Source organism: Myxine glutinosa, chromosome 1, assembly GCF_964187855.1.
Source record: "Myxine glutinosa chromosome 1, kmMyxGlut1.1, whole genome shotgun sequence".
In the NCBI taxonomy this organism is placed as follows: domain Eukaryota; kingdom Metazoa; phylum Chordata; class Myxini; order Myxiniformes; family Myxinidae; genus Myxine; species Myxine glutinosa.
The window spans coordinates 373,838,894-373,949,218 of record NC_136261.1 but is presented as its reverse complement, the minus strand read 5'-3'; the positions used below and the strand labels follow the sequence as shown (position 1 = coordinate 373,949,218).

Here is a 110,325-nt window from a genome sequence, read left to right as displayed (position 1 = left end):
ATATTATATATATATATATATAGTATATGTATATGTATATATATATATATATATCTATATATATATATAATATGTACTATATATAATATCTATATAAATATCAATATATATACTATATAATATATACATATTTATATCTATATATATATATATACTATATATATATAATTATATATATATATAGATATATATAGTTGCGGATATGGGATTTGCCATCCCATCCATATCCGCTTGTAAATATTCCCCTATTTCCTCAATACTTCCCAACTCTCCCCAATCCCCCATTCCCCTAGTCCCATTTTCTGTAAACAACACTCTGTAGACCCGACCTCCCCCTTATTTCCCCATTCAATGGTCGCATCCAGGTCCACCGCATCTCATGTAGACAAACTATAGGACATCTTGCTAGTTATTCTTAGTCTACTGTCAGTTAAGGATTCGTTTCCATTAATTCTGACCCTTCGTTGCACCAGAATGTGATTGTATGGCACCGTGAGGAAGTTTAGGACCTCCCAATACCTCCCCGCAGCTCTTCCTCACAGTTCTCTTCAGCAGCAGCAACAACAACAACAACAACGAGCGCAGGGAGTGCGCGTCCTCACTCCGGCTTGGTTGGTAGGAGTGGTGGGAGGGCACCAGCCTTCCCAACGAGCCGCCATCGGACATGTGCTCGACGGGGTTACCCAACAGGGGCAGGACATGGCTCCCCTGTCGGCTCCCTCGTCAAGGGCGGAGCCCGGTAACCCCCGCACCCAATGGAAGCGGCGGACTGGCCCCAGTTGGGGCGGAACCAACCAGCCGAGGGCGGTGTCACTCCCCGTTGAGCATGCGCAGTGAGAGAGAGGGTGACGTCAGATGCGTGCTGAGCTTGGAGCAAGCAAGACGTACCCTCCGGAGGCGCTGTGAGACCTCCCTGCATCTTTGGACCGTGCCTTATCCTGTCCCCGAGCCAAGGTGCACCTTGTGCCATCGACCCTACCTGTCCATTCCTGCCATCAATCCCTGTGTGAGTCTACCTTGTCCGTTTGTCCGTTGGTCTGTCTGGGAATAAATAAGACTGTATTTAAGTGCCCATCTCTTCTGTGTCTTTACCTCACTCTGCCTTGTAATCTACCCCTTTTCTCCACCACTGTAATTACACCCCTCCTCCGGAGGTCTTGAGAACTGTACCCCTTTGCGTCGTTTCATCTTTCCCAGTCGTCGTGTCCTTTCCATCATTGATTTAGCATAGCGCGATTTGGCCAACGTTAGAATCGGGTGTAGTTTGTTAATGGTTCGAACTACGGGTTACTAAACCCGCTCGGTAACCTAAAACCGTAGCTCGAACGGCCGTCTCTTCCCTGTCTCACGAACACCGAGCGTTGCACTCAGGTCATCGGAAGGCCATTCCGACTTTCTGGCCCGAATACCCTGGCGGCGCTGTGGGCGGGAGGGGAGCGTTGGGACGACCAGGAACGAGAGAGTGGTTAATAGAAGGAACGGCGGGTTAATCTCCGCAGGGGCAACGAGGGAAGCCCTCTCCTGGTCCGTAACAATATATATATATATACATACATATATATACATATCAACAATAACACTGCGTGTAGTAAATGTGTGAACTTATTTGTGGACAATAGTGTCCTCACTGTCAGACAAAAACGGTCACGGGAATGGTCACTTCATAGCACAGCTGTTGAACAGCCGTTATGACTGTCAGTGATTAGCCAAGGGGTACGGGATGATTTTAATGAGCTGCACGTGATGTCTTGATATTGGCTTTAAAAAGGCCAGTGCAAAATGGGCATTTCAATCAACATGCCACGATTGTCAAGGGATCAACGGCAGCGTGCCCCTGGGCATGCTGCAAGGCGGACTGAGCTACCGTGAGGTGGCACGTCGCCTTGGCTGTTCACACCAGACGATATCGGCCCTGGTGGACAGAGACACCCTCCACAACTCTGCAGATGACAGACCTCGATCAGGGAGGCCAAGAGACCACTGCAAGGCAGGACAGGCAGATGGCCCAAAGTCACCTGTGGGGATCGATCCCGTCCAGCATCCCGCACTGCGGCAGAAACTCCGGGGCGTGCAAACCCACGGATCTGCAATGATACTGCACGAAGACGAACTGCATGACTATGGTCTGACTGCACGCCCCCGGAGTTTCTGCCGGCAGTGCGGGATGCTGGACGGAATCGATCCCGCAGGTGACTTCGGGACCATCTGCCCTGTCCTGCCTTGCAGTGGTGACTCTTGGCCTCCCTGAACGAGGGTCTGTCATCTGCAGAGTTGTGGAGGGTGTCTCTGTCCACCAGGGCCGATATCGTCTGGTAGTGAACAGCCAAGGCGACGTGCCACCTCACGGTAGCTCAGTCCGCCTTGCAGCATGCCCAGGGCACGCTGCCGTTGATCCCTTGACAATCGTGGCATGTTGATTGAAATGCCCATTTTGCACTGGCCTTTTTAAAGCCAATATCAAGACATCACGTGCAGCTCATTAAAATCATCCCGTACCCCTTGGCTAATCACTGACAGTCATAACGGCTGTTCAACAGCTGTGCTATGAAGTGACCATTGAAGGTTCAAGTGACCATCCGTGACCGTTTTGTCTGACAGTGAAGACACTATTGTCCACAAATAAGTTCACACATTTACTACACGGTGTTATTGTTGATATTTAAAGGTTTCAAAGGTGGTAAGTTTCTTTTGCGTTTCAGTATACATATATATATATATATATATATATATATATATATATATGTCGAAATCGATATAAAGCATATTTCAAAAAGTTGTGGACGTATTGGTTAGGGTGACGAGAACAAGCCGATTTGATTTTGGTTCAGGTTCAGATCCGGCCTATCGGTGGATACAAAACAAACTGTTCAACCTGGCGGAGGTATGTTTGCTACCGAGTGCCATTCGAGTTACCTTCACCAGAGAAGAGATCTCGTGAGATCTTGCGGGGGAGGTCACGATTTTTCGAAGCTGTCCCGATCTTCACGCACGCTCGAAGTTAAGTATTTGTTCACAATTGTATTTTTGTCAAAATTGTATTTATCTTATGTGTGTGTACCTAAAGTGCGTCCCTTGTAAGACTATCGGTGTTAATCTTTCATACCTGCATGGAGTGGTTGAGTATTTTGTGCCGTGGAATTTTGCGGTCTTGTAGCTTGTTCTTGAAGATTCCTACCTTGAGGCTTGTTTTCTCCCAGTGGTCGATTGTGGTCCTTCTACTCTCGTTCTCAGTCTTTTCACCCCATACTTCCTTGTAGTCCGTGGGCTGAGTAGGGTTTACATGCACCCCGCCCCCCCCCCCCCCCCAACTTAACATCCCGGGTATGTCCATGTACCCCCCACCCTAGGGGTTAGGAAAAACCATGTTAACAGAAAAAAAACTCATTCCCAAGGTACCTCCCACGCATATTTTGATGTTACCCCCCCCTGTGTCAGTGATTTCCGAAAATTAGGGGTAGGCGAAATTCAAATGGCCATAACTTTTTACCTTGTCATCCTATGGTTGCATATGACCCCTCAAAATGTTTGTCCTGGGACACTCTTTACAATGATATGTGTTATATGCAAATGACTGACTGACTGACTGACTGACTGACTGACTGAATGACTGACTGACTGAATGACTGACTGGTGTGCGGCACCAGAGGTCAAACTATGAGGGAATGAGTTTTTTTTCTGTTAACATGGTTTTTCCTAACCCCTAGGGTGGGGGGTACATGGACATACCCGGGAAGTTGAGTTGTGGGGGGGTGCATGTAAACCCTACTCAGCCCACGGACTATTGTTTAAATTCTTATCTAATAAAAAAATAAAAATACTTTTCCTTCTTTTCGTTTGTTCGTTCTGCGACCACGTGTTTCACCCCCATTTTCACCCAAATCCCCAGATCTGTTTTGCCCCGTTCCTTTTGCTGACACCTTTTCCCCTGTTCACGTGACTCGTGGTTGTCCCTCTCTGCTCCCTCTCCCCATTGGTATTTTTGTGAATATTTGATTGTTCTTCATGGTTCTGTTTAAATATGTTTAAACTTTCCCCTGCAGTGTTTTATTCAGTGGTATGTTACAACACGCTGTTTTTCTTCCTATTTAAAAGGCTTTTTTTCAATTTCCTCAAACATCCGGGGCCTTCGCTCAAACCTGGTTGATCTCTCCATTCAAGTTGCTTCTGACAATCCAGACTTGATCTGCTTAACAGAAACTTTCCTCCTTCAAGATGTCTCTGATTCCTTAATATCTCTTCCTCGTTACTCCCTCCTCCGGTATGATAGACCTGAGCCTCGTCCTGGTGGTGGGGTTGCTATCTTTATCAAAAACTCTCTTCCTCACTCTCCTTGCACTGCCCTCTCTCCACCCCACCCCCAGGAGTACCTCTGGCTATGGCTTCCTCTCCGCTCCCACCTTTTGTTCATATGTGTTCTGTACCGTCCTCCAAACAGTGATGACTCCATTTACATGTGGCTGTCTGTCAACATGGACCAACTTCTATCAACTCATCCCAACTCTCTCTTCCTCATATGTGGTGACTTCTGGTTGGGTGGGTGTGCTGGCTGGGGGTGGGTGTGGGTTCCTCTACTGGCAGCTGGCTGGGTGTGGGTTCATCTCTCACCAGCCATGGCACCTCAGCAAAGGACTTGTGTGACTCATTGGGACAAACACAATCTGTCAATTTCCCGACCCGGATCTCAGTCAATGGAGTATCTTCTCTTCGAGACTTGGTTATGACAAGCTTCCCTGCAAATGTCTGCTGCTCTACTTCTGCTCCAATCGGTTCTTCTGATCATGTGCTTGTTAAATTGGACATCTCTCTGGCCATTCTCAGAGAGCCTCCTCAGTGCCGACGAGTCTGGCATTTCACTCAGGCTGACTGGCTCGGTCTGCAAGCAGCCATCAATCATCTGGACTGGTCTCCCATCTCCACTGCCTCTGACATCAATTCTTCCTGGGAATTCTTCCAAAGCAAACTGCTCTCTCTCATGCACAGATTTATCCCATCTCGTCTTCAGTTGTCTTACCCTTCTTCCCGTCCATGGTACATTGAATCTTGTGATGAGGCAGTTGCCCTGAAACAACTTTCCTTTGCCTCTTGGAAGGCAAATCCAACTGAAGGCAATCTCAGTTCCTTCCACCAAGCTCGGAACAAGTGTGTCTACCCTCAGGAGTGCCAGGAAGCACTATCTCTCCACACTCAAGAATGAACTCTCAAACCTGTCTCCTTCCTCCAAATCCTGGTGGCGTCTGGTCAAATCCGTTTCTGGTGTTTGTTCCCCCTCCACCCCCCCCCCCCCTCACCTCAAATGGCTACACAGTTGACACCGCATGTGACAAAGCCGAATGCCTCAACTCTGTGTTTGCCTCAAAATATTGTGTCCCAAACCCACCTCTCTATGTTCCCACCTTACCCAGTCGAACCCAACTGCTCCTGGACTCTGTGTCCTCCTCTCCTGACAAGATGGAGAAGTTTTTGTCAAACCTTGATTCTGATTCTGCAACTGGACCAGACGGCATCGGCCCATGGGTCCTAAAATCCTGCTCTGCCGCTCTATCTCACCCTCTCTCTGTTCTTTTCACCCTCTCTTTTTCTCAAGGTCATCTGCCATCTGCTTGGAAATCAGCAAACATTACCGCTTTCCACAAAAAGGTGCAAAAACAGATCCTTGCAACTACAGACCAATCAGCCTGCTCCCAATTATCAGCAAAGTCATGGAATCCATCATTGCTTCGGATATCAAATCCTTCCTCTTCTCCAATGGCTTGATCTCTGATCATCAATTTGGATTCAGACCAGGTGATTCCACTCTGGACATGCTGCTTCTGCTGTCAACAATGGATGGAGGTCCTAAATGCCAAACAGGAAATCAGAGCTGTCTCACTTGACATATCACGTGCCTTTGATACGGTCTGGCATCCAGCTCTGCTTACCAAACTCTCCTCCTATGGTATCCGTGGAAACCTCCACGCTTGGCTTGTGGACTTCCTCTCTGGTCATAGTCAACGTGTGGCCCTGAATGGATTTCTCTCGTTGCCCCTTCCTGTTCTGGCTGGAGTTCCCCAAGGTAGTGTTCTGGGCTTTTTCCGGTCTTCATCAATGATCTCTCCGACTCTCTGGAAAATCCTCTCTAACTCTTTGCTGATGACTCCACTCTCTGCCGCTCCATTCCTCATCCCTCAGATCGGCAGTCTGCAGCCTCCTCACTCTGCAGACCTGGACAAAATCACAGATTTCTCAAACAAGTGGAACATGTCTTTCAATCCTGACAAATCTCACACTCTTACTATGTCTCTCTGAAAAAACCGACTGGAAAACCCTCCTATCTACTTTCTCAACAATCCTCTCCAAGAAGTTCTGTCGCTCAAGCTTTTGGGTCTCACTATCTGCCGTGATCTTTCTTGGGAAAACCACATTTCCAAGCTGGCCTCCAAAGCCAGTTGCCGACTGGGCATCCTCCGTCGTGTGAAGTCCTTCCTTGGCACACCTGAGCTCCTCACCACATGCAAGGCTTTCATCCACAGCTCAATGGAATACTGTTCCCCCCTCTGGGCCGGTGCTCCTGCCTCACACCTAGCTCGACTTCACGCTGTTGAAACCAAAGCTTTCAGAATCTTTGGAATCTCCTGCGATGAAGCTAACTCCGAGGGCCTTTCACACTCACCGCAGGCAGGTTGGTGGTCTTTCTGTCTTCTACCGACTCCTCTCCGGCCTTGCTCCCCCAGCTCTGTGTGCTCTGTCCCTCAAATATTCCTACAGGTCGCACAAGATCTGCCAGCAACCCTGTTATGGTTCAACTGCCAAAATCTCTGCTCTCTGCTCACCTTCACTCTTTTATTCCCCTTTTTTCCCACCTCTGGAACAAACTCCCCCACTCCCTTCAATCCCACTCCTCCCTCCAGGTCTTTAAAACAGCTGTTCACCACCATCTCTTATCTTCCCCCATCCAAAACCTTGATCTTTTCTACCCCTGCTAATTCACCCCAGATACACTTTTTCGAAATTCCATCTTCTTTCCTGGAAGTCCTTGGTGTCCATATGTTTTATACCTCTCCCACCTCCCCCCACGCCCTCTCTCTCCCACAGTTCGCTCGATGTCCCTGCTCTCAAATGTTGTGTTTGTGTCCTTCGCCCTCTCTCCCCATCTTGTCTACCGCTCCCCTTATTTCGTGTTTTATGTGTTGGTTTGTGTCGGTTGGACTTTTTGAGTGATTAATGTTAGCTCTTTCACGAGCCTCGATCTTGTATACCAAAAAAAAATAAAATAACAAAGAGGGTATTGCATTTGGGTCTGCTTGTTTATCTGCCTGTCTGTCTTGTTATTACAAGGCATGACGTGCCTCTCCACCAAAATTGTGTCGTGCAGGCTGGTGATGGTATAAGGTGAAGTGAGGCTCGGGGTATCATGATGATGAGGGAGGAGACCAAGCAGAGAGGGATGTTAGCTCCTTAGAGAGAGAGAGAGAGAGAGAGAGAGAGAGAGAGAGAGAGAGAGAGAGAGAGAGAAAAGAAAAAGAAAAAGAAAAAGAAAAAGAAAAAGAAAAAGAAAAAGAAAAAGAAAAAGAAAAAGAAAAAGAAAGAAAAAGAGAGAAGTGAGATGTTTTTCTCCAGAAGCACATCTCCAACTGCCGTGGCCCTTTACAATTCCGGGACCGTCCTCGTGTATGGCAGGTCCCTCACTGGTCACCTGCTGATGAGGTTGGCATCCTCGATTGGGCTATCATGCCATGTTGACGGACCCTCGGAAAAGTGTTACCTCCTCAGCTAGGGCTCTACAGCAGACTTCATCACCATGGCTTGCAATGCACTGGCTAAAAACCTGTGATGGTTTCCTTGCCAAGCACAGACTGCTTCCTGGGCCTTTGTGTTAAATGCTGCAAGTCTCCACCTGGCCTCGCCTGTTTACAGGTTTTACACAATAGCCTTTCCATAATCTGCCTTCATGTTTACATTTACCACCTTCTCGGTATACGTTTGAAAATACAAATTATCCCTAACAGTTTCCCTGATACAAAGGTAAATCTAACCTACTCGATCACGGTCCATACTATTTTTAAGACGACCTATATACAGTATGGGATCTTCCTTACCCTCCCCCATCACAACATAATACAGCTCCATCCCCAGAACCATTTGCTCATGCGAAATTTCTCTCAGGAATCCAAGATTCCATCCTTAACACTTCCGATCACACACCTGATTAACCTATCCACCAAAATAGCGAGTACAGTGGGAGACGAGCTGTAGCTAACCTTACCTATACTCACTTGTCATCGTACCCCCTTTTTGTTTCAATAAAATAATTTCTTAAATGTATAAAAACTCTGTGCACAAAAAGTTATTCATTCATAATTTTCATTTTCCGCCAGTTGTGGGAGATGGTGGCCGAAGAGCGGAGAAAAATGGCGCCAAAACAACACAGAGCAAACGGGCCGACCTCAGACAATTTAACTTATTAAATGAAAAATATAACCCCATTTAACACGAGACTTTCAAAATGACATATGAATGAAGACAGATACGAGGCCTTTTGTGTGTGTGTTTGTGTGTTTACACTGGCTCGCTTCTGCATACCGGGTACTTTTCACCTGCCGTTACTGGTGCAAAATCTGTGATTCAAATAATCTTTTAAGCAGATTTTTCACCATTTAGATGAAAGAGTGGCAATTTAAAGGATGGTTAACCATAAATGTTCTGTTCCTGAATGCAAATCCGACTCACGGAAGTACAGCAAATACGAGAAATATCCATGGGTGAGCAGTGAGTGGAGTTGGGTTTGTACCATTTCCTGTTAATACAATCATTCACTAGGGTGGAAATTGTTAACACATACACACACACACACACACACACACACACACACACACACACACACACACACACACACACACACACACACACACACACACACACACACACACACACACACACACACACACACACACACACACACCTTTCACCAATAGATGCAAATATCCAGTATAATTTATCTTGTGCTCCCGGAATTGAACAAAAAAAAAAACACTTTGGCTGATGTGTTGGTTTCACGGATGTTGGTTTCGCGGATGTGTTGGTTTGGGGGATGTATTGCTTTTTTTTTTTCTTTTTTTTTTTCTTTTTTTGTATACTGAATCGAGGCTCGTGAAAGAGCTAACATTTACTTCACAAACAAATCAACCAGACAAGCAAAATATTGTTACAGACGCGGTCTTAGATGTTAGTTTACCGAGCGGTTTGGTATGACCGCGCCTGCACAGGTTACCCGATTCCACTCGAACATTGACTAATCGCGCTACGCTAAATCAATTGAGGAAAAGGACACAACGGCTGGGATAAATGACCTACGACACCAAGGGTACAGTTCTCGGAGGTTATAATTATAATATTGCGGAAGGTTCAGATTACAAGGACAAGAGGTACAGCATAGCAAGATGGGCACTTAGACACGGTCTTATCTATCCCCAGACAGACCACAGATAAACAGGACAAAGACTGACTCACACGGGGATTGATGGCAAGGAAGGGCAGGTAGTTGATAGCACAAGGTGCACCTTGGCTCAGGGGCAGAATCAAACACGGTCCGGTCCAGAGATGCGGGGAGGTATCACAGCGCTTGGAGGTGGCGTCCTTCTCTCGTCAAGCTCAGCGCGCATCTCGGCTCAGGGCAGGATCACGCACGGTCCAGTCCAAGATGCGGGGAGGTCTCACAGCGCTCCGGGGTCGCGACTTGTCTCTTCTTCAAGCTCCGGGCGCATCTCACGTCACTTCCGGAAGTCGCTCCGTGTATATCCGGCGGGGAGTGACACGCCCTCGGCTCGTTAGCTCCGCCCCAGATGGAATCGGCCCGTTGCTTCTTATTGGGTGCGGGGGGGGGGGGGGGGGTTACCGGGGCTCCGCCCTTGACGAGGAGCTGACAGGCAGCCCCTTCGTGGTAACCCCGTCGGCGCACATGGGCAATGGCGGCTAACCGAGCCGGAGTGAGGACGCACACTCCCCGCGCCGCCGCCGCGCCACCCCCCTCTGCCGTTGTAGTTGTTGTTGTTGTAGTTTCTTCATGGGGAAGAGATGCGGGGAGGTATGTGGAGGTCCTAAACTTCCTAACAGGTGCCATATAATCACATTCTGGTGCAACAAAGAGTCAGAATTAATGGAAACGAGTCCTTAACTGACATAGACTAAGAATAACTAGCAAGAGGTCCGAAAGTTGTCTACGTGAGATGCGGTGGACCTGGGCACGACATTTAATGGGGGAAGAAGGGGGAGATCGGCTCTACTGAGTGTCGTTTACAGACAATGGGACTAGGGAATGGGGGATTGGGGATAGTTGGGGAGTATTGGGGAAATAGGGGAATATTTACAAGCGGATATTGAGGCCAATTTCCATATCCGCAACATTGCACCCTTCTCTACCCTCGGGGCGTCCCGACCCGATAAATTCTTACCTATTTTAGTGTGGCACTCAGATGTAGTTCCCTCTACTATTAACTCTACCCTGAGTGCGACAGTTTTACAGATATTCACAAATGAGTAAATATGTCCCCCTGCGACGTTGCACCCTTCTCCTCACAGAAACACACCCACAGGATAACCGAATGGCGGAAAGAATTCGCAAACTAAACATACAGCCGGTAGGGAGCATTATTTACAAGACTACGCTGATATTTACACTACGATCCAGGACCTGTTTTTGGAGGAACACATGCAGATGTTATGCATTGAGAGAGCACGCATGCCAGCATCGATACACCAACCCACGAGTGCTCTGTGGCCTTACGGCCTTTAATAATGTGCAGAGCACCCCTTCCAAGCACCAAAAGCACCACCCCATCATGCACAGTCAGCACCATCCGGTGCACCACCATTGTTTATTAAAATAAAAACAACAACCCCTAACCCTGCAGGTGTCTCTTGCTCTTCTTGTGGTGCACTTGGCCTTCTTGCTTCCTTCAAAAAATAAAGAAAGGCGCCAACCGCGTCCATTTCTGTATTGTGGCCTTCAGGGGGCCAACTAAAAGTGGTTCACCTGCTTGGCATAGGTGCCACGTTGACCCAGAGGTCCATCAATGGGTGGTGCTTGGCCGCAAAAGAACTGCGGTCCATGGTGGGCGGCCACAAACATTGCGGTCCATATGGTGTATCGATCCCAGCAGCAAGCAGCGAAAGTGCAGGCCCACAACTGCGGAGCCAGCACCTCTCTCTCCTCTCTCTCTGCCCCAAAGCCAGATCCTCGGAGGTGGGAGACAAAAGAAGACAATTGAGTAAGGTGGTAAGGGCGCAAAAGTGCACGCAATGTAAAGTGATGCACACTGGGGGCACATGGGAACCAGGTGAGACAGGTACGTTCCTACCGTACGCCCCCCCCCCCACCAGGTAACCTACATTGCCCCTCCCTTACCCCTTACTGTATCCACAAAACACAACACTACCCATAAACATCTACTTTACAAATCAACAAACGTCCCTACTGTCTTCCCCGTTCCTCCCATATACCAAATTCGTCTTCTCTCCCTCCTAACCAATCAAATTTGCCATTTCCAACTCTCATCACAATTTGCCATCTCCAACTCAACATCAAAATTTGCCATCACCAATTCATCATCAGTCCCTCCTAGGGAGGGAGAGATGGAATCACCCCAATGTCTCATCCACGTCGTGATGCGTCTCACAAATCCAACAGCAATTCTCATTTCCTGCACACAGAACAAAGAAAACACAGGTGTGGAGTCATCATCATCACCACAGGTAAGTGGCTGCGTATGGTGCGACAGGTTCATCAATCCTAACTATTTCCTAAATGACTTTAACAACTTTACATTACCCGGGGTCTTTCCCTGCCAAACCATTGGCCCTCTTACACTATGGGTTCTAAAAACCAATTCCCATTGACCAAACTGTGGTGCTCATCAATTTGGGGTCTCACTCCCCCGATTCATCTCCCGGTGCCCTCGCACAATTTCTGGGCCGCGACGTGTAGCTCTCCCAGCAGGTCTACCCACCTGCACACCTCCACCACTGCAGTTGCCTCCGAGCTTACCTGCTCCTTACCCTACCCTAACTACCTGGGGAAGGCCCTCTGGCGCTCTCCCCACTCGGTGCCCTCTCTGGCACTGGGCTACCCGGGTCCGTCCTCTGGATCCTCGGGCCCCATCCACAACTCTACCGGCTCCCAGAGCCCACCTGCGGCCTCACCTGGCCGACATCCTCACAGTGGTGGAGTGCCCAACCAACTACACACACTAACAGGCAACACGCCCAGCCATTTCCACAACACTAATGCACCCGTCCAAATATCATTCTGTCACCCGCACCACAAATGCCAATATCCAACCACAATTTACCTATACCCTCTACCTAACACTTACACTACCCGCCCCGGGTACTCGTGAAAGAGGGGTCCACTCTTCCCCCATCCACACCTTCGCACCATGCACACCACTCCGTACCACTCACTCCACACACCTGCACTTGCACACCTGTGCTCTCACACCTGGTGCCGCCTGCACCCTTCTCTCCCCAAGCGCATTCGCGCTGATCCACACACTCACTACTCATACCCTGCTCAGTTCTCACACCTGTGCAATCACACCTGTTCAATCTTCAAACACACGGCATCATCTCATCTAACTACTCCCCTCTGAAACTTGCGCTTCCCCGTCGTCCCTTTAAACTATTGCGCTCCCATGTCATTATCAAACACACTAAACTACCTGCGTCCCCACTACAGGTATCAGTCACTAACTAACCTTAACGTTACCTAATGTCAATCTCTAGGGCCCTACACATTATCCTAACCCACCCGGGCTAGTTTTCACTGCCATACACCCCATAAACTATTGCGCATTTGCCCCAACCTGGGAAGAGTGGCAGGGATGCCACCCTTACCCACCGGGCCCATCGCTCACTACCAATTTTGCACATCAAATTTCAACAAATCAACAATTTTCCATTTACTGCCAATTCTACCCACTTTTCTAAATTTCGGATCAAAACACTATCACTATCACCCGTCTACTTATTACATCCTCTCGGTGCGCCAATTCCCTTCTGAAGCCCAGCTTCGTAAAGCCGAGCAATGAATGCGGGTTGTTTGGTGCCAGCGGCTGGATACGTCCCGCCTTCGGGGCAGGGACGGGGGCTTACCCGGCCCGAGATCCCACGCACCCCCTCGGCGTGGAGCCATCCAATGTCCCGATCTCGACCTGCCGGCACGTCTCAATAGAAAGTGGTCGCCATGACGACCCTTCCTTTCAGGCTGCCCGACACGCACCGAGGGCCCGCTTCGGCTGAAAGTCGTTCTAACCTCTAACGCGGTTACCGTCGATGCCTCACCTGCATGCTTACATGCATACGCTACCCCTTTCGTGCTCACACCTCCAGCTGTTCCCATGCTCCTCGTACCTTTCCTTACACACCCTGGTACACTCATTCCACTCACAGCCTTGGTCACACACCTGACCACCGAACACTTTGGCACACATTCGTTGGTCGCACACCTCACCAACACACCTCCTCGCGCCCCTTCCTCGGTCACCTCCTCTGTGACAATCACAGGTGTGCTTTCACTCGCACACCCAACCACGTGCCTCACTACCAATTCCAGCGTGCATTCCCACTCACGCTCTACCATTCCAGGTGTGCATCCTTCCATTCCAGGTGTACATCCTCGCTCACCTGTCACAACCAACTCACGCTCCGTGTCACTCTTACTACTCTCACCTCCACTCTCGACAGCACACTCACCCTTACCCTCGACAGCGCACTCTTTCCCCATGCACCTGTCCGTCACACATCTTTCTCGCACACCCTCTTCCATTACATCCTCTGTAACACTCACCACAGGCGTGCATTCTCCCTTTACACCCTCCGTAACACTCCTCACTACGCGCTTCCATGTGCTCCCTCGCACACGCGCTACGACCGACTCACTCGCGACAACACCCTCACTCCTTGGCACGCACTTTTTCCTCACACACCCCAGAGTCGGACTTTCTCGCACACCTCCTTTTTCGCACACCAGACCTGTCGCACACTTCACCAACGGCCTCTCACGAACACCCGGGTCCATCTCGACCCCCAAACTTATTAAATCCCCTGGCGCATCATACGCCCGACCATACTGGTCACCACTTACACCGGGTCCTCTTCCTCTTCGCTTCTCCTCCATCACCTGCGAATCCCTCATCCGGTTAATGAGCACATCACCACGATCCGAACACAGACTTTGGACTAATTCTTTTACCTCCTCTTTTATTTCTTTCTTATCCTCTCTCCGTCGCTTCTTAATTTCGCTTACCCCTTCTTCCACTTCTTCTAATTTCTGCTTCACCTCTTTTATTTCCAGGTGCGTCTCCTTAAGTTCTCCCTCTAACTGATTTTCCTGGGCAGCCATTCTATTTTCCACCCCCGTTAACCCATGTCTCACCTCTTTTATCCCGTTGTCTAACCCCTCAAAATTATTGTCTAACTTCCCAAATTTCTTGTCTAACTCCTCAAGATTATTGTCTAACTTCCCAAATTTCTTGTCTAACTCCTCAAAATTATTGTCTAACTTCCCAAATTTCTTTTCTAATCCCTCACCGGTACCCCTCGCTTCGTCCCTCATTACCCCCATTTGGTTTCCCAATCGCTCACCCTGAGCATCCATCCGGTTCCCCATTACCCCCATTTGCTCACTCTGAGCCCTCATTTGCTCACTCTGCAGGTTGAGGGACGTCTGCATTTGTGCCATAAATTGCTCCATGAGGGCCTGCATTTGGGCCATCCCTCCCACTTGTGCAGCGGGTGCGGCCGCCGGAGCCATGTGCGAGGCGCCATTTTGCGCGCCTGCAACGTCGGGCGCAACGACGCTATTTTGTGCGTCTGCTACCCTCGCTGCTTCGCTCTCCCCCTGTCCCTCAATTTGGTCCTGGATCGACCCTGCCTCACTCTCCTCTACCGGACCCCAGCCGACTTGGTCTGCCATAGCGCGACTTTCAAAATTCGGGTTTTTATTTTTTTTGTAAAACACAATCAAATTTCGCCTTTATAATTTCGAGCGCGTAAATGCGCTCCGGATCGAATTCTACTTCCCAAAATTTGGGCCTAACAATTTTAGTCCCAGGTCCGAATCCCACTCCTGACACCAATTGTTACAGACGCGGTCTTAGATGTTAGTTTACCGAGCGGTTTGGTATGACCGCGCCTGCACAGGTTACCCGATTCCACTCGAACGTTGACTAATCGCGCTACGCTAAATCAATTGAGGAAAAGGACACAACGGCTGGGATAAATGACCTACGACACCAAGGGTACAGTTCTCGGAGGTTATAATTATAATATTGCGGAAGGTTCAGATTACAAGGACAAGAGGTACAGCATAGCAAGATGGGCACTTAGACACGGTCTTATCTATCCCCAGACAGACCACAGATAAACAGGACAAAGACTGACTCACACGGGGATTGATGGCAAGGAAGGGCAGGTAGTTGATAGCACAAGGTGCACCTTGGCTCAGGGGCAGAATCAAACACGGTCCGGTCCAGAGATGCGGGGAGGTATCACAGCGCTTGGAGGTGGCGTCCTTCTCTCGTCAAGCTCAGCGCGCATCTCGGCTCAGGGCAGGATCACGCACGGTCCAGTCCAAGATGCGGGGAGGTCTCACAGCGCTCCGGGGTCGCGACTTGTCTCTTCTTCAAGCTCCGGGCGCATCTCACGTCACTTCCGGAAGTCGCTCCGTGTATATCCGGCGGGGAGTGACACGCCCTCGGCTCGTTAGCTCCGCCCCAGATGGAATCGGCCCGTTGCTTCTTATTGGGTGCGGGGGGGGGGGGGGTTACCGGGGCTCCGCCCTTGACGAGGAGCTGACAGGCAGCCCCTTCGTGGTAACACCGTCGGCGCACATGGGCAATGGCGGCTAACCGAGCCGGAGTGAGGACGCACACTCCCCGCGCCGCCGCCGCGCCGCCCCCCTCTGCCGTTGTAGTTGTTGTTGTTGTAGTTTCTTCATGGGGAAGAGATGCGGGGAGGTATGGGGAGGTCCTAAACTTCCTAACAGGTGCCATATAATCACATTCTGGTGCAACGAAGAGTCAGAATTAATGGAAACGAGTCCTTAACTGACATAGACTAAGAATAACTAGCAAGAGGTCCGAAAGTTGTCTACGTGAGATGCGGTGGACCTGGGCACGACATTTAATGGGGGAAGAAGGGGGAGATCGGCTCTACTGAGTGTCGTTTACAGACAATGGGACTAGGGAATGGGGGATTGGGGATAGTTGGGGAGTATTGGGGAAATAGGGGAATATTTACAAGCGGATATTGAGGCCAATTTCCATATCCGCAACAATATATAAAAAGAGGGAGCGGAAAACAAGATGGGGAGAGAAGGGGAAGCACACAAACACAACATTTGAGACCAGGGAGATGTGTGGAAGGGAGAGGGCTTGGGGGGAGGAGGCATGAGAAGGGGGGGGGGGGGGGAGGGAGAAGTATAAAACAAGGACACCAAGGACTTCCAGGACAGAAGTTGGTATTTCAAAAAAGTGGAATTGGGGTGAAATTAGCGGGGGTAGAAAAGATCAAGGTTTTGGATGGGGGAAGATAAGAGATGGTGGTGAACAGCTGTTTTAAAGACCTGGAGGGTGGAGTGGGATTGAAGAGAGTGAGGGAGTTTGTTCCAGAGGCGGGAGAAAAGAGGAATGAAGGAGTGAAGGTGAGCAGAGAGTCTTGATTTTGGCAGTTTGACCATAAGAGGGTTGCAGGCAGGTCTTGTGCGACCTGTAGGAATATTTGCGGGACATAGCCCAGAGAGAGCTGGGGGGGCAAGGCCAGAGAGGAGTCGGTAGAAGACGGAACGACCACCAACCTGCCTGCGGTGAGTGAGTGAGAGGCCCTTGGAGTTAGCTTCATCGCGGGAGATTCCAATGATTCTGAATGCTTTGGTTTCAACAGCGTGAAGACGAGCTAGGTGTGAGGCAGGAGCACCAGCCCAGAGGGGAGAGCAGTATTCCATTCAGCTGCGGATGAAAGCCTTGTATGTGGTGAGGAGCTCAGGTGTGCCAAGGAAGGACTTCGCACGACGGAGGATGCCCAGTCGGCGACTGGCTTTGGAGGCCAGATTTAAAATGTGGTTTTCCCAGGAAAGATCATGTCAGATAGTGAGACCAAAAGCTTGAGTGACAGAACTTCTTGGAGAGGATTATTCAGAAAGTGGATGGGAGGGTTGTCCAGTCGGTCTTTTCGGAGAGACATCGTAAGAGTGTGAGATTTGTCAGGATTGAAAGACATGTTCCACTTGTTTGCCCAGTCTGTGATTTTGTCCAGGTCTGCAGAGAGTGAGGAGGCTGCAGACTGCCGATCTGAGGGATGAAGAATGGAGCGACAGAGAGTAGTCATCAGCAAAGAGATACAGAGGATTTTCAAGAGAGTCAGAGAGATCATTGATGAAGACCAGAAAAAGCACAGGGCCCAGAACACTGCCTTGTGGAACTCCAGCCTGAACAGGAAGACGAGATGAGAAACCCATTCAGGGCCACACGTTGACTACGACGAGAGAGGAAGTCCGCCAGCCATGCGTGGAGATTTCCATGGATACCAAAAGAGGAGAGTTTGGTGAGCAGAGCGGGCTGCCAGACCGTATCGAAGGCACGTGATATGTCAAGGGAGACTGCTCTAATTTCCTGTTTGGCATTGAGGACCTCCATCCATTGTTGAGAAAGCAGAAGCAGCATGTCCAGAGTAGAGTGTCCAGGTCTGAAACCAAATTGATGATCAGAGATCAAGCCATTGGAGAAGAGGAAAGATTTCATATCTGAAGCAATGATGGATTCCATGACTTTGCTGATAATTGGGAGAAGGCTGATTGGTCTGTAGTTGCTGGGATCTGTTTTTACACCTTTTTTGTGCAAAGCGGTGATGTTGGCAGATTTCCAAGCAGATGGAAGATGACCTTGAGCAAAAGAGAGGGTGAAGAGAACAGAGAGAGGGTGAAGAGAACAGAGAGAGGGAGTGAAAGAGCGGAAGAACAGGATTTTAGGACCCGTGGGCTGATGCCGTCAGGTCCAGTTGCAGAATCTGAGTCGAGGGTTGACAGAAACTTTTCCACCTTGTCAGGAGGAAAGGACACAGAGTCCAGGAGCAGCTGGGTACGACTGGGTACGGTGGGTACAGAGAGGGATGGGTTTGGGACACAAGATTTAGAGGCAAACACAGAGTTGAGGCATTCAGCCTTTTCACGTGCAGAGTCAGCCGTGTGGCCATTTGAGGTGATGAGGGGATGGAGGGGGAACAAACACCAGAAACAGATTTGACCAGACGCCACCAGGATTTGGAAGAGGGAGACAGATAAGAGAGTTCGGTCCTGAGAACGGAGAGATATTGTTTCCTGGCTCTCCTGAGGGTGGACACACACTTGTTTCGGGCTTTGTGAAAGGAAATGAGATTTCCTTCCGTTGGATTTGCTTTCCAGGAGACGAAAGCAAGTTGTTTCTGGGATGTATTGCTTTGTCTGGGATGTATTGCTTTGGCGGATGTGTTAGTTTGGCTGATGGGTTAGTTTGACGGATGTATTGCTTTGGCGGATGTGTTAGTTTGGTTGATGTATTGGTTTGGCGGATGTATTGGCTTGGCGGATGTATTGGTTTGGCGGATGTATTGGTTTGGCGGATGTATTGGTTCGGCTGATGTGTTGGTTTGACTGATGTGTTGGTTTGGCGGATGTGTTGATTTGGCTGATGTGTTGGTTTGGGGGATGTATTGCTTTGGCGGATGTATTGCTTTGGCGGATGCGTTAGTTTGGCTGATGGGTTAGTTTGACGGATGTATTGCTTTGGCGGATGTTTTGCTTTGACTGATGTATTGGTTTGGTGGATGTGTTAATTTATATGTATTGTATATGATGTTTGGTATTTGTATATTTATATATATACACACATATTTGGTGATGTTTTGCAATGCCTGGAGATGGCAGAGGAAAGGAGCGGTGCACAATAATGGCCAGAAGAGAAAGGAAATTTAATTAATAAATAAGTACTTAATTAATCGCTAATAATTAAATAACTACTCAATTAATTGATTAATCAAAAAACAAACAATTACAGATACATTCAAAGCACACCGCCCCCATGCCAAATAATTAAATATCCCACAGCGCGGCATTGCCGGGGTGCCTCCGGCGCCCGGCAATACCGCAGTGCAGCTCATAGACTGCATTGGGAGGGAGAGGTGTACAATAATTGATTGATTAATTGTATAATTAAAATCAATAAAAGATTATCACAAAATATTTTCTTAATCAATTGGCTAATGACATAACTGAACCACCAGTGCTTCATCCGAAGATGTATCTTTTATAAATTTAAATAAATCATTAATTAAAATTAAATAATTAATTGAATAATCAATAAATAATTAATCGATTAAATGATTAATCAATAAATCAAAAATATGCTTGATAGCCACATCACTTGGTCACTGTCATGTCCAAATATTAGCTTCCTAGCTCAAAATGTGCCTGAGATATTGGCCAAATGAGAAAAAGTAAATAAATGATTAATAATGAAAATACATAATAATCATGGAAAAATTAAATTATTAATCAATTCGGTCATAGAACACATAAACCACCACCATTTCATCAGAATCTAACTTTAAAAAAAAGTTTTTTTAGTCATTAATCGAATAATTAAATAATTAATTGATTAATTGATTAATTAATAAATCAAAAATAGCCTTTGCAGCCAAATCACCTCGTCATTGGCATGTCCAAATATCAGCTTCCTAACTCAAAAGGTGCCTGAGTTAATGGTCAGAGGAGAAAGGAAATTTGATTAATTAAATAAGTACTTAATTAATCGCTAATAATTAAATAACTCCTCAATTAATTGATTATTCAAAAAACAAAAAATATTGTTTTTGACAAAGGATTTGCTCACGACTGTGCCAAAATTTCAGCTTCCTAGCTCAAAGGATGGCTGAGATATCGCCCGGACAAACAAACAAGAAATAATGAAAATAAATAAACAATAATCATAAAAAAATTAAATAGTTAATCAATTGGCTCATAGAATACATAAACCACCACCATTTCATCCGAATCTGTAACTTAAAAAATTAATTAATTAGGTCATTCATCGAATAATTTAATAATTAATCGATTAAATGATTAATCAATAAATCAAAAATATCCTTGATAGCCACATCACTTGGTCACTCATGTCCAAATATTAGCTTCCGAGCTCAAAAGGTGCCTGACATATTGGCCAAATGAGAAAGAAAATAAATAAATGATTAATAATGAAAATGAATAAATAATAATCATTAAAAATTTAAATTATTAATCAATTCGGTCACAGAACACAAACCACCACCATTTCATCAGAATCTGTAACTTAAAAAAAAAAAATTTTTAGTCATTAATCGAATAATTAAATAATTAATTGATTAATTAATAAATCAAAAATAGCCTTTGCAGCCAAATCACCTGGTCATTGGCATGTCCAAATATCAGCTTCCTAAGTCAAAAGGTGCCTGAGTTAATGGTCAGAAGAGAAAGGAAATTTGATTAATTAAATAAGTACTTAATTAATCGCTAATAATTAAACAACTCCTCAATTAAATGATTAATCAAAAAACAAAAAATAACGTTTTTGACAAAGGACTTGCTCACTTTTGTGCCGAAATTTCAGCTTCCTAGCTCAAAGGATGGCTGAGATATCACCTGGACAACCAAGAAAACAAGAAAGAAAGAAAACAAACAAGAAAACAAGAAAATGAAAAATCGGTCAGAGACCGAGGACTTGCCGGAATTTACTTTTTATCGGCCATTTAGAACAAATATGGCGGCCGAACCACGTGACCGATGACATCATTAACATATTTTATTCCCCATGGAGAGTTCTTTACAATGAGCCATGTCTCAATTTTTTCTATTCAGCGCTTTTGGAGATATGGAGGTGCTAAGTTTTTCGGTTTTTCCAAGATGGCGGCCGAACCACGTGACCGATGACGTCATCAATAACATATTTTATTCCCCATGGAGAGTTCTTTACAATGAGCCATGTCTCAATTTTTTCTGTTCAGTACTTTTGGAGATATGGAGATGCAAAGCTTTTTGCTTTTTCCAAGATGGCGGCCGAACCACGTGACCGATGACGTCATCAATTGGGCACAGTCTATTCCTAGGCAAGACCAATATGTGTGCAAAGTTTGGCGATGCTATGTGCAACGGTGTAGACGTAGTGCTGCAAACAAACAGACAGACAAACAAACGAACAGATCAACATACTTGCCGGAATCTTTTCCGGCAAGTAACAAACAACCAGAGTGAAAACTGAGTACTCCCTTTCAGCGTGCGTCACTGCCGAGCCCCCTTCGGTGCCCAACAATGACGATTTGCAATGCCTGGAGATGGCATAGGAAAGGTGCGGTGTACAACAACCAGAGTGAAAACAAGTACAGACAAGTACAGATACATTCAAAGTACACCGCCCCCATGCCAAATAATTAAATATCCAACAGCGCAGCATTGCCGGGGCGCCTCAGGCACCCGGCAATACCGCAGTGCACCTCATAGAGGCTGCATTGGGAGGGAGAGGTGTACGCTAATTGATTGATTAATTGTATAATTAAAATCAATAAAATATTATCACAAAATATTTTCTTAATCAATTGGCTAATACCATAACAAAACCACGAGTGCTTCATCCGAAGATGTATCTTTTTGAAATTTAATTAAATGTCATTAATAAAAATAAAAGAATTAATTGATTAATCAATAATAATTAATCAATTAATCAATAATTAATTGATCGATTAAATGATTAATCAATAAATCAAAAATATCCTTGATAGCCACATCACTTGGTCACTCATGTCCAAATATTAGCTTCCGAGCTCAAAAGTTGCCCGAGATATTGGCCAAATGAGAAAGAAAATAAATAAATGATTAATAATGAAAATAAATAAATAATAATCTTTAAAAAATTAAATTATTAATCAATTCGGTCACAGAACACATAAACCACCACCATTTCATCAGAATCTGTAACTCAAAAAAAAAAAATTTAGTCATCAATCGAATAATTCAATAATTAATAAATCAAAAATAACCTTTGCAGCCAAATCACCTGGTCATTGGCATGTCCAAATATCAGCTTCCTAACTCAAAAGGTGCCTGAGTTAATGGTCAGAAGAGAAAGGAAATTTGATGAATTAAATAAGTACTTAATTAATCGCTAATAATTAAATAACTCTTCAATTAATCGATTAATCAAAAAACAAAAAAATACCGTTTTTTGACAAAGGACTTGCTCACATATGTGCCGGAATTTCAGTTTCCCAGCTCAAAGGATGGCTGAGATATCACCCGGACAAACAAACAAGAAAACGAAAAATCGGTCAGAGACCGAGGACTTGCCGGAATTTACTTTATCGGCCATTTAGGACAAATATGACGGCCGAACCACGATATTTTATTCCCCATGGAGAGTTCTTTACAATTAGCCATGTCTCAATTTTTTCTGTTCAGCACTTTCAGAGATATGGAGGTGCAAAGTTTTTCGGTTTTTCCAAGATGGTGGCCGAACCACGTGACCGATGACGTCATCAATTGGGTACAGTCTATTCCAGGTCAAGACAAATACGTGTGCAAAGTTTGGCGATTCTACGTGCAACGGTGTAGACGTAGTGCTGCAAAAAGACAGACAAACAGACAGACAAGACAAACAGACAAACGAACAGATCAACATACTTGCAGGAATATTTTCCGGCAAGTAACAAGAAAACAAACAAACAAGTACAGATACATTCAAAGTACACCGCCCCAATGCCAAAAAATGAAATATCGTACAGCGCGGCATTGCCGGGTCGCCTCCAGTGCCCGGCAATACCGCAGTGCAGCTCATAGAGGCTGCATTGGGAGGGAGAGGTGTGCACTAATTGATTGATTAATTGTATAATTAAAATCAATAAAAGATTATCACAAAATATTTTCTTAATCAATTGGCTAATGGCATAACTAAACCATGAGTGCTTCATCCGAAGATGTATCTTTTAGAAATCTAATTAAATAAGTCATTAAGAAAAAATTAAATAAGTAATTGATTAATCAATAGATAATTAATCAATAAATAATTAATCGATTAAATGATTAATCAATAAATCAAAAATATCCTTGATAGCCACATCACTTGGTCACTGTCATGTCCAAATATTAGCTTCCCAGCTCAAAAGGTGCCTGAGATATTGGCCAAATGAGAAAAAAAAAATTGTGCGAGTTACCCCATTGGGACATAATCCACAGGCACGGGACCAGTGGGGCTTTTGATTGTATGGGCGTGGCGTGTGCTCGGTTGTTGGCGCCACACCCCCTTAAGAGTGAGTTGTGTTATAAAAGATGCATGTAGTTCCGTTTTGAGTTTAGTTCTGTTGGAATAAAGGAGCTTTGAATAAGCAAGCCCTCTCGTCATCCGCAACTCCTACATTGGTGACCCTGTCTTGCTCTCTAACGTTTTCGGAGCTTCAAATGAACATGGCGACAAGCGCAGTTTCGATCAAACTGCCGGAGTTTTGGGAACGACAAGCTGCCGTTTGGTTCGCACAAGCTGAGGCCCAGTTCGCCATTCAGAGCATTTCTGCTGATGACACGAAGTATTATTATGTCGTGTCTGCGCTCAGCAGCTCCACTGCGACCAGAGTAGAGCCTTCTCAAGGATCCTCCGAAGGGCCGCAAGTACGAGACGCTAAAGGCACTGCTGCTCGAAACGCGTGCCCGCCAGCTACTTTCTCTACCCGGTCTGGGCGACTCCAAGCCGTCGGAGCTGATGGACCACATGTTGTCTCTCCTGGGCAGCCACCGGCCATGTTTCCTCTTCAAAGAACTGTTCCTGCAACAGCTGCCAGGTCAGGTACGGACAGCCCTGGTCAACTCGTCTGTTAAGGATTTCCGTGCCCTAGCCAGGGAAACAGACAAGTTTTTCTCCGCCAGACAGCAATGTAGTGCGGCTGCATGGGACCCCGGCCCCGTCGAGCCAACGCCGCTGGTGGACACCGTCGCGGCCGCCATTACGGCCCAGCGGCGGAAGGCCCCAGGCTTGTGTTTTTACCACGCAAGGTTTGGGCCCAAGGCCAAAGCACGCCGGCCACCCTGCAGCTTCAGCTAGTCGGGAAATGGGGTGGCCGTCGCTCGTTAACTGCCATGAGCGTCGGCCGTTCGGGCAGTTTGCTGTTCATTTCGGACACCGACTCCGGACGTCGTTTCCTCTGTGACGCAGGTGCCCAGGTGAGCGAGCTACCTGCGTCGGCATCGGACCGGGAGGCCGGGAGTCATGGCCCTGCCCTAGAATCCACCAATGGTAGTGCTATTCAGACTTTTGGCAAATGGACCATGGCACTGTGCTTGGGTGGGCAGCGGTTTACATGGGATTTTGTCACGGCGAGGGTGTCCACCCCCTTGCTGGGCGCTGATTTCCTCTGCGCCAACGGACTATTGGTGGATGTTAAAAATCGGCGGCTCATTAATGCGGAGACATTCAGTTCTCTTCCATGCTCGCTGAGCGGGTCCGCCTCGACGAGGCTTGCTTGCACGCTCTCGACCTCTGATGAGTTCGCCCGCCTCCTCACCGAGTTCCCGGCCCTTACACACGGCCCAACTTTTCAGCCGTTGCCGTCAAGCACGGGGTGGAGCATCACATTCCGACCACTGGCCCGCCTATCTATGCCCGGGCTCGACGCCTCGACCCGGCGAAACTCGCTCTCGCAAAGGCGGAGTTCGACACGTTGGAGCGTCTTGGCATCGTGCGACGGTCCGACAGCCCGTGGGCCTCGCCTCTCCACATTGCGCCGAAGCCGGGTGGCGGTTGGCGCCCGTGCGGGGATTATCGCCGCCTTAAAGACGCCACTACCACTGACCGCTACCCAATCCTGCACATCCAGGATTTTTCTGCCCGCTTGGCCGGTAAAGATTTTTTTTTTTCTAAGGTGGACCTCGTTCGTGGTTACCACCAGGTCTCCGTCCAGCCGCAGGACGTTCCTAAGACCGCTGTGATTACACTGTTCGGGCTTTTCGAATTCTTCCGCATGCCTTTTGGGCTCAAGAATGCGGCCCAGGCTTTCCAGCGCCTGATGGACAGCGTGTTGTGGGATTTGCCGTTTCTGTTCGTCTGCCTGGACGATATCCTCATCGCCAGCGCTTCCAGGATGGAGCACATGCTTCACCTCCGAGCCCTCTTTGAACGCCTCAGTCAGCACGGCCTTATCATTAACCCGGCCAAGTGCTTGTTCGGGGTGGCCTCAATTGACTTTCTCGGCCACCGCATTATGAGGGAGGGGGCCGTCCCACTGCCGTCTAAAGTGGAGGCTGTGAAGGGTTTTCCACGCCCCCTCAAAAATCAAGGCCCTGCAGGAGTTTTTGGGCATGGTGAACTTTTACCATAGTTTTGTGCCCCGTGCGGCCCAGCTGATGCGGCCTTTATGAGGCCCTCAAGGGCAAGCCTACCAAACGTGCCATTGACTAGACCGAGGAGATGGCCAAGGCTTTCACGGACGCTAAACTGGCCCTCGCCAGCGCAACCATGCTGGCGCATCCGTCGCCCGACGCACCGATTGCTCTCACCACGGACACTTCGGACTATGCGCTTGGCACTGTGCACGAGCAGTGGGTCAACGGGGCCTGGCAGCCGCTTGCTTTTTTTAGCCGGCAGCTCCGCCATAACCAACGAAAGTACAGTACCTTCGATCGTGAGCTCCTAGGCCTCTGCCTAGCTGTCCGACACTTCCGTTACCTGTTGGAAGCCCGCCCGTTCACGGCGTTTGTGGACCACAAGCCCCTGGTTTGGTTTTTGCCATGGCCAAGGTCTCGGAGCCGTGGTCTGCCCTTCTACAACACCAGCTCTCCTTCGTTTCCAAGTTCACGATAATACGGTTGCCGATGTTACACGTGACGATAATACGGTCATCCAACATGTTGCTGGAAAGGATAATACGGTCGCCGATTGTCTCTCCCGGTCCATAGCTGGCGCGGTTCACCTTGGCATTGACTACGCCCGCATGGCGGCCGATCAGATCTCTGACTCGGATGTCCAGGCATGCAGGGCGGCGGTCACGGGGCTTCGACTGTCTGATGTACCGTTCAAGGACACAGGCACCACGCTACTGTGCGACGTATCTTTGGGACAGCCTCGCCCCGTCGTACCCACCAGCTGGAGACGGCTGGTGTTCGATGCCATCCACGGTCTTTCTCACCCAGGCAGGAATGCGTCGCAAAAGTTGGTGGCGACGAAGTTCATGTGGCATGGGCTCAGGAAGGATGTGCGCGACTGGGCCAACACCTGCGTCGAGTGCCAACGCTCGAAGGTGCATCACCATAGCCAGGCCCCGTTGGCGCCATTCACAGTGCCCGAGCGACGGTTTGACCAGGTTAACGTGGACCTGGTGCCTTACGACGGGCCTTTCCGCGTTCTGGAGGCTGGAGACACGTCCTTCGTGGTCGACATCGGCGGCAAACTGGACCACCTCAAGCCGGCTCACTTGGACCTAGACCAGCCCCCTCGGTTGGCTCAACCCCCACGGCAGGGCCGTCCCCCATCGGGTAAGTCCTCGGTTGGCCCGCCTACTGCCAAGCAGCTAACTGTCCCTGCTCGGGTCATCAGGGGTTGTTTCGGCCGGGTGGTTAAGGCCCCCCAAAAACTGACATTGCCCGTGCGAGTGAATTCTGGGGGGGCACATGTGGGGGTTACCCCATTGGGACATAATCCACAGGCACGGGACCAGTGGGGCTTTTGATTGTATGGGCGTGGCGTGCGCTCGGTTGTTGGAGCTACGCCCCCTTAAGAGTGAGTTGTGTTATAAAAGATGCATGAGTTCTGTTATGAGTTTAGTTCTGTTGGAATAAAGGAGCTTTGAACAAGCTAATAAGTGTCTCGCCCTCTCATCCGCAACTCCGACAAAATGATTAATAATGAAAATAAATAATAATCATTAAAAAAATTAAATTATCAATCAATTCGGTCAGAGAACACATAAACCACCACCATTTCATCAGAATCTAACTTTAAAAAAAAATTAGTCATTAATCGAATAATTAATCGATTAATTGATTAATTAATAAATCAAAAATAGCCTTTGCAGCCAAATCACCTGGTCATTGGCATGTCCAAATATCAGCTTCAAAACTCAAAAGGTGCCTGAGTTAATGGCCAGAAGAGACAAAGTGCTTCCTCATTATTGTGCCCAAATTTCAGCTTCCAAGCTCAAAAGATGGCTGAGATATCGCCCGGACAAACAAACAAGCAAGAACACAAACAAACAACCAGAGTGAAAACTGAGTACTCCCTTTCAGCATGCGTCATTGCTGAGCCCCCTGCGGTGCCCAGCAATGACGTTATGCAGCGCCTGGAGATGGCATAGGAAAGGAGCGGTGTACAATAAACTTTCATCAGATGGTGAATATATGTTAAAACAAGAACCTGATTTTAATAAATTCAAAACAAAATAATCTGCAGGTTGTGAAATAAACTTTCATCACGAACAAAACGGAATGAACGAAATCATTAAAACAAGCAAAACCGCACGGAGTCACCAACATCATAAACCCCAATCGCAGGTTTAACGGGGTCCATGAAGTTCCCCCTGAACACGTGCAGAACCCGCGAGTCCACGAAACACGTAAACTCTCCCTCCTCACAATCCAACAACATCCCAAACCATTCAGGATTCCCCGGCAAGGACAGGAGGGTATCTTGATTGTTGTGGCATGTGTAGTATTTGTTTTCACATTTCAGTAAACACCAAGACTCGGGATTCCCTCCCAAATCGCACTCTTTCCCTTCCCCTTTTCTCCCCATGGAGTTTAAACAGATTCCGATTCCCCACCAACGACTCGACCTCACATCGACCTCCCAGTAATGACGACCCGAGGAGAAACAATCAGAGGAAAGAACTTGTGGATATAAATCAAACCGATCACGATGTTCCGGGTACTAATTGTCGGTCTTGGTTCGAGTCGCCATCCTGAGATCCTGGAAGATCTTAATCAGTGGATGTGCAGAGTTTTGGTCCAGACTCGGGGTCCGTCCATCTGCAGCCACAACGAGATGGGGTCAAGGACTTTGTTGGAGAGGATGTGTGGGGGGAGGGTATTTTGGAGGGGGAGGGAGGGGGGTATTTTGGAGTTGGAGGGGGGGGGGGGTTATTTCGGAGTAGGAAGAGGGGGAGGGGGTATTTTGGAGTAGGAGGGGAGGAGCGGTATTTCAGAGTAGGAGGGGAGGGGGGGGGAGTATTTTGGAGTAGGAGGGAAGGGGAGGAGGTATTTTGGAGTAGGCGGGAAGGGGCGGTATTTTGGAGTAGGAGGGGAGGGAGGGTATTTTGGAGGAGGAAGGGGTTATTTTAGAGGAAGAGGGGTATTTTGGAGGAGGAGGAGGTATTTTTACGATGGATGATGGGGAGGGTGTTGGCCTGATGGTTAGGGCGGCGGGCTTGGGATCCTAAAGTCCTGAGTACGAATTCCGTTCAGCTGTTCAATTAATACCAGGTGGGGTTGACTCAGCCTGTCATCCTTCGGTGGTCGGCAAAATGAGTACCAGGGTACTGGGTCCTCCATCAAGGAGGTTGGTGGCAGGATTTGCACTGCTGCAGCCATAAAAACACTTTTTTTTTTGTATACAGGATCGAGGCTCGTGAAAGCCAACATTTATCACATAAAAAATCAAACAGACACACAAAACATATAATAAGGGTAGCGATAGACAAGATGGGGAGAGAAGGGGAAGCACAAACACAACATTTGAGAGCAGGGACATCGGGAGATCTGTGGGAGGGAGAGGGCATGGGGGGAGGAGGCGTGGGAAGGGTGGGCGGGGAGGAGAAGTATAAGAGTATAAAACACAAGGACACTGCAAGGACTTCCAGGAAAGGAATTGTGATTTCAAAAAAGTGGATCTGGGGTGAAATTGGCGGGGGTAGAAAAGATCAAGGTTTTGGATGGGTGAAGATAAGAGATGGTGGTGAACAGCTGTTTCAAAGACCTGGAGGGAGGAGTGGGATTGAAGAGAGTGAGGGAGTTTGTTCCAGAGGCGGGAGAAAAGAGGAATGAAGGAGTGAAGGTGAGCAGAGAGTCTTGATTTTAGCAGTTTAACCACAAGAGGGTTGCAGGCAGAACTTGTGCGACCTGTAGGAATATTTGGGGGACAGAGCCCAGAGAGAGCTGGGGGAGCAAGGCCGGAAAGGAGTCGACAGAAGACAAAGACCACCAACCTGCCTGCAGTGAGTAAGTGAAAGGCCCACAGCTGAGCCACAGCTTCACGCCCAGCTGAGCTAGGTGTGAAGCAGGAGCACTGGCCCAGAGGGGAGAACAGTATTCCATTGAGCTGCGGATGAAAGCCTTGTATATGGTGAGGAGCTCAGGTGTGCCAAGGAAGGACTTCGCACAACGGAGGCTGCCCAGTCAGCGACTGGCTTTGAAGGCCAGATTGGAAATGTGGTTTTCCCAGGAAAGATCATGGCAGATAGTGAGACCCAAAAGCTTGAGTGACAGAACTTGTTAGAGAAGATTGTTCAGAAAGTAGATGGGAGGGTTGTCCAATCGGCCTTTTCGGAGAGACATAGTAAGAGTGTGAGATTTGTCAGGATTGAAAGACATGTTCCACTTGTTTGACCAGTCTGTGATTTTGTCCAGGTCTGCAGAAAGTAAGGAGGCTGCAGACTGCCGATCTGAGGGATGAGGAATGGAGCAGCAGAGAGTGGAGTTATCAGCAAAGGGGTAAAGAGGATTTTCAAGAGAGTCAGCGAGATCATCGATGAAGACCAGAAAAAGCACAGGGCCCAGAACACTGCCTTGGGGAACTCCAGCCTGAACAGGAAGGGGAGATGAGAGAAACCCATTCAGGGCCACACGTTGATTAATGACTAGAGAGGAAGTCCGCAAGCCATCCGTGGAGATTTCCATGGATACCATAGGAGGAGAGTTTGGTGAGCAGAGCGGGGTGCCAGACCGTATCGAAGGCATGTGATAAGTCAAGGGAGACAGCTCTGATTTCCTGTTTGGCATTGAGGACCTCCATTGTTGAGACAGCAGAAGCAGCATGTCCAGAGTAGAGTGACCAGGTCTGAAACCAAATTGATGGTCAGAGATCAAGCCATTGGAGAAGAGGAAAGATTTGATGTCCGAAGCAATGATGGATTTCATGACTTTGCTGTTAATTGGGAGAAGGCTGATTGGTCTGTAGTTGCAAGATCTGTTTTTGCACCTTTTTGTGTAAAGCGGTGATGTTGGCTGATTTCCAAGATGATGGCAGATGACCTTGAGCAAAAGAGAGGGTGAAGAGAACACAGAGAGGGAGTGAAAGAGCGACAGAGCAGGATTTTAGGACCCGTGGGTTGATGCTGTCAGGTCCAGTTGCAGAATCAGAGTCGAGGGTTGACAGAAACTTCTCCACCTTGTCCGGAGAAAAGGACACAGAGTCCAGGAGCAGCTGGGTATGGTGGGTACAGAGAGGGATGGGTTTGGGACACAAGTTTTGGAGGCAAACACAGAGTTGAGGCATTCAGTTTTTCACGAGCGGAGTCAGCTGTGTAGCCATTTGAGGTAAGGGAGGGGATGGAGGGGGAACAAACACCAGAAACAGATTTGACCAGATGCCACCAGGATTTGGAAGAGGGAGACAGGTTTGAGAGGTCAGTCTTGGGAGAGGAGAGATATTGTTTCCTGGCTCTCTTGAGGGTGGACACACAATTGTTTCGGGTTTTGTGAAAAGAAATGAGATTTCCTTCCGTTGGATTTACTTTCCAGGAGGCGAAGGCAAGTTGTTTCTGGGCAACTGCCTCATGACAAGATTCCATGAACCATGGATGGCGGGAAGGGTATGACAACTGAAGACGAGATGGGATAAATCTGTGCATGAGAGAGAGCAATTTACTTTGGAAGAATTCCCAGGATGAGTTGATGTCAGAGGCGGGAGAGATGGGAGACCAGTCCAGATGATTGATGGCTGCTTGAAGACCATGCCAGTCAGCCTGAGGAATGCCATACTCGTCGGCGCTGAGGAGGCTCTCTGAGAATCGCCAGAGAGATGTCTACTTTAACAAGCACATGATCAGATGAGCCGATTGGAGCAGAAGAAGAGCAGCAGACATTTGCAGGGAAGTTAGTCATAACCAAGTCTCGAAGAGAAGATGCTCTGTTGACTGAGATCCGGGTCGGGAAATTGACAGATTGAGTCAGTCCCAGTGAGTCACGGAAGCCCTTTGCTGAGGAGACATGGCTGGTGAAAGAGGTACCCACACCCAGCCAACTGGCATGGTGACAATAGAAATCACCACATATGAGGAAGAGAGAGTTGGGATGAGTAGATAGAAGTTGGTATATATTATCAGACAGGGAGATGTAGATGGAGTCATCACTGTTTGGTGGATGGTACAACACACATATGAACCAAAGGTGGGAGCAAAGGGGAAGCTGTAGCCAGAGCACACATTCCGTATCACACACAATAGTGTGTGTCAGGTAGTGCTGTGGAGTCGTCCAAGGACGCAACGACGTGCTCATCCAGCGTACGCTCCCACATACACAGTGCATTCAGAAAGTATTCAAACCCCTTCACTTTTTTCACATTTTGTTATGTTGCATCCTCATGCTGAAATCGTTTAAATTCATTTTTTCCCTCATCAATCTACACTCAATACCCCACAATGACAAAGAGAAAAGAGGATTTTAGAAAGTTTTGCAAATTTATGAAAAAGAAAAAACTGAAATATCACATTGACATAAGTATTCATCCCCTTTGCTATGACACTTGAAATGTAGTTCAGGTACATCCCATTTCTCTTGAACATCTTTGAGATGTTTCTACACTTTGAATGGTGTCCACCTGTGGTAAATTCAATTGATTGGACATGATTTGGAAGGTTTAAACCCACAAAGGAGGGTTTACCGTGGGAGTTGTTGTATGCAGATGATCTGGTGTTGATTGCAGAAAGTATGGATGGACTGAAGGAGAAGATGAACAAGTGGAAGGAATGTATGGAGACAAAAGGTCTGAAGGTGAATATTGGAAAAACGAAGGTGATGGCAAGTGGTAAAGCATGTGGTGAGGTGGAAAGAACTGGGAAGTGGCCGTGTGCTGTGTGCAGGAAGGGTGTCGGAGTGAATTCCATTCAATGTGTACAATGTGTGGGTTCATCAAAAACGTAGTGGTTTGAGAGGGTCATTAACCAGTGTGGCAGCTACATTCAAGTGTAAGGTGTGCACAGAGGGAGCTGCATATGGAGGAAATGTCGAGTTTGATCTTGGAGATGGAGTGAAGCTGGAAGGTGTGAAAACATTTTGTTTCCTAGGAGACATGCTGAATGGAGAAGGTGGATCAGACTCGGCAACGGTTGCTCGAGTGAGATGTGCATGGAAGAAGTTTCGGGAACTGAGTGGCGTGCTGACAAGGAGGGGAGTGTCATTGAAGCTGAAGGGAAAGGTGTATGCTGCATGTGTGAGAAGTGTTGTGATTTATGGGAGTGAGACATGGGTAATGAACGTAGAGCAGCAACGAAGGCTGGAAAGGGTGGAAATGCGAATGGTTCAGTGGATGTGTGGAGTATCGTTGAGAGAGAGGATGACAAATGATGATTGCGAAAGATGATGGGAATAGAGCCTGTGATGGATGCTGTGAAGAGAAACAGGTTGAGATGGTTTGGCCATGTGTTGAGGAAGGATCAAAGTGACTGGTTGAAAAGAGTGATGGGAATGAATGTAGAACAAGTAGAGGATGGGGAAGACCGAGAAAGACTTGGCTAAAGATGGTCGAAGAAGAAATACGGGCAAGGGGGTTAACAAGGGGAGATGCAGAAAATATGGCAAAATGGAGAACATTGTCATGGGGATCGCAAGGCTACCCCCCGCTCTTGCAGGGAAAATGGCCTTAAAATGCCTGTTGTTGTTGTTGTTGTTGTCCCCAGATCTGTGCCTCGACACAATCCTGTCTCTGAGCTCTGCAGGCAGTTCCTTCGACCTCATGGCTTGGTTTTTGGGGAAACCTACAACAAAAATTCTGCTGCATTGAAGGTTCCCAAGAGCACAGTGGCCTCCATAATTCTTAAATGGAAGAAGTTTGCAACAAACAGGACTCTTTCTGGAGCTGGCCGCCCGGCCAAACTGAGCAATCGGGGGAGAAGGGCTTTGGTAAGAGAGGTGACCAATAACCTGATGGTCACTCTGGCTGAGCTCCAGAGATCCTGTGTGGAGATGGGAGAACCTTCCAGAAGGACAACCATCACTGCAACACTCCACCGATCTGGGCTTTATGGCAGAGTGGCCAGATGGAAGCCAAACAGTTCAATCTTGGTTTCATCAGACCACAGAATCTTGTTTCTCACAGTCTGAGAGTCCTTTAGGTGCTTTTTTTGCAAACTCCAAGCGGGCTTTCATGTGTCTTTCACGGAGGAGAGGCCTCCGTCTGTCTGTCTGTCTGTCTGTCTCACTCTCTGGCTGTCTGTCTCACTATCACTCTCTGCATACATATATATATATATATATATTGTTGCGGTTTTTAGAACCCTCCACTTGGTAAATTTTTGTAAATGTTCCCTTATAAATAATCCCCTGTAAATACCCCCATTTGTCTAACGTTAAAGATCGCACCCATAGCTAGTCCACGAACAACACGTAGCACACCTTAGGATCTCTATAGATATCTCATTAGTATGTGTGTAATTAAGGCTGTGTTCCCAATAGTTTGAATCTACGTTGCATCAATCAAATAAGAATATAGTCAGGTTCACTATGTTTTTTCGTTCAAAATCATGGTAGATTAGCAAACCTATACATTTTTGGAAACGTTATTACATGGAAAATCAGAAAATCAATGTTTACATTTGCCAATTCCGACCAATTCAATTCGACCAATCGACCAATTCCATTCGACCATTCGACCAATCGCTTCGATCGACCATTCGACCATTCGACCAATTCGATCGATTCGATTCGATTCATCGAATTCGATTCGATCGACCATACGACCAATTCGATTTGCCAATCAATTTGACCGACCTTTGCTTGAGTGGAACGGACTGTGAAAACGATGCGGACTATATTGTCGGATACGACACACAGGACAGTGATGACGAACTCTAAATGGCATATTCTGTAATCGTGTATGTTTGATGCCATTGACTGCCTGTGTTTATTTTGTCATTGACTGCCTGTGTAGATGTGAAGTTATACTGACTGCATGTGTATATATGATTTTGCTGACTGCCTGTGTATGTTTGGTGATATGAATTATTGTGACACATTTTGATGTTATTGACTGCCTGTACAAAATGATAACATGTATTTGATTATGCAACTTATCGTGAATATAAAGACAGTATTTTGCAATTCAAAACCTTTGATTCGTGTCTTACCATTCCCCATAGCACTAATTTGATACTTTCATTGGATTCCTTGTCCCTGAAAATATAGGTTTAGTATATTTTAAAAAGTTTTTAGGGTAATTAGAGGCAGAAATAGAACAAAATATGTATTTTACAGTGGCCATTTTGAAAATCCAAAATGGCCGCCATACAGGTATCTCTCCAAATGTAAACATTGATTTTTAGTTTCCTTATGCTATAACCTTTCCAAAAATGTATAGGTTTGCTAATCTACCATGATTCTGAACGAAATATAATTTATTGACATAGTGAACCTGACTAATAGGCCCCAATCTCTTCAATGGCAGTAAGAGTGCTTTTCTACGACCCGTGCAAACGCCATCACGCGCTCGGTCCTCTGGAGGTAAAAGGGGGAGGAGCAAGTTGGGCGCCAAGAACAAGGCGTGGCCCTGTCAACGTCTCGTCAAGGGGCGGACCGGTGAGCTCTGAAAGCCAACCAGGGCCGAGGCAAGCTCACCATTGGGCGTGTCGTGGGAGCCGGCGGCTTGATCTGAAAACGCTCCATAAAAGCGGCCACGCGGGACTGCTTCCTCAGATGAGAAGAAGAGTAGATGAGCACTTGGGAGATGAGCACGACGGCGACACCAGAGGTTCGACCAAGAGGAGAGAAGCGCGGTGTCGACCTATTACATATGCATGAGGCCAGTTTCCCCGAGAAATAGATTGGCATTGTCCGACCGCGTGCAAACCATATGCGCAGCTGCCGCCGGGTTTTTGCTCAAGCCCGGAGCGTGGACCGGAGCGAGACCTGGAGCGGACCTCAACGCCTGTGCCATCTGTTTGGACCTTCTCCTCCTTTCCTGCCTTTCCTGCCATTCCATCCCTTTGAGTGTAAGTGTGTTCGTTCTGTCTGGGGCGTTTGCTAAGTAAGACTGAACAAGCGTTACGCCTCGGTCCACCGTCGGGGAAGTGATGTGAGTTGACAAAGTGGAAGACGCAGAAAACATGCCGTGATATGATATTTCGCTCACAAGGTTCAGACATACATGGAGGCGGCCATCTTGGATTTTGACGTGGCGACCCAATTTTCAATAGCGTTCTTCCTTATGCCTAGATACACCCAAACACCAGATTAGAAGTTGATACTTCACTTATTTTTCAAGATATTCCGCTCACAAGGTTGACATACATGGCGGCGGCCATCTTGGATTTTGACGTGGCGACCCAATTTACAATAGCGGTCTTCCTTATGCCGAGATACACCCACACACCAAATTAGAAGTTGTTACTTCGCTTATTTTTTCAAGATATTCATCTCACAAGGTTCAGACATACATGGCGGTGGCCATCTTGGATTTTGACGTGGCGACCCAATTTTAAACAGCGTCCTTGCTTGTGTTTAGATACACCCACACACCAGATTAGAAGTTGGTACTTCGCTTATTTTTCAAGATATTTCGCTCACAAGGTTCAGACATACATGGCGGCGGCCATCTTGGATTTTGACGTGGTGACCCAATTTTCAATAGCTTTCTTCCTTATGCCGAGATACACCCACACATCAAATTAGAAGTTGGTACTTCGCTTATTTTTCAAGATATTAATCTCACAAGGTTCAGACATACATGGCTGCGGCCATCTTGGATTTTGACGTGGCGACCCAATGTTAAACAGCGTTCTTCCTTATGACGAGATACACCCACACACTAAATTAGAAGTTGGTACTTCGCTTATTTTTCAAGATATTTCGCTCACAAGGTTCAGACATATATATGGTGGCGGCCATCTTGGATTTTGACGTGGCGACCCAATTTTCAATCGCGTTCTTCCTTATGCCGAGATACACCCAGACACCAAATTAGAAGTTGGTACTTCGCTTATTTTTCAAGATATTCAGCTCACAAGGTTCAGACATACATGGCATCAGACATACATGGCATCTTGGATTTTGAAGTGGGTTGCACCCACACCAAATTCGAATGCGGTCCTTCGCTTACGCACGCACACATGCCCGGACGGACGGACACACGAACGGAGGGGAAAACCATAGTCCCCCTTTCGCTCCGCTGTGCGACGGGGGACAATGAGGCTGCCCTGTGTCCTGCTTCTTCTTCTTCTGTATATTCTTTGCCTTTCGTGTCCTCTTCATTTAGTGTACAGTCAACCCTCGGCTATCACGCCTAATTGGTGCCGCTATCGGTGCGCGTTAGCCGAAATCGCGATAGCCGAACTGAAGAACGTATGGTAGTAATTCTAATTGGTGCCAGGACCCCCAAGTTGACCACATATTTCACCTATTTTTGCCACTTTTTTACCAAGTGTTTCTGCCCTATAAAGAAACATTGAAACAAGAATCACAATATGGAAATAAAAATAAAATGGTAAAAAAAGTACTTTTTTACCATTTTATTTACCTTTTTGGGAACGATGAGGGGCTTAGGTGGTTGGGTAGGTTCCGAGGCTTGGGTGGAGTCTTATTGACCACCCCTACGTGCCTCCAACTCGTCCAGGATTGCGTCAGCTGAAGCACCAGAGAAGCGCTCAACGTCAGAGGGCTCGTCAAAGACAGAGGGCTGTGCCTCGTTGCGACGCCGTAGGCAGGGTCGGCATCATGGGGGGGCATTCGCGGGCCATGCCCACCCAAATGAGTTATTGTGCCCCCCCCCCCCCCACACCCACCCGCAGGCCAAGCCTTTGGCGCCAAACTTTGTGCATTGTGTGTGTTTGTGTGAAAGAGAGAGACTTTGCAGCAAGTTTTTAAATTGGAACTGGGTTGGTGTGTTGGTTGCTGACTGGGAACTCTTATTATCAAGCATTTACATCTTAGATTGAGGTCTCGAACGGTAGTTTGTGCCCCCCCCCCCCCCGTGGTTACCCTAATGTCCCCCGATTAGACTTGTTCTGACGCCGAATCTGGCCTTAAGAATTCGGTGATCTGGCATTGGCGGAGGGAGTTGACGTGGGCATGATACTGCTCCTCGTAACCTGCCAGTACCATATTAATAAAGGAGCACCTTGCTTCACTGTTGAATGTTAAATCTTATCTACGTTTCTACGATAATCACGGTTTTGGTAAATACCTCGCACTGTTGACTCATTTATCCCAAATTTCTTTCCAACACTTCGCTTTGTTTCACCATTGTCTATCAACTGCACAATTTCGAATTTCTGAGTGTAAGTTAAGTTCTTCCTCTTCTTGATTTCTCTTTCCTCATGCTCGGTGATGACGTAGCACCCTTTCCACCATTTCCGGTGCGCTATAGCGCGTATTTGGGGCGCGATAGTCATGTGTTGTGCAGTTTTTTAGGTAGACGCGATAGCAAAGAAACGCGATAGCCGAGTTCGCGATAGCCGAGGGTTGAGTGTACATAAATAATTAATAAACCTGTGTTCTTCCTTTACTCTTTTTGATTCATTCTCACCCAATCGCTTTTGTCCTGTCTCCAATTGAGTACCTGTGGCACGACTTGGCCAACCGCTTTTAATCGGGTTTAGTCCTTTTGTTAACTGCTTGGATCGTGGATTGCTAAACCGCTCGGCAATTACCATCACATCCGCGGTTCGAGTGGGGACTCATCTCCCTGCTTTGCGGAGAGATTGGTGAAGGTATTTGGGAAACCGTTGACCAATCACCCTGGCCAATCTCACCCCGCAAAGGAGCGGGATAGTTCCAGGACCGGAGACGGCCAGCTTAACAAGACAAGGGGATTAACCCCCCCTTGCTAACGGGAGTGCCGTACTCTGAGATCCGCAACAATATATATATGGTGGGTGGGCGGGCGGGTGGGTGGGCGGTGGGCGGGGCACCAATCTGGGTGAGAACAGGTGGTTTCACCGGTGGTTTTCTCACAGTCCTCCCCCCCTAAGTAAAAACCCCGTCGAATAGACGGCGTTTTTAAAACCAGTATTTGTAGTAGGTGCAAATCACATGGCAAGATGATGGCGGTAATCGCTAACAGGCAATTAACGCAATTGACAATTATTAACACTTATTAACAACAATAACGCAACAACGCAACAATACAACGCAACGCAATAGCGCAACAATAACGCAATTATTAACGCACAGGCAATTAACAGGCAACAGGTTAACAGGCGTTAACAGGGTAAACAGGCGTTAACAGGCAGGTTAACAATGAACAAGTTTTTTTTTTTTTTTTTTTTTTTTTCACACACAATATTAAACACCATACACCCCATTAACATCTACCCCACAAGAGTTACACTTCACACAAAGCACAATAGAGAAGCAAGGGGGCCAAACTCAAGGTGGGGAAACATTTACAGGAGGGAAACGGACCGAGACCTAGAGCGGCGGGTACTCCTCCGGTGTCGAGAACGACAGTCATATGCGTAATGAACCTTTTCACCGCACTGGTAACATCGATCATTCGGGTCGAACGGCCTGCGGACCAAAGGGCGTCTGAAACGAGGCCGCCGCGACATGCCATTCGACATCTCGACGCACACACGCGATCCGCAAATTAACCTTCCATCAAGGGCTCTGACCGAATCTTCAGCATCTCGTGGATCTTCAAACTCAACAACTGCAAATCCAGGTGGGTTCCGAGCAACCCAGACGTTGCGGAGTGGTCCGTAATGCTCGAAGACCCTCCCTAGCTCGGCTCGCGCTGCTCCATTGCCCAGGTTTCCCACATATACCTTAGCATTAGCGTTCCTGCTGAATCGCGACATGGCGGGAGCGGTCCCTGAGGAGCACGGCACCTGAGGTTGGCTTGACGGGAGGCTCGGGTGGACTTCAGCTGACGCAACGTCACCGTCGGAAACTGGAGTCGAGGCGCTAGGCTCCTCGGGCCAGAGTGAAGATATGTCTGACTCCGCCACTCTCTCCGCCTGTTTACTCTGGGATCTAGTGACCCCCCCACAGGTCAGAGTCAATGACTCCTCCCTGGCCATGGCATCATTGCCAATCAGCAAGGAGACCCCGGGTATCGGGTAGTAGGGTACTACCACACAGGTCACTGGACCCTTAAAAATGTCACTCCGGACCTCGAGGAGGGCAAGGGGATACCGGCCAAGAACCCGGTCAATGCCCCGAAGGAGGGTATACTCGCCGGTATAACGCATCTGAGAGGCCGGAACTACCCCCGCCCGGAGAACACACCGTGTCGCCCCAGTATCCCGAAGGTATTTGGCCTCAAACTTCAGCATCGAATCAGGGCCACCCACTAAGGCTGTCCCTGAATAATCTTGATGCAGTGGATGAATGGAATTAGCCTCGGTGGCAGTGACCTCGGTCACCGATGCCACCGTCGTGTGCGAGGGCCCGGCGGATGAGTTCCACTGATCTCCCTCCGACTTAACAGGAGGGTTGCCTCGGTAGGCCGGACTGGCGGGATTAGAGAAGCAGCGGTTTTCACCGTGCCCCACGCGTTTGCAGAAATCGCACCAGGGCCCTGCCCTGGTCTGCGGCTCGCGACCGCCACCAGTGGAGGTCATCGGAGAACCCTTCCCCTCGATCCAGCCGCCGGGCAGACGGGGGGCGGTCTTGATCGCAGACTCCTCCGTCTTACGACGCGACTGCGTGACTTGCAGCATTTTGCACGCCAAAACATGTTTATCAATAAGGTTGACGCAGTCTGCCAAGGAAACAGTGTCTTTGTCGACAAGAAACAATGCTAAGTCAGGCGGAAGCTGTTGATCGATACGGTAACGCACCAGGAGTTCCGCAACCGCTTGAGGTAACTCAACCTTGCTCCCCTTGAACCATCTCTGCAGCTGTTCCAACAAGGCCCGCGAATGTTCCTCATAGGTTTGACTGGACTCACGAGTCCAGCTGAAAAAATTTCTCCTATAAATACATGCGGACACCGCATAGGCATTCAAAATCTCGGCCTTCAATGCCCTGTATTTGTTTGCGTCCTCGGTTGCCATCCTCGCATATACCTCCCTCGCCTTCTCAGATAGATGGCTCACAAGATGGCCGACCCACAAGCTCTCATCAATGCCACCGGAAGCCAACAACTTCTCCGCCATCTCCAGATACGCTTCTGGCTTCGTGTCTCCCGTCCAGTCCGGCAAACGAACATGAACAGTTTCCGGGACTCTTGCAGCAGACCCCTCTGCCCGCAGTCGTTCAGTCAACATTCGCAACTCATGCTCTCTGACGCGTTCAGCTTCTGCTGCCGCATGCTCTCTCTCTGCTGCTGCCGCATGCTTTCTCTCTGCTGCCGCATGCTCTCTCTCTGCTGCTGCATCTGCTGCCGCATGCGCTCTCTCTGCTGCTGCATGCTCTCTCTCTGCTGCTGCCGCATGCTTTCTCTCTGCTGCCGCATGCTCTCTCTCTGCTGCTGCACGCTCTCCCTCTGCTGCCGCAGCACGCTCTGCCTCTACCCTGTCATTCTCCCTGTTATACATGTCAAGTTGTTGAACCGGAGTCAGCCCGGCCCAGAAGGGCGAACGCATGCATTTAGTCATGATGGGATCGCTTCCTAACATCTCGGGTTGAGTGGCCGGGTCAAGGCTGCTTGCGTCGCTCACCTCGCCACCCACGTGACTGTCAACATGATCAGGTTGAACTCTCACTTCCCTGGTCGACATAGCTTGGCTACGAGTTATCATACGACCAGGCACAAAACACAACGCTCAAACACAACGCTCAATTGGGGAAATACGACACGAACTACGCAATATCACCCGCACATCAAATTGCCAATGAGAAAAATACCACGTACAAATACTCACGTTTTTTTTTTTTTTTGTCGGTTGTTTGGAGGGATCCGAGGCTATTCACTTATTCTTTGTCGGTTGTTTGGAGGGATCCGAGGCTATTCACTTATTCTGCAGTGAAGCCCACCCACGACAGCGTCAACGACGAGAAAGTTCCTCCAAGACAGCGTCCGCTGGTGAGAAGGCGATGAACAGATGCCAGAAGATGTCGTCCACTGCAGAATTCCCGTCTCAATGCGAATGTCTCTTACTTGAATGATCCTAGGACGAGCAACCCATTTGTCGCGATCCCGGCTGTGAAATGCTTCCAGCACGGAATACGGACGTTAATGTCCGGGCTTCAAGTAATCCACGGAGTGAACACAAGAGACGCAATAAACACAATTGTGTTTTAATCGGCCTTCTAGGGGTAAGGCACGATTATTTATTGGCTCGATCACAAAACCATAAATGGGATATTGCACAAAGCCTGCAGGAACGGTCGGCACCAGGAGCTCCAACCAGGACGCAGGTAATATCTCTCGCAGTTCCAATCGACGACCTCCGGGACTCGGAGGGAACAGGATGGAATACCGCACAAGGCCGGCAGGAACGGTCGGCCAGTAGCTCCAACACGAACCAGGGAATCACTCGTTCTCTTCTGGAGTTACTCGCTCGTAAAATACAGAACGGTAATCGACCAGCCCAACTCGGCTGTCGTCAGGATTCAAGGAAAGCCCTTTTTTATATTTCCCACTCGGAGCCTTCGAGCCGTGTGCGTCGCATAAGATGGCGCCCGCGCTCTCTCACCCTCCACCAATCACGTGCTGAATCGTCACCCGATCGCGTGAGGCTCAAGGAGGCCACGTCACGCGGTGGGCGGGGCACCAATCTGGGTGAGAACAGGTGGTTTCACCGGTGGTTTTCTCACAATATATATATATATATATATATATATATATATATATATATATATATATATATATATATATATATATATATATATATATATATATATATATATATATACAGTGAAACCTTGACTTACGAGTTTAATTCGTTCTGTGACCGAGCTCGTAACTCAATTTGCTCGTTTCTCAAATTAAAATGCATTGAAATGCTATTAATCCGTTCCAGCCCCCAAAAAACCACACCAATTTTTTTTGTTACATGTTTTTAAATAAGAAAAATGTACTTTATAAATAACAAATAATGTATAAACAAGCACGACCTCGTATATACTGTACATAATAAGCGGCGTTACGTGCGCTGCTTGTAAACAAGGAGGAAGCGGACAACACGGTAATTTGTAAGAGTCTTTATTCAAGAGCTCACTGTAACACTGGCGCGCTTCGGGATGCACGCCCGGTGTATATCCTGAGGCCACGCCTACCCCTCGGCGTGACCGCCGCCCACTCGGTGCGCGGAATGATGTCACCACGCCAGTGAGCTTCCGTGTCCGCCACAATGTAAAGAAATAAACTGGTTTTATTAAGTGTATTTACCTTGAAGATCAGACGAAGATGCTGGCGGAGGTGGAGGAGATGACTTTTGCCTTTTTCGCCACACTTTCCTCGCTTTCACTTGCAGGGCGTTTCAATAAAAACCTGTCCAACGAGGTTTGTTTCTTCCTCCCTTTCAAAATGTTTCGATCGTACTGCTACGATCGTACTGCCTCGCCAAGTCGACAACACACACACCTCGCTCATGTTTTTCGACGATTGCGTGTTTTATATCCAAGCACATCATCCTCTTCTTTTTCTCAGTACTGCCCTTGGCACTCAATTTCTTAGGACCCATGGTTAAAACTAAGAAATTTTCCAAAATAACCAACATGCGAAAACAAAGCAGCAGCGATATACGGCAGAGATGCTTGCACGGCAAGATAACCACGTGACCGGAACGCTCGTTGGGCCACCTAGTGGCGGGTGGCATAAGCTCGTAACTCAGATCTCGGCTCGCATCTCAAAGCAAAAAACCGCCCGAGCGACGGCTCGTATCTCGGAAAACTCGTAAGTTGGTGCACTCGTAAGTCAAGGTTTCACTGTATATATATATATATATATATATATATATATATATATATATATATATATATATATATATATATATATATATATATATATATATAGATATATATCTCTCTTTCTCAGGTGCTGCCGCACGTGTGTAATCACAGAACGTTGCTGCGCGGCGTTTCTCTTGGTGCACGTCGTGTGGTAGTGCTGCCCTTCCTCCCTTTTTCCCGCTCTGTTCTTTACTCTCTTTAATCTACACGTTTCATTTCTTGCGAGTTTGAGAGTGAGAGAGTGCACTCGATCCTGCGTTGCTTGTTTGCTTCACGGCATCGAGTGTTTCCCCACGCCCGTGACCATGGTGAACATCGAGGATTTTTCCGGTTTGGAAAAGTTGTCGGAAAAATGGTTTGTCGTGCACACCACATTCTGAGGTGACGGTGGAGCAAATCGTTTTGTGTGTCGGTAAATGTATCGGTAATGCACAATGTAATTGCTGCATCAAGGATGAATCAGCGCATCGTCATCTTCGTCTCGAAAGAGGAAATGGTGATGCAGCTCGTCGAGACCGGTTTGACTGTTGAGCCGGATATCTTCGTGTTTGTTTCAGCGTTGGATGCACCTTCGGTGAAAGTAATCGTATCCAATATTCCGCCCTTCATTCGACACAAGCAGATTAAGACTGCTTTGGAGCAGTATGGTAACGCGGTGTCGAAAATAACTTTCATTCCTGTTCGATTTAAGGATCAGCAGGTAAAACATGTCCTGTCCTTCCGGCGTCAATTATTTATTATTTTAAAGCTGGGAATTCGCAATTTGGAGGTGATGTTGAAAATTAAACACGATGACTATACATACCGGGTGTTTGCTACGTCACAGACCTTGGTATGTTTTAAATGTGGTCAGCACGGACATGTTAAAAACGAATGTCCCAGTAGCGTGTCCGAACAGCCAAGGGGGGAGTCTGAAAAGGAAAGTGAACCTGTGCCAGGTAACGAGGCTCCCACAGAGCCAGGTGAAACTGCTGAAAATCAAACCAAGGATACGAGCGGCTTTTGTGTTGTTACACGAGGAAAACGAAGGCACCAAGGTTCAAGTACAGTCGAGCCTGTTTCATATGCTGAAGCAGTTGCTGTGAAGAGGGTCTCACTCAACAGGAATGAGGGTAGTCCAAACCTCCTCGGTGCTGAGTCCTGTCCTCCTCCTCCTCCTGATGAGGAGGAGGCTGTGGAACAGCAACCCGTCTTGTCAGATGATGCTGCAAGTGGAGGTAAACCTTCTGCAGACTGTACATCAGTAAATGATGAGCTTAGGCATAACTGTCAAACAATAGGTGTACCTGGTACACCAGAAACCTCTGAAGAGGTAACCAAGGTTGCGGAGAATGATCCGTTACCTGACGAATTGATTTTCGTTAAGCTAATGCCAGTGTCCGCTGCACCAGTACAGGTAAAAGACCGTGTTATTGAGCAGGAGTCGTGCGATTCGGATGACACGTGTTCGAGTTTGGATCCTAATGAGATAGGGGGTGCAGCTGGGGATTCGCAGGACTGCGAGGACTTCGATGCCCCCTCTCCTACCGAAGTAATTAAATTTCGTCATAATACTTTTCGGAAAAAGATAAAACTTGTTGAATTTTTCCCACAATTGGACAAGTTCCAAGTCACTGCATCTCGCATCATAAGCGATCCGACAGCCTATGGTGCTAATGAGTCTCAGGTGTACAGACTGAAAAAAATTGTTTCTGTAGCAAGGAAAGAACTTCGACGATCTGCCACTTGATAAAGTCTTAAAACTCGTTATGGTTTTATCTATTGCGAATATAAACATAAACAGGGGCCGTGCCCCTATACGGAAGACACATTTACAGGTATTATTGGAGCAAAGGCATGTAGACATCGCCTTTCTGCAAGATGTACGTTGTGGGGATACCTGTTCAGCCGAATGGCAGAATACAATAAGAGGTTCTTGGTTTTTCAGTTCATTTGATTGTCCTCGAGCTGGAGTTGCTTTCTGGTTTAGATGAGGAATCTCATCCGGCCAAATAGCATTTCATGAAGTCAGGCGAGGTCATTTGGCCTTTGTTGTTTTTTCTTATGGAGGCCATAAGATCACATTGTTGAATGCCTCTGTCCCAAGTGATCCTTCTCAAAGAAAATAATATTTTTCCCTTCTTGATAAATTGTTTAGCCCAAATTAATTTTGGTTGTCTTATCTGCCTAGCTGGTGATTTCAATTGTACCTTAGAGCCATCTTTGGACCGCAATGGTATAGAACCTCACCCTGAGAGTGCAAAACATTTGGTGGCTCTACTAGTAAAATATCACCTGGTTGATGGGTGGAGATTGCAGCACCCTGGGGTTAAGCAATTTTCATGGTGCCAAGCCTCTGATAACAGTGTCCTTTGCTCTGTTAGATAAATTTTATATCAATAATGGGTTTCGGAATTTGATTTTGTCAACAGCGATTTTTCCCTCTGGTTTTTCGGATCATCATTTGGTATCTCTAAAATTGATTTTTCCCTCCGCCCCTCGTACGAGTGCCTATTGGGCCCTCAATGTGGAACTGCGAGAAGAACCGCATTTTTGTAATGCATTCAGAGATTTTGGGAGTCTCTCCATGCTAGGAAAAACACTTTCCAGAGCAGGAGGCAATGGTGGGATATTGCAAAAACCCATATTAAAAATTTTTGTAAACAATATAATCTCTATCACTCGAGGGATAATTTTTTTATGATTTCTAAACTTGAAAAAGAGATTCTAGAACTGCAAGCAAATCCCACCAAGTTGAGTAGCAACACAAAAGAATACAAAGATTTTGTAAGCAAGAAGGAGCTGCTTCATCGCCTTGTTAAAGAACGGGCACAAGGGGCTTTAGTTTGGCTAAGAATGAAAAACTTAAAACTTCTCGACTCTCCGAAGTATTTCTTCTCCTTGGAGAATAAGAATAAAGCACAACAGCAAATGCTATCATTGCAATCACCAGATGGTGGGATTGTAAGTGAACCTAAAACTATCAGAGGGTTAGTAAGTGATTATTTTTTCCTTTATTTTGTGTGCTAAAGAAGTTGATTTAGGTGTTGCACATACCTTTGTTGAACCATTGCCCAAGTTGTGTGAATCGCAGCGAGTCTCGCTGGAGAGCACTGTTACCCTGGGGGAATTGAGGCGCGCACTTTTCGGTGTACCAACTGGTAAATCTCCTGGACTGGATGGCATTCCTAGTGAATTCTATGAAGCTTTTTGGGACATTATTGGAACTGAGCTTTTGGAAGTGCTCCAAGAAAGTTTACAAGTTGGGGAGCTTCCCCTAAGTTGCAGACGAGCAGTTGTATCCTTGCTCCCAAAGAAAGGGGACACTCAGCTACTTCGGAATTGGCGTCCAGTCTCCCTACTGTACACCGACTACAAAATATTCTCCAAAGTCCTTGCCTCACACTTAAAATCCGTCGTCCACTCGCTTGTCCACCCCAATCAAACTTGTTGCGTGCCTGGACGATCGATATATGACAATCTTGGTGCTGTTCGCGACATTTCTGACATGTGTGACTGCCTACACAAGAGCACAGGCCTCGTCTTTATCGACCAAGAACACGCTTTTGATAGTGTAGATCACAAATATTTATTTGCTGTTCTGAAGGGTTTTGGTTTTGGTCCCACCTTTATATCATGCATCCAGTTATTATATCATAATATTTATAGTTTGGTGAAAGTTGATAATGAACTGATTTCTCCTTTTTCTGTTTCAAGGGGTATAAGGCAGGGATGTCCCTTGTCTGGTCTCCTTTATATTCTTGCCATTGAGCCTCTTTTAGTTCGGTTTCACGAGAAATTTTTGGGTTTCTCCTTTCCCCCTAATGCTCCCCCTATAAAAGTTGTAGCATATGCAGACGACATCTGCACTGCAATACAGTCTCAAGACGATGTATCCGAGTTAATCAGAGCTCTCAATAATTTTAGTCTTGCTTGTTCGGCTAAGGTGAACTGGTCAAAGTGTTGTGCCACCTTCTTTGGACTACCTTCAGGTTTTTCTTTCCTGCCACTGCCAGGAAATTTGTCCTGGAAGATTGATGGCGTTTACCATTTGGGCGTGCACCTCGGTGATTCCCGATGTATTCAAAAAAACTGGGATGGATTAATTGAGAAAGCGCATTCCAAGCTAAAAAATGGAAAGGGCTTCTTTGCAACCTATCCTACCATGGAAGAGCATTGGTGATCAATAACTTGGTCACTTCTACCCTGTGGCACAGGTTTATGGTCTTACATCCACCAAAATGGCTCATCAAAACCATCCAGAAACATTTACTTGATTTTTTCTGGGGTGGTAAACATTGGCTCCGACCAGGCATGCTCAGCCTTCCATGTAATGAGGGGGGTCAAGGGCTCGTTGATGTCAACAGCAGGCTCATGACTCTGCCTTCTTTTTGTGAAGAAGTTTCTTTACAGCCCCATGCATTGGGAGAGTTTAACCTTGTGTTTGCTAAAGCAAGCAGGTCGGCTGGGATATGGTCGCGAACTGTTTTTGCTTGATCTCCCGAAGATCTATGTCTCATCACTTCCGCTGTACATGCAGAGTGTCATCAACGCCTGGCAAGCCTTGTCGTCGCGTCGTGAGACCGGTTCATTACCACCTCGACGTTCCTCAACGAACCAATCTTCTACAACCACCTTTTTTCAGCCATTCCTTCTTCCAGGACTTTTGTCCAGTACTTTGTGGGGTCAGATCTTCTCTCTGTCCATAATTTGTTGGACTTTCAAAGAAAAAGATGGAAGTCTGCTCACAATTTCTGCCAGCTCTGGTTTCAGGTCCATTCGGATTATTGGCCAGATTTTTTTTGCTATCTCAAGAGCAGCAAATAATCTTGGAGTAGAGTTCAGGAGCCTGTTTGAGTCTGTGGGTTTGCTTGACCCACATGAATATGTTTTCCCTGTTTTGCTTTTGAATTTTAATGGCAAATTTGTACCCCTTAGCTCCATTGAGAAAGGGGCGTTACATGAATGTTGTGTGCGCTTTATTTTTGCCAACTTTGTGAAAGGCCCTTTTGGAGTTCAGTGGAAAGAGCACCTGTCAACTCCTTCACCTATTACTCCTGTGTGGCGGTCTATATGCACCCCGTACGGGCGACCTGCAATGGAGACTTGCGCATTGGATTCTTCCTCATAACATTTTGTTGCACAAATTTTCAAATGGAATTTCTGAAGTGTGCCCCTTTTGTGAAAGTCATGAAACGCTTTATCATGCATATGTTGGGTGCAGAAGACTTGTTCCTTTGATTAAGTTTTTGCATGCCAATATTTTGAAAATGGGGCTTTCTTTTTCTTCTGTTGAATTTACTTGTGGTTATCCTATTTCTGCTGTACATAAGTCTGAAACTGCTTTCGCGAACTTTTTGGTTGCTGAAGGAAAAATGGCAATTTACAAAACAAGGAAAAAGAAGGTGGAAGGTGGTGAATTTTCTTTTTGTAATATTTTGTTGACCTTGAACATCCTGATTATTTCTCGGATACAGCTTGAGTACCTGTATTGCAGCAAGTACGTAAAAGAACAAGAATTTTATGATAGATGGTGTGTTAAAAATGTTATTTGTTCGGTGAGGAACGAAACGCTTAATTTTGCCTTTTGATGTATTCATAGCTCTCGCATGAGCATTTCCTTTAAAATTGTTTTTTTGTTTTTGTTTGTGTTTTTTTTTTTTACCTTTGGTTTGTAAAATATTTTTATACTTGCTGGTTTCTTTTAAATATCCTTTGCTCCTTTTTGGTGTATTTATGATCCTTGTGCAAATGTTTCTTTAAACTGGTTGCTTTGTTTACAACTGCTTTGTGAAAGGGTTTTATACTTTTATAATAAAAGGACACAAAAAGTCAGTCTCTCTCTCTCTCTCTCTCATTTGGAAGGCAGTAGAGGAGAGCACGTTACCACCTAGCACAGGACTGTGATGTTTGTGGAATGGATGAAGAAACGGAGGGAGGTAAAGAGCAGGGATCGGAAAATTATTAGGCAGGGAAAATGCAGAGGAAACGTTGCCAAAGAGTAAAGGGTGTTTCCCGAAAGAATGCCTTTTTTTTTCCCGAAACGAATCGCGCGCTCACACATTCCGGAATGTGAACGTACAAGTGAATATAATTAATTGTAGCAATTCTCAACAACGCGTGCGCTGCGAGGTGAAAAGTCTCCAAAAATATCTCAATTTTTTTCTCTTTTTTTTTTTAGCTATGACCGAAAAAACTCGTCACTCAAAGGATCGCCTGTGTCACGTTTGGAATTGCACGCACGCTTTTTTCAGACACTCTCAGGACCGTTAAGGCTGCACAGCGTTGGCTTTGTTTTGCATTATTTTCACAGCGTTGGCTTTGGGCGATGGCCTGGAAAATCGCCAGACCTCAATCCAGCGGAGAACCTTGGAGCCGTTATGAAAGAGCAAGTTGAAGACCGCTTGTGGATTTTTCGGACAGCGAACAGTGTTCCCGTGACCGTTTAATGGATATAATCAACGAGGTCTTGGAAGGAAGGAAAGATGATGCTGACCTATTTTGCAATTTGTTGAGGTCGTTTCGAACGCATTTGAATCTTGTGAAAGCCGCTGATGGAAAATCGATTTAAAATTATTAAAGTCTGAGGTGTGCATCCGGTTGGAAAAAAAGGCATTCTTTAGGGAAACACCCTTAACAAGACGAGGATGAAAGGAAGGTAAGAGAAACTTTGCGAAGAAGCAGAAGGTTTGGAGAAGGACCAGAACAAGTATGGAGTGGCATTTAGGGGAATTGCAGAAGTTTTGTGTGGAAGGGCATCAGGAAAGGAATTATGGGAGTGACGGTGGATAGAAGGAGAATGGATGAACTGAGGGAGGAGATTGATGTGCAGATGAGCTTGACGGGGAGATTGGTGAAATGCCGGCTGAGATGGGCTGTACACGATGCGGATGGGGGAAGAGAGACTGGCAAAGAGAGCACATAGGTTGAAGGAGCAAGGATGAGGAAAAGAGGGAGACCATGTTTGAGATGGGAGGATTGTGTGAGGAGATATATCAGTAAATTCTTCCAAAGTAAATTGCTCTCTCTCATGCACAGATTTATCCCTTCTTGTCTTCAGTTGTCATACCCTTCCTCCCGTCCATGGTACACGGAATCTTGTGGTGAGGCTATTGCCCAGAAACAACTTGCTTTCGTCTCCTGGAAAGCAAATCCAACGGAAGGAAATCTCATTTCCTTTCACAAAGCCCGAAACAAGTGTGTGTCCACCCTCAGGAGAGCCAGGAAACAATATCTCTCCGTCCTCAGGACCGAACTCTCTTATCTGTCTCCCTCTTCCAAATCCTGGTGGCATCTGGTAAAATCTGTTTCTGGTGTTTGTTCCCCCTCCATCCCCTCCCTCACCTTAAATGGCCACACGGCTGACTCCGCACGTGAAAAAGCTGAATGCCTCAACTCTGTGTTTGCCACTAAATCTTGTGTCCCAAACCCATCCCTCTCTGTACCCACCGTACCCAGTCGTACCCCGCTGCTCCTGGACTCTGTGTCCTTTCCTCCTGACAAGGTGGAAAAGTTTCTGTCAACCCTCGACTCTGATTCTGCAACTGGACCTGACGGCATCAGCCCACGGGTCCTAAAATCATGTTCTTCCGCTCTTTCACTCCCTCTCTCTGTTCTCTTCACCCTCTCTTTTGCTCAAGGTCATCTTCCATCTGCTTGGAAATCTGCCAACATCACCGCTTTGCACAAAAAAGGTGCAAAAACAGATCCCAGCAACTACAGACCAATCAGCCTTCTCCCAATTATCAGCAAAATCATGGAATCCATCATTGCTTCAGATATGAAATCTTTCCTCTTCTCCAATGGCTTGATCTCTGATCATCAATTTGGTTTCAGACCTGGACACTCCACTCTGGACATGCTGCTTCAGCTTTCTCAACAATGGATGGAGGTCCTCAATGCCAAACAGGAAATTAGAGCAGTCTCCCTTGACATATCACGTGCCTTCGATACGGTCTGGCACCCCGCTCTGCTCACCAAACTCTCCTCTTTTGGTATCCATGGAAGTCTCCACGCATGGCTGGCGGACTTCCTCTCTAGTCATAGTCAACGTGTGGCCCTGAATGGGTTTCTCTCATCTCCTCTTCCTGTTCAGGCTGGAGTTCCCCAAGGCAGTGTTCTGGGCCCTGTGCTTTTTCTGGTCTTCATCAATGATCTCTCTGACTCTCTTGAAAATCCTCTCTATCTCTTTGCTGACGACTCTACTCTCGGTCGCTCCATTCTTCATCCCTCAGATCGGCAGTCTGCAGCCTCCTCACTCTCTGCAGACCTTGACAAAATCACAGACTGGGCAAACAAGTGGAACATGTCTTTCAATCCTGACAAATCTCACACTCTTACGATGTCTCTCCGAAAAGACCGACTGGACAACCCTCCCATCCACTTTCTGAATAATCCTCTCCAAGAAGTTCTGTCACTCAAGCTTTTGGGTCTCACTATCTGCCATGATCTTTCCTGGAAAAACCACATTTCAAATCTGGCCTCCAAAGCCAGTCGCCGACTGGGCATCCTCCGTCGTGCGAAGTCCTTCCTTGGCACACCTGAGCTCCTCACCACATACAAGGCTTTCATCCGCAGCTCAATGGAATACTGCTCTCCCCTCTGGGCTGGTGCTCCTGCCTCACACCTAGCTCGCCTTCGCGCTGTTGAAACCAAAGCATTCAGAATCATTGGAATCTCCCGCGATGAAGCTAACTCCAAGGGCCTCTCACTCACTCACCGCAGGCAGGTTGGTGGTCTTTCCGTCTTCTACCGACTCCTCTCTGGCCTTGCCCCCCCAGCTCTCTCTGGGCTCTGTCCCGCAAATATTCCTACAGGTCGCACAAGATCTGCCTGCAACCCTCTTTTGGTTAAACTGCCAAAATCAAGACTCTCTGCTCACCTTCACTCCTTCATTCCTCTTTTCTCCCACCTCTGGAACAAACTCCCTCACTCTCTTCAATCCCACTCCACCCTCCAAGTCTTTAAAACAGCTGTTCACCACCATCTCTTATCTTCCCCCATCCAAAACCTTGATATTTTCTACCCCCGCTAATTTCACCCCAATTCCACTTTTTGAAAAACCAACTTCTGTCCTGGAAGTCCTTGGTGTCCTTGTGCTTTATACTTCCCCCTCCCCCCCCCCCCTTCCCATGCCTCCTCCCCCCGGGCCCTCTCCCTTCCACACATCTCCCTGCTCTCGGATGTTGTGTTTGTGTGCTTCCCCTTTTCTCCCCATCTTGTCTTCCGCTCCCTCTTTTTGTGTATTTTGTTTGTCTGGTCGATTTGTTTGTGAAGTAAATGTTAGCTCTTTAACGAGCCTCGATTCAGTATACAAAAAAAAAAACAACAAAAAAAAAAACGTGGGGGTGATTGCAGAGTGGAGAGAGTTGGTTGAAGACAGAAGGAAGTGGAGGAGTATCGTGGTCATGGAAGGGCAGGAGTTTGCCCTTCCTAGTTTAGACGGGAGTACCTAGTTTAGACATAACTCGCCCACAACTTTTTTTAAATATAATGTTATACATCACTTTTCACCCGATCTCTCAATCGTGAAGAATCACTTAAAAAATAAAGAATTCTCGTATCCGAATCCATATTCAAATCTTCACCAAAATCGAATCGATTCGTCCTTGTCACACACCCAACCTGTCCACCAAGTTTCGTCCAAATCTGTCCACAACTTTTTGAGATATCCTGCTCTATATCATTTTTGGTCCTATCTCCCAATGGTGAAAAATCACTTTAAAAATTATACTAGCCGGATTCGAATTTGGATCGTCACCAAAATCTAATCATTTCGTCCTTGTCACATACGCTACATCTCTGCCAAATTCCGTTTGAATCCGTCCACAACTTTTTGAGATATCTTGTTCACAGATAGACAGACAAGCAAACAGACAGGGGTGATAACATGACACCTTCAGTGGCGGAGGTAAAAATCCAACTGATTTGAACATGGAATGCACCAATCATTGGTACGAGGTCAAAGGTAAACAAAATGACAAAGGTAGCCCCAGAAAAAAGACAATCATTTATCCTCCTCATCAAACATCATTCTTCCTCATTTCCACCATATTTATCACCCTCTCCTCCAACACGTTCACCACCCTCTCCTCCAACACGTTCACCACCCTCTCCTCCACCACGTTTACCACCCTCTCCTCCAACACGTTCACCACCCTCTCCTCCACCACGTTTACCACCCTCTCCTCCACCACGTTTACCACCCTCTCCTCCAACACATTCACCACCCTCTCCTCCACCACGTTTACCACCCTCTCCTCCACCACGTTTACCACCCTCTCCTCCAACACGTTCACCACCCTCTCCTCCACCACGTTTACCACCCTCTCCTCCAACACGTTCACCACCCTCTCCTCCACCACGTTTCCCACCCTCTCCTCCACCACGTTTACCACCCTCTCCTCCACCACGTTTACCACCCTCTCCTCCAACACGTTCACCACCCTCTCCTCCACCACGTTTACCACCCTCTCCTCCACCACGTTTCCCACCCTCTCCTCCAACACGTTCACCACCCTCTCCTCCAACACGTTCACCACCCTCTCCTCCACCACGTTTACCACCCTCTCCTCCACCATCCCTTTCACTTACAAAGACGTTTCAGGGTGTTGAACTCCAGGTCGGCAATTTGCACCTGCTTCACCAACTCTTCTGTGGAAATTAATGAACAAATAAATCGTGAAATTAAAATCATTTTGTGATTATTAAATAAACTTTATCTTATTATCACAAAATATTGGTCACATTATCTTGCACTACTTCGGCCTTCATATTGGATGTCCTGCTGGGTGTTCCTGGAGGAAAATATTTTTCAAATGCCGAGATCGGAATTTAAGATCCACCATCCCATTCCACTTTGTCTATATTGATATACATGTCAATTTTTAATAAACAAGACCACAAAGTCCTCAGATACTTCTCGTCAGATGCAAGTGAAGCGTGTCCAAAAATCTTTGAAAACCTGTTGAAATTTTCACAATATTGTTTACACATATGGTGATGATTCCCTGCCAAGTTTAGACACCTGGTAAGGTTCATGATGAACAAAAATTCAGATACAATTTAAACAACACATGAAATATTGTGATGTGGAAGGAGGGGGGCAGGTGGGGGGTTCATAGTGAGACTGTGGTAAGTGTAACATAGACCCTGTGTTTCGAGTAGATTAGATTGCCATGTATCAGGGACCTATCAGAGTAAGTTGTTTTGTTTCATGTGACGCTGAAGAGGGAGCATATGTAATTTATAGACAATATAGTCATGGTGAGATTATGTGTGTAAAAACTTGTTAGTGGGTGGGGCTCGTTGAGGACCATAAAAAGACGCAATGGTGGCAGACTATTTTTATTGGGGCAGCCCTGTGGGTATGGCGTCCCAGAGGTTGGGCACCTCCCACAAGCAGCGGATAGCTAATCATGGGACCCGCCACAGAAGGCACTCCCAATGTCTACGAGGGATGGGTCTGTACATGCGCACGGAAGAGTTGAAGCGGGACCCTTGGAGACAACGAAGATCGGTCTTTTTCTCCCTCTTTGTCTCACTGGGCCTCTTCATCTTCTGCTTCTTCGTTGCTCAGGGAGGATTGCCCTCTGGAAACGTGGATGCCACCTTACAATCCCTTCCCTCCTCTTCATCCATAATTTCTGTTTCGGAGCTTCACCATCACCCTGCAACCACTCATCACGCCAAAGGGAGGTCCTCGCCTGCTTACCCCCATTGTTTCCTAAGAGAGTGGTCTGTGCTGTGCCGCCTCATGGGGTTAGGATTGTTCTTTCTTCCTCCTTGCATATACGTTTGCATTTCTCCACATCCATCTTTGTTTCTGCATGTTGACTCGCATGGTTTGTATGATTGTCACCTCCCATCCACCTTTTCCCCCATGCTCATCATAAATAAACCCTTATAAATTCCCTTTTTTAAGGCCATTTTCTCCGCTGGGGGGGCGGGGGAGGGGGTTAGCCTTGCGGGCCCCATGAAAATCATCATGGTTCCCTTTTTATAAATAAACCCTTAAAAAGGTAAGAAACATTTTCTTATAAAGGTAAAAAAAAAACGTTAAATTTGGTTAATTTGTGGTGACATTGGGGAACGGTTATGGTATACGTGAATTGCACTGAATACAGCAGTTTGAGACATTTCAGCTGTTGGCCGGATAACAGATCCCAGAGGAGACGGCCCCTGTTAACGGAGGCTGGCTGAAGTGATATTTGCTGCTTCGGATAGGGACATTGTCTTGGGATAGGGATCTCCCTTTGCTGTGCAGAACACATTGAATTCCCCCAAGGAAAATTATAAATCCAATTGTAGCGTAGCAAAAGCGTGATTGGGCATTCAAAATTTAAAAAAGATTTATTTTCTCGGTTGCGATTTGCTCGGTGGTGAGCCAGGGTAGTGCCTGACTGAGGAGGGGGAGCTTAGGATAGGAACCTCTCTCGCTCTGGACATCGCTCGAAGCCCTTCGACAGGTGGGAATGTCGGTCAAGAGTCTGGTGGGATGTTCATTCAGGCCATGTTCAAGCAAATAATGGGAAAAATTGGAGTATTTGGAGAACAAATGAGAGGTGAAATAAAAGAAAACAAGGAGAAAGACATAAAATGTCATTGCCACTGTGGTTTTAGTAATCTTGCTGTGCAGAATTAAAGGCTGCCAGTCGGCCATCTTGGATCAGATCACAAATTAAAGTGAGGTGCATATGTATGCCATCACGTACTGAGCTTGTGCCAAGTTTGAACAAAATCGGACCATGCGTGTGGTACCACCCACGGGGAGTCTTGTGAGGTGTGGCTTCCCCAGTTTACTGGGGCACCGTCAAAGCGACAAATATCTCCATTTTTCTGGCTGTTTCTTCCCTTCCTCAAATTATACTTGGATCTCCTATGAAAGCTCTTGATCACCCCAAATATAGATACTGTCAGCTATTTGTTAATCCAATTCAATTGCAATCGTACCCGTCCTGGCTTTCTCACTCAGTCTATGCTGCACTGATAAACTTCATTTTTAATTTCCAAAAAACATTTCTTTTAAATGAATGTTATCGACTGTTATCACTTACTCTGGATCTCTTTCAGAAGATTGTCATTGATCTGGATAAGTGAGTCCACATTCTGCTCCTCCACTGGGAAGTCCAGCAATCTGGGTGGTGCAGGCTCCGTGGTTGAATAATGTGACCTGGACTCCAGTCTTGGTAGGGAGGAGAGAAACATTAATTCAACAAGGAAGGAAGGTGAGGGTTGCCAGTGAGGATAAGGTAATGGATGAGATAAATAAATAAATAAATATATATATATATATATTGTTACGGTTTGTGACCTTTTTCTTCTTCCTTCCCCCACACCCCCCTGTGAGTTAGGCCAAGTGGTTTGGTCCATCGGTATAAAGCCTATGATTGGCTGTGGGGCAGGGGAGGGGCCAGGAAGGTGATTCAGAGGGGAGAGAGGGGGCATTTTGGAAGAGACCTCATGGCGGAGTGCCTTTTCGTGTGCTCGTCGAGTTGTCAGCAGAAACCTCTGTACCTGAAGGTTGACTTATGCCGGATCAGCCCCTGCTGCCACCTCAGTACCTGAAGGTTGACTTGTGCTGGATCAACCCCTGCGGCCACCTCTGCACCTGACGGTGGACTTGGATTAACCTCTGCCTGCACTGGGGCCTACTCTTGGACCTACCTACTCCTACCCTCTTGTGCTGGGCCTGCACTGGGGCCTACTGCTGGGCCTGCCTTGGGGCCTACTCGTGAACTTGCCTACTCCTACCCTCTCATGCTGGGCCTGCACTGGGGGCCTACCACTGGGCCTGCCCTGGGGCCTATGGTTGGGCCTGCCCTGGGGCCTATGGTTGGGCCTGCCTTGGGGCCTACTATTGGGCCTGCTGTGGGGCCTACTACTGGGCCTGCCCTGGGGCCTACTGTTGGGCCTGCCCTGGGGCCTACTGTTGGGCCTGCCTTGGGGCCTACTACGGGGCCTGCACTGGGGCCTACTGTTCGGCCTACTCTTGGACCGGCCTACCTTTGGACCGGCCTACCCTTGGACCGGCCTACCCTTGGACCGGCCTACCCTTGGACCGGCCTACCCTTGGACCGGCCTACCCTTGGACCGGCCTACACTTGGACCGGCCTACACTTGGACCTGCCTACACTTGGACCGGCCTACCCTTGGACCGGCCTACCCTTGGACCGGCCTACCCTTGGACCGGCGTACCCTTGGACAGGCCTACTCTTGGACCGGCCTACTCTTGGACCGGCCTACTCTTGGACCGGCCTACTCTTGGACCGGCCTACTCTTGGACCGGCCTACTCTTGGACCGGCCTACTCTTGGACCAGCCTACTCTTGGACCGGCCTACTCTTGGACCGGCCTACTCTTGACTGGCCTATTTGGGTTTTTCACTCTCTTCTCCCTTCTTTGTTTTATGTGTAGGAGGAGATTTTCGTGTGATAATAAATAAATAAAGACAGTGTGATTGAAGGCTTGGTCTGGTTTGCTTCAGGCCGTAACAAATTGGGGGCTCGTCCGGGAGCCTGGATTACATGATACCTGTCTTGGATTTTTGTGTTTTTTTCGTAGTAGTACGTTTTCTCATTGACAGATAATTTGACTTTTGTTTACGGTGCTGATACTTCCCTATTTACTACCGTCGTACACCATGGCTGAGGAGATGGATCTGTAAGGTGTGTTAACTTCAATGAAGTGAAGGAATTTGTGGAGAAGAAGGGGCTATCGGTGCAAGATGTAGAACTGTTACGTTAGGTAGAGTTACGAGCTGTAGCTGATCATCTTGGGGTTAGTGGGACATCTCGTATGAAAAAGGCGGAGATTGTTTCGGCTATTGTCAGTCACATGGGTTTAGAACCACGGGTAAGATTGAGGAGTGAAGCCTTGGAATTGGCCCGGATAGAATCAGAAGAAAGACAGCTCAGACTAAAGTTAGAAGACAAGGAACGGCAAAGAGAGTTTGAAAGAGGAAAAGAAGAACGAGCGTTTGAGTTAAGAAAATTAGAAATTCAGGTGGGTGGTGCAGGCTCCGGCCCAACCGGCCCAACCGGTTTCCATCGATTCAGGTGGGGGTCAAAATGATCTCCCCCGTTCCTTTGATGTGGCTCAGAACATTAGGCTTGTTCCCAAGTTTAACGACGAGGAGGTGGAAACGTTTTTTCTGTCTTTTGAAAAGATAGCAAAACGTCTTCAGTGGCCCGTACAATACTGGACCCTGCTACTACAAAGTGGGTACATAGGGAGAGCCCAGGAAGTGTATTCAGCTCCATCGGAGGATCAGTCAGAGAATTATGAGGCTGTTAAAAAGGCTGTGTTGTCAGCCTATGAGCAAGTTCCGGAAGCGTACCGGCAGAAGTTCCGAACCCTGAAAAGACAGGCTGGGCAGACATTTGTTGAATTTGCGAGGGGGAAGGAAATGAGTTTTGATCGGTGGTATCGTTCTCTACAAGTGGATAGGACCTATGGTAATCTAAGGGAGGTTATCTTGATGGAAGAGTTTAGGAACAGTATCCCCTTGGACATTAGGACACACCTTACAGATCATAAGGTTGGTGAGTTGAAAAAAGCTGCTGTTGGTGCAGATGATTATGAACTTACCCAGCAGAGAGGCTTTGGTTTTCCTCATTATGGTACTACCTGGGATAACCAGAAGGGGGTTAGTGAGGACCAGTCAGAGGGGGAGTGGACCGACCATAGGGGTCCATTGATGCGGCCGTCTCTGAGTAGACAGTTGGAGCGGTCGAGTGAGGCATCTCGCCGGGGAACGGCCCCAACGTGTTATTACTGTAAACAGAGGGGACATCTAAAGTCCAATTGTTGAAAATTGCAAAGGGAGGAGAAGCAGGGAGGCTCCACTAGACCTATTGCATTGGTTCGTACCAAAATGGACAGTCACCGTGATTGTGCCCTTTCAGTTAAAGCTGAGGGATACTGCTGACTTTACGAGCCCCGGACAGGACCGTTATAAACCTTTTGTGTCCAAGGGCCAAGTGTCTTGGGACGGGGAAGTCAAGTCCGTCATTATTTTGAGGGATACTGGGGCAGCTCAGTCGTTGATGTTGTCCAATCCAAGTCGTGTTGTCCAAGTCGTTACCATTGACTTTGAGTAGTTCGGTGGAAGCGAGTGCCTTAATCCAGGGCATTGCAGGTCGTTATGTCCCAGTCCCTTTACGTAGGGTGAACTTGAAGTCTGATTTGGTCACAGGACCCGTGACAGTAGGAATAGTCCCCACTCTCCCCATAGAAGGTATTAGTTTCCTATTGGGAAATGATTTGGCTGGGGATAGGGTTGGTGTTTCCCCAGTAGTTTCCATACATCCTATAGTTCAGCAAGAGACTGAGGATTTGCAAGAGGAGTTCCCCAGTATTTTCCCTGCTTGTGTAGTGACGAGATCCCAAACGCAGAAAGAGAAGCAGACTGACATAGAGTTGACAACTGTACCAGATTCTGAGGTGTGGTTGGCGGAGACGTTTTTCAATGATTTAACCAGCGATGAAGGGATAGGGAATGGGGCTTCTTGTGTGCCTGTGTTGAATCATTCTTCACTAGTTAAGGACCAGCAGGCAGATCCTGTACTAAGAGATCTCAGACAAAAGGCTATGACGGAGATGGAAGCTAAGGAAGTCTCAGACTGTTACTATGTGAAATCTGATGTGTTAATGAGAAAGTGGAGACCCCCTCGTGCTCCCGCCAGTGACGATTGGTCTGTGGTACACCAGGTAGTGGTACCACCCCGTTATAGTCTTGATATTCTACGGCTGGCCCATGAAATTCCCATGGCCGGACATGCAGGAATCAGGAAAACCCAGTCTGGGATCCTGGCACATTTTTATTGGCCTAAGTTGCACCAGGACATAGTGGCGCACTGTAAGACCTGCCATACCTGTCAAATGATAGGGAAACCCAGGACCTCGATGAAACCAGCTCCCCTTGTACCCCTGCCTGTTTTTGAGGAGCCTTTCAGTAGAGTACTGATTGATTGTGTTGGTCCATTACCAAGAACTAAATCGGGGCATCAGTATTTATTAACCATAATGGACATGTCAACTAGATTCCCTGAGGCTGTCCCCTTTAAAAGGATTACTGCGAAGGTGGTGGTGGATGCCTTGGTTCAGTTTTTCACCAGATATGGTTTGCCAAAAGAGGTACAGTCTGACCAAGGTTCGAATTTTATGTCTGGTCTATTTCAAGAAGTCATACACCAGCTAGGGATCAGGCAGTTAAAGTCGTCGGCCTACCACCCCCAGTCCCAGGGAGCCCTTGAGAGATACCACCAGACCATGAAAAGTATGTTGAAGGCATATTGTATGGAGTATCCTGAAGAATGGGATATAGGAATCTGTTTTGTGTTGTTTGCCACCAGGGATACCCCGAATGAATCTACGGGTTTCAGCCCATTTGAGTTGGTGTACGGCCATGAGGTTAGGGGGCCCTCTAAAAGTAGTAAAAGAGAGATTCATCGAAGAGACTGAGAACCCTAACCTTCTGGACTACGTATGTGCTTTCCGGGAAAGACTTACCACCGCCTGCAAGGTCACCCAGGAGCATTTGAAAGTATCTCAGCGAGTGATGAAGGCCCGTTTTGACCAGAGGGCGATAGCTCGTAATTTTAGGCCTGGAGACAAGGTGCTAGTTTTACTACCTCTGCCTGGGGAGCCACTATCGGCGAAGTTTAGCGGTCCCTACGTGGTCGAAAGGAAGCTGAGTGAGGTGAACTACGTGGTGCGGACCCTTGACAGACGGAAACCCCGCCGGGTGTGCCATGTTAATATGATTAAAAGGTACTATGAGCGTGAGGCCGACCTCGGTCGGCCAGTTGGGCTAGCTAAGTTGGTAGGTCATACACACCATCCAGATATTGGCTCTAGCGAATCCGACAGCGTCGCTATGCAACAACCTGAGAGAGAACCCTTGGGGGCTAAGCTATCAAACTTGGAGGTGTTGACACATTTGGACTCTGAATTAGCTCATGTTCCTGAGGATAAACGACCTGATGTAATTGCTCTAATTGGGGAGTATGCCCATCTTTGTTCCGATGAGCCTGGGTGCACCTCATTGGCTTCCCATGATGTTGAGGTAGGGAATGCTCGACCCATCAAACAACACCCCGATCGGTTAAATCCTGACAAGCTAGCTAGGGTTCGTGAAGAGGTACAATATATGTTGGAGCATGACATCATCGAACCCAGTCAGAGCAGCTGGAGTTCGCCCATTGTACTCATACCAAAGCCCGATGGTTCCGCAAGATTCTGTATAGACTATCGAAAGGTGAATGTGGTCACCCGCACCGATTCGTATCCCATCCCAAGAATTGAAGATTGCATAGACAGAGTAGGTAAGGCTGCTTATGTTAGCAAGATAGACTTGCTTAAAGGTTATTGGCAAGTACCTTTGACTGACCGGGCAAAAGAAGTCTCGGCCTTCGTGACTCTAGATGGCTTATATCAGTGTAAGGTAATGCCGTTTGGGATGAAAAATGCACCTGCTACCTTCCAAAGGTTAATGAACCAGGTTACAAGGGGTCTTCCAAATTGTGTAGCTTACCTGGATGATGTCATGCTGTACAGTGATACATGGCAAGACCACTTGAAACACCTCAGAGAACTGTTTGTTAGACTTACCGATGCCAACCTTGTTGTAAACCTCAAGAGAAGTGAATTTGCCAAAGCTAGGGTTACATATCTCGGTCACGTTGTTGGTCAGGGTCAAGTATCCCCTCATCAGGCCAAGACCCAAGCGATTGCCGATTTTCCTGTCCCCATCAATAAGCGAGAATTGCTTCGGTATTTTGGTATGTCCGGGTTCTACAGGAAATTTTGTGCAAATTACAGCTCGCTTGTGGTACCCCTAACCAACTTGTTGAGGAAAAATGAAAAATTTGTGTGGTCTGAATCCTGTCAAAAGGCTTTTGACAAATTGAAAGCTATTCTGGCCAATGAGCCAGTATTGGCCGCTCCCGATTTTGGGAAGCCCTTCAAACTAGCGATAGACGCAAGCGATGTTGGTGTGGGAGCTGTACACTTTCAGGATGATGCGTCAGGTATTGAAAAGCCAGTAAGTTACTTCTCCAAAAAGCTGAACAAACATCAAAAGGCTTACTCTACTATCGAGAAAGAGGCCTTGAGTCTGATTTTGGCTCTCCAGCATTTTGAAATATATGTAAAAAATGGCTCAAGCGATGTTACCGTATATACCGATCACAATCCTCTGGTTTTTCTGGAAAAGTTCAAGATGACGAATCAATGCCTTTTCCGATGGGGGCTTTTAGTACAGCCATACCCCTTGAAAATTGTGCATATTTCGGGTCGAGATAATGTCATGGCAGATGCTCTATCTCGAGCTGAAGAGTTTTTTTGTGTGTCCCTGCATATGAGCTGTGATGCCTGTAAATGTCACAAGGAGAGATGGCTGTTTGTTTTTTGCACTGTTTATGCTGGGTTGAGTTTATGCTTGCACTGTTTATCCCACCTTTGGAAAAGAAAAACTTTTCTTGGGGTAAAGTTTTCTTCTTTAAGGGGGGGAGGTGTTACGGTTTGTGACCTTTTTCTTCTTCCTTCCCCCACACCCCCCTGTGAGTTAGACCAAGTGGTTTGGTCCATGGGTATAAAGCCTACGATTGGCTGTGTGGCAGGGGAGGGGCCAGGAAGGTGATTCAGAGGGGAGAGGGGGCCATTTTGGAAGATAACTCATGGCGGAGTGCCTTTTCGTGTGCTCGTCGAGTTGTCAGCAGAAACCTCTGTACCTGAAGGTTGACTTATTCCGGATCAGCCCCTGCTGCCACCTCGGTACCTGAAGGTGGACTTGTGCTGGATCAACCCCTGGGGCCACCTCTGCACCTGACGGTGGACTTGGATTAAACTCTGCCTGCACTGGGGCCTACTGCTGGGCCTGCCTTGGGGCCTACTCTTGGACCTGCCTACTCCTACCCTCTTGTGCTGGGCCTGCCTTGGGGCCTACTCATGAACTTGCCAACTCCTACCCTCTCGTGCTGGGCCTGCACTGGGGGCCTACCACTGGGCCTGCCCTGGGGCCTATGGTTGGGCCTGCCTTGGGGCCTACTGTTGGGCCTGCTGTGGGGCCTACTACTGGGCCTGCTGTGGGGCCTACTACTGGGCCTGCCCTGGGGCCTACTTTTGGGCCTGCCTTGGGGCCTACACTGGGGCCTACTGTTCGGCCTACTCTTGGACCGACCTACTCTTGGACCGGCCTACCCTTGGCCCGGCCTACCCTTGGCCCGGCCTACCCTTGGCCCGGCCTACCCTTGGACCGGCCTATTCGGGTTTTTCCCTCTCTTCTCCCTTCTTTGTTTTATGTGTAGGAAGAGATTTTCGTGTGATAATAAATAAATAAAGACAGTGTGATTGAAGGCTTGGTCTGGTGTGCTTCAGGCCGTAACAATATATATATATATATATATATATATATATATTGTTATGAATTTGGTAGAGCAATATCTAGAGCTAGGTAGATCTGAATAGGTAGGTATTCGGCTGTCGTGACAGGGACTCTACATGTAATAAGTACTCGATGTTTAGGCGTTTGTCGGGGTAAGATGTATGATTGTGGATCTACCTGGAGGTTCGAGTGGTAAATAGTGAGGGATTAAAGGTAACGCCCCTGTGAGTTTCACCTAGTAGTCAAACCTTTGTCCATTATGGCACTGCAAACCACATAAACATTAGATAGGTCCTTAGCGCAACATTAAATAATTCCTTTCCCTGACAATGACTTCAGAACAAACAGACAGGAAACCAGGCCAAAAACACCGCCACGGTTGGCTGCCGCCGTTCGCACCTCCAAGGCCTACAAACCTCGCCTGGCACGTGTGACAAGGACCGGGGGGTCGCAGACGGGAGATGTCAGGAGTGGAGCGATGACGCCAGAGGGCGTGACCTGGGCGAGCCGGCGAGTTGGAGGCTATGATTGGCTGAGGAGTGCGCCAATGTGACGTCATCGGCCACCAATATATGCGACGGTCGGACGCCATTTCGGGGCTTTTTGAGATACGGAGACAGAAGCAGGAGTTGAGTCTCTCTGAGCAGACGCGGGCAGTACACACGCAGTTGAGTTCCTGGCAGTCGCTCTGGTTACACGCGCAAGTTGGGTTGTTAGCACTGAACAGACCAGTTGGACACACACGGCAAGAGAGAGTTGGCACAAGAACCATTGGTGCACGGGCCTGGTGGAGATCGTCCTCGTGTGAAGCTGCTGGCCTCGCGTCGGACGCGTGGTGCTTGGAGCGGGGCCTCGTGGAGCTTGGAGCGAAGGACCTGGTGGTGTGCGATCGGGCCAAAAGGAGCAGTGTTGGACGGCCGCAACCAAGACGACGAAAGACAGATAAGCCGCATCCGCGTACATTTGAACGACGTGACTTGTTATTTTTGTATCCATAATCTCCCTCGTATCGTGTTTGCTGTCAGTCGTGTGGGGACGTCCCGATTAGAGTTATTAGATTTACCGGCGCGGCTTCTTCACTGTATTACTATTCGATAATAAATCCTTATATTATTTTCTGTATATATATCTGAACGCAGTTTTCCTGGGTGTTTGATTTTAATAGGTAAGGCTGCGGAGCCTTCGCTGTGTCCCGCCATTCCGCGCGTTTGTGTTGAACTTGAGTCCGCCATTGAGTGTTCGCCTCGGGAGTTAAAGTCTCGCAAATCGGCCATCCGTAACTGTGGTGTTAATCACAGTTGCGTAACAAGTGGTGTCAGGAGTGTAGGATTTGAACCCTTCGGACAAAATTTTTTGTCCGCGGCGAGACATCGACACGGTCGGACAAATTTTTTTTGTCCGCGGGGAGACATCGACACGGTCGGGCGTACATTGCGTCCGACGTTCGAACGCAAAATTTTTATAGTTGAGGCGGAGAAATTTGATAATCAATTGGGCAAACGGAGCGCGATATCGCGTCTTCGTCAAATTTAAATTGTTTCAGGAATTATTAAAATAAATACGCGCGCGGGAAACAATCTTCCGGAAAGCGGATGTCGGAGATGGACGGAATGGAGGTACGCAGCGAGGCCTCCGTCAGCGTCGGGAGTGAGCCGGAAATAGGGGAATTAAATGTCGAGGTGAGCCTTGGAACCTCCCCCGTCCCGAGCACCAACTTATCCCCCTCCCCTACCGGGGAGTCGGGAACAAGTGGGACGGCCCCGATAGATCTCCAGACCATAGTAAATTTAATAAATGCTCAGAGGGCCGAGGGTGAGCGAAACCTTGCAGAAATTCGGGGAGACATGAACGCACAGAGTGAGCGAGCCAGTCGGGAATTGAATGATAAAATTGACGGGTTGAAAAACAAAATGGAGTCCCAGGGGAAGGAATGGAGGGAAGGACTGAAGGATATGAGTGACCAAATTAAAGGATTGAAAGGGGAATGTTTCCCACATTCTGGCCTGGTTGTTTATCGGGACCGTGTGGATGTCACAACACCCCAACCGGGGGATGAATTTGGAATTGTGCAGCACCAGGGCGGTGGTGCGGAGCAAGAGGGGGTAGAGTTTTTGGGGGTCCGTGCAATGGAGCCGGACCGGGTATTTATTGGGGATATTGATCAAAGCCTGGCGGGGCCAGGAATGATTTGTAAGGAGGATGATTTGATCCAGCGGCTGGAGACCTGTGACAGTCCCATGGAGGTAGAGCTTGTTCAGGCCCAAAGGAGCCTGGGTGATGAGGTGAGTTGGTCCGAGGAGGTGGTTGGAATGACCGAGGGGACGCTCACTGTACACTGCTATTTGGAAACAGAGGCTCCAAAATTGGACAACCAGTTGGGGGAGTGTGTTGGCTCCGGGCTGGATTTGGATCTTGGAGGATCGGGAGATAGAGCTTCTGGAGATTTGGTCCCTGTAGGGAATTTGGATCAACTGCAGGGAGGGGCAGAACAACCGGTGGTAGAGGTTGTTCCCTGCAGCTGCGGAATGGCAGTGGGAATGAAAATTTGTAAAAGAAAATTTAAAATAAAATTACAATGGGAAATTGATTTGGAGCAGCCATGGTGGGGATTGGTCCCCGGGCTGCGGGATCTGGACATGGAGAGGTCATGGGTGATGGCCTCGGGCAAAAGTTGCCCCTTTCAAAATTTGGGTATGCCAGCCAGCTGGGGGGCTGTGATGGCGAGATTTGGACGTGGGGTCCAGCCTTGGGTCTTGAGGTACGACCTGGGTCCCACAGGGGGTCTGGTGGAGTGTGGCGTCCCTTGTCCGTCGGGGTGCCGTCCGAGCTGGTGGCTCGGGCCGGCAGGGTCACCTGACCCTGGTGGGGGTTAAGACCTCCAGGGAGGTCCGAGGTGGTTTCTCAAGCCTGGGATGGCAAATATTGAGGACCACTAGGGGGAGGTGTTGTGGGTCGCGCTTTGGTGGTGGCACTGCGGACGGCCAACTTGGGACTGATGTGGTGACCACCCGGGCATGCGGCCTGGCACCCTCCTCCAGGGACTCTGGGACAACCAGCATGTGGTGACCTGGCATGGTGGTTGGTCTATGGACGCGGGTCAAACCGAATGGACAGGGATGGAGATAGCCTGCCGGACAACCATTGGGGCATCTGTGGAACGTGATGGTGTGAGTGACCTTCCACAGATGCTCCGTTCTGATTTATGGACTCTCGGGTTGGGAAGAGAGCCATGGGGATGTGAATCGGGAGATGTGTAACGAGCCGAGCATATGGGCCATGCTCGGCTGGCATGTGTATGGCAAAGCATCTTTCCTTGGTGAGGTTAGTAAAATGTGACAAATGTTTGGCATGGGTAATCTGTGGGTTAGATGGAAATTTAAGGGTGGATTTTGAAATGCCATGGTGGACACTGTACAGTGACGCCATTATTGATCCGGGTGTGCAGACCAAAGTGTTGGAGGCTGTGATGAAATTAATAGGGTAGCAAGACACAGCTTTCAACTGGTTGCGGGGGCAACTGTGCTGATATTTGGGACGCGGGATGATGGGGATGTAGTTGTGTAGCCTGAGGGTCAACGTGGTGCTGTGTGTGTCCGAGGTGTGTGGACCATTTCTTCTGGGTGGGTCTCCTGGTGGAGCATGGCTGTTGACTGGACCTTGGTGTGGTCAAGTGTGGGTGAGCACTGGGGGGGCTGCAGTTCTGTAGTCGGACTGGGGGATGATGGGGAGGTGCAGGGGACGTGGCTGTAGGGATGCCACGCACTGCGACCGTGCCCCCCAGGGCCGAGGTTGTGTGTGCGGTAGTGTGTGTTGTGGCAGCAAGTGCTCACCACATTGGCCAGCTGGGGCTGCTGCAGCTGTGTTCCTCGCAGGGGGGCCGAAGGATGGATGGTGGGTCGCACCCTTATGGACACTCATGGGCCATGTTGGCGTTTTGACTGCTCACCTTGTCCCGGTGACCCTTGCACGGTGGAGGTGCAGAGCTGTCGTGGCCACAGGTAGTTGTGTAGTGATGATCACCGTTGGATGCGGATCCACATACCTGCCAGTGTAGTGGGGACAGAAGAGAAATTTGGAAGTATTTGGTAGGCCCAATGTGAAATTTTGGGAATTGTATGGGTGGATGGCACTTTGAACCCGACCAACCTGCAACTACCTGCACTTGAGGTGAGTGTTTTGAGGAGTACTGTCCCAGGCTTCAGGACTTGCTTTGGGAAATTGGGGACATGTAATTTGGAGTTGGGAGGCGGGTGAGAGTGATGACATGGCCGGTGAGGGGATGGAATGGGAGCCACAGTGTCTTGTGGGTGGCGTATGTTTTTGTGTTGTGGTTAGGTGTTTTGATGTGGTCGTGAGAGTGGAACCTGGAGAGTGAGTGATGATTATTGGAGATAATGAGGGGCGATAATTGTGCTTTTTGGAAATGTGCTAATGGCAATGTGTAGGGATTCAATGATTCGAACTGTGAATGGGATTTCACATTGGCAGGCCATGGCAAGCCTTGTAACACCTTTTACAACATCTATGAATTGTACTGAATTGTGCTGAGTTGTGTGGAGAATTGAATGGCAGCGGGGGAGGAAGTGTGTTTTGGGGTCTTGTGGGTGGGGAAGGTGTGTGTGTCCGCAGGTACAGAGCAAGCTCTGAGGAGCGATGCCTGCGGGCCCCCCCTCTGCGGCAATTACCCCTGGCAGCCGGTGGTAACTAGAAATTGGAGCTCGTCGGTGGAGGGTCTGGTTGGGCGCCGCGGGGTGAGGAAGTCCCCCGGTGACCCGTGTTGCTGCGCGAAAGCAGGAGGCAAAGGAGCCTGGTGTGTGTGGAGACCCTCACCGGCGAGGTAACGGCGGAAAGGGGCTGTTGGGCTGTCACGGGGCCAAGAGGTAAAGGGGGGGGGGGGCAATGAACTTGTAAGTCGGTTGACTTGTTTTTGGGACTGCGGGCACCACAGCCTGATGCGCCCCCACCATCTTTTTGTGCGGTACCTCCCCGCTGCCTAGTTGAGGAATGCACACACACGTGAATGACATCAATGCCATGGTCCTGCAAGGGGTGTATTGAAATAAGTGCTTTGTTGATTTTTGAAATGCCTTGATGACCTATGGAATGAGAATGAGTGGTTAAGGGGTCTGTGTTGCATGAATGGGGGCGAAATCCACCGAGCCGTGTCACTCACCTGTAACATCTGGACAGGGCCCGTGGAAATTTAGGGGGATGCATTGGGGATGGCCCCGCAGGTAAGGTTGTGTCTTGTGGCATCCACCGGGGGACGCGGTCTGTAGACCGGGGTATGTACAAAGGTTAGAGTTTTGAATTTTGGAAAGATGGTTAAGTTTTGTGGTTAAGTTAGTGTTGTGTGTTGTTGTTTCCTCCCTCCACAGGAACAACGAAGAAAATGTACATACTTGCATGATGGTTAAGGGGTTTAGCATGTTAAGGAAGTGTAGGTAGGTAGTCCGACTCACTTCCCACAGCCCTTCCTGATTTATTTCATAGGTTAATTAAGTGTGTGACAGTAAGTGTTAAGGCTGGAATGGTAGCGCCTGCGGTGAACCTTGCAGGAGCTACGGTTCCAGGGGGGGGGGGCTGTGTTATGAATTTGGTAGAGCAATATCTAGAGCTAGGTAGATCTGAATAGGTAGGTATTCGGCTGTCGTGACAGGGACTCTACATGTAATAAGTACTCGATGTTTAGGCGTTTGTCGGGGTAAGATGTATGATTGTGGATCTACCTGGAGGTTCGAGTGGTAAATAGTGAGGGATTAAAGGTAACGCCCCTGTGAGTTTCACCTAGTAGTCAAACCTTTGTCCATTATGGCACTGCAAACCACATAAACATTAGATAGGTCCTTAGCGCAACATTAAATAATTCCTTTCCCTGACAATGACTTCAGAACAAACAGACAGGAAACCAGGCCAAAAACACCGCCACGGTTGGCCGCCGCCGTTCGCACCTCCAAGGCCTACAAACCTCGCCTGGCACGTGTGACAAGGACCGGGGGGTCGCAGACGGGAGATGTCAGGAGTGGAGCGATGACGCCAGAGGGCGTGACCTGGGCGAGCCGGCGAGTTGGAGGCTATGATTGGCTGAGGAGTGCGCCAATGTGACGTCATCGGCCACCAATATATGCGACGGTCGGACGCCATTTCGGGGCTTTTTGAGATACGGAGACAGAAGCAGGAGTTGAGTCTCTCTGAGCAGACGCGGGCAGTACACACGCAGTTGAGTTCCTGGCAGTCGCTCTGGTTACACGCGCAAGTTGGGTTGTTAGCACTGAACAGACCAGTTGGACACACACGGCAAGAGAGAGTTGGCACAAGAACCATTGGTGCACGGGCCTGGTGGAGATCGTCCTCGTGTGAAGCTGCTGGCCTCGCGTCGGACGCGTGGTGCTTGGAGCGGGGCCTCGTGGAGCTTGGAGCGAAGGACCTGGTGGTGTGCGATCGGGCCAAAAGGAGCGGTGTTGGACGGCCGCAACCAAGACGACGAAAGACAGATAAGCCGCATCCGCGTACATTTGAACGACGTGACTTGTTATTTTTGTATCCATAATCTCCCTCGTATCGTGTTTGCTGTCAGTCGTGTGGGGACGTCCCGATTAGAGTTATTAGATTTACCGGCGCGGCTTCTTCACTGTATTACTATTCGATAATAAATCCTTATATTATTTTCTGTATATATATCTGAACGCAGTTTTCCTGGGTGTTTGATTTTAATAGGTAAGGCTGCGGAGCCTTCGCTGTGTCCCGCCATTCCGCGCGTTTGTGTTGAACTTGAGTCCGCCATTGAGTGTTCGCCTCGGGAGTTAAAGTCTCGCAAATCGGCCATCCGTAACTGTGGTGTTAATCACAGTTGCGTAACAATATATTAGGCCATGGGCTACCTAGACCCCTGGTGCACCCCCCCCCCCCCCCCACCAACCTACCACCCAAGGGTTTTTTTAAGCCTTGGGGTGTCCTGAACACGAAATTGAATGTTAACAGTGAAAATATAGGGACGAACTTTCCTGCGTCAAACACCATGGTGACTATCCGTTAACACCTGTTAACCTTCACACAAAATTTTTCCAATTTTTGAAAAATTTGGTAATGTTGGAAAAATTTCCAAATTTGGGAATTCTGGGAATGTTAGGGAATTCTTTACCGGACGAAATTTAGGGAATTTAATCCACAGTACAAGATTTATGGAATTTAATCAGCAAAGCCGAGCCCCCAATACAACATATGGAATTTAAGGCCGCCAACGCGATTCATGGAATTCATGTTTTCTCCAACACTCTTTACGATTATTCGCCATACAGTTTTTGTTTTCAGTTATATCTCCTGTTGTACATGTGAAAATATAGTTAAGTTCTACCCAGGCAATTCTGAAAGGACTTCGTCACAGGTTAGTTAAGTTTTTACTAATACATGTCGTGTGACATGGCTATGAAAATTCACAACAATTGTAGTTAAGTTTCAATTTCCAGTGTACCATTCAACCAAGTGAATATATACGTCTCCTGATTCTCTTACCTTGGTTTTACACATAAATACTAAATATTACACATATATTTGATTGTCTTCTGTTTCCAAATATGACTTTAAACGTGTCTTTTCAGGTCCAGTGTGAATGCACCAAATGACGCAGCCTGATCATGTCTGATCCTACTGACCCCTCCACGCCGATGGAGACTGGTCCACCTCCCCAGAAAAAAACACGACACGATAGTGGTTCTACAAGTAATGAAGAAACACAGACACAGAAACATATACCCGAATGCATTGTCCATGTTCCAGGATTAAAGTATGGACCACTTCAGCTTCTTTCGAGCACCAGTACCGCCGAGAACAAATTGTCGAAGTTGCAGGACATCAGACAAAGACGGCTTTCCCAACCAGTGGATTCTACACACAGGATGAAAGGATCATGTGATCTAATACCCAGTACCCTGTCAGACCATCATGGTTATCACGGACAATGTTACCAACGCTTCACTATTAATCTGGATCGCCTGCAACCATCTGAACCATCTGACCCACTTGAAACAGGTACTGCCCCCAGAACAAGTCGGTCGTCCGAAGGTGATCGCGTCCTCTTCAACCCCGACTGTTTATTTTGTAAGTCTGAAGGGAGGAAGAAGATCAAATCAAGTGGATCGTGGACATCAGAAGGTTTGTCAATGTTTGAATTTGACGGAGGGAAAAATGTTGTCGCGTCAGCTGAGGAGCGAAGTGATGAGAGCTTGCTACGTCGGATCAGAGGGCATGACCTGTTCGCATGCGAGGCCAAATATCACAAGTCCTGTCGGGCCAAATATGTACAGAAGCCGCAAAAGTGGAGAAGCACTGACGATGAACAGCGGAAGAGGCAAGCCGACATGGAGAAGGCACACGGAGAAGCATTCAAGGCTGTCTGTAGCATACTGGACACAGATGTCCTCGAAAAGAAACAAATTCTGAAACTAACGGATTTACGCAACATTTACATATCATCCCTGCAGGATTCGCAATACCCTAATCCAGAATACAGGAGCGAAAACCTGAAAATAAAGCTGCAGACGCATGATCAATACAAGGACAAACTATCATTCTGTAACATGGGCTGCTACAAATCATTAATAGTGTACAGCTCCACTATCGACACGGATACAGCTGTGACGCATGCCTACGAGCTTGGATCCGCTGATCCAAGCTCGTAGCACTGACGATGAACAGCGGAAGAGGCAAGCCGACATGGAGAAGGCACACGGAGTTGTGTGAAGGTTAACAGGTGTTTACGGATAGTCACCATGGTGTTTGACGCAGGAAAGTTCGTCCCTATATTTTCACTGTTAACATTCAATTTCGTGTTCAGGACACCCCAAGGCTTAAAAAAAACCTTGGGTGGTAGGTTGGTGGGGTGGGGGGGGGGGGGGGGGGGTTCACCAGGGGTCTAGGTAGCCCATGGCGCCTATATATATATATATCTACACTCAACCCTCGGCTATCGCGCCTAATTGGTGCCGCTATCGGTGCGCGTTAGCCGAAATCGCGATAGCCGAACTGAAGAACGTATGGTAATAATTCTAATTGGTGCCAGGACCCCCAAGTTGACCACATATTTAACCTATTTTTGCCACTTGTTTTTACCAAGTGTTTCTACCATATAAAGACCTACCTATGTAAACATAAAGACCTATGTTTCTGCCATTTTTACCATAAAACAAGAATCACAATATGTAAATAAAAATAAAATGGTAAAAAAAGTACTTTTTTACCATTTTATTTACCTTTTTGGGGACGATGAGGGGCTTAGGTGGTTGGGTAGGTTCCGAGGCTTGGGTGGAGTCTTATTGACCACCCCTACGTGCCTCCAACTCGTCCAGGATTGCGTCAGCTGTAGCACCAGAGAAGCGCTCAACGTCAGAGGGCTCGTCAAAGAGAGGGCTGTGCCTCGTTGCGACGCCGTAAGCAGGGTCGGTGTCATGGGGGGGGGGGGCATTCGCGGGCCATGCCCACCCGAATGAGTTATTGTGCTCCCCCCCCCACCCCCCTCACACCCACCCGCAGGCCAAGCCTTTGGCGCCAAACTTGCACGTTGGCTATAATGTGTGTGTGTGTGTGTGTGTGTGTGTGTGTGTGTGTGTGTGTGTGTGTGTGTGTGTGTGTGTGTGTGTGTGTGTGTGTGTGTGTGTGTGTGTGTGACTTTGCAGCATGTTTTTAAATTGTAGCTGGGTTGGTGTGTTGGTTGTTGACGGAAAACTCTTATTATCAAGCATTTACATCATACATTGAGGTCTCGAACGGCAGTTTGTGCCCCCCCCGACCCCCTGCGGTTACCCTAATGTCCCCCGATTAGACTTGCCCTGACGCCGAGTCTGGCCGTAAGAATTCGGTGATCTGGCGTTGGTGGAGGGAGTTGACGTGGGCATGATTCTGCTCCTCGTAACCTGCCAGTGCCGTATTAATAAAGGAGCACCTTGCTTCACTGTTGAATGTTAAATCTTAATATCGACGTTTCTACGATAATCACGGTTTTGGTAAATACCTCGCACTGTTAACTAATTTATCCCAAATTTCTTTCCAACACTTCGCTTTGTTTCACCATTGTCTATCAACTGCACAATTTCGAATTTCTGAGCGTAAGTTAAGTTCTTCCTCTTCTTGATTTCCCTTGATTTCTCTTTCCCCACGTTCGGTGATGACATAGCACCCTTTCCACCATTTCCGGTGCGCTATAGCGCGTATTTTGGGCGCGATAGTCGTGTGTTGTGCAGTTTTTTAGGTAGCCGCGATAGCAGAGAAACGTCATAGCCGAGTTCGCGATAGCCGAGGGTTGAGTGTATATATATATATATATTTTTTTTCCCACAAACATTTGAAGTACGGTACATTCAAAAAGTCAAAATTGGACGAAGTTGCCAACTCGTTTTGATCAAAGTATTGCAAAATCAATTGATAAATCATTTAAATTTGCAGGTCGACAAAATATGAGACAGTGGGGAATCACCCACCTGATAAATCATTTCAAGTTAAATTATAAGGATCTGAAAATGAAAAGGCAGACAAGACAGCCTCTGCTTTGTATTCAGACTTCCGTTTGCTAAACATGACAAAAACAGAAGAAAAAAAAAAATTATGACTTTAGGCGACCTTGACCTTTTGACTTCAAAACGCAAAAGCCTTCAGTGACCCAATATGCAAACCCAGCGCAAACTTCAAGTCAATCGGATGAAAATTGACAATTTTATGCAACCTTGACCTTTACACTTTTGATCTAAAAAATAAATAAAACAATGGGCTGCTCACTTTTGATTGGTGAACCAATTCAGTCACTAAATATACTAATTCGTAAAATTTGAGGTCAATCGGAGGAAAATTGACGATGTTATGCAACCTTAACCTTTGAACTTTTGATTTTAAAAAAAAACAATTGGCGAACCAATGCAGTGACCCAATATGCAAATTCTTAAAATTTCAGGTGAATTGGATAAAAATTGACGATTTTAATTGACGCTGACCTTTCACCTTTTGGCAAAATTAGGAATATGACTTTTCCATAATCTCATAATAAAGCTTCATTGAAAATTTGATGAGAAAAGCTGAAATTATAAAACAAGTTACAACTCGGACAGACGCACGGACACATACACACACATTAGTCATTGCAAAACCCCACTTAATGTGCGATGTTCCACCGAGTGATTACATTAAAAACATTTTTCCATTTTGACCCGTGACCACAGATCCCCCACCCCCTGTGGCATGAACCAGGGGTCAAATCCTAAAATGTGTGACATATTTAATGCGTTCCCCAATGATGAATGCATTCATTAAAAAAGATTACAAAGTTTCATGAAAAATATTTTAAAATGTGCCCGGAAAACATTTTTTGGTACTTGATCTTTGAAAACTGCAGGAGGGGGTTTACAACCATCATGACCTTCTGAAACCATGATCTATTTATACACCTCCACCGGAAGTGCGGCCAAAAATGATTCACAAATACTGATCTTGTACCGTCATGCAATGTGGTGATAATTAGAATTTATGTGCACCTGCTGAGGAGGTGACAGTGTGACGGAGGGATGGACAGACAGACGAAGCCAATTACAACCCCCCCCCCCCCGGTTTTTTTTCTTTTCTTTTTTCCTTAAAAAAGCATGGGGATAACAATCACGAGTATAATAGCATGACCGAGTCTGGAGAATCATCGGCTGAGCGAGTGTGAAAAAGTATTGACGTGTCCAAGCTGTTAACTTGGACCATTGGATGGATGGACCGAACTGGCTGTTACTCCCTTGGACACATCAGATTAATGGCTGCTTTGTGTGCACGGGATCGCTGGAAGCACACAGGAGAATCTTAGCTCTTTTAAAATGGGGTTCATTTTCCACACAAATAACAATGGAAGATCAACCTGACGGAGGTACAATGGCGGTATAAAAGGAAGGGAAGAAAATGGGGAAACACTGAATAAATAAATAATTACGTACAAGACAATAAAAATCGAAGGTGCCTCACACTGGCCTGAAGAAAAACCACCGTTTAGAGGCCATTTTTTTTTTTAGAGGCCTGAAGCACAGACGGAAATGGGAACTCTGCCACTCGAGAGGCAATCATAACTCCTTCCCTCACTTTCCGGACAACTCCCCTCTCCCCTTTTCAGGACGTTGCCAAGGCCTCACCTTGATGCCTCACCCGAGGACATGACAGGAGGCCATACATACGATTGCCTTAACCTAAAACCACAACTATTCATTGCAACGCACCACCCTCATACGGTGTACATTTAAACAAGACAATTCTTAAGCTACATTTCCCTGCTTATTACATTGCAAAGGCTAACTACACGAACATGGACCATACTAATCCATACACTTGGGTCCAACTTGGGTTTGGAAATGCACAAAATGGGTCAAATTGGACATCACATCCTTCTTTCAACGTTCAGTGAATCTCCAATGTTATGACAAAGACCATCATGGGAACAAGATGAGGATTTCTTGTTGATTTATTTTGGCAGGTCAAGTTCAATTAATTGCTGAGTGATTAAATATCCATTTTGTGTTCTTTACTACACATGTGATTAAAATACACATGAAAGGGACATGATAAAGGACATGAAAGATACCCTTGCAGTCTTACCTGCACAGCAAATCCTTGTAGCCCTGAAAAGGTAAGAAATAAACAAGGATCAGAATCAGATATACAAGGAAGTCTGATGCAGGTGGGGGCCATCTGGTCCAGAGCGAAAGAATACTAGAGTTCAGTGAACTTAACAATAGGCGCCATGTTGTTACTCAACTGTTCATGTGCGGTTTAGCGTTAATTACGCACGATTGGAACGTACATTTGAGACATTTAAGGTTCTTTAGACCTTTTCGACCATTACAGACCTTTTACTTGAGACCCTTTAAACCCTCAGACCCCTTTGACCCTTTTGGCCTCGCAGACTTTTACAAACGTTTGACTTCAGACCCTTCACAAATTCAGACCCTTAAAACTGTACACCTCTTGGAGCTTTAACTTTAGAGCCTGAATATCCCTCAAGACCTATGAGACCCCATTAGACCCTCAAGACCATTTGCTATGACCCTAGCTTTTTAATAACTTAGGTTGAAACTCTTTGAATGCACCAGGCATGCCAAGTCACAGACAAGGTTTCTTATATCTCAGCTACCCTTTACCGAGACAAAACATCACGACAACACGTCACATTTATTGACGTTTCATGGTTTTCTACAGTGGTACTATTGCTTTCATGCATGTAATATGTGATCCACTCATAATTATGTGTGGTCCCTGCGGAAGTAATTTTGGGTGCATTTAATTAACATAAATAAATTAGTGAATACACATATTAGATGAATGAACACGAGGGTATATGGTCTTCCTTCTTCTGGTCAAGTTATGTCGGGTTATGGTCTTATGGTCAAGGGGTCTTCCTCCAATTGGGGGAGTTGTGGGACAAATCCTCTCTCTGTGTGTCATTGTTTCTGTCTCTGTCTCTGTATCAATGTCTGATAGCTCAGATGGCAGAGCACTGGTACGGTTTTCCAGAGGACCTGGGTTCGATTCCTGGTCTGGGTATGTAATTTTCCTACATATATCAATTTAATGAATACACATATGCAAATACAATGCTTATATTTCATATATACTCGAAATAGCTGCTAACTTGTGTATCGTTTGCTTAAATACTTGTATTAATGAATGCTTTATCGTGGATTGTCATTCATGGATGAATGATTTTAATCAAGTTAAATTGTACTTGCAAAGGCCACATGTTTAAAAGCACATTTTACCAAGCCCAGTTTAAAACTGCACTTCTTCCGTCCCACGTTTCCATGGTTTATGACCTGAAAGAATGCACGAGCTTTCGGTGCAGCTGCCGTCCCTTTTACACAGCAGTCACCTGTATCAACAGCTTCTGCCATAAAACTCATTCCACCACTTGAATCATTGCGCTCGGGTCTCTTCCCCACTCCTTCAACCAATTAATTTCCCTGGCTGTCCAAACTCTATTTTCATAGTCTTTCTTTTATGAGCTCAATCCTTATCAGATCGGTGCCTTGGGCAAAAGCCCACAGCTGTTTCACATCAATGGCCCCCACCCATGACGAAATGTGTATATGAAGCCAGAGCCACAGCACTCTGGCCAGAATAGTCTTCATGCTGCCTCGCGTGTAGCTGTTCTCCATGCATCCTTTTTTTTTTGCTGTATCAACTCTGTATTAATAAATATAATTCTTGAACCTAAGGCAAATTCTTCCACAGTAATTGGCGGTCAGCAGGATCACAAATCCCGGATGAGAGAAAGGAGACTGGAGGGCTCGGCCGGGTTACGGCACACACGGACAGCCGGCTGGAATAAAGGTAAATGCAGTAACTTTTCCTTGTCTGCCCTCACTTCAGGTCGTATGCCCGTCTCTGAGCTACCGGGTAACGTGATCTGAATTGTTCAGAGTTTAAACATTTATCAGGCCATTTATCAGGCCTCCCAATTATCAGCAAAGTCATGGAATCCATCATTGCTTCGGATATGAAATATTTCCTCTTCTCCAATGGCTTGATCTCTGATCATCAATTTGGTTTCAGACCAGGTCACTCTACTCTGGACATGCTGCTTCTGCTGTCTCAACAATGGATGGAGGTCCTCAATGCCAAACAGGAAATTAGAGCAGTCTCCCTCGACATATCACGTGCCTTTGATACGGTCTGGCACCCCGCTCTGCTCACCAAACTCTCCTCCTTTGGTATCCATGGAAATCTCCACGCATGGCTGGCGGACTTCCTCTCTCGTCGTAGTCAACGTGTGGCCCTGAATGGGTTTCTCTCATCTCCTGTTCCTTATCAGGCTGGAGTTCCCCAAGGCAGTGTTCTGGGCCCTGTGCTTTTTCTGGTCTTCATCAATGATCTCTCTGACTCTCTTGAAAATCCTCTCTATCTCTTTGCTGATGACTCCACTCTCTGCCGCTCCATTCCTCATCCCTCAGATCGGCAGTCTGCAGCCTCCTCACTCTCTGCAGACCTGGACAAAATCACAGACTGGGCAAACAAGTGGAACATGTCTTTCAATCCTGACAAATCTCACACTCTTACGATGTCTCTCCGAAAAGACTGACTGGACAACCCTCCCATCTACTTTCTGAATAATCCTCTCCAAGAAGTTCTGTCACTCAAGCTTTTGGGTCTCACTATCTGCCATGATCTTTCCTGGGAAAACCACATTTCAAATCTAGCCTCCAAAGCCAGTCGCCGACTGGGCATCCTCCATCGTGCGAAGTCCTTCCTTGGCACACCTGTGCTCCTCACCACATACAAGGCTTTCATCCGCAGCTCAATGGAGTACTGCTCTCCCCTCTGGGCTGGTGCTCCTGCCTCACACCTAGCTCGTCTTCACGCTGTTGAAACCAAAGCGTTCAGAATCATTGGAATCTCCCGCGATGACGCTATCTCCGAGGGCCTTTCACTTACCCACCGCAGGCAGGTTGGTGGTCTTTCCATCTTCAACCGACTCCTCTCCGGCCTTGCTCCCCCAGCTCTCTCCGGGCTCTGTCCCCCAAATATACCTGCAGGTCGCACAAGATCTGCCGGCAACCCTCTTATGGTTAAACTGCCAAAATCAAGACTCTCTGCTCACCTTCCCTCCTCTTTTCTCCCGCCTCTGGAACAAACTCCCTCACTCTCTTCAATCCCACTCCTCCCTCCAGGTCTTTAAAACGGCTGTTCACCACCATCTCTTATCTTCCCCAATCCAAAACCTTGATCTTTTCTACCGCTGCTAATTTCACCCCAAATCCACTTTTTTGAGGTGACTTTTGTCTTCTTTCCTGGAAGTCCTTGGTGTCCTTGCGTTTTATACCAATCCGGCCTCCCCCCAGGCCCTCTGCCTCCCACATATCTCCCGATGTCCCTGCCCTCAAATGTTGTGTTTGTGTGCTTCCTCCCCTTCTCTCCCCATCTTGTCGACCGCTCCCCTTTTTATATACTTTGTTTGCTTGTTTGTTTGATTTGTTTGTTTTATAAATGTTAGGTCTTTCACGAGCCTCGACTCTGTATACAAAAAAAAAAAAGAAAAAAAAAAAGGCAGGTTGGACTCCTGTTGTCTTTGTGATGATTTGGAAAAGGGGGTTCCCAAACAGGGAACCCAGAGTCCCCAGTGAGGTTAAGAGGGCTGATGATTTGAATGTTAAGAGTGCCAGCTGGATTGCACAGAGTTAAAATCCAACTATATGGAGGTCTCGCATGTTTGTGATTTGAATGCTGTGAAGATGCAGATATCCAGGAGGTGAATGTCTCCAAAGTGAGACAAGGGGTGAAAATCCCCGATGTGCACACAGTGTAATGCCTATACCAGAGGTATAGAGGACGGGTTGTATGGGATGAGAAGTCCCATTGGGTAAGAGTCCAGATGTTTGAAGTGTTAAATAAAGTAGTTTTGTAAATGTGTGTAACAGACTGCATGTCGTAAATTGTAAAACTTAAGTATTGGCAAATTGTTTTGTTTGATTAATTGGCGTTTGCCCCGTTTTATCCCGGTGTTTGTGTTGTTTGGTGCAACAGCCTTTGCATTGCAAATTGCAAAGCTTGAGAAGGGGCAATAAGCATGGAAAATTGGCCCAGGTTGTGCCTTCCCCCACCCCCCACCCCCCACGCCCCAAAGGAGAATTTGCGCGAGATACATGTATGAAAATTACGGGTCGGAGTCCGTAAGTGATGTTAGGTAATGGTGCAAGTGGACAGAGGGTGAGAGAAAGTTGAATTTTCCAGAAGATGGTACAAAGAGAAACTAGAAAATTAGAGGGCAGAATAAGAAAACTGCAATGGAAGTAAATTGGGAAGCATTTATGATGTGGATTGAGGAAAGTATGAAAAGAAATAAAAAATCAAAGTTATTTAGCTGAAGACATCTCGATAAGGAACAGCATTTGCTCAATGACGTTACGACTCGAATGCCGCTGAAAATCGGGAAAGACAAGAAAGTGCAAAGAGCCGTAAAGGCAGAGCTAATTGTTGAAGAGGAAAATGAAGATGACGACTGGCAGATGCCACCGCCGCCACCTTATGCCCCAGTGATGCCAAGTGAACCGTCATCATGGGGAGCATCGGGTATGGCTGCGGCAGAATCTCCGTATAGAGGATTATCGAGACAATTAATAGATGGCGAGTTAGGGCAGGCACCAACAAGTACCACTACGACAGAGAGACCGACTGAAAGTCATGCAACACCGAGATGGCTAGTCACTAAAAGCATTACTCGTGTCAAAGAAATGAGTCCCAAGAGTTCAAGTGTCATAATTAATGGAGACAATGATCATGAAGATAATGGGAATATACTGCAAATGCCGCAAGATAATTCCCGGGACAAAATGATAGACCAGTATACGTGTACCGCACCTGGTCAGCAAACGATTCAAGTGCGATTGTGAGGTCCATGCCCCAGGGTCGGGATGATCCTCATAAATTTCACAAATAATTGTCAATAATAGTGCAATGTCACCAACCAGCATACGTACATATGAATGTCCTGTTGGATATATGATTGTGGCTGAAGGGCTATTACTCCGATTAAAACATAAAGCCAATTGGCCATACCCTGAATATGGATCAGAAGCATTAGATAGGAAAATATCGGCACTGCTTAAACAAGTACTGGAAATTGTGCCCACTGGAATTGATTGGGACAAAATTCAGGCATGCAAACAGAAACTTGACGGAGATCTGACGGACTATTTAGAACGATTGCGGACGGTGTTTAGGAAACATTCAGTAATGAAAGACGATGCAGGCAAAAAATTAGTCTCTCCCACGTTTTCGTAAATGGGCTAAATTCAAAATTACAGTCTGACGTAAAGAGAACATACTTGGAGTGGGAAAGGAAAGATACAGTGGCCCTTTTGCCAAAAGTTCCCCATTGCTATTGACAAATGGACCAAAAAGAAGCTGACACTGCTGCAAGATTGATGCAAAGTGTTGAAGCTTCTGTTACGGATTCATCACTTCTGCTGTTGTGGTTTTCATCCACTTGAGACACTTCTGGTTCTATGTATTATTATTATCATTGTTTAAGCGAAATAGCTATTAGTATTATCAAAATGTAAAAGGGTTAACTTTAAATGAAACAGGAAACCGGATCGGGGACCGGAAGACGGAGAAGAAGAAGAGGCGAGGGGGTGGCGAGTGAAGTCGGACAAGAAGCGAGTAGCTTCCAGCTCCGTAGCGAGCGTTGTCGAACGAAAGTCACGAGTGACCTTTGAGTTTCCTTGAAAGGAGTTCCTGCGATAGGTGTTATCGCTCGGGGATTGAAAAACCTGCGTGGTCAGGTTTTGGCATTGCGATTCTGAAGAATCATCGCCGGGTCGTGTCGACTCAAGTAAGAGCCATCAGCCATTTTGACAGTCGCGCTTTGTTCAGTAAAAGGTCTTGGCTACGTGTCAGCTTTTCACCATTCTGTCGTCTGGCGGGGATGTGTGTGCGCAACGCTGAGTTTGAAGTTTAAGTGGCGGTTCGCCGACTGAACCGGGAACGTTCGTATCTGGAGGGCGCCTTTGGGATTTCCCATTCCACCGCGAGTTTGCCTTTGGTTTTCGACCGCGTGACTTTTTGCGTCGCTTCGACCACCTACGCCCGAGAGCTGCTTGGCAGTGCGACTGCCCTTGCCCTCCGCACGGGATTCTGGTCTCGATTGGACATTGTTCTAGCGATCGCTGGAGCGAGTCAACTTCGTCTTGAGGACGGGAATATAGAGACATTGGGGAAGGTTTTTCCACTCACTGGGAACACCGTGAGTTATCCTATGCTAGTTGATGGTACCATCATAAGATGTATTGAGTGTACTTTTGATTGCTATTTGTTGTACCGTTATTCTTGTGTGATTTTTAATACAATATTTGTTTGTTGATAATAATCATTGGTGTGGTATCACTATTGATTTCTGACACAGAATAACATATTTTTCTGCCGTGGCTCCTCTTGGCGCTCGGAGGTACATCGTGACCAGGGGGTCGGGGAGGAACACGTAACACTTCTTATAAGTTAATGCAGTTGTAAGTGCAATGCAAAAGGAAGGAGGTAGAGGGTATCACAAGCAAGAGAGAGGTACGCGAGGTAATCGTGGCTGAGGATCGAACAACAGACCATATGTGGGCAGGAACACATGCCATGGGTATGGCCAAGTTGGATATTGAGACAAGCAGTGCCCAAACAAAGGTATGCCGAAACGACGGCCAATCCAAAACCCAAATTTTAACCCATGGCCCCAAAATCGGGCTGTGTGGACAATGCAAAACCGCTTCACACCGTAACAACAATAGGGGTGCCTGGGCAAAACATCAGAATTACTTTTACCAACTTCTAAACCTTCCGAAGAACCAACCCTTACTATGAAGGTATCGGGACAAGAAATCCCCTTCCTAATAGATACAGGCACCACACGCTCGACAATTATGCAGAGTGACTTCCCAAATGTTCTGCTGTCACAAGCACGTATAAATGTAACTGGGTTATTACGAATACCAATATCAACTACTATACTGTAACTAAAAAATTACATGTGGAATTAGGACCATTGTCAGGACAGCGTTCATTCCTGTTACCAGCAGATACTCTGGTCAACTTATTGGGCAGAGATTTGCTATGCAGATTAAATTGTACAGTAAAATGTTCTCCTAATGGTGCTTATTTAGAAATGCCCCAGTCATCATGTGACACTATTTTTAATTTGCTGCAGACAACCACTGAACCCCTTGTGTATTGGTGGACTTTGGATAACGACGAGCTTTCTAGTACTTTGAAGGCTCATTTTGCAAAATTGACGAATTGTGTGTCTCAAGTACAGCACTGGATAACTCATAACCAGATTGACCTTTCGCAGTGGAAACCTCATCTGCACTGCACTGCATAACATGACGCAAAAGGTGATGATGCAGATTACGCAGAGAGCATCTCCACGCCTTCAACAAAGTTATGACGTAACATTGGGATCAATGTGGATAGGACAACAGGGAATAGGTATGGAAGTACACCTGTTAAAGGAACAATTGGAACTGTTTAAACAACTGCATGAGATAACACTGCACATTACATTGGCTGTGGCCGAGGTATATCAGGCTAAGGATATAGGTCCAATGATCACAAGGCTAAAACAGTCTCTGAAGGCAATATGAGGCAATAGCTTTAGGAGCTTTCCATGATGCCCAACTCTGGCAAATTGACTCCGATGGGAAAGGAAGAGCGAGACGACTTCCTCAACCTTTATGGTGATTGACATCCCGTATGGAGCTGTCATAAATGCCTCTTGTGACCAACTAGATCAGGTTCTGATGTGTCACTGGAAAACGCATCCAAATGAATGATGTAGGACGAATTAAGAGTATGCGACCCGTCACAATTACGATAGACACATCTAAACCATGTCCTCGTAAGCAGCCGTACCTGCTACGACGAGAGGCAGAAGCTGGTAGAGCTCCTGGTAGTCAGTCTTTGCAAGACCAATGAATTATTGTGCCAACTACGAGCTCAGGTAGTGCACCAATGTTGCTTGTGAAGAAACCAGGAAAGACATGGCGTTTTGTACAAGACATAAGGGCTGTAAATGACTGCATCATGCCTTCGTCCAGCATTCGGAGTGATAGTGTCACTCAGCAGTCGATCTTTTCTCCAGCTTCTTTTCCATTTCGATCCACCCAGATTAAAAATTCCTTTTTTGCATTTACACACCAAAAAAAACAGTATACGTGGACGGTACTTCATCAAGGATACATGGAAAGTCCTACTCTGTTTTCCCGGGCGCTCCACGAAGACTAAAGTGATGTCATTTTTCCTGGAGGTTCCACACTTGTCCAGTACGTAGATGACTTGCTTGTGTGTTCTCCATGCGAACAAGACACTGTAGTTTTGTTGACGGCACTAGCAAACAAAGGACACAAAGCTTTGAAAAAGAAACTGTAGTTTTGCCAATGGGAGGTCAAATATCTTGGGCACATCTTGAGACGAAGGTCTCGGCTTCTTTCCCAGGAACGTGCAGCCACAATACTGGCACTGACAAAACCAACTACCGTGAAACAAATGGTCTTTTCTCGAAACATCAGGCTACTGCAGACAGTGGATCATTGATTATGCTCTTTTGTCTCATCCACTGTTGGATATTACTTCTGCGTGTAACCCAACCCCTTTAGTCTGGACGTCAGAAGCAGAAGAAGCATTTGTAGCACTTAAGAGTGCTCTTTCCTGTTAGGACTGCCAGACTTTCCTGTTAGGACTGCATTAGGACTGCCAGACTACAGCAAACCTTTTAAAATCTGTACTCCCATGAAATGCATGGCCTCGCTCAAGTGGTACTCACACAGAAGCATGGAGGTAAGATGCGTCCCATTGCTTACTATAGCACAAAATTGGGACCCTGTGGCTTTAGGATTTCCGCCGTGTTTGAGGGCAGCAGCAGCAACCTCCTATGCAGTACATGCTGAAGAATCTATTGTTCTCGGAACAACGTTATTCCTTCTGGTGCCACTTGCTGTTACCACCGTCCTATTAAGAACAAAGATGCAGCATTTGTCAGCTTCTAGAGCTACCACATATAAAATTGTGTTAATAACTGCGACCAACATCTTAATTCGGCGATGTCCACCACATGTTTTTTTTTTTTTTTTTTTTTTTTTTTTTTTAAGTATACAAGATCGAGGCTCGTGTGAGAGCTAAAATTAATGCCAAAAAAAAAAAGACACGAAAACAAAGAGAGCAAGAGACAAGATGGGGAGAGAGGGGGAAGCACACAAGCACAACACCTGAGAGAAGGGACATCGGGAGATCTGTGGGAAGGAGAGGGCTTGGGGGGAGGAGGCGTGGGAAAGGGGGTGGGGGGTGGGAGAAGTAAAAAAAAAAAAACAACCACATGGACACAGCTAGGACTTCCAGGAAGGAAGTCGGTATTTCAGAAAAGTGGATCTGGGGTGAATTAACGGGGGTAGAAAAGATAAAGGTTTTGGATGGGGGAAGATAAGACATGGTGGTGAACAGCTGTTTTAAAGACCGATAGGGAGGAGTGGGATTGGAGAGTAAGGCAGTTTTTTTTTTTTTTTTTTTTTTTTTTTCCAGAGGCTGAACCCGACTTCTCTTTTGCCTACCACTGAAGATGTATAGCCGCATGACTGAGGAGGTAGTGACGCATATGCTTATGCTGCGACCTGACATGAGATACACTCCACTCCAAAATTCTGATTTGGTGTTGTATGTTGATGGGTCGTCATCACGTGTGTCTGTCTCCGATAATTTAATAGGCCTGAGCTCTGCCACAGCAACAGAGTTGCTTTTTACAAGAATAACTCAATTTCTCACTGCCCTTGTAATGATCTCAGACCTTCCAACCCCCAAGAGTACCTCTGGCAGCAACTTCCCCTCTGACCTGAACTCTTGTTTGTCTGTGTGTTGTACCCTTCTCCAAACAGTGACGACTCCATCTTCAACACTCTCTCAAACAACAAGGACCAACATTTCCCACTCATCCCAACTCTCTCTATTCTCCATATGTGGCAAATTTCAATTGTCACCTTGCAACTTGGCTGGGTGTTGGTAGCTCTCTCCTCAGCCATGGCAATTCAGGAAAGGACTTGTGACTCCATGGGACCGATTAGATCTGCGAAATTTCCAATCCAGATTTGTCCCAATGGCAAATTCTCCCTTCTAGACGAGGTTGTTGTTGTTTTGTATGCAGCTTGTGGCTACTTTGCTGCATCATTTTCTGTGGGTGCAGCTGTTCTGCTGATGCAATGCCTGATGCAATGCCCCGTTACCAATAAGCTGGTATGCATTTTGCCGACCTCACAAGGGTGGCAGGCTGGTTCAAACTAGAGTCCCTGTATATAGAGAGATGTGTCAACTCAAATTTGGACGCCATTTTGTGTCTAAGTGTGTCGGATTAGATATACATGTACATTCGCGATATGGGGTGATATATTCTAAACCTGCTAAAAAAAAATTTACTACACATATTTAGTCTTATTATTACATACAGGTGATATTTGTTTTGTCAAAAACTCAGCTATTGCCGTGAAAAAGAGCTGTGTGGTGATATTAAAAGTGGTATGGCAATGCATATTACAAGCCAACACTGCATATAAGAGCTAACATTATAAGTAAGACAAACCAATGCTGTCGTTCTCTGAATTTTAATAACCTTTAGAAAGGAGTGTGGGCATATCCAATATTTTTAAAAGGGTGCCGAGAGCAATTCCGGTGTAGGACTTCCAGCCGACATATAGTCTAACACACTTAAAACAAATTCTGTACGTGGTATTGCCATATTTCTATAGTGTACAACTTTAGCTTTATCGACATTTATATTCAATTTCCATTGTAATGATTTAACAAGCTGCAAGTCAGCTTCTGTCTCTGACATAAGGAAAACGTCATCGGCATCTATACACAAAGAATTAAGTTAAGCACCCCTACACAACGAATTAAGTTAAGCACCCCCTAATATATTGTTACAGACGCGGTTTTGGATGTTATTTTACCGAGCGGTTTGGTATTACCGCGTCCGTACAGTTTACCCGATTACACCCAACGTTGACCAGATCGCACCACAAATATTCAATCGGGAAACCTCTAAAGCGACCGGAAGAGAAGAAGAGAGAAGGAAGACAGAGTTCGGAGGAAGAACAGATTTTATTATACACACACAGCAATGGATGGAAGAAGCAGTAACACAGCGAATCGTTAACTTACACTATTCATTTTTACTTAGCCCCAAGACAACGAATAGGACAGGACGTTCACACTTACACAGGGGATATTGCAGGCAGGTAAGGGCTTGAGGTGGATTGCTTGAGAGGGAGGCAAAGTCGGAGGCAGCAGCTTTCAATTCCTCGCGGTTTTGGCGGGAAAACCTCCGTCGCGTATCCGCGGCCGTCACGCGCTGGCTCGGCACACCTGCTCCTCTTCTTGGGGTGGAGCCGTCTCCCTCCCTTCAGCGCGTCTCTCCAAAGACAGGGGATATTGCAGGCAGGTAGGGCTTGCGGTGGATTGCGCTCCTCTCCCAGGTCATCTCCCAGCGTATCTCTCAAGGCCTCTCTTTTAAAGCAGTCCCTTACAGTCGCTTTTATCACCTCCGGCGGAATTAAGCCGCCGGCTCCGAGGGCACGCCTACCGGGTCGCTCACCGCGGTGCTGATTGGCTGTTAGGGCCAGTTCACTCCTTCCCTCTTATGACAAGGTGGAGACACGCCTTTCTTCTCCGACCCTGCCTCGTGGCCAATGGCGGATGAAGGGAAAAGCGCCCAAAATGCAGAAGGCAATTGGAAAGGAGGTTTTGGGGAAATTGGAAGGGCCTACGCTTATTTTGTTTGATACAATGCAAAGTCAATCTAGTGGAAAACACATACTTAGCCTACATGGAATAAGGAAATACACTATTTAAAAGATATATCGTGACCTGCGTGTATGTTCTATGGAATTAATTAGGAAGACGGCTGCGACCATTATTTACATTACCAGGGTGTTACCATACCAAAACCATACTCTTCACATTCGTTACACTTCCTCCAAAATTGTTACACTCCTCAAAACCCGTTACACTTCTCAAATTCGTTACACTTCTCAAAACTGTTACACTGCACCCTCCTTTCTTCAGGCCCGTCCTCGGGCCTACTAAACTTTAACTTATTGTGACACGTAGGTGTAATTCCCTCTACAATTAACCTGACCCTGAGTGTGACAATTTTAAAACACAAATAAGTATGTCCCCCTATTGCATTGCATCCTGTCTAACAGACTCAAGCCCACAGCTAACCGAATTACGGAATTATTCTCAAACTATACATTTACGGTGGGGAGTATTATTTACAATGACGTTATTTCTTATTTACAACGCAACCCAGGACCTGTGTTTTTTTTTTTTTTTTTTTTTTTAGGGAACAAGAAAAAGAAATTCCTGTTGGGAGGGAGGAGACAGCACGCATTGCATCGATGCACCAGTACCAATACCACCAAAGCACCCAAAAGCACCAAAAACACCACAAGCACCACAAAGCACCAAAAGCACCCCTCGGTGCGCAGTCACCATGGTTCTTAATAAACACAACAAAACAACTGGTGGTGGTCTTCACTTTCTCTGCTGGGCCGATGTTCTTCCCGACGTCTTCTGGCTTCATGCGGCCTAGTTGGAAATAATAAAAAGCACAACTTGTGTTCGTTTTTTTTATTTAGGGCCTCAGGGGCCAACTAAGGGTGGTCCACCTGTTTGGCATAGGTGCCACCTTACCGAGGTCCGCCAGCAAAATTCCCTGGCCACTATGGCCGGTCTCCAACAGAGGTGCCCTGCCCCAGAACCTGGGGTCCATCAAGTGGTACTTGGCCGCAGAACAGCGGTCCATAAAGTGGTACATCAATGCAATGCATGCTGGTTCTGGGGATCTCGGGCGCACAATGGCCACCTCACGCACGCTCCCCTCGGCACCCAATGGCGCACAGGTCATGTGGGAGACAAAAGAAAGACAATTGAGCGAGGGGTAAGGTCACAAGGGTACACGTCAATAAGGCAATGCAAGGCGAAATGCGTACGGAGGGCGAAGTGAGAAAGCTCGTCCCTACCGTACGTCACCCCCCTGTCACCTACACTCCCTTTGCCCTTACCCCATATGTACAAACTCTACACATTTACAAATTCGTCACTACTGTCACGTCTTCCCCATATTTCCCTTATACCAAATTCGTCTCCACAATCCCTCTACTTCATAATTTGCCATCACCAAATTCATCATCAATCCTCATAAGGAGGAAGAGATGGAATCACAAAGCACAATGTCACACCCACGTCATGATGCGTCTCACAATCCAAACATTTGCACAGTAAAAAATAATCAAACATGGCATGGTGTGGAGTTACCTCATCTCAGGTGAGTGGATGCAGATGGTGCGAGGAGATCCTTCTTCCTAACTATCCTCTAAATGATTTTAACACACTTTACACTAACCGGGGTCTTTCCCTGCCAAACCATTGGCAATCTTACTCTATGTGGTTTTAAAAACCAATTCCCATTGACCAAACTGTGGTGCTTCTCAATTTGGGGTCTCACTCCCCCGATTCATCTCCCTGTGCCCTCGCACAATTTCTGGGCTGCGACGTGCAGCTCTCCCAGCAGGTCTACCCACCTGCACACCTCCACCACTGTAGTTGCCACCCGAGCTTACCTGCTCCTCACCCTAACCTAACTAACTGGGGAAGACCCCTCTTGGATCTGTCACCCCACTGGTGCCCTCTGGCACTGGGCTACCCGGGTCCGTCCTCCGGATCCTCGGGCCCCATCCACAACAACTACTACCGGCTCCCAGAGCCCACCTGCGGCCTCACCTGGCCGACATCCTCACAGTGGTGGAGTGCCCAAACCAACTACACATACTAACAGGCTACACGCCCAGCCATTTCCACAACACTAATGCACCCATCCAAACATCATTCTTTCACCTCGCACCACAGATGCCAATATCCAACCACAATTTACCTATACCCTCTACCTAACACTTACACTACCCGCCCCGGGTATTCGTGATGGGGGTCCACTCTTCCCCCATTCACACCTTCGCACCATCCACTCCACTCCACAATTTCCACCATACTCACTCCACGACCATCCATTCCAATACCCCATATATTCCATACCATTTATTCCACACAACCATTCTCCATACCTGTTGTTGCACACCTGTGCAATCACACCTGGTGCCACCTGCACCCTCCTTTCTTCCTGGACCATTTGGTCATCACTATACACATCACCACTACTCACTCATACACTGCTCCACACACCTGTCCAGTTGCACACCTGTGCAATCACACCTGTTCAATCACACCTGCTCAATCCTCAAACACACGGCATCATCTCATCTAACTACTCCCCTCTGAAACTTGCGCTTCCCAGTCGTCCCTTTAAACTATGCGCTCCCACGTCATTATCATCCACACTAAACTACCTGCGTCCCCACTACAGGTATCAGTCACTAACTAACCTTAACGTTACCTAATGTCATCTTCTAGGTCCCTATCAATATCCTAACCCACCCGGGCTAGTTTTCACTGCCATACACCCCATAATCTATTGCGCATTTGCCCCACTTGTGAGGGATGGTGGATTTGCCATCGCACCACATCGGGGGTCTCTCCCTGTAAATTTTGTTCGTCCAAATTCAATAAACCAAAAATTTGCCATTTACTGCTAATCACCATACCATCATCAAATTTTGCTTTTTTCTAATTTCGGGGCCAAAACACTATCCTCATCACCCGTCTACTTATTACATCCTCTCGGTGCGCCATGACATCATTAAACTCAGCTTCACAAAGCCGAGCAATGAATTCGGGTGGTTTGGTGCCAGCGGCTGGATACGTCCCGCATTCGGTGCAGGGACGGGGGCTTACCCGTGCCGAGATCCCACGCACCACCTCGGCGTGGAGCCATCCAATGTCCCGATCTCGACCTGCCGGCACGTCTCAATTGAAAGTGGTCGCCATGACGACCCTTCCTATCGGGCTGCCCGCCCCGCCTAGTGGAGCCCGGACGTGGCCGTTCAAAGCGAGGCCCAGCGTGGATCACGTACGGCGGTCCTTTCGAACCCGCCGTAGTTCGGATCCCCGCTGGTCCTCGCGGCACGCGGAGCTGCCCGACGCGCACCGAGGGCCGCTTCGGCTAAAAGTCGCTCTAACCGCTAACCCGGTTACCGTCGATGCCTCCTCACCTGCATGCTTACACGCATACGCTACCCCTTCCGTGCTCACACCTCCAGCCGTTCCCATGCTCCTCGTACCTTTCCTTACACACCCAGGTACACTCATTCCGCTCACCGACTTGGTCACACACCTGACCACCGAACACCTTGGCACACATTCGTCGCTCGCACACCTCACCAACACACCTCCTCGCGCCCCTTCCTCGGTCACCTCCTCTGTGACCATCACAGGTGTGCTTTCACTCGCACACCCAACCACGTGCCTCACGACCAACTCAAGTGTGCATTCCCACACACGCTCTACCATTCCAGGTGTGCATCCTTCCATGCCAGGTGTACATCCTCGCTCACCTGTCACAACCAACTCACGCACCATGTCACTCTCACCACCACTCTTGACAACGCACTCTTTCCTCATGCACCTGTCCGTTACACACCTTTCTCGCGCATCCTCTTGCGCACACTCTTTCGTTACATCCTCTGCAACACTCACCACAGGTGTGCATCCTTCCTTACCTTTTACAGCGCACTCGTTCCTCATGCACCCGTCCGTTACACACCTCTTTCGCGCACACTCTCCCGTTACATCCTCTGTAACACTCACCACACCGCGCTTCCATGTACCCCCTCGCACACGCGCTTCGACCAACTCACTCTTGACGGCACACTCACTCATTGGCGCGCACTTTTTCCTCACACACCCCATGGTCGGACATTCTCGCACACCTCTTTTTTCGCACACCAGACCTGTCGCACACTTCACCAACGGCCTTTCACGAACACCCGGATTCAACCCAATCCCCAAGCCGACTGAAGCTTTCCTCACATCATATACATTGCCACTCACCTTGGCACCTCGTCGTCGCACCTCCTCCGCCACCTGCAAACTCTTTATTTGGTTAGTGAGCATCACATTATGAGTTGAGCACCGACCTTGTACCAATTCCATCACCTCCTCCTGGATTTCTCTTTTAGTTTCTGTCCGTCTCTTCTTAATTTCACTCACCTCTTCTTCCACCTCTTCTAATTTTTCCTTTACCTCCTTCAGCTCCCGGTGCGTCTCCTCTATTTCTTCCTCCATCGCTACTTTAACCGTTTCTATGTGCGTCCTTACCTCCCGGTCCTTCGTCTCCATTATCTCTGTCACCTCGTCCACCCTCATTGTCAGTCCCTCACGTACCATCTGACATTGCCTCTGTGTCGCTATTAATTCGTTTTTAATTTCTTTTTGTGTCGCCTTTAACCCTCCTAGTACCGCAGTGTTCTTTTGAACCTGCTCCACTAACTCCGTCTGTCCCTCTGTTAGCTGTTCCACCTCCTCCGTCAGATCTTCTATTCCCCCTTGTAACTTTGCCGCCCCATTTCTCACCTTTTTCTCCATACGCTTCTCACTTCGCTTTACCTCCTCGCGTAGCCCCGAAACCTCCTCACTCATACATCGTCGTATCTCCTCCGTCTCTTTTGTAGATGCCACCCTCATCTGCTCCATTTCCTCCCTGTGAGCATCCAATTTAGTTTCTACCCCCATTCTGACCCCCTCTATCTGCTGCCCCATTTGTTTAACTTCCCTTTCCGCTTGGTCCCTCATGTCCCTCAATTTGCCTTCCGTTCTGTTTTCTAACCCCTCTAACCCCTTCTGCATCCCTTCCATTTGATTCTCTTGAGCGGCGATTCTGTTTTCTACCCCCATTAACCCATTTTTCACCCCCTCTAACCCATTGTCTAACCCCTCAAATTTCTTGTCTAATCCCTTAAGATTATTGTCTAACCCCTCAAATTTCTTGTCTAATCCCTTAAGATTATTGTCTAACCCCTCAAATTTCTTGTCTAACTCCTCAAAATTATTGTCTAACTTCCCAAATTTCTTGTCTAACCCCCCGATTTGATTCCCTAGTCGCTCCCCCATTCTGTTTTCCAATTGCTCACTATGAGCATCCATCCGGTTCCCCAAGTCATTCCTCAGGTCTTCACTTGTCTGGACCATGAGCGCCCTTATTTGTATCATAAAGAGGTCCAAATTCACCGGTGCTGCTACGGTCACGGGCGCCGCCAAATTTGGTGCCGCTACACCCACGTGCGCGAGGACGCCATTTTGCGCGCCTGAAACTCCCTCAGCCGCCTCCTCATTGCTCTCCTCCTCCCTTTCTTCCACATACATTTCCCCTGATTCCTGGGTTACCCCTAACCCGTCTATCTCCCCCACCGACATCCGATCGCCTTGATTGTCCATGGCGCGATCTCAAAATTCGGGTTTTATAAAACAACACAATTTCGGCAGCTCGTAATTTTGACCAAAAAATTTTTTCAAAATTTGGGCCTAACAAATTTAGTCCCAGGTCCGAATCCGACTCCTCGACACCAATTGTTACAGACGCGGTTTTGGATGTTATTTTACCGAGCGGTTTGGTATTACCGCGTCCGTACAGTTTACCCGATTACACCCAACGTTGACCAGATCGCACCACAAATATTCAATCGGGAAACCTCTAAAGCGACCGGAAGAGAAGAAGAGAGAAGGAAGACAGAGTTCGGAGGAAGAACAGATTTTATTATACACACACAGCAATGGATGGAAGAAGCAGTAACACAGCGAATCGTTAACTTACACTATTCATTTTTACTTAGCCCCAAGACAACGAATAGGACAGGACGTTCACACTTACACAGGGGATATTGCAGGCAGGTAAGGGCTTGAGGTGGATTGCTTGAGAGGGAGGCAAAGTCGGAGGCAGCAGCTTTCAATTCCTCGCGGTTTTGGCGGGAAAACCTCCGTCGCGTATCCGCGGCCGTCACGCGCTGGCTCGGCACACCTGCTCCTCTTCTTGGGGTGGAGCCATCTCCCTCCCTTCAGCGCGTCTCTCCAAAGACAGGGGATATTGCAGGCAGGTAGGGCTTGCGGTGGATTGCGCTCCTCTCCCAGGTCATCTCCCAGCGTATCTCTCAAGGCCTCTCTTTTAAAGCAGTCCCTTACAGTCGCTTTTATCACCTCCGGCGGAATTAAGCCACCGGCTCCGAGGGCACGCCTACCGGGTCGCTCACCGCGGTGCTGATTGGCTGTTAGGGCCGGTTCACTCCTTCCCTCTTATGACAAGGTGGAGACACGCCTTTCTTCTCCGACCCTGCCTCGTGGCCAATGGCGGATGAAGGGAAAAGCGCCCAAAATGCAGAAGGCAATTGGAAAGGAGGTTTTGGGGAAATTGGAAGGGCCTACGCTTATTTTGTTTGATACAATGCAAAGTCAATCTAGTGGAAAACACATACTTAGCCTACATGGAATAAGGAAATACACTATTTAAAAGATATATCGTGACCTGCGTGTATGTTCTATGGAATTAATTAGGAAGACGGCTGCGACCATTATTTACATTACCAGGGTGTTACCATACCAAAACCATACTCTTCACATTCGTTACACTTCCTCCAAAATTGTTACACTCCTCAAAACCCGTTACACTTCTCAAATTCGTTACACTTCTCAAAACTGTTACAATATATTCTTTGTGTATATGTATACATTGGCATATATTCTAAGGTATGTGAGATCAAATAATGATTGGTATGACATTAGCAATTATCCATTGATGAAATGCAGATGAGTGCATTCATCTGTGACGCCCATCGCTCGTGCAGCACGTGTTATCATCCACGTGGTCGTGATTTTCTGGTCGTGGTCTTCTCAGAACAATGACTGTACGTTAGAAAACATAAACGTCATCCACACTGTCCGTGATGGACCTATAGCTCCATACTTAAATTGAGGTGAAAATATGCCTAAAATTCCCAAAAAATTTCACCTTAAATTATTCAGAATAAAATGTTGAAAACGGCATGATTGTTATGTTTTTATGTGACCATAATATCACTTCTCCAGAAAATATAGCAATATCATGGGTATATTACACTGTTTTGACGACAACAAACTTGTAATGTGCGAGGTTGTAAAAAAACGGGGGGGGTGCTTAACTTAATTCTTTGTGTATAGTAAGATTGAAACGTTCATTTATTACTACACCTTTGCCCAGAACTCTGATGGATATTGCCTGATCGATTAATATGTTTCATAGCTGGCGACTTAATTAACACTTAATTTTCGACTGCGCCAAGCCGTAATTAAACAGAGAAAAAACTTTAAAAAATACCTGCAGTGTGCACGGTTCGTCTAGTCGAACAGATATGGAAAAGCACAGATAAGACGTCGTATTCACCATAACATGTTTAATTTCACCAGGAACACGATGAGGCCAACACAGTAAACATTCAGTACAAAACTTGGTTCATACATTCAGTACAGAACATGATTCATACATTCAGACCGTAAGAAAACTCTGCCCGTAATACAACACTCTGACCAGACCAACACTTCATCCCACTACGTTCACTCCTCACAAGTGAAACTCATCACCACTCCGTTCACTCCTTACAAGTGAAACTCATCACTACTCCGACAAGTGAAGACTTGAATATGACTACAGACGGAGAGACTGCTCACGATACGGCGAGAAGAGACCTCATCTGTCTTCTGCGATGAGTGCAAGAGACCTCACTCTTGCACTCGAGCAATAAACGTTTATTGTCGAGCAATAAACAGAAATTGAAGGAAGGATTATAAACAAACACAAATCACTTCCCTTTAAAAGGGTTTTCAACGGACAGACAACCAAAAAAAAACCGAGCAGATAGAATTGCTTTTGAACATCGATCATCAAGCGGCGTGGGCCTACCTGGCAGAGTCTCGAGGAGCCGATCGCTTTCCAGCTCTTTCGTCTGACTTTCGCTTCCCAAATTTGTCTTCTGCCTTTATCACTTGGAAATCTATACATCTTATATTTCCCAGATTGGTTTGAACAACCAAAAGCAGAACAACCAGTCATTTTGTTTGGCAATAAACAACATTCCCGTACCAAGCTGACGTTCACGCACGGTGAAGTTAGACACAAAATGGCGCCACGAAATCACGTGACCAGAAATCTCGGGTCAGCGCATGGCGCAACTCTCTTTATACAGGGACTCTAGTTCAAACCACCTGGTGTCAATTTAACGGTAATGTCGAGGCTCAAACTCAAGACCTTAAGATCTTCAGCCCACACCAGGCTTTATGGACGAGGCAATATATTTGGTTCTGGACTTTCTGGACAACACCAGACTAAGTGATGACAAACTTCCTGCAAATTTCTCCTGCTCTTCCTGTGCTCCAATTCGTTCATCTGTCCATATGCCTGTGAGAATGAACATCTCTCTGGAAATATTCAGAGAGCTGCTTCAGCGCCAGCGAGTATGGCAGTTCACTCAGGCAGATTGACCAGGGACTGCAAGCAGCCGTCTATCTCTCTTCAGCACTGGTATCCTATATCTACTGCCCCTGATGGTATCCTATATCCCCAGCATATTGGATGTAGGGTCAATCAGGGGCCATTCCACCAATGTTGAGTGAGAGTGGAGTGGTGTAATTCTCACCCAGTGACATTGGCATGCAACTTTATATTACGTGGAGTGCAGGCGAAGATGCTCTCTCTGCCTGCTTACATTTATCGCAGTACCAGGGGGAGCACGATGCAGCTGGGAGCCCGAGTGCTGTTAAGGCCGATTCAGCAGAGACAATGCCTGCCAACACTACGCCTCGATGTCAGGTGGCGTTCCTTCCCCCCTGCCAAAGGGAACAACTGTGGACTTGAAAACAAGTCGGGTTGCCCAGAAGTTATTTTGTCTTGTGAATTTCCGTTGTCTATCTCTTGTAACAGGCCAAGATAAGGCTGAGGCCAGTTAAGGACTGAAAATTTGTTCCTTCAATTGTGGGCGTATACCGGGTAGTTGTTCAAGGGGAATTATTATTGGCCGACATATTTTTCATGCTTTGCTACCTTTTATTTCCTCTCCCTGGCATTTGCAATAAGCAATATAAACTCGATTTGGTCTCTGGGTGAACTATAGTTGTCCTGGTGGCTTCATCTGTTAGTTTTATACAACCTGTTAAAGGTCAATTGGTCATGGTCTCCGACCCACCAGACGATCACATCACGTGACATTGCTTGCTCAGCCAAAGATTAAGATCAGTCATGTGATCGCTCATTAGCATGTCCCTCACTCACTTTGGGGAATCAAACGAAGAGCATGGCTAAGCGATCAGTTGTGTGCGTACGTGCGTATCTGCATTTTAAAAATTCATTTTCTCGGCAACCGTTGGTGCGATTGACGCGACACTTTACCAGAGGAGCGCCTCCCCCTGCATAATGTATTTATTCATGATTATTACGTCATAGGTCATGTGGTACGGAAACCATCTTGGGAAAAAACAAAAATTGAAACGTGGCTCATTGTCAAGTACTCCCCATGAAAAACAAGATATGTTAATTATGATGTCACCGGTGCTTTCACTATGACGTCATAATTCGACAAGTACAATGCTTGATCCGATCAGTATGAAAAAAAAATTCCCTGCAATTGGTAGTCCGATGGACAATAAATTTTCACCAAAGGAGTGCCTCCTCCTGTAGAATTTTTTGTGATAATTATGATGTCATAGGCCACATGGTAAGGGTGCCACCTTGGAAAAACTTCACACCTCTATATCCCCAAAACCTCTCTATGGAAAAAAAAATTAAACATAGCTCATTGTCAAGTACTCCCTATGGTGAATAAGATGTTTTAATGATAATGTCATCGGTTAGGACCCTGGTGTTGGGTTAGTGGCTAGGGTGCCGGCTTAGGATCCTAGGATCCTGGGTTCGAATCCCAGTCGATTGCTGAATTAACGCCAGGGGGGTTGACTCAGCCTGTCATACCTTCCGAGGTCGGCTAATTGAGTACCAGTTCACTGGTAATTCCCTGTTTGTCGTTGAAGGCGGCAAAAAGGGTGTAAAGTATCTCGACAAACTGCAATCAATTGTCGTACACGTTTATTCACTCTGCCGATCAAGGCCCGATTCACAGCAGCGCCATCCGAGCTCTGGCGTAGGGATACAACCTGGTCCCGGTGTAGGGATACAACGGTGAACATTTGCACTGCATACATGACATCCTCCCCTTTAAGTCAAAAATTACCAAGAGCAATACGTGCTAGATTTCCAGAATTGACATTTTAAAAGCAACATTTCCAAAACATGTGAAAATATGTGTGCAAACGGTTATGAGAATAATGAAAATACATGAAAATAGAACATGTGTCAATGTGAAAAAAAAAACATCTTCAAAGATTCAACCGGTCGGGTGCTTTTCTCTCACGCATTGAGCGTCGCGGTGTACCAGTGGATACAGAGTCCGAGGTGATTCCTTTGGGTCGCGGTGTACCAGTGGATACAGAGTCCGAGGTGATTCCTTTGGTCTCCACGAAGGGTGTAGCGTTTGCAGAGGTTTTCGGGGCATCCGAGCCGGCTGGAGCGGCCACGACGATCTCCGGCAGTGGCGGGTCGAACTGTTGTCCTGACTGTGACGATGCTACAGGCTCCATCGACTCACAGTGACGGTAGGTTATGTGGTCCTGATGTCGACGAATTTCGCGGCCGTCCTGCAGGCGAATCACAGGACAGTGGACCCGGCTTCTCGATGATGTCTCCCGGTAGCCACGTCGCACCTGCACCAAAATTTCGGGCAAATACTGGATCTCCAATGTTGATACATCGACTGTTGGACGTCTTATCGTGCACCAACTTTTGATTAAGCTGGCTCTGATAAACATTTGATGATATGTCTGGTTTGAGATTGTCAAGTGTCGATCTCAAGTGTCGTTTCATCAATAACTCAGACGGAGCTGCACCGGTTGTTGATTGTGGCGTGATGCGGTATTTGAACAGGAGACGAGACAGCTTTGTTTCCAGGGTTCCCTCCTGAAGTTTCTGCAATCCGGATTTGATGATTCCCACGGATCGTTCGGCCAAGCCATTTGAAGCCTGGTGATGTGGGCTGACAAACTTATGTTTGATGCCGTTCCGACGTGTGAACTTGGCAAACTCGGTACTGGAAAAACACGAACCGTTATCACTCACGATCATCCTGGGCAGACCATGAGTGGCGAAACAGCGTCTGAGTCTTTCGATGACAATGGCTGACGTAGTACCACGCGTCACATAGGCATCAATCCATTTTGTGTGCGCGTCCGTAATTATTAGAATCATGCTGCCGTTAATAGGCCCGGCATAATCGAGATGGAGGCGATGCCACGGTTCGCTGGGCCATTCCCAGGGATGCAGTGGCGCTTTCGCAGGTGTATTCCGGGTGCTCTGGCAGGGGTAACAATGTCGAACATGATGTTCGATATCAGCATCAAGATTCGGCCACCACACATAGTTTCTAGCGAGTGACTTCATCTTCACAATCCCGGGGTGACAGTCATGGATTTCATCCATGACCCTGGAACGCAGATTTTTCGGGATCACGACACGACATCCCCAGAGTAGGCAACCATTTTCCACGCTGAGTTCGTTTTTACGTGCTTTAAAAGCCGCAAAATCTGGGTCACCCTCAGGTAGCAAATCCCATCCAAGCTGTACAGCCTGGACAGTTCTGGACAGAACGGGGTCTCGTCGAGTATGAGTGCGGATCTGGCCGGAATCGACAGCACAATCTTCCAGATGATCCATCAGTGCGATAATGGATCCTGGTGTAGGCGAATCATCAACGGATTCTGGAAGGGGTAACCGACTCATGGCATCTGCATTTGTGATAGACGAACCGGGCTTATAACATATGGTGTAGTCATAAGCAGCGAGAAACAGGGACCAGCGGATGATCCTGGGCGGTAGTGTGTCAGATGTCGCCTTAGTTGGACCAAACAGACAGATCAGCGGCTTGTGATCAGTGCGAATCGTGAAATGATGTCCAAGAAGGTACTGGCGAAATTTGCCGACGCCGAAAACGATTCCCAATCCTTCCTTGTCAAGTTGGGAATAGTTTTTCTCTGCCGGGACAACGTTCTGGATGCAAATGCAACCGGTCTTTCCGTACCATCAGGCATCACGTGCGATAATACACTCCCCACCCCATACCGACAGGCATCGCATGTCAGCACAAGATCCTTCTCTGGATCAAAATGAACGAGAACATTGGACGATTTGAGCAGATCCTTAGAGGTCTGGAATGCTGATTGTTCAGTAGACCCCCAGCTCCAGGAGACTCCTTTCCTCAAAAGCCGATAAAGGGGGCCCAAAACGTCGGTCACATTCGGGATGTAACGACCATAGAACTGAAGCAAACCGAGGTATGACTTCAATTCGGTCACATCTCGTGGAGAAGGAGCATCCTTGATAGCTCGGACTTTCTCATCTGTCGGGTGTAGACCCTCGGCATCAATCGTATGACCCAGGTACGTGACTGATGGCACCATAAACTTGCACTTGTCTCGAGGCAAACGTAGGCCGGAGTCCGAAATCTTCTTCAGAACTCTCTCCAGGTTCTGTAGATGTTCCGCGTCCGTACGACCAGTAACCAGAATATCATCCTGGTAACAAACGACGTTGCGTTCGGCGGCAAACAAACTGTCCATGACACGCTGATAAATTCCAGGTGCAGATTTCACTCCAAAACTAAGTCGGTGGTACCAATACAACCCACGATGCATGTTGATGGTAAGATACTGTTTCGAATTCTCGTCCAAGCAGAGCTGTAGATAGGCGGATTTGAGATCGAGTTTCGTAAAAGTCTTGCCTCCCGTGAGACGAGCATAGAGGTCTTCGATCCTCGGGATTGGATATTTAGCCAATGAAGAACACCTGTTCACGGTCATTTTATAATCTCCACATATGCGGATGGACTGGTCCGATTTTATGACCGGAACGATGGGCGCCGCCCATTCGGCATACTGGATTTGCTCGATGATCCCCAGATTTTCAAGATGATCCAGTTCCTTGTCAATCCGCTCACGCAGGGCGAAAGGGACTGGGCGAGCCCTGCAAAATATAGGATTGGCATCCCGGTCAACCCTGAGTTTAGCCGTATGTCCTTTCAAGGTTCCAAGCTCATCCTTGAAGACATCCGGGTACGTATCCAGCACATTTTTGAGTGTGTATGCTGCGGTAGGAGAAACGTTGGCTGCCCGGAGTTGATGAATGCTTTCCCACTTCAGTCGAATTATGCTCAACCAGTTCCTGCCGAGTAAGGAAGGGCCCTTTCCAGGAATGACGATCAGGGGTAGGTGAAACTCACGGTTATCGTAGCCCACCGTGACATCACATGTACCGCAGGGAACAATCTTCTCACCTGTACAGGTGGAGAGTCCATAGGTAGTAGGTTTCAGATGGGGTCGGTCAGCATCACTCCACAGGTTTGTGAAAACAGCATGGCTGATGAGCGAGACGGCCGCACCAGTGTCGACCTCCATTTGCAATGGTCGATTGTTGACGACAACATTGGCAAGAAGAGGGTCCCGCCTATGGTGAGAATCAATATGAAGCAGGTCATACGATTCTGAGTTGTCGGAAACAGAGCTCACCTGGTCAAGCTCGGGTTCCTCCGAACCGATAAACTGATGAATCTTGTCAGCAGCTTTTCCTTTTCCCGATTTGCGAGTGATGCAAGCTGGAGCAATATGGCCAGTTTTTGAACAGAAATGGCAGGTGGCATCTTTGAACCGACACGTCTCCGGAGGGTGCTTTCCGTTGCACCGAAAACAGTTGTTGTGGGTTTGAGACTGCACTGGCTTCTGACGAGGAGCCTTGTTCCAACGTTGTGGCTGAACATGATCCAACCGATTCACAGCAGGGCTGGTACCAGATGAGCGAGTGGCACCGATGCTTGTAGCGTTGCGTTCAGCACTTTCCATGGAAATGGCGGTGTCTCTGGCATTTTGGAACGTCAGTCTTCTCTCAGCAAGCAGGCGTCTACGAGTGCGGTCATCGGACATGCCAACCACCAGCAAATCACGAAGCATGTCATCGATCGTGTCCCCAAACTCACACAGATGTGACAGTTTTTTGAGGTGTGCAATGAAGTCTGCTATCGACTGACCTTGCTGCTGTCTGCACATGTAAAAATTTAACCGACACAGGATGACTGAAGGAGATGGGTTGCAATGTTCCTTCAAAGCGGCCTTGAGCTCTGCATACGTGAGCTCCTGGATTGTCCGAGGCCGAATCAGGTTTTTAACGAGTGTGAACGTCTCACCTCCGCAAACGGACAGGAAGACGGCCTTCATCCGGCCTTCGGTCGCAATGCCGTTCGCCTCGAAGTAGAAAGACAACCGCTCAGAATACGTGTCAAAATCCCCCTCATGAGGGTCGAATTCATCGATATGGCCGAAAGATGTCATGGTCTAGATGTTTATCCTCGTCGCCATGTAAAGTATCTCGACAAACTGCGATCAATTGTCGTACGCGTTTATTCACTCTGCCGATCAAGGCCCGATTCACAGCAGCGCCATCCGAGCTCTGGCGTAGGGATACAACCTGGTCCCGGTGTAGGGATACAACGGTGAACATTTGCACTGCATACATGACAAAGGGTTAGCGTCAGAAAGGGCATCCGGCCGCAAAACATTGCTTCAAAAAGGGGACCGAAAAACAACAACAACCACGGTTCCCCAAAAAGGCCAACCCCCGCTTGCGGGGAAAAATGGCCTTTAAAGGTTTGTTTTTTGTTTTTTTAAATGATAATGTCATCGGTGCCTTCATTATGATGTCATAATTCGATAAGTACAACGCTTCATCCAACCAGTATGAATTTTTTCTCTACAACTGTTGGTCTGATGGACACAAAATGTTCATCAAAGGAGCACCTCCTACTGTAGAATTTTTAAATGATAATTAGGACGTCATAGGTCACATGGTAGAGGCGCCATGATGGGGAAAAAAGTTGCACCTCTATATCTCTGAAACTGCTCCATGGAAAAAATTGAAACATGGCCCATTGCAAAGAACTTCATATGGAGAATAAGTGTTGTTAACGATGACGTCATTGGTGCCTCAATTATGACGTCATTATTTGACAGGGACAATGCTTAGTCTGATCAGTTAAATATTTCTTGAGCATGATCAACGCAACAATGATATTGTTACAGACGCGGTATGGATGTTGGTTCACCGAGCGGTTTGGTGTGACCACGTCTGCAACGGTTACCTGATTGTACCCGAACGTGGACTAAATCGCGCTATGCTAAACCAATGGAGGAAAAAGAAGACACACGGCTGGAATTAAATATGACACGACACCAGGGATACGGTTCTCAAAGGTTGTTATTTACAATTGCGGAAGGTCAGATTACAGGGGCAAGAGGGAAACATAGGAAGGTGGGCACTTATTCGCGGTCTTATGTTAGCCCCAGACAGACCACAGATAAACGGGACAAAAACGGACTCACACGGGATTTGATGGCAAGGAAAGCGGCAGTCGATGGCTCAGGTGCACCTGGCTCAGGGACAGAATCGACACGTACGGTGGTGTCCAGAGATGCGGGAAGGTATCACAGCGCTTCGAGGTGGCGTCCTTCTCGTTCCAAGCTGGGGGCGCATCTCACGTCACATCCGGCGCGCGGCCGCGTATATCCGGCGGGGGGTGACACGCCCTCGGCTCGTTAGCGCCGCCCCATATGGCATCGGCCATGGCTTCTCATTGGGCGCGGGGGTTACCGGCTCCGCCCTCGACGAGGGGCCGACAGGGAGCCCCTTCGTGGTAACCCCGTGGAGCGCGTGGTCAATGGCGCTAATCGAGCCGGGGTGAGGACGCATCCTCCCCCCCGCGCCGCCGCCACGCCGCCCCCCTCTTTTGTTGTGGTTGTTGTAGTTGGCGCTTGAGATGATGGGAAGAGATGCGGGGAGGTATGGGAAGGTCCTAAACTCCTACTGGTGCCATATCATCACATTCTGGTGCAACGAAGAGTCAAGATTAATGGAAACAAGTCCTTAACTGACATAGATTAAGAATAACTAGCAAGATGTCCTATAATTGTCTACATGTGATGCGGGGGACCTGGGCACGACATTTAATGGGGGGATGAAGGGGAAGATCGGCTCTAATGAGTGTTGTTTACAGACAATGGGACTAGGGAATGGGGTAAGGGGAGAGTTGGGGAGTATCGGAGAAAATAGGGGAATATTTACAAGCGGATATGGAGGCCAAATTCCATACCCGCAACATTGCACCCTTCTCTACCCTCGGGGCGTCCCGACCCGATAAATTTTTACCTACTTTAGTGTGGCACGCAATGTAGTTCCCTCTACTATTGACTCTACCCTGAGTGCGACAGTTTTATGGATATCCACAAATGAGTAAATATGTCCCCCTGCGACGTTGCACCCTTCTCCTCTCAGAAACACACCCACAGGATAACCGAATCCGGAAAGAATTCTCAATCTAAACATACAGCCGGTAGGGAGCATTATTTACAAGACTACGCTGCTATTTACACTACGATCCAGGACCTGTCTTTGGAGGAACACATGCAGATGTTATGCATAGAGAGAGCGCGCTTGCCAACATCGATACACCAACCCACGAGTGCTCTGTGGCCGACGGCCTTTAATAACGTGCAGAGCACCCCTTTCCAGCACCAAAAGCACCACCCCATCATGTACTGTCAGCACCATCCGGTGCACCACCATTGTTCATTAAAATAAAAACAACAACCCCTAACCCTGCAGGTGTCTCTTGCTCTTCGTGTGGTGCACCGGGCCTTCTTGTGGTGCACTTGGTGTTACTAACAGTGGTTCACCTGTATGGCATAGGTGCCACGTTGACCCATTGGTCCATCCCCGGGTGGTGCTTGGCCGCAAAAAGGACTGCGGTCCATTGTGGGTGGCCACAAACATTGCGGTCCGTATGGTGTATCGATCCTGGCAGCAAGCAGCGAAAGTGCAGGCCCACAACTGCGTCGCCAGCACCTCTCTCTCCTCTCTCTCTACCCCAAAGCCAGATCCTCGGAGGTGGGAGACAAAAACAAGAGCAAGTGAGTAAGGTGGTAAGGGCGCAAAAGTGCACGCAATATAAGATGATGCACACTGGGGGCACATGGGAACCAGGTGAGACAGGTACGTTCCTACCGTACGCCCCCCCCCACCAGGTAACCTACATGGCCCCTCCCTTACCCCTTACTGTATCAACAAAACACAACACTACCCATAAACATCTACTTTACAAATCAACAAACATCCCTACTGTCTTCCCCGTTCCTCCCATATACCAAATTCGTCTTCTCTCCCTCCTAACCAATCAAATTTGCCATTTTCAACTCTCATCAAAATTTGCCATCTCCAACTGAACATCAAAATTTGCCATTACCAATTCATCATCAGTCCCTCCTAGGGAGGGAGAGATGGAATCACCCCAATGTCTCATCCACGTCGTGATGCGTCTCACAAATCCAACTCAGCAATTCTCATTGCCTGCACACAGAACAAAGGAAACACAGGTGTGGAGTCATCATCATCACCTCAGGCAAGTGGCTGCGTATGGTGCGACAGGTTCATCGATCCTAACTATTTCCTAAATGACTTTAATAACTTTACATTACCCGGGGTCTTCCCTGCCAATCCATTGGCCATCTTACACTCTATGCGGTTTTAAGAACCAAATTCCCATTGGCCAAACTGTGGTGCTTTTCAATTTGGGGTCTCACTCCCCCCGATTCATCTCTCGGTGCCCTCGTACAATTTCTGGGCTGCGACGTGTAACTCTCCCAGCAGGTCTACCCACCTGCACACCTCCACCACTGCAGTTGCCTCCGAGCTTACCTGCTCCTTACCCTAACCTATCTAACTGGGGAAGGCCCTCTGGCGCTCTCCCCACTCGGTGCCCTCTCTGGCACTGGGCTACCCGGGTCCGTCCTCTGGATCCTCGGGCCCCATCCACAACTCTACCGGCTCCCAGAGCCCACCTGCGGCCTCACCTGGCCGACATCCTCACAGTGGTGGAGTGCCCAACCAACTACACACACTAACAGGCTACACGCCCAGCCATTTCCACAACACTAATGCACCCATCCAAACATCATTCTTCCAACCGCACCACAGATGCCAATATCCAACCACAATTTACCTGTACCCTCTACCTAACACTTACACTACCCGCCCCGGGTACTCGTGAAAGGGGTCCATTCTTCCCCCATTCACACCTTCGCACCATGCACACCACTCCGTACCACTTACTCCACACACCTGTCCTTGCACACCTGTGCTCTCACACCTGGTGCCGCCTGCACCCTTCTCTCCCCAAGCGCATTCGCGCTGATCCACACACTCACTACTCATACGCTGCTCCACACTGCTCCACTTCTCACACAGCATCATCTCATCTAACTCCTCCCCTCTGAAACTTGCGCTTCCCAGTCGTCCCTTTAAACTATTGCGCTCCCTCATCATTATCATCCATACTAAACTACCTGCGTCCCCACTACAGGTATCAGTCACTAACTAATCTTAGCGTTACCTAATGTCATCTTCTAGGTCCCTATCAATATCCTAACCCACCCGGGCTAGTTTTCACTGCCATACACCCCATAATCTATTGCGCATTTGCCCCACTATGGGAAGAGTGGCAGGGATGCCACCCTTACCCACCGGGCCCATCGCTCACTATGCTTACCCGGGCCGAGATCCCACGCACCACCTCGGCGCGGAGCCATCCCATGGCCCGATCTCGACCTGCCGGAATGCCTCAACAAAAAGTGGTCGCCATGACGACCCTTCCTATCCAGCTGCCCGCTCCGCCTAGTGGAGCTCGGACGCGGCCGTTCAAAGCGAGGCCCGGCACGCACCGAGGGCCCGCTTCGGCTAAAAGTCGACCTAACCGCTGCTCCGTCTAACGTCGATGCCTCACCTGCATGCTTACACCCCGCAGCCCGTTCCTTGCTCACACATCCAGCCGTCTCCATGCTCCTCGTACCTTTCCTTACACACCCAGGTACCCTCCTTCCACTCACAGCCTTGGTCACACACCTGACCACCGAACACCTTGGCACACATTCGCCGCTCGCACACCTCACCAACACACCTCTTCGCGCCCCTTCCTCGGTCACCTCCTCTGTGACAATCACAGGTGTGCCCTCACTCGCACACCCAACCACATGCCTCACGACCAATTCCAGCGTGCATTCCCACTCACGCTCTACCATTCCAGGTGTGCATCCTTCCATCCCAGGTGTACATCCTCGCTCACCTGTCACAACCAACTCACGCTCCTTGTCACTCTCACTACTCTCACCACTACTCTTGACAGCGCACTCACCCTTACTCTTGACAGCGCACTCTTTCCTCATGCACCTGTCCGTCACACACCTTTCTCGCACACACTCTCCCGTTACACCCTCTGTAACACTCACCACAGGTGTACACTCTTCCTTACCTTTGACAGCGCACTCTTTCCCCATGCACCTGTCCGTCACACACCTTTCTCGCGCACACTCTTGCGCACACTCTCCCGTCACACCCTCTGTAACACTTACCACACCGCGCTTCCATGTGCTCCCTCGCACACGCGCCACGACCGACTCACTCTCGCCGGCACACTCACTCCTTGGCACGCACTTTTTCCTCACACACCCCAGAGTCGGACTTTCTCACACACCTCCTTTTTCGCACACCAGACCTGTCGCACACTTCACCAACGGCCTCTCACGAACACCCGGGTCTATCTCGACCCCCAAACTTATCAAATCACCTGGCGCATCATACGCACGACCATATTGGTCACCACTTACACCGGGTCCTCTTCCTCTTCGCTTCTCCTCCATCACCTGCGAATCCCTCATCCGGTTAATGAGCACATCACCACGATCCGAACACAGACTTTGGACCAATTCTTTTACTTCCTCCTTTATCTCTTTCTTATCCTCTCTCCGTCGCTTCTTAATTTCGCTCACCCCTTCTTCCACTTCTTCTAATTTTTGCTTCACCTCCTTCATCTCCTCGTGCGCCCCTTTAAGTTCTTCCTCTAAGGCTACCTTGACCGTTTCCATGTGCGTCCTCACCTGCCGGTCCTTCGTCTCCATTACCCCTATCACCTCGTCCAACCTCGTTGTCAGTCCCTCACGTACCATCTGACATTCCCTCTTCGTCGCTACCAAGTCATCTTTTAGTTCTTTCTGTGTCGCTTTTAACCCTCCTATTACCGCAGTGTTCTTCTTTACCTGGTCCGTCAGTTCTTTTTGTCCCTCCGTCAGTTGTTCTACTTCCTGCGTCAGGTCCTCTATGCCCCCTTGTAACTTTACAGTCCCCTTTCTCACCTCCTTCTCCATGTGCTCCTTACAGTGCCTCACCTCCTCGCGCACTCCTCCGACCTCCTCACTCACTCCTCTTCTGATCTCCTCTCCCATCACTTGCATCTCCTGCCCAGATGCCACCCTCATTTGTTCCATTTCCTCCCTGTGAGCATCCAATTTAGTTTCTACCCCCATTCTGACCCCCTCTATCTGCTGCCCCATTTGTTTAACTTCCCTTTCCGCTTGGTCCCTCATGTCCCTCAATTTGCCTTCCATACTGTTTTCTAACCCCATTAACCCATTTTTCATCCCCTCTATCTGATTTTCCTGGGCAGCCATTCTATTTTCCACCCCCGTTAACCCATGTCTCACCTCTTTTATCCCGTTGTCTAACCCCTCAAAATTATTGTCTAACTTCCCAAATTTCTTGTCTAACTCCTCAAAATTATTGTCTAACTTCCCAAATTTCTTGTCTAATCCCTCACCGGTACCCCTCGCTTCGTCCCTCATTACCCCCATTTGGTTTCCCATTACCCCCATTTTTGCTTCTAGCCTCTCCATAAGGGCCCCCATTTGCAACATAAAAAGGTTCGAATCCACCAGGGGCGCTGCCACGGTCGCGGGCGTGGGCGCCGTGGCCAGCGAGGCGCCATTTTGCGCGTCCCCAACATCGGGCGCAACGACGCTATTTTGTGCGTCTGCTACCCTTACTGCTTCGCTCTCATCCTGTTCCTCAATTTGGTCCTGGACCGACCCTGCTTCACTCTCCCCTACCGGCACCCAGCCGTCTTGGTTTTCCATAGCGCGACTTTCAAAATTCGGGTTTTTATTATAATACAAAACAAATTTCGATTACTTGTAATTTTGAGCACGTTAAGCGCGCTTCGGGTCCGATCTCACTCCTCGACACCAATTGTTACAGACGCGGTATGGATGTTGGTTCACCGAGCGGTTTGGTGTGACCACGTCTGCAACGGTTACCTGATTGTACCCGAACGTGGACTAAATCGCGCTATGCTAAACCAATGGAGGAAAAAGAAGACACACGGCTGGAATTAAATATGACACGACACCAGGGATACGGTTCTCAAAGGTTGTTATTTACAATTGCGGAAGGTCAGATTACAGGGGCAAGAGGGAAACATAGGAAGGTGGGCACTTATTCGCGGTCTTATGTTAGCCCCAGACAGACCACAGATAAACGGGACAAAAACGGACTCACACGGGATTTGATGGCAAGGAAAGCGGCAGTCGATGGCTCAGGTGCACCTGGCTCAGGGACAGAATCGACACGTACGGTGGTGTCCAGAGATGCGGGAAGGTATCACAGCGCTTCGAGGTGGCGTCCTTCTCGTTCCAAGCTGGGGGCGCATCTCACGTCACATCCGGCGCGCGGCCGCGTATATCCGGCGGGGGGTGACACGCCCTCGGCTCGTTAGCGCCGCCCCATATGGCATCGGCCATGGCTTCTCATTGGGCGCGGGGGTTACCGGCTCCGCCCTCGACGAGGGGCCGACAGGGAGCCCCTTCGTGGTAACCCCGTGGAGCGCGTGGTCAATGGCGCTAATCGAGCCGGGGTGAGGACGCATCCTCCCCCCCGCGCCGCCGCCACGCCGCCCCCCTCTTTTGTTGTGGTTGTTGTAGTTGGCGCTTGAGATGATGGGAAGAGATGCGGGGAGGTATGGGAAGGTCCTAAACTCCTACTGGTGCCATATCATCACATTCTGGTGCAACGAAGAGTCAAGATTAATGGAAACAAGTCCTTAACTGACATAGATTAAGAATAACTAGCAAGATGTCCTATAATTGTCTACATGTGATGCGGGGGACCTGGGCACGACATTTAATGGGGGGATGAAGGGGAAGATCGGCTCTAATGAGTGTTGTTTACAGACAATGGGACTAGGGAATGGGGTAAGGGGAGAGTTGGGGAGTATCGGAGAAAATAGGGGAATATTTACAAGCGGATATGGAGGCCAAATTCCATACCCGCAACAATATTATCTTGCCCTGATGTTCTTTCTGGACAGCAAATGTTTCCTCCTGGCACACCTCCCATGTAGATCAAATTTGTGCAGCCTCTTTCTTATGGTAGACTCGTGCACTTT

At 47.7% G+C, this 110,325-nt stretch overlaps 1 long non-coding RNA gene across 1 annotated transcript; it reads right to left on the bottom strand.

Moving 5' to 3' along the window:
- Nucleotides 1-27,982: 27,982 nt before the first annotated feature.
- On the bottom strand, nucleotides 27,983-76,291 carry LOC144889842 (uncharacterized). Its single transcript, XR_013622108.1, has 4 exons — nucleotides 76,025-76,291; nucleotides 56,089-56,216; nucleotides 53,627-53,686; nucleotides 27,983-28,036 (listed from the first exon to the last, which is right to left on the bottom strand). It is a non-coding gene; the product is annotated as an uncharacterized LOC144889842 (long non-coding RNA).
- Between the last annotated feature and the right edge of the window lie 34,034 nt (nucleotides 76,292-110,325).